Below are 144,179 nucleotides of genomic sequence, written 5' to 3'. Positions count from 1 at the left end.
TACACATTTATGCATGCAGAGATGATAAAGCTGAGTAAGCACTAATTCTAATTGGTATTTTTCCCTCTTGAAGGTAGGCAGTCAACAGGTAGCATGGCAGAATATTTTGATTTTCTAATAGCTTAACGTTTTGCTGCGCCGAATACTGTGATTCAAGTTGTGATTAAGTGTGCTTAAGTATAATATTTGTTGAACAGCTATAAGTGTGTAATTATGTAAGCCTTGAATTCATCTTCAAGAATAAATAATATACTTTAAACAACAAATAGTCCCGAAACTGCGAATTATAATTATCTCGAGATTGGAACATTCATCAGATGAAGCAGATTTCACCAACAACCAAGAAACCGTTCGCTCAGCATTCCGGACGTTTGATATGGATGGAAATGGCTACATAGACGAGAGGGAATTAAGGTGATTTCTCTTGGAACTATTATTAAAACGAATTCACGGATTTTTTTGTATTTTGTTTCTTTTCTGCATTAAATACCCGATCTTGATAACATCCAAAACATCAAACTTTTAAAACTCCAATAGTTTTGTTAATGTGCTGAAACGCCGAAATAACTAATGAACGCCGATATATCCGTTTAACCAAACAACTAATGACCAAATTATTGCCATTACGTAAGCATGTAGTTAGTTCCTAGCCGTTCACAGCCATTTTTTGAAGTTGGTTTTTATTTAAATTAGATAAATAAATTATTTGCTTGTAACATATTAAAAACAATTGTAATACCGTTTGTAGTACCGGTCTCTACCTATATATGCCGTTTCAAAACTGCAATGAAGAAACTAGGTGAAGCATTGACTGACAAAGAAGTGGATGATATGATGAAACAAGCTGATGTCAATGAGGATGGCAAAATCAACTACGAAGGTATTGGAGCTAAGGTTTAAGTTATGTCATGATGAAATAAGCTGTTGTCGATGAAAGTATTGGTGTATTTTTTAAGTTAAATATATATGATCAAACAAGCTGATGTCGATGGGGACAGGTCACAAGGGTATAATGGTTTTGGCGTAAAGGCTTTTTACTAAAATTATTCCGATGAAACAAGTCGATATCGATTTAGCGCGAATATTTACTGTCAAGGTATCGGATTAAATATAATCAAAATAATTATGTCATTATGATAAAACAAGCTGCTGTAAATGAGGGCGACTAAAACAACTATGAGGGTATCGGACTAAACGTTTTAAGACGTGTCATAATGATTTAACAATCAACTGTAGATGAGGAATACGTAATAAACAATGAAGGTATTGGAGTTAAGGTTTTGGGGATGAAAACAAACGTCAGTAAATTTCATGTTTAACGAAGCGTTTAGAGCACGATCATCAAATTAGCTTACTGATTAGCATGATTAATACATTTGATCAAAGGCGTGTCAGTTTTCTCTTATGCTATTCGCCAAATAAAGTTTTTGCAATTTTAGTATAGTTTTCGTTTGGGTTTAATATATCCCACATTAAAATGACATGTTTACGAAATAGTTTGATAGTACTTTGATGAGAAAATATAATGGTCTCTTTTTTCAGAGTTCGTTAGAAACTGGTGCGCGGTAACTTAAATATCACCTATCCTGCTACATTGTTATCATTGACATTGACTGGACTGACATTATGCACAATCTTATCAATTAGTATGTATGTTTCATTATAATTGAATGTAATTTTGTTTCTATGCTTATTTTAAAATAAAAAATACGACACGTTTGTTTTACTTATTTCAAACTGTTTGGTTTTAATAATGCAAAGTAGAAGATCTAAGTTATGGGGTCGACCATGATTTTCGTTTTAATCAAAGCATAAGTGTGGAAAAATCATATGGCTCTTAATCAGCTATACTGCATAAACACAAGGATTTGACAATTTAACTTAATTTAACAAAGTTCTTCTTCTGAGATATCTGTTATTAAATCACATACATCTAAATGTCCAGCCAAAGAAGTTAATTGTTTAACATCTAAAGAAATCCCACCGAATAATTAAGCACAGAGAAAGACCACAATTGCTTTGTATTTTTGAGAAGGTTGCCATGCTAACGTATGTTTGTGTTATTTTACATGAAACTGCCTATTTTAATCTTCGAAAAAGTGCTATCGAGTTTGTCAGCATTGAAAATCCTTTCCTTGACTCTTATACAAAGCTTTAATTTTAAAAAAAAATTCAAACAATGCATTACTGATAAACGTCTTCAGTAAGCATTTATCTCTAACCACGGCATTATACTTACTGTTAAAACGATATTGTCCTAAATGACTCGTATACTCTCTTTTGTTGTCAGTAGATCGCACATAATGGTGATTGAGAGTATTTGTGTTGAAAGGGAAATTGGTTCTGGCGGATCAATGGGGCACATGCGGCACCATATCCCTCTTAAATTGTCCAAATAAACCCGTCATATTAATATGGTAGCAATTGCTGATCCAGGGGGAGGGGCATCTAGGGCCATTCCACCCTAAACATTTCCATGTTTACCTTCCATTCCAATGTAGAAGTAAAATGTGAAGTTTTAAGTAAAACGAAACAGAGTTAAAACATATCATTCAGCCAACTGATTGACAAACGTATACACGTATCAAAAGACACAAATCGTAACTGAAAATGTGTTGTACCTGCCATCATTCAAAGCAACGACATATCAGTTCTCGAGCGTATATCCAAATTGAAATATTGTTTAACTTCAATTTTAAGACTTAATTGTAAAATTCCTTACAGGAAGAAAAAAGGATGTAAGTGGAATACCTAAAAAAAGATGAAGGATGTATGTGCATTGCTGAAAGGAGGAAAGGTGTTGTTTGTGCATTGCTATAATTTTGTATATGTATTGCTTTAAAAGGGTTTAGATTTACGCACTGCTTAAAGGAAGAGGAAGGTGATGTTTTTGTACTGTTGTAGAGAGAGCTTGTATGTGCATTGATTAAAGAACGAAAGAGGAAGTATATGTACTACGTTAACGAAGGGTTATGATGTATGTGTGCAATATAAATGCAGAAACGGGATGCATTTCAACTACCTCGGGAAAGTGACAGTGTGATCGAGTATTTCTTTAAAAAAAGAATAAGGATTCATCAGCAATGCATAAGGAAGATAGATGATGAATTGTTTAAAATATTTATATGTTTTTTTGCAATCTACTTAATTATATATATACTACTTACTTACTTTATAGATAATGTATCTGTATTGCTATGAACACTGTTTAATGGTGAAAGAGGAACGTGTGTGCACTACGTGAAATAAAATACTGGGTCCAAGTACACAGCTTAAAAGTAGAGAGGAAATATGTGTGCACTATCGAAAGGAAGAGAGATGATACATGTGAACTTATTGTTTGAGGGAAAAGAAGGCATATGCTCAACCTATCGGAAGAGAGAGGAACCATGTGTAGTACCTCGAGAAAGATAGGGGATGTTTGTGCTATAGTTATGGAAAGAGACAGGATGCATATGTATTACCTAAAAAGTGCTGTATAATGTACGTACACTTCGTGAAAAAGAGCTGATGTATGAGTGCTGCTTAAATGGAAATAGAAAATGTATATTTACTGCTTAAGGGTGGCACTGGATGTATGTGCACTTCTTAAGAGAAGACACTGGATGTATGTGCACTTCTTAAGAGAAGACACTGGATGTATGTGCACTTCTTAAGAGAAGACACTGGATGTATGTGCACTTCTTAAGAGAAGACACTGGATTTATGTGCACTGCTTAAACAAAGACAAAGGATGTATTTACACTGCTTAAGGTCAATAGAGGATTAATGGGCATTGCTTTAAAGAAGACTTTTGATATACGTGCACTGTTTAGAAAAAGAATGTACAGGCACTTCTAAAAATGTTAGAGAGGATATATGTTTACTGCTTAAAAGAAAAGTGGGTACGAATGTGAATTGCCTAAAAGGAAAATAACAGGATGTATATGCAATGCTTTAAATAAGAGAGAGTAAATAACTGCACTGCTTAATAATATACAACAACTGTATATGCAGTGCTCAAAAGAAGAAATAGGATGTTAGAGCAATGCTCACAATAAAAAAGGATGTATTTGCACTGCTTAAAAGGAGAGAGAGAGAGTATGTAAGTGCACTGCTTGAAAAAATCAAAAAGCATGCATGTGCACTGCTTAAAAGAAGATTGAGTATGTATGTTTACTTCTGAATAGAAGATAACAGGAAGAACATGTACATCTATAAGCGAGACGATGTATGTACACTGCCTTAAGAAAGAGTATAATTGTATATGAGTAGTGCTTAAATGAAGAGAGAGGATGTATATACACTCCTTAAAGGATTAGAGACGATGTTTGTGTACTGCTTAAAAAATGTAGAGGATATATGTACATATATGTACACTGCTAAATTGAACGGAGAGGATGTATGCGCACTTTTTACCGGATAGGGATAATTCATGTACACTGCCTAACGGAAGAGATAGAGGTAAATGTATGTGCACTGCTCAAAATAATACGAGGGAATTTTGTGCACTGCTAAAGGACAGATGTGATGTAAGTATTATTGTATTGCTTAAAAGGCGATAAAGGATAGCGGAAATAATTGAATGTATGTGTATACATTGTTTTTTTTTTCTTTTTTTATACTGATTCCGTCTAAAAGTTTGTTACGCAATGTGCGTTTATAAAAATCTATTCGCAAAGACCATTGTTGGTTTGCTGAGCAATTTATTATATTTCACGTAAATAAAAGGAGAATTATTTATTTTTATGACCTTTGTTTTCTTTAGTGAATATCGTTGCATTAATTATTTTGTTATTTGTCATATAAACTCATTTTAATTGAAAACAAATGCAAGCAACAATGCAAAGCCAATAACAAAATACAGTTGTTGCATGGGCATTTGTGTAACAGACAAACCTGTTGTCCCGATGTTGAGAGGATTTTTGCGAGAAAATTTATATCACAACAACAATAATAGCAACAAGAATAGAACACATAGAAAACAAATTCATGATGTCAATCGTGTTTGGATCTTGACAGAATCATAGTTCTTTTCCATGGTATGACTTGGGCATATGCTGGCTGTATGGAAATGTATAGTTGTTTTAAGTACATAGTGTGACAGGAATGTATGTGATTTTGGCAATCAAATGAGATATTTTTAAATTATTAAATACATAAATAGTATTCGTATTGAGGTCTTTAAAAATAATACAATACAAATATTGAAGGTGAATAATATGAATTTAAAACTATTAATTCCTCGAAATGACAGTGATAATATATTTAAAAAAATGATTGAATAAAGGATAGCTTAATGGCCTAAACTAAGCCATCCAAGAAAGAAGCCTATACTTTTTATGCTTTGACAATTGGAAGTGATAGAAAATATATCTTAAGCCTATACGGGGGCTGTTATTCGCATTGCTGTCAAAGTTGTTCTGGTACTTTTATCTCTCTTCTTTATATTCTCGAAGGTTCGTTTATTCAGAATGCATTTTTGGTAAAATAGCGACAACGCTTAATACCATTTACTATTTAAAGAAAAAACAATTGACGTCTCTACCATTATCCATTGAAGACACCTTCAAGTGATATTACCATAACGTCAGGCTTTCTAAAATGTCATAAAGATACTGCTATCACATCATTTACGAAGGCACTAGGAAACGTCTTATAAGGAGTTTGTCTGCTGATATAGAAACTGTTGCAAAGCAAATCGGGATGTAGTAGCAAAAGTGTTATATCTTCCACTTTACTTGCTGTAACTAAGGTCCATTTCGCATTCATTGCTCTAGATGTCTCTTGCTGCTAATATTTACACCAGTGACATAGTTATTCAATTTTATACAGCTAATCAGAATTTTGTTTTCATAGCAACAATTGCCGTGCTATTTCTTTAGGGAAATTAAATTTTGGAGAATGATGAATTATTTGCATAGATAGCATTTTGATTTTATGTAATTTCGTTCTGGGAGTTATTACAGAATTCCTTCGAACAACTTTTAGGAATTATTCAAATAACATTATGATGCATTAAATGAGAATGTGTCAAGATATTACAGCCAACAATTATGAATTATTTTCATAGATAGCATTTTGATTCGATGTAATTTCGTTTTGGGAGTTATTAAAGACTTCCTTCGAACAACTTTTAGGAATTTCTAACTGACACAATGATGCATTAAATGAAAATTTTGCTAGATATTACAGCCGACTACGATAAGCATTTTACAGTGCAAAAGTTGGATTAAAGGAACAAACATATGTTTAGAATGGTGTTAAATGGTCAAATTGGGAACCACAGGAACAAGCCCGGTAGACTAACATTTAACAAAGAACGTGTTAAAGAACACAGGGCTATGGCCTAATCCACTCTTAAGGAGAGACCCACAAAGCACAAACAACATAGACCGACAACGTCTGCAACTATGTATTAAAATCTTTAAATGTTGAGGTCAATGCCAACGGAGAGTCAGCGAATCAGGGAGTCAAAGGAGGCTATTTAAAATTCCAAGCCTTACACCTCAATTTAAGGATAAATACATATAGTTTAAAGCCAGGTAAACTTGCAATAATACCGAGGATTGATTGTTGACACTGTAGTTTTTTTTTAATCAATGAAATTAAAAGAATACAAATTTAACTCACCATTAATAATACTGTTGTTTTTTTCATTTGCAATTACTGAATATCTACATCACCAGCGCATCTTGTGTATCAATGTGTCAAATGGGTTCTTATACGTCCACTACACTCACAAAAAGCAGTTTTGTCGACATTTTAAAGATACAAATAAATTGAGTTGCCTATATGGCAAAACATTTACAGTTCAGATTTCGATTGTAAAGGCATCCTTTTTGTGTATGCACTGTCATGTTCCCATTCATTTTGTTCAAACATACTTATTCGTTGATGCAAGTCGACGGGGCACTGTGTCATGGTCAAGAAGAGAAATTATACTTATATAAAATTAATTGGCACTACAATAATATTTGTTTAAGTTTAATATACTGTGCGTTTTAAATCAATTTCAATAAGCATTAAAGGTAAAAGTCAAATATGTATTGGTAGTTTAAAGAAAACAATAGGTTGCTTTTTTTAACGTTAACCACGAAATGTCTCAACTTCAAGTGTTTCTATCTATGTTTGAACCCAGCTTTAGTTTTCGTTTTCGAAACGTTTTTAATGCACTTTCATACTATTTTGGGATGTGTTTAAAATAATGATTTGATATATTTGTCATATTAATTTTATTAAAAATAAAACACAAATCAGAAAGCAAATTTCTGCTACTTGCGGATGTTTTTTTCTAATAATGATTATTATTAAAGAACGAGTCAGAAAGCAAATTTATTAAGCGAATATGAACATGAAACACTGAATCTAAAGTACATTACATTTCTCAGCTTACCTTTTGACTAACCGATGATTTAGAACACCATTTGCACTAAATAAATTATCTCAACATCTTATTTAGGATTGGTAAAAGGTACGACCTATAAGTCGAAAGAGTACACAAAGATTAAAGGATTCAACCTTGAATTATTGATTCAAAGGATACACAGGATTGCGTTCTGTCACAAGGATTATCATCTTTAGTTAAATGAACTATGAAAAGTGGTAGCGTTTGACCTCCATTACACGGGCATTAATGTTTAACATCATTTAGCCCTAGGGAATTAAAACCGTGATGATCAAATGTGCGTTTGTTTTCAAATCCGTATCATGTTCGCGGTATTAGTGGAGACATTTATCAAATTAACGAGATGAAGTTATGGATGTTGAAAATCCCAATTGTATTTGTTGTTTTTAAGAGATTGACGCCATGTTGAATTTCTTTTACGTTGTAGACTTCATACTAGAGAAGTTCGCCTTTCGGAATGAGCTAACAGTAAAATTATTCCAGAAACAAGCACAACATAAAAATGAGATGTGATCGCCTTAAAAAGTCAGACGTTTGAGAGAAATAGCGCAATATGGACATATTTCGGCAAGTTTAATTGTTTAAATAATGCATTGAATATTTTTCAAGAAAATAAACATTTATTTCTTGGAGTATTCTGAAAAATGATCAAAATCAATAAACCAAACATTTTGACGGAAAAGTGTTGCTACTATGAAAGATTCTCGAAAATGCTTGATCATGTTTGCAACCAAGCCATTACAGAATGACATGGAACTATTTGCGCAAATTATTTTTAAACTTAGACTTTTAAAAAAGTAATCAAAATGCTTTTTGCCCTTGTTTATAAGATTCCAGAAATAAGTGTTCAGGAATTAAATAAATAAACAGCATAAATACGCATTTATTTCTGAAATGTAAGACACCATGATTAAGCCCTAGGAGGAAAATAAACATATTAAATAATTATCTTAAAAGCACAAATTCAATCTACTTACGTTGTCCTAATTTAAGAAAATGGTTTAAAGTATTTACATATGCACCATAAGGTTTAACATCTGTTTGGTACAGAATCCGGATTTCTTTTCTTTTCGTATTTACATCAACGATTTCTTTCTTTCACAGTGTTCATGACTTAAAGAGCCAATTTTGTTTAATCGCACTATTGTAATTCAATGCGTCATTATTTCATGTGCTTCTTCATTTTAATCATTCGACGTTAGTGAACTTGAAGGCTCAATTGGTTAGCCAACTGTCTTGGTGATAAAAGTTGGTTTTCAAATGGTTTATTTCAGAGGCTGTTTTATTTCAAAATGTCTTTGCATGACTCAGTACGATACACTCATTCGTGATGAAGGGCCAGACAAAGTGACGCAACTTGCGCGACGTTAAGTACACCAGCCTGTGGAGCATGTCAACAAAAAGTGAAAGTCATGGCTCTGTAATGCAAACACTTTTTTTAAAAAGATGTTAAGGTATTTATAATGTAGTGAACATTCCTCTCAATACTACATAATGAGTATTATGGGTGTCATTTATCGAACACTTTACAAAACAAGAGCCCAAATTGATTGAAATACAAAATCGAGCAAACTTTTGAATACATTTTCAAATTGAATTATGAAATGAATTATGAATTATGAATCGAGTAAACTGATGTAACTTTTTATTAAAACAACCATATTTATTAAGTTACATTGTGTGAACAATCACTTAGTCACTACGTATTTTTTATTAATGTGAAAACAACAAAAAGGTGGAACAATCGTTTGAAGTAACGAATCAGTATATTGAAGCGTAGTATTAACGTGATCATTTAGCAAATGAAGAATATTGGGTTATCAATGCAAAACTATTGGATGGATGAGGGTTTTTTCCTGTGCATGCCTTTTTGTTTAATGGCATCCTGGTCCAAAGCCAAAAGGCAAACATAAACACAAACAAGACACACACAAACACTTAAAATACAGACACAACCTACACACTGAAAACACATACACAATAGATTAAACCCAAGGCCTACACACAGACACATCGCACAAAACCTACACAGATATTAAATTTCGAACAAAAATAACATAAATATTTAACACGGACAGTAGCAAGCCGTTTTATAGGCCTAGAAATCCGCGGTTTATAATTCATTTCCAAAATTCGAAGAAATAAATGCTAAATACAAGCTTAAGTAAATTAGAGGGAAATCGATCATGACTCTTAAATATATTTAGCTGTTGTACTTATACACAAAAATGCATACCCCAACAATCCAGCTGAGAGTAAAAACCACATAAAATCGGCCTTCACATATCATTCAGCCAAACTACACATAAATGACACAAACAATTTGCACAAAGTGAGTACACAGAAAATGCCTATATTTTTTCGCACATATCGTGATACATTTTAGTAAAACCGCTATGAGCAATTGGAATCTTCTTATTTCTATGAAGTTTATATTATTGATATGCATTACACTTTTTGCTATGATATCAGTGTTTCATTATTTATATTACACATTGGTCACTATTGTGATAAATAATACAAGTTTGTGATATCGCGTTGGAAAACCCATATTTATTTCAGCTTATCAACGATCACCGTCCATTTTGTAATTAATATTGCCTATGAATTACTGGAAGTTTTGTTCACAAATTGACTAGATAAAAGAAAAAGAAATTACCGAAATTTAACTCTTAGAACTTTAACTTCAATAAGTTACTCAATAATTACCTATAGCATATAGAATAACATCGATAATCTAAACAATGACAGGCTAAAATATATTTCGATATCAACACCAATTTCAAATTATTCGGAAGCACATTGATATACTGAGATCCTTTGTCGTTTTTTCACTATAAGAAATTCAATCAATCATTTAGATTTTTGTTACCTAAATCCTTATATGAAACTGATACTTTTGATTATATTAATGCGTATACAGAATCAACTCAAAACATTTTGAACTCGTACAACAGAATAGCTTGATATATTCTTCTCATTATTTGTCATAAGCTTCGAGGAAAACGTCTCGTTTAAAAAGCTGGAACCGAGATGAAACTTGACATGAAATGCTTCAACGGTATGGAAATTTCATCTTGCATGCGTGTGGTGTTTGTTTGAAGAGAGAAATATACCTAATTTTATTGTTTTTGCGTGACAACTTTGCATATATTTCCCAAACAAAACGCGAATTGGAAAGACATTTAACATATCTTTAGTGCGACGCCATTAATACATATTAACGGTTCTTATACAAATCTTGTTGTTTTCTCAAAGAATGCAGCAAATCCTATTGATTTTTTTTTCAATAAATACCGGTGCAAATTAAGACGCTACACGTTTAAAATTTCAGATAGCATACATCTGGTATATGCAACAAAATTATCAATGCTATAAATGGGTCCTCGGGGCATCAGCGAAGGGACAGGTGAAGTTTGGACGTCGCCGCAGGTCACACCAGCCGATTTGACACTTTGAAGTGTAATTTGTATTAATTTTGAATTTCAATTATTCGTATTTATATATGAAAATAATAAATAATAAAAAATAAATAATAGCTAATGATAACTCAAACTTTCAGAATCCGTTTCGCTAAAACAAATTTGATCAAAATCAAAATCAATGTTTTTGCATTTGAACCATTTACCCAACAACATAATATAAGTTTATACCTTATCACAAAAATTACTTCGAATGAAATTTGAAGCTATGGTAATAACAAGTTCAGATATTATAATGCAAATAAAGTGTTATGTGCGTTCAAAGTCATACTTTTGGCTCTCGACTTAATTAAAGACTGAAAATTGATAGGTTGCTAATATCATTAGACTGTCCCCGTATTCATCTAGATAAGGGAAAGTGGATTAAACTTGTAAAAGGATCATTTTTATAACTGAACTCTGGTGATTTGACGCTATTTTTTTTAAAACCCGACGCAATAACAATTATTTGCAAAATGTTGATATCAAACCACAGGTTCAATTTCTTTTTTCGTTTGAAGAAAGTATACTTCCTTTTACCTCAGACGGCTATGTACTGATGTATTTAAATTAAAACCTACATTTAATATGCCCCAAAATGGGAGATAATTTATTTGATGGATATGATCTGCAGTCTACTAAATAATTTTGATACGTTTGATTTATCCCGTTGACAGTATAAACTTTCATGTTCTATTTCATTTCCATGAGAGCCCCACATCCGTGAACAAGTTCTAAAGTTCACCAGACTCCTTTGTGACACATTATGATTAAAGTATTCATATATTCCGGAATATGAGTTTTTTAATGTTTGTTTTCATATGAAAAACTGGACCAAATAAATCGCTTTAATGTGCCGGCGTTTGATTAGCATTAGACAAAACTACTCACTGAGATGAATTATGATGCAGGGATGATCAAATGGGCTTTTATTAAAAAAAACAGCATATAAATGATACAATTGAACTATATAGTCACCTCATTCAGCCATTAATTTGCGAATAATATATTTATAAGCGCGAACGTACATATGGTATATGATTGCAAACTTGAACACTTAGATTGACAAATCTTAAAATGAGGGTTTGCTATAACTTAAAATGTTGATATACATCTGTATTCTATTTATTATATTTAAAAGGTTTAGAACCACGTTTTATGTTTGTACTTTTAACGAAGTGAAAAAACTTCGAAACGTTTGCCATTTGAATTTTAACTATGGTTAAAAAATAACTTTGCAGAAATAATTGTTATGTACGTAAACAAATCCATATATCAAATGGGTTAAAACATCATATGCCAATTGTATAAATGAGATATTAGTTTTTCGTAGGTTATCTTTTTATCTTGGCATCCGAAACGTATTCATTAAATATTTGGCTACTAGCTTTCCCCTGGGTGCTCCATTGTTTCTCTTAGTATGGTATCTTGAAGAAAAAGGCACGCTTTATCATCCCTAAGGTAGTTTCATGGTAGAGATTTATAAAGATAAGTCGGCCGTTCTTTGGTTCTATCTTGTTGCAAGGTTTTATTTGCAAGGAAAAGGGAATACTCTATGACCATCAATAGGTTCTAAATACAACGACTTACGTAGTTAAAACAAAGGAAAGTTTCCAAAAAGTAAGTTAATTTTCGTCGTATGATACTATGTAGTCACTATGAATGAAAGCTCAAAGATTACCGCGTTTAATCATACACAATGAGATAGTAATAACGTAACGTTTGCTCAGATAAACTAACTTGTGTAGTATTTTTACCAGTAAATGTTACGAGACAGAAAACCAACGATTAGTGGAAATATCTGAAAGGCCTTATCGTCTTTCTACAAAAATATATAAAATGTTTTTTTCTTTTCTTTATTACATGAAAAACGTTTCATTTCAGATTTCATGTCAAACTTTATTACAATACTAATAGTCGCAGGGTACTTGAGTTAGAAGATTTGTTTAAACGATTTGTTTCACTCTATTCCTCACCGTCTTCAATATTGCAAGTTTTGATGAATGTTGAGTCAAGTGAAAGATTGAGTACAGAAACACTGCTGTAAATTAGCAGGGGACTTATGTTTCGATGACCGTTCCTGAGCAATAAGACCAACATTTTTTATATTGATAAACGTATGTAAGCGCATGTGGAATATGTCTGTGTGGTGTGTTCTTTCTTTGTCTCTTGTTCCGTGTCTTATGATTTTGTCTTTAAGTAGGGTATTTAAAAATGAATATTTACTGGGGCTGCTCCTGCAGTTTCTTTTGTTTTTTAAACAAAAATAATAACCAATAATAACAAATACAAATAACACAATGAAAACGCGAAAAAAGCACAGTATTCCTAATTCAAATGTAAATCCTTTCTATAAGTACAACGTTATTATGAAACTACATTCCGGAAAAGATTCAATTAAACAACTGAGTGCTAGAAAATTCGATAGTAATGTCCTTACTCCCATCGCTTGATTAAAGGTTATTCAGTCCAATTAGTCAAAGGTAAACCCCTACACAGTACTTGTTCTTGTGCACCCAAGCTGGATCAGAGTCAAATTGTGCAGTCCTCATTTAAGTAGTTGTTTTTAGAAATATATTGTCATCGGAGACGAAAAGTAACAATATGAATTCTACTTAAACTGCACAATTTCTACTCAATAGATTCAGTTGATGGAAAATGTGGTATTTTTATACGAATAAAAGTATACTTTTTGTTTGTAAAAATATTTTGACTGCCAATTTATGTTCCATGTATCGGATATGTGACTTAAAGGATTGGGACAGAAGTATATATTTGATATAGAATAACACAGCAATCACGTCACCGCGACATTAAGTCAAATCATTCGTTTATATGAATTAATTGTTATTTAAATCTGATTTTGGTAGCTAAAATATTAGGATCAGGATATGAATGCCAAAAGGTGCGCTTAAAACTCTCGAGAACACTTCCGTACATAACTTGCTAATAAGACTAAACACACAATACATATACAATATAATTTATTCAAAAATAAACCTTCATCGAATCACACATATAATTCGTACTGAAACATATTTCCAAAGTGGTGCACGATCCAAGTCCAATGTTATGGTAACAGCGAAGCAAGAAATGCGTTTCTCAAGTTGCCTCACACCATATTTTAACAAACTCTGAAACAAAAGAAAAAAAATGATATTAATGATGTGTTCCCCAGAATAATATCCATAATACAATGCTGACTACAACGACTAATCTAGTTGTTAAATGTAACGAGCGACACTCAACTTTAAAAACCTACAAAGTTAGTGAAGACTTACGTTGAAAAGGTTTTATCAATGAATGGCGGGGTAATAGCCTTTGAAGGGCAAATGAAACCGGACAAAATTATAGGTTTTAACTATGTTATGGGTTCTCAACCTCGCATTAGTTCAAATCTTCATCAAACCATTTCACGAATATGACATTTTGCTGTATTGTCAGCTCCAGAAAAGACTGCTAGTTTTCTAAATAATTGAATGGAAAAAAGGAATAACTTGCATGCGAAGCCAATTTTATATAACATCTAGCAAAGGCTCCGAATAACGATTGTTTACACGTTATAATTATCGTTCCTACCAGTTTGGTATTATATAAAAATATTGCGACGAATTTATAACTGTAACATGTGCGATATGTAATTTATACATCATTTTTTTACCAATATTATACTTTTGTCAGTATTTTGACAATTAAATGATATTTTGGTGTCGAAGGCCTAGAGTCTCAAATGAAAGACTTTACTATTCGGGCCCGGTGTTGTATAATTGCATACATACAGTAAGTAATGAAAACATAGAATTAAAATACAAAAAGTTTATTGGTTAAAAGTATATTTAAACAGAATAATTCGAAAAAAGTATTGCATCCTTTGCCTTTTTTGTTCAACAATATGAAAAATTCAAGAGGACAAAATGTTTGACAGTAATTCAATTATAATATACGGAGGCTTTGTATTCATTATTTTTATTTTAAAAAATACATGTTTGAAAATCACTCTTTTTACGGGGCTGTTTTATTCATCGGTATCGCAAAAAGCCAAAAAGCCACAATACATTGTTGATTGAATGATCTGGAACATGCAGACACAACAGCATAGTAATACGGTATATTGAAATTGCAGAATGATATTCCAAGGACTTATGAGTATGACTTTTTCCACTTACTTTTTTTTTATGGAGAACTCTTACATTGACAGGGTTTCAAACAACTGTGAGCAACGAAAGTAACTAACATTTCGTCCTCATAACCCCCTAGACAAATACCTTCATAATTGATTTTCCCATCCCCATCGACATCAGCTTGTTTCATCATATCGTCCATTTCCTTGTCGGTCAATGCTTCACCTAGCTTTTTCATTGCAATTCTAAAAAGGTTGTTCTCATTTGGTTGTATGCTTGCATATTTGATATGAATATAAAATCAAGGACAATTTTAATATTATTTAATTATAGGTGCTAAAGGTATTGCCCCAATGCAAAAGTTGGTCTGAAGTCCCTTAAACAATCCAATTTTTTATGTTTTATTGGTAATTTTTCGCAAGCGTAAAACATACATTCCTTCATGTTCAGGTGTTTCAAAGAAGTTTGCAAACACGAACGACGTCGCCAAAGCAATTACATTTTACCGCAAAAGTATCAAAGATTTTAGGTACCTGAATGATTGACATTATTCAGACAAAAACTGTTTGTGCCTTCAGGTTAATTGCTTCATTTGTTACATAAATAGTTGCATGTTTGTAACCCGAAAACGAATTAAAGTCAATATTTGTCACTATCATTTGAATATCTTTATTAATAGAAAATATTTTATTAAGAGCGTTGTTGACCGTATGGTCTGGGTCATTTTGACACAAAACACATACACACGAAATTTCAACATATAAAAAAATATCTGAAATATTAATATGGCTGGGACCAATATAGCTAACTATAGAAATCACCTTAATTCCTTCTCGTCTATGTATCCATTTCCATCCTTATCAAACGTCCGGAATGCTGAGCGTACTGTTTCTTCGTTATTGGTGAAATCGGCTTCATCTGATAAAAAAGTTTTCAGCTCTTTGCATATCAATATTATTTCAATGGAAAAATCTGTTTAAGAAAAAATGTGCTGTAGAACGTAACGCGATCTTCGCATAATTAAGCTTGCGAAAGTCATACTTTAGGCTACGATCTACAATAGGGAATGCAATGATTGGGATTAGAATGAGTTAGGTATTGAGAAGCATACTCAAGTAAAATTAAGTTGTACATGAGTAACTGTTTATTGCTTGTAACGTAGGTAGAAACCCAAAACACAATACTCGGAAGTTCTTACCCATTTTTGTCATTTCTGCTTGCATAAATTTGTAAAATTCTTGAAACTCAATCCTTCCATCTGCTGAAAGAAAAATGGAAATACTAAACAACAACTCGGTCGGCATTATATTTTATACAACAAAACAGTTTACTTAAAAACAACGACATATAATTACATTCAATTTAACTAGACCTGCACATGTACTTCCGTACAGTCCTTCAATACATTGGAACTAAACCTGCACGCATACACGCAGGTATATGGTCCTAGCCATGCACTCTAATCTAGTTTTGTACAGTGAATATAGATCTGCACTCCAATCCAGTCCCGTATATTGGAGCTAGACCTGCAGTTTAATCTAGTTCCATACATGGACCTAGACCTGCGCTCCAATATAGTTCCGTACAGTGGATCTAGACCTGCGCTCCAATCTAGTTCCGTACAGTGAATATAGATCTGCACTCCAATCCAGTCCCGTATATTGGAGCTAGACATGCAGTTTAATCTAGTTCCATACATGGACCTAGACCTGCGCTCCAATATAGTTCCGTACAGTGGATCTAGACCTGCGCTCCAATCTAGTTCCGTACAGTGAATCTAGACCTGCACTCCAATTTACATTTAGTTCCGTACAGTGGATCTAGACCTGGGCTCCAATCTAGTTCCGTTCATTTGAGCTTTACCTGGACTCTAGCTCCGTAAATTGACCTAACCATGCACTCTAATCTAGTTCTGTATAGTGGATAATTACGTGCACAACAATCTTGGTCCGTACATAGGACCTAGACCTTCACTCAAATCTAGTTCGGTACATGGACCTAGACCTGGACTCAAATCCAGTTCCGTACAGTGGGTCTAGACCTTCACGTCAATCTAGTTCCTTACATTAAAGCTAGACTGCGCTCTAATCTTGTTTCGTACAATAAAACCAAACCTGTACTATAATAAGTATATTTCCATGCAATAAAGCTAAACATTCACCTCAATCTAGTTCAATACCATGGAGCTTAACCTACACTCCAATCTGGTTTCCTGATATATTGATTATACTTTGAATTAATCTTTGTCGATCGGGGAAAATGGATGCAGATGTCGGTTCGCAATGAAAGTGATGTAAACAGCAAAATTGCCATATCTTCGTTTTTATTTAGTCTTACTTAGATGCATTACCTTCTACGCCTCGAATAATCATCAAATCTAATTGTGAAAAAAACGAGCCATTGTTGTCGAGACTTGGGTTATTAAATTGTATTTAACCGACGGATCACAGTGCAGATAAATGCAATTCATTTGATATTAATATATCTTTAAGTGTTTAAGGGATTGCAAAATAATGTCAAAAGATCGAGTATGGGCACAGGTACATTAATTTGATCATGTAAATGTTGGATTTCATACATAACTTAGACAAAAAGATATACATATAAATGCTACAACTTTACTTCATTGATACACTGCCTCTATTTTAAACAATATTTTAACCCACTGTGTTTGGTTCTATTTGACTTCTATGACAATTTTAGGTTACAGGCTTTTAGTTAAAGTTTGTGAACAAACCCTTAAAGTGTCGCCAGTAATTTCAATTTACTAAATATGACTATCTTACTAACGTATGTACGCAATAATACAAGTTGAACAAAGTTTGATTATAAAGCGAGTGACAAAAGTCGTAGTAAAATATAAAGTCATTTGAGTTTATCATTACCAGCCAAATGTTGTGTATATCTCCTTACTCGCTTAGTATTCAAATGATTTCCTTGATCTTACAGTGTTTAAAGCGAGTGTCATAAATTTAATAAAAACGTCATTTGAGTGCAACATTTCCAGCAAACTAATTTGTGTCAAAGGAAATCTCATTACAACCAAACATAAAATATTCGAAAAACACCACACCAACTTTTGCATGTTTGAGTGCAGACATATTCTGGAATCACCATTGGTAAATGTGCTCGAAGAGTCATTGTTAAATCATATAAGAAATAAAAATAAGCTCGATTTAAACTTCATACCGTTTGTGTCCAGTCCCCTCATGGCGTCCGTTATCTGTTGTTGTGTTGGTGACATCCCCAGGAACCTCATTGCCTTGTCTAATTCCTGCACTGATATGGATCGGTCGTTATTCGTATCAAAAAGTCGGAACAATTCCCTTATTTCTGCAAACGGCAGGAGTTTAATTTAACTTTCTGTGAGAAATCTTATTATACAGAGAGAAATACTTGGATGGTTGTTTACTTTTTCTAGATGCCATTGTATTATTATAAATATACGAAGTTACAGGCGTTTACGTATAATTAAATTAAGTATGCTTTCGAAGTAGTTTCGAAGGCAATTTTTATCATACACAGTTGGGCATGTTCTGATATCTGATTAAAAATTGTGATTAATAGTAAATTAAATCTCTTTCTCAATTACTGTTTTGCGTACATCTTGTTATAATACGACATAGGATATCATAACTCTTGGATTGATAAAAGTCTGGTCTATTAATGAATTATAAAAGTTGTTTGTTGTATTGAAAGTCAAATATTTGTTGGTTATAAAGTAACACTTCTAATTGAAAATAAATAATAACAACATTTGCCCGTAAAAAACAGCATTCACTGCACTAAACGATAATAAAACCTATTTACTACAGCTTTGTTTGTATTAACAGCAACAACAACAAAAACAGCAACAACAACAAAAACAATAACAACAACAACAACAAACACGTCTTATCAAGATGAATAGTTTTAGATCTTCAGTTGGGAGTTTCAGATAGAAAATTGACCATCACACTTTCTGACAAGCGGGAACATAAAATTGATAAATTACACTCCCTTTGGACGGATATGTTCCCATGTACCCGTTCATCGATTAATTCCATTAACAATTGATTAGTTTTGCATGTGTGTGTTCTTCTGTAGTTCATTATTTTGTTCCCGTTGTAATGTTTTGACTGCTTAAGAAAGAATTAAGACATAATAAATTGAGGATTTTTTTTTCACGATTCTTTTTTTAGCATTGCGGTATTTTATATACATGTACATTCACAGTTTTATATTCCATTTTATTGACCATTCATATAGCGATATTGATTTTCTCAAAAAAACTGCGCAAAATAAAATTATTTCTCCGAATAGACTTACAGGTCGGTTGATTGACCATTTGTGAACCAAAGTTATATCGGTATGATTTTACATGATTGTGTCTATCAGTATTTAAAAAATCTCTTAGTTAACAACATTTTTTGGATACCAACTCTCTGCCACATAACAACAAAATTACATTCATATTATTTCGCAGACGAGTTGAGCGTAAGAAAACCTTAAGTGGTTTTCTGATTTTCCTACTCTGAATGCAAAGATGAATGTTAATAGTTAGTTTCATTTATTTTTTTGCCGAAAGTATTTCTCTTTCAGCACCGTTTTCAACTGAGGTGAGTGTATATGTCCGCGGATGGCTTTCTTGAGGATATAGCGTAATATTGCAAACAGTTTTAAGCCAGAAACTCATTTGTGATTTCTTCTTCATTTTCCTCCTCGTGTCTTCAATGATTAATTCATAATTAGACAATATAAAGGCATGCAGTTTTGGACATGGAATAAGCTTAAGTGCGCTTTGTCAGATGTCTTTTTGTAAATGTCTTACTTCATTCGGTGGTGTCTGTATCAGGCCTTGAGTACATGTAATTAAGTATTCAGTTTATATGATAGTTTTAATTAGCTCTGCATTTTTTTTCAAATTAATGCTGGCTCCGATAAAGCTTAAATGTTTATTTTTTGGTAATTTTTGATGAAAGTTGGTATATTTGTCACGTAAATGCCATATAAAATATGTTACGCCCCAATTGTATTATGTTATGACTGACATCCCATCATTTATCGGTAAAGCTATTTTGATGCGTGTTGTTTGTTTGTGATGTGTGTACGTTTGTGTCTATTGTGCATAACCGTTTGGGTTCTTACCGTGCGCATATAATCAGGGTAAATCGTTTTATATTTAACTACTTGTCCCTGTGTCATATAGCAGGGTTTATGTTTAAACTTTCGAAAACTGGACTTGTTTCTGTAGTTTTTCATATAAATAGTGTTACCGCAATGAAATTACTTAACAAACTGTTAATGTTCAAATTAAAATACAGAACTTCATGGAAAGGGGAAACGGCAGGCTGTGTAGCAATACAGGCATATTAAGGAAGAAACCACAGAAGCAAATCGACGACACAACAACAAGAAAACAACAGGATAACACATTGCAAATTAATACACGGTGTTAACAATCTTTGATAAACTTGCCAGAATCAAAGCTCTTTTCCACGTCGTGACTTGAGCATACGCTGGCTGCATGAAATTGTGTAGGTGTTAAATACATAGTGATACATATTATTCCAGGGTTTTAGAAATATAAGGGGAAAATATTGCAAACGTTATTATTTTAAGCGTCTTTATAAATATTACAGTAAAGGAAAATGATTTTGAATATAATTAACATGCATTTCAAACTTGTCTATTAAAGATATCGACAATGCTAAAGTAATGGTATTTTAAAGCCTAGTTCTCACAGTCCCGGTTCTTGCCCCATGTATATCCAAGTGAAAACTAGCCGGTATACCTGGTTGATCCGAGATGATCCAGGACATTTTTGCCTAACAGAAAATAACATTCTTAAATTCCCGTTGCTGTCCCGGAATGCTTCCGGTTCAAAGCCGGATGCCTCTGTTTGATCCCAAGTTACCCCGGTCTAGCACGGTGGATTTACGGTGTCGCTTGGGAGTTTCCCGGTACATACGCTGTTACCCAGGTCATGCCCCGATGCCAACCGGCAACTTCCGGATCGTGTCCAGGCCCTGCCGGTCCAACCCAGTAGAATCCCTGTCATGCGCCGGTGCAACCACGATGTACATCGCTGTCCCTCGGTTATAACCGGAGAATAAGTATATATATACCGAAACAAGAATAAATCAGTATCAGCTTTATTTCGTCAGTCGAAAATGAAGAATCTATCGTATAAGGTCTTGATCATATCATTTATCTTACTGATGTTCGTTGCTCTCAATTTATACACACCGATAATTTATCCAGGCCTGACTGTAACTACACCTTGTCTGATCGTAACGTCGCCGTCTGTAATACCGTCATGGAAACTGGATGATCCGGCATACATCATGACACCCCTTGACAGTTCGTAATGCAACGGGGTCCACCGGCCTCAGCCGGCAAAGTGCCGGCACACCGGGGCGCCAACCCGTGACAGTGAGATATAGGCTTAAAATACTGAATATAGCTTTCTGATCTGAACCAAACTATCTCAGAAAAAAGGCATTAATATTAAATGACCGTACCAGCGTCATATAATACCTCTTATAATTTGAATTACGATTAAAAGTATACAAAACCACGACTATACCCTTATCCATCGTTGTTTCGCCATGACCCTGGTTTGTCTTCTTATTGCTTGCCTGAATTATAAAAACAGATGTCATGACAATCGTTATGTCATATATGTAGAACATTAGCACTATCAGTAAGTGTATTTGAGTAAGCCTTATAGTGCCTGTTGTTAGGCATATACAAACACATGTAATAGAGTATAAGCCTTCCGCATACCACTAAAAATAGTCACTAAATTGGCCTATAAAATTATAACTCATAGTGTGTACCAACAATGGGCATCTCTTTTTCGCTTATTTATGAACTTTATTTCGCATACACACGTACCCTATTTATCTGAACGACAATGATAGGCAACATATTGATTTAAAAGGAAGAATAAAAAAAATAGACAGAGACATGTTTCATTCACTTTCTATAATATCAAGTTTTCTTAAATGTCACAAAAATAAGAACATCTGCAAATGCTCACATAACTTACGAGCTCGCTAGAAAATATCTTATAAAACGTCTACTGACTGGTATTACAACTGTTACAAATTAATCGAGAGATGAAATAAAACAAATTTGTTTCCTGCTTCACTTAGAACAGTTTTGCTTTCACCAAACGAACTGTGTCTAGCTGCTAATATTCAAATCAGTGATATTTTTATGCACGCTCATGAAGCTAATCTGAATTTTGTTTGCCATATTAACTTAATAAACGAGAGGCAACAATTTCCATTATATGTCTATAGGGAAATTAAAATTTGGAGAATGATGAATTATTTGCATAGATAACATTTGATTTGATGTAATTTTCGTTCTGGGAGTTATTTAAGATTTCGATCGTATTACTTTTGGGAATAATTCAAATGACACAAAGATGCATTAAAAAATCATGTGTCGATAAACTTATGATTACTATTGAACGTTAGATTGAATGAATTTACGCATAACATGCATATTATCATAATTATATATATTTATTTAATAGCACAGCTAATTACGACTTTTTTATTTCATGGCTTAATGATATCACTCATTGTCAGCTTCATAGCTCAGTATTATTGGTCCGATTGATGAACACTATTAAGTCGAAAAACAGTACATTTCTCAAATAACCTGCATAAATAATATCATCCTTAAAACAAACTATTCAATTTTAAAATATTTAAAAAGCATGTTGATCATAAATACGAGTTTGTTAATTTTAGGTTATAACTAGAGTCGGAACAACAGATTGATAAATAAAAACGTATTATGACTTTATTAAGGAATGGCCATAAAGCAGTTTTGGATATGAAATACAAAATCGTGTTTATGCCAACTTTCGAGTAATTGTCCGAAAAACAACATTTAAATTTTAAATTTTACAACTGGGAACACATGGACAAGCACAGCTGCCGAAGATTCTTTTTAAAGGTAAAGGGCTAAGGCCGTATCTAAACTGAATCAGAAACAAAGAACGAATAAAAAATGCAGACAGACCACATGTGCTACAACGTTTTCCTATCAATAAATGTTAAAGTTACGGCTGTGGGTCTGTCAACGGGTCAGGGAATCTCCGGGAGTCTACTTCTTTAGAAATATTTAACCTCACGATTTAGTTTAAGGATAAATACATTTTAAATTAAACAATATAAACTATAAGACTTAGTGTTATACAAACAATAATCACATATCCAGGCACAGCAATAAATGTTAAAGTTATAACGACAATGCAACGAAGTACTGCGTTCCTTATTAAATACTTATACTGGTATTATTCCGGGGGGTCCTCGGATTAAATGTCGATTGATCTGTGTACGTCGTAATTTATAAAAATGGTAATAATGTCATCAAACTTTGCCTATACCTTTCACTGCAACAATGAATACGTAACACCATGCATGTACAGAATATAACATTTGTATCAGTCTGCTTTAAGATTAACCGATGAAACATAACAATGTATATTTATTTCATACCAATTACGTATCAAAGATTAGTATACAAGATGTTTTATAGATTTTACTTGAGCATTTCACAAACAATAGTGTATTCAAACTAAAGTTATTGATCTATAGGATTTATAGGAATACTTACTGGTATCAGTACTGTCATTCTTAATGTCTTAATGAACTGTGTAAAACGCTAGCGTTATATCTCTATTACAAGGACATTACTGTTTTATATAATATACCCCTTGGGCATAAATGGGGCATACAATTGCGATGATCAACTATGCGTTTCCTTTTCCAACTACCACAAAGAAATATATCATTACTAACTTAAACACTCAGATTGGCAAACCCTTATCGAACGTTCGGTATAAGTGGAGACATAAACAAATCATTGATATGAAGTTATGGATGTTGAAATCTAAAATTGTATGTCTTAGCTCCAGGGATGTTGTGCCATGTTTTATATATGACATATAACGCTACAACAATATTTAAAGTCCGTCAGATAGTCTACGTTTTTCATGCATGACATGATATTTAAAGAGAATTTCGAATGAAATCAATGCGGATTCAACTAAAAATATTGCATTGATTACACAAAATTAAGTCACCATACTGTAGTCAAACAGAAACCAAACATAAATATAAATATAAAAAAGTATTTAAAAAATGTGATTTTAATTATCCAGTCCAAACACCAAGTTAACATTTTCACAGGCGAATCAGAAGACAAGTGAAAAGCAACTGCCTAGTGCGCAATCAGAAAACGTAAATTGTAAACCATTAGATTTAGAACATTATTTCGAATTAAAATTTGATTTATTACTTTCACTTAGTCCAATACTTTAATAGTCAATTTTTAAAAACCGCACTATTTTCTTTTCAGTAAGTGTTTATGTTTACTCTTAATCCTTATTCACTGACGTGTTTATTGTACTTAACAGCTACATTTGCAAAGCCAACTGTGATGATGATGATGATGATGATGATGATGATGATGATTTATTTTTCGAGTAAACATTGCGACCAATGACGTACAACTCACTGGTGTGAGGTAACTATATAATTTTATTTTATTGGAATATATTGTGCATCTTTTTTAATTCATGGTCAATCATAAATCGAGCAATTAGTTGTAACTTATTTGACCAAATACAGTTTGTTCTTAGGGCATTATGTAAACAATCACATAATTTCTACGTATTTATCAAATGTTTAACAATACATCATCGTATTTTTGTGGCCATTTATCAAATAAAGAATATTGAATTAAACATGCAAATATATTGTCTATGCCAACTATGCTCTCTAGTGATATGACGTCAGGTTACATTAACATTACTATCCACAACTGTATTTGAAGCACAATTGATTATTCTGCAATACAGAATTTCCATATAACTAAAATATAAATAGCATTCTGTATTTCATATTTTTATACTGACGAAAACATGCTTCATTTATTCGGATTGGTCACTTACTTAAATATTTTTTTTCTGTTTACCATAAGCGGCCAGGTACTAATAACATCCATACACAATTGACTTTTGATATAACTTCGTTTCAGCACAAACACTTTGAAGACCATCTAATTCCTTGATGACATTTTGTATCCAGTAATGTATAATAAGATATAATGATTCTACCTATTTTTGTCTACAATTTGCAACAAGGCATATATAGTACACTAGCATACATATGTTATTTAGAACTATTTTGATATTACTCTGAAATTCAAGAACTTGATATTTCACTGTCCGCTAAATAATGTATTCATAAAGATATTTATTTTTTTTATTTTTTTTTGGTTTTCAAGGCAAGTTAAATCAAAGCGGAAGTATGTTCTTTAAACGCACCATAATTCATATTTGAGCGGTTGGCATATTGGTAAAATCCTTAAAAAACAGCCCAGATGTAAAACAGCTAGGTTTGCTTTGAAATGAAATCATTTAAAAAAGAGAGAACTGGTTTTACTGATTGTTATTCAACGGTAACTTGAAAGATCGTTTTGTTAGAGTGAAACACCTGTCAATCTATCCCAAGCAGGAGGTGTTTGGTGTTGTGTGGTCAGCATTCAGAAAAACTGGGCACGCAAGTAGTGTAATTATTCCTTGAGTCGTCAGCGTTACAGACATAAATAAAGAACTTGAAACGAAACTAGGCAAATTCTCATCTGGTCACTCATAATACCGCCTTTGACACATTTTCTAACGTTCGCTAATAGTCCTCATTCACCATTTTGATAAAATAGTATTTGCATGACGAACAAACATGCGTGGACCACTGTATAACAGTGTAAGAGGGTTGGACACTGTAAAAACAATGTTCTGGTTACGCGACGCACAGATCAAATGCAACATGACAAACATACGAACAAACAAGAGACACACACATATACACTGTCCTTAGGTCAATCAAAAAGCTTTTCAGTATGTTATAATGCTGCTAAATCGTTGGCTGTTCTGTTAACAAAAAATAGATTAAAGAATAAAAATATACGTAAAATGTTCAAATTACAGTTTAATGCAAAATCAATATTGAAATAAATACCTTAAGCATTGAAGTTTCAGTATTGTGTTACTATAGTCTACATAAACACACTTTAAAAACAAACAGGTCTTTAATGAAAATGCAATTTCAATACGTATTTCAAACAATTAAATCTACACTAAGCTAATGTCTTAAACTGACATATCCATTGAGAATCTTTGTCGAATTAAGGCTATAGACTGCAGGCCTACAAACTTTGGTACCGCAAATCGAAATCAAGTATCGTTAAATCTACTTTTTGTCATATATATATTAACATAATTAATCCGACGGGGTTACCCAGTGGGACTTGTGTTGTTATGGGTTCTTTATTTAAATATGTTCGTAAGGTTGCCACGGTAATGTTAATTCAAAATCATGTCGAATTATCTTTGAGGAATCTTGGCAAGGAATTGAATATAATAGATAATTTCACAAAGAATCATAATTTGCTGACTTAAAGGCCCTGACTTTCCCTACAACAAATAGTCAAAAAGTCTTCAGCCAATTTCGGGTATCCAATGAATGAGTGATATAACTCAATACAATATTTTTCATATATAACTAGTGTAATAACAATTCAAATTAGAAAAACGCTTCACTGAAAAATGCATTGAGATGCGCTATCAAAACACGATGTTACAAAAGAAATCATGTCGGTGTAAATAAACTCAGCTCCATCAAACAAATGGTGAAGAAGGTGGGCTTTATCCAAACATTCGTCTCTCTGATCACAGCGCTTGAAAATACCTCGTACAGAAATTGAATGTAACTATGTTCCTGCGAACCAGATGATGCAAATATTGGGACACAATAACATTGCATCTATAAACAATTACAGCCACATAAATCCAAAGCTACACACGGAAATATCCAACATCTTGTACTCCAGTTAAAATACCCTGTCTATTTCCATGCAAAATGTTGAGACTATACAGTTTGCTCAAGTTCACACAGTCACTGATTCTACATCAATTCTAATTGTTTTCTTGTAGATATATCAACACTTTTGGTGCTCCAATTCACGGGATTAATACCCATGGGCACATATATGAAAGTGACTAAAACCCATGCTTTAATCCACCAGCATGAAAGCGAAATCACACGATTGAAAGCCACTGTGACACTGACTTACGGTATTTTCAAACTTTAATCTACAACTTACATGTACACACTTGCGTGATTACTAATGACATCACACAGTTATGACATTGCTCTTTTTATTGATTTGCTTGATTTATATGGATTGAAATATGTATTTTTGTAGTTTTAAGTGAAACCTTTCAAAGTCAGTTGACAATTGAGACAACTTTTTGCTACTGAGCTTGTAACTGTAGTTTTTCACATAAGTAATGATAAATGACTTCTATTGTAAGTTATATTTTTCATGTCGGACTACTTTCTTTCCTGCGGATGAAGCATCCTAATAACACAGAATGTCAATTATTCTTGCAAGGGCGCGAGAATGTGTAATGAAGAAACTTTGGCATTAGATAATTTAGACCGTAACTTTGCTATGTTGTAATAGAATCTCAAATGAGTGTTTATTTTGTATCGAATTCATTAAACTCGTCATTCAAAAACGATAAAAACTCGAAAGCCTCGTTTTTATCGTTTTAAAACAAACTTTTTTAATAAATTTGAAACAAAAGAAACAGTCATTTGAAATCCTTTATATATTCCACTACATGTGAAACAAATTTATTGTATTGAAAAATTATCAAGTTACATTTACCTTTTCTTATGTAATGACAGGCACTTATTAGTCAAAGTTTTGGCCACAAAAAATGGGGTCCGATTTGAACAGAATTGTAAAAAAAATAAAATCACGCTTGTCGCGCCAACAACCCGTCTAGGCTGTCAGCCCTTTAATTGATTTAAGGTATTTTAATAAGTCACTTAGATGCCTGGTACATGAAGCCCGATTGTATGATATATTTGCAATCATTTGATGTGTAAACATAATAAACTCAAAACGTTTTGAATTCGTACAAAATAATGTTTTTTCTAGGAATGACATTCATAACGTGATCACATACAATAGTTTCCGAATAATGCTGAGTTTTATTCTTAGCTCATATTATTCTCAATATTTGTCGTAGATTTCCTTGAAGCAATACGTCTTGTTTAAAATAGCAGGAACCTAGCCTAACCGTGATGGAACTTGACATGTAACGCTACCACGATATGGAAATTTCGTCTTGCATGCAAATGAAGATTGTTTCAAAAAAACATTAACCTTGAACGATTGTTATTTCACGACAATTCTGGAAATGTTTTCAAGACGAAACAAACATCATTAATCTACAGTTTAAGAATAAAATATAAAATAAAAACATACCATAAGAACAGGTGAAAAAGAAACTAATTTCAAGTTTCTTAGAGTTCCAAAAAGACGTTCCTAATATTTCATATTATTACGTTGATAACCGTTAATTTTAAATCCACCGTATTAGATTAACATTGTTCACATCTGAATTAACATATTCTCTATTCAACCATTTATCGGCACGTTTATCTTATAGCGTAGTTAAAGCATGGAATGGCAATCGCTGTAGGTCCAACATATTTATATTCTCTGCTGTAAAGGACGATTGGTTTTCAAAGTAAAGCACTGAGAGGTTTAAAGTCGCACAAATTTTAAAATGGCATGTAACTGGCTTTGGTCGTTTCCGTATCGGGTTTTGAACAGATATGTCCCGAAAGACCATCATCCAAGGCAGACAAGCATGCTTGTAATTGGCAATAAATAAGACGAAAAGAGACTAGTGACGTTAAGACGTTGCCACATTTAATATAAATTTATTTCGTATGGCGTTAAACAACTTTGAAGCGTTATTTTTAGATTTTGATAGCATGTTAGTATTTCTTCAATCAAGTATAAGTATCTACTTTTGCAACACGATTTCCTTCAAAATCAGCAGTTTCGCTGATTTTATGATTTGGATGACTCTGCTATCTACTTGCTTAAATATATATTTCTCACATAGTTTCAAATCATTTTCGGACAGCCAATGGAATACAGATTGATATCCATACTATAAAAAAATAGCAGGCCTGCATTCCTGTCGTTTAAAATTTGCAAATCTCCGTGTTTAAATTTCAAATCATGTACCATCATTAGGGTTTTTAAGCATTTCAGCCAATTTGTAATTTCTGAGACGATCATTTATCGTTAAAGACCCATTTGCTTTAAAACAACGCTAGTGCACTATCGCGTTGATAACATGTCCTCCGTATACACGCATATTTTGTAACACAATGTACTGCATAGTATTCATAAAACACAAAAATATTAAACATGCAAACGACAGTCCATTGTAGTTGTACGTGTTCCATTAACAATTCCTCTAATAACTCAGTGTGTAGCTTTTAACAAAAGAACGGACAAAAAGTAATCACGAGTACAACTGGTTATATTTCAAAAAGGGGTTATGAGCGCAGCACAATCAGCTATCAAAAATATTAATTGATATATACCACGTTAAAAGTTACTGAGTATTACTAAACTAAAGTAAACTAAAATCGTTGAGCCAATACGCTGTTCCAAATTTTATCTTTAATCTATAATTTCTAATTCGTTTCCAATTTTCTATTTTAAGTAAAAGTGACCTTGACATTGACACTATTATCCGAATTTCAAAATTATGCATAACAAATTAAGCCTCTTTTTCTAATTTAATATCAAATTCCTTGAACTTAAACCCACTGAGCCCTTAGTCCAACCCCGGAATACGTTTTACAGTTTCATACTGCACTATATACCAAGCTTCACCCCGATATGTCATCTTACTAACCAAAACAACAACATCCAAAATCAGTCCTAAACAGTCATCGGTATGCATCAATTATGTCTTTAGTTAATGGCGATATCATTGTATGTGTAGCGAAACCAACATGATATTAACTTTACTAATCTACATGCAGGTGTCTTTACAAATAAGCTTGCTAAATATTGTCTTTCACAATATAACTTATACGTTATTACTCAAGTTATCTAAAAAGAAAATAAAGTTTAGCCAATCTAAATGAAGGTTAAATATATGCTATTCAAAGGAATCCATTCCATATGTCACCAAAATAAAACAATAAATAATATCCTCATTACTTACCATAATCGTAGATCCAAACCTGAATAAAGTCCTGAGTGAGTGAAGGGAACAGAACGATCGAATGAATTCTACAGTACAAACTTGAAGTGCTAACAATGACAATGCTTAAATAACTTATTAAATATCGCTGTATATACAGAAATATTGATAATTCGTTATAGATCTGCACACATAACGCAGCTGTCGTGACTCATGATTTGAAATATTTATTGAAGTCCAGTGTCACAATCGCGGCCTTCTCTTCTTATTGAATGATTTTAATCTAAGGTTTCATTTAAATGTTTGGTGAATAGATGTTTTAGTATTTTGGTTTTGTATAAAATAACTTTACGCTCTGATGTATTTGATGCCCGTAAATGCAGTCTCTGCCTGGCACGCATACTTTTATTTTTATCCTGATGGAATTAATTTGATTATTACGTGTGTGCATAAAGCAAAAAATCCCAGGTACATTATTTCCATTAAGTCTATTGAAGCACATAAAATAAAGCCTTACACACGTAAACAAAAACAGCGTCATAAAATAACAGGGGCAAAATCAGACATTATTTCGGAAGTAGTTATTGTACTTTGTTTGTTTAAAATTATTTTGAATACCATTCTCTCAACATATACGTCAGTTTTGGAACAGTGTTACTCCAAACTTGTTTGATAACTATACAGTCGAATGTTAATGTGAATTTGAAATAAATTGTTTAATCTGCCAATTAAACAAACCTTTTCAGATTGACATCGCCAAATAAAATAAGAACTAATTTTCCGGATATTTGCTTTTAAAATCTTTTTACCGAAGTTAAGTTTTAATGTCAGTGAGTAACCAGTTTTTGCACACCCCCTTCCCGCCCTGCTGGTGACAGCTTTTAAAGCATATAAATGTTAAATATTTCCTGATGAATATTCAAACTTTTTGTGTGTCTAAATGCTATGCTAAACTAGTTGTAATGTCAAACGCATCGAATCGGTTATTTCACTTCTACAAAGAAAGGAAAAGTATAGCCAATTTCATAACAACTTTCTAAAAGCAAATTTCGACAAAATATTCATTTTCCGGAGAACAAAAAGTTGCAGTTGCCCAAAGAAAAGATTTTATATTTTTAAATAAGGTGCGGTCAATCTGCGGATCAAAACATCAATTTGCTGTGACCTTAAATAAGGTTTTAAGTCAAATTCATGGGGAAAAGGTCACAATAAAAGCAATGATAACGACTGTCTATTAAACTTTAATTTGCAAAGCATCGTATTGCGTTGCTAGCTCTTAAATCCATCAATGGAACAACGATTTAATTTCATGAACCAAATTAGAATTTATCCAATTGTATACACAATAACTTAATTGTACTAAAAAGAACCGAAACTCAAGTCATTACATGATGTGAATTTAATCAACAGTCGATATTCGATAAGTCGAACTCTGTTACCTCGAATCTATGGTCATGTCAAACTTTTCGCAATATGTCTGGTTAAGAAGCACATGTTTTGTTTTTTGGCTATATAGAATTTCGTTATCTCGAATTATTTCGACTTTAATTTAGCCAGTATAGACTGTATACAGACAAATGCTGAAAAAATATTTAACTTATATCTTGAGATAGAAATGTTTTAATCCGTTCAAATAAATCTAACAGAAATGAGCTCCTTTTGTAAGCTATACCTCAACTTTGTTTGCGGGACTGAAATTTCCAATGTTTGAATGGCCATTAACTTCTGTATCCTTTTCAAAGCAAGACTATTGGCAATCCATTTAAAATTACCATTTAGCACTTTAATGTCATTGCTTTAATATTTACAACAGTGCTTCGTTTAACCTTATTGAGTACTTTTGATTTTTGCCTAAGTAATGTTTGTATTGCAGTACTTCGATAAATCCGAAAAGTAAACGTTTGAAGATGTTTTAAAATTGAATTTCAATAAAACACTCAGAGGCAGCAATTTATTGGTTCCATTACTATTAATAGTATAATGAACGCTACGGGGATAAAGTATTGGTGAGTATTTGATCGTAGTGAATTGACATATTGCCATGACAGTTTTAACAAACGAAATAATTTTAGTATTTGATTTAAATTGAAATGCTATTTAAGATTTTATAGGTGTGTTCAATGCCAACTTTTGAACAACTGGTTTCATAAACTAACGTTTATGCTCTGTATGAATAATTTGCAGGCTGAAAAGGATATTTAAAATATTTGAAAATAACTATCTATAAGGTGATGCAAATATGGTTCGGCCGATAATTAAATATAATTGCCGTTGTTTATAAATAAATAGATCGAATATAGTTTTTATGAATTTAATAGAAACATTGTATTTATTTTAATGTTTTGAATAAACGTTCGATCTTTGAGATGTGAAACAAGCAATCAAAATTGTTCTGGTTCGATCGCCGGCCTGGGTACATATAAATTCTGTGTTGGTAGGTAAGTCTTCTGTGGGCACCCTAGTTCCCCTACAGGACACCAGCACAGTCTCGCCTAAGATCCTTGAAAACGAGAGTTTTTCATAAAATATATAGAATTTTCGTTATATCGAATTATTTCGACTTCAGTATAACCAGTATTGACAGTATACAGACAAATGTTGAAAAAACTATCGAACTTATATCTTGAGATAGAAATGTTTTAATCCGTTCAAATAATCCTATAATAATTCTAACAGAAATGAGCTCCATTTGTAAGCTATACCTCAACTTTGTTTGCGGTGCTAACAACTTCCAATGTGTGAATTGCCATTAACTTCTGTATCGTTTTCAAATCAAGACTATTGGCAATTCATTTAAAATTACCATTTAGCACTTCAATGTCATTCGCTGCAATATTTACAGAAGTGCTTCTTTAAACCTTATTGAGTATTCTTGATTTGGCCTAGGTTTGTATTGAAATACTTTGATACATCCGAAAAGTAAACGTTTGAAGTTGTTTTTTAAAATTGAATTTATTTTAAACACTCAGAGGTACTAATTTATTGTTGTAATTACCATTAAAAGGACAATGAAAGTTACGGGGCCAAATTTTAAAAACTGCTAAACGGGTACTTGCAATTGCATATATATGTTTTGAATCAGTTTTCTGTTTGGATATATGTATTGTCAAGTTCTTTATTTTGAATGTAAATAATATTGGCCTCAGGCTGCATATTTTTGAAAAGCTTTTGGAAAATGAGTTCAAGAAAATTTGCTGAGTATTTAATACCGTTGTTTATAGATATATTACCATGATATTCTTAACAAACCGAAACAATTTTAGTTTTTGATCTGAATTCAAATCCTATTTTAAGACTTTATAGGGGAGTTCAATGCCGATTCCTGCCAGTTGGTTTCATAAACTAATGTGTATGTACTGTATGATTAACTTGCACGTTGGAAGGGATATTGAAAGCCGTTTTGAAATAACTCAAGTAATAATGAGGTGAGGCAAAAACGTTTCGGCCGGTAAATATATTATTGCTACTTTTTATAATTGAATAGATCAAATATTTTTTTTTATGAATTTTAATCGAAACACTTTATTTATGTTAATGCTTTGAATAAACGCTTGACCTTTGTGATGTTTAACGAGCAATCAAAAGTGTTCTGGTTCGATCCCCGGCCTGGGTACTTATAAATTCTGTGTTGGTAAGTTAGTCTCCTTTGGGTACCCTAGTTCCCCTACAGGACACAAGCACTGGCTCGCCTAAGATTCTTGAAAACGAGGGCTTTTCATAAAATGTTGGAATAACTTGTTTCCCAATCGCTATAAAACAAATTATATTTGAACATTTGTTTGAGCGAAGGAAAGCGACAATATCTTCACTTCTTATTTCCTTGCAGTATAAACATATACAATACACAGAGGGATGCATTTTTGCATCATGAAAATCCCATAATACGGCAATAAATTATGCAAATAAATGAACCAGTATGCACTGATTAGACTAATATTTGCAAAATTGAGTAGATATGGATGGATTCGTCGATGGTTATGTTCTTTTTCACCAGTCACATGCATTAAGATACAGCGTCAACGTCAGCGTTTTCTTTGGTTGTATATTTATGTTAGTGTAGTGGTTAATGACCAATTTAGTGAAAATTGAAAGATATTTCACAATATATTTCGCAAAATAATATGAAATAGGCTGTGGTATAAATATTTTTTTAAAATGAATTATCTTTAACGAAATGTAGAAAGAACAAAATTCATATACATGTATGCTGACCACATTTAAAAACCTTCAAAGACATCAAACGCGTTTTTGTTTTGCTATCTTGTTATTTGAATATGTAATATCAGAACAATACTATCGTTAAATAACTATAGCTTGGTTTTATGGTTTGAACCATGTGTAACTTCTAGTGAGTTTACCCAAAAAGTAATAATGTGGAGCATGTTTTGGTCATCTGTTAGTAAAACTTTTTTTTCAATAAATTTATTTAAAAAGAAAAGTAATAACTCGATCGTTAACGGAAAAACTCAATATAATTCCTGGAAACCGGTTTTCTCAGTAGAGTAATTAAGTTGTTTTTTTAAGAATTAGAAAGAGCGAGCGCATGTTTTAAAAACTCAAATTGTTTCAGAATGGAATTGATTATTAATATGATAAATCGATCGAAATAATATACTACATTCATACGCTTACATTGTCTCGGACAACTTCATGTGAGCCGATAAAGACGCTGTCACTAACATATGTCCCTTAAAAATATATAAGTTAACTCTACGGCAATCTCTCAAAGAAAGAATACCAGGAGACTATTTTGTTATTTGATCAATATGTCTTTCTTCTAAAACATCTCAGAAATAGTGTCATCAGACTCATAGCAAGGTATCACCAGTAGGTAATGTTTACATTTACATCCATTGCACATCAACATCCAGATTAATCAGATTTAATTATTTCGTCATTAGTTATTTTGCATTGGACTGTCACTTGAATTCTCCATTTGTTTGCCTATGTTCAGCCATATTGTATGTATCTATTTGCTCAAAAAATTAAAATCTTAATCTAATACAATGGGATCGAGCTTCTCTTTAAAGGTTCAACGATTTATCTACCGAGAGTAGGACAACGTCATAAGAAAATCTAACAATTACACAAATATTACAATATTGCTGTTGTTAACTGACTTCCTAAATTGTTTAACTCTCTATCCTGCTAACCTACTTCAACAGTTTTAAGATATGTCGGTTATTCATGCCTTAACATTTACTTCCACTAGGTACGCCCATTTACAGTGACATTCGTGTTAAATATAAATCAATATATACATATTTATAATAAACGTACATTTTGAGTGATAAACCTTTCACTACTTACTAAATAATGCATTTATTGAAAATATTAAATACTGATAAGAAGATTGTAACCGCGTATTTAAAAGCTTAAAACGCTCAAATATAAGATAATTGGTGAGTGCTAAATTATTTACAGTGATCAACTATAAATTCATAAGGTGGAAATACCGTGTTTTCTGCACGTTTTTCAAATTAGACACGTTATCCTTTGTAAGAACCATTGTTTTCGATATTTATTAATCATTTTCAGTAAATTAAACCAATTGTATTTATTGTGATACATCTTATATGGGAGTAAGAGTGCATATTTTAATAATGAAGCCCTCTTTGGCAAATAAAGTCCCGTTTAAAATTACAATACTTAAAGGCTTTAAAGTGGCTTTAATGGCATTCCAGCGAAATTAAGCTAGAATCAATTGTTGACATTGGGGAAATAAACAAAAAGTAAAACATGTTTTATTTACAAAAAAAGATAATTGCACGAACAGATTGTTCAGGATGATAGACAATAATGATTTACAGTGGGGAATTTGTGCCCATTATAAAGTTAAAAGCCTGTTACGTACAGACGAACAAGTTTTGTTACTCGAAGAAACCGAATGTGTATATGGACATTAAGAGGTAGAAAAATGATAGTTCCCACTTGTTCTTGGCTTTTAAAATGGCCGTGTTGGTACTACTTGCACGCTGTTAAATGACTATTATAAATGGACGATCGTGATACATTGACCAATCAAAACAAATAATTTTGACAGTAGTTGCTGCCACATTTTGCTAAACAGAATAAACCTAATCAAGATTTTAGAGATAGGATCTTGCATTAAAATGCAAACGTTTTAATTTGGTTCCATTTAATTCAGATTGGAACAACACATAGGGAAAACACTTACTATTATATTCGAATGAATTAATACCATCAAATTTTCACGATAAAACAATCGATGCACAATATCAATATTGAAAGCAGCTTTACACGCCAGTACGCTATTAATATTCATGAGTAATACAGTAAAGATTAGCGGTTATATTTGAATACAATGTGGTATTGTTTTAAATAACAAAATTGCTCATATGTTTGTGTGTTCATGCCTCTTAAATCTTTCTTGTAAAACAACACAGCTTACATCCGTTTGTCATATTGAATTTGGTGTTTCATTTTTTGTTAAATAAAATGCAATTTAAAAAGCAAGCCCCCTACCGTACTCTCCTTTTTAACACAAATGCAATCCATTTTAAAGTTAAATTTAAAGTCAAATCCCAAACTGAGAAACTGATTCTCTTTAATGCAAACTATATAACATTGCAGGAGATGGTACAGTTCCAAACACTAGACACACTAAATAGTTATATTACTAGTGTGTCTAATACAAAAACGTTCAAACCAATCACCACGAATTAATTAATTAGTTTCACTCATGAAATGTAGATTATCTGATATTAAATATCAATGTTCCCTTTGAGAATTGCAGTTGAGAAAATGACCTTTCAAATGCAACCTTATCATATGTGCACCATTACGCTGCTTAATTCCATTAGCAACGAATCATTATTTCCATATTATTTATAAACATGCTTGTATGGTAAACTCAATCATATATTATTTGGTATCAACGCTGTTAAAACCGAAATGTTATGAAAACTAAAGGGATAATTCCTCAACAGCCATAAATATAGCCGTACACCTGATTGAAGGCAAACGCATCAAGGCGATACAGATGCATAACGATAACAAAACTTCGTCACAGGTTGTCATACACAATTTCCATTTACTTTCACTAGTATAGATAAACATGGTGCTTATTATATGTCACGGCAGGTGAAAACTGCAATATTTGGCGTTGAATCAGTTTTAGCGAGCTTAACACGACAGATGCAATTCGCTACATTTGTTTTATTTAGTTAATAACTACATCACATTTCCTGTATTTGACATAAAGGTAAGAGTTTTCTCGATTACACTCAATTCCCAAACTGGTACTGTGGACATTACCACTGTGTAAGCTAGTAATGTAGGCATATGTTTATTTTGGCAATCAGAAGAAGAAGTGCTAAAAGTGAACGGCTTACCACATTTTAACATAAGGTATACAAATTGCACTTGTTATATTATCAAATTCAAGCTTTAAAAACATCGTACCTGCTAGTACCACAAAACAATACATATTAATCGAAAGTAATGAACGCCTTTTCAAAATACAATTGATTCTAATTTCTTCATTTAATGAAGTACACAGACACTAAACAAATGATAAAGTAAAGTGGGTGCTGTACCGCGTAAAACCAAACTGAAATAATTGCGAAAGCAAATATTCAGATCACGTTTCTAGGTAATTGTTTTAACAATGAAAACACCGTTGGTGTCAAGTATTGAAAGAGACCGTCACCATTTAGTTATTGATATATATCATTTGGACTTGTTTTTTCCCGTGCGTTGTTGCTTGAAGTTATTTTTAATGTTAAAGTAATATTATATGGCAAATGACTAGATACTTAATGCAATGATCCCCATTACAGAAAACATTAATAAACACAAATTGCCTAACAAACAATTAGGGGGAATCAGAAACAAAGCTTATACTCGTACAGTCAATCATTTCCGCCATGAAGTGCAAACACATCTTCTTTCCTCACTTTTGTCAGCAGTAAACGTGCCTCCGCTCTCAGTGGAAAAGACATACATCTTCTCTCTTCCTAATACTTGTGCAAAAAACTCCGCGCGCAATCCTTTATCGCTCATTAAGTAATGCAATAATTTTTACATACTATCTCTTCTTAAGCTGTGCACACAACTCCTTGGTCTTCTTTTGAGCGGTGAACATTACATCCTCTTCCATCAACGCTGTTAAAACCGAAATGTTATGAAAACTAAAGGGATAATTCCTCAACAGCCATAAATATAGCCGTACACCTGATTGAAGGCAAACGCATCAAGGCGATACAGATGCATAACGATAACAAAACTTCGTCACAGGTTGTCATACACAATTTCCATTTACTTTCACTAGTATAGATAAACATGGTGCTTATTATATGTCACGGCAGGTGAAAACTGCAATATTTGGCGTTGAATCAGTTTTAGCGAGCTTAACACGACAGATGCAATTCGCTACATTTGTTTTATTTAGTTAATAACTACATCACATTTCCTGTATTTGACATAAAGGTAAGAGTTTTCTCGATTACACTCAATTCCCAAACTGGTACTGTGGACATTACCACTGTGTAAGCTAGTAATGTAGGCATATGTTTATTTTGGCAATCAGAAGAAGAAGTGCTAAAAGTGAACGGCTTACCACATTTTAACATAAGGTATACAAATTGCACTTGTTATATTATCAAATTCAAGCTTTAAAAACATCGTACCTGCTAGTACCACAAAACAATACATAATAATCGAAAGTAATGAACGCCTTTTCAAAATACAATTGATTCTAATTTCTTCATTTAATGAAGTACACAGACACTAAACAAATGATAAAGTAAAGTGGGTGCTGTACCGCGTAAAACCAAACTGAAATAATTGCGAAAGCAAATATTCAGATCACGTTTCTAGGTAATTGTTTTAACAATGAAAACACCGTTGGTGTCAAGTATTGAAAGAGACCGTCACCATTTAGTTATTGATATATATCATTTGGACTTGTTTTTTCCCGTGCGTTGTTGCTTGAAGTTATTTTTAATTTTAAAGTAATATTATATGGCAAATGACTAGATACTTAATGCAATGATCCCCATTACAGAAAACATTAATAAACACAAATTGTCTAACAAACAATAAGGGGGAATCAGAAACAAAGCTTATACTCGTACAGTCAATCATTTCCGCCATGAAGTGCAAACACATCTTCTTTCCTCACTTTTGTCAGCAGTAAACGTGCCTCCGCTCTCAATGGAAAAGACATACATCTTCTCTCTTCCTAATACTTGTGCAAAAAACTCCGCGCGCAATCCTTTATCGCTCATTAAGTAATGCAATAATTTTTACATACTATCTCTTCTTAAGCTGTGCACACAACTCCTTGGTCTTCTTTTGAGCGGTGAACATTACATCCTCCTCCATCAAGCAGTGCACATGCATTATCCCGTATCCGTTTAACAGTGCGCGTACACCCTTTCTGTTCAGTTAAGCAACGCACATATATCCTCTACATTTCTTTAAGCAGTGCACATACATCATCTTGCTTTCTTTAAACAGTACACATATGTATACATCCCCCCTCTTTCTTTAAGCAGTGGACATACATCCTCTCTCTTGTTTTGAGCAGTGCATATGCATCCCATTATCTTCTTTTAAGCAGTGCACATGCATACACACTCTTCTCTTAAGCAGTGCACATACATACGCACTCTTCTTTTAAGCAGTGCACATACATACACACTCTTCTTTTAAGCAGTGCACATACGTACACACTATTCTTTTAAGCACATACATACACACTCTTCTTTTAAGCAGTACAAATGCATTCCTTCCTCGTCTTTTAAGCAGTGCACTTACATACTCTCTCTGCTTTTTAGCAGTGCAAATCCTTTTTGTCTTATTTTGAGCAGTGCGCATACATCTTCTCTTTTACAGTGTACATATATCAAGTGTCTTCTTTTAAGCAATGCACATGTATCCTCTCTTTACCTTAATCAATGCATGTGTTTGTTTACGCATTGAACATATATCCAGTGCCCGCTTTTACGTTTTGCACATACATCCGGTCTATTATTTTAGCAGTTAACATACACTTTTTTTGGTGAAAATTTGTTCTGCCAAAAGCTGTAGTGTAATCGGTTAATATTTCCCTTGTTTTGTATTTAAATGTGATTATATACACTTTCTTGATAAGACTTTAAACTTTATAAGGAAATTTAATTAGCGTTCACTGTTATATATTTACGTTCATAACTGCAAACGGGTATAAGCTAGTTTTCGATGAATATAATATTTGAGATAGTTTCAATGACTTGTAATAACATTAATTTACACTGGTATTAACTGACAATGCCCTAATGGGATGTGCTGCATTCTTCAAGAAAAAGGAGGTCAGTTACAAATGACCATTAATTGAAATTATTTTTTTATAATTGTATGACGTTGTATGACGTTGCTCTTAATGTATGTTCAATGTCTCTAATACTTGATTTTTTTGAAAACGTATCCAGAATCGTCTTGCAAAACCCAGTGTTAATGGCTATTGTTTTCAAACAATAACCATATGCATGCAAGATGGAATTTCTATATCGTTGTTACATTACATGTCAAGTTCCATCACGGTTAGACTAGGTTCCTGCTATTTTAAACAAGACGTATAGCTTCTACCCCCTGGGTAATCATTGGAGCCATGGCATTTTGTTATGTGTTGAAAATGCTCCAACGCGTCTTCCTTTATAGTACCAATGAGTGGAATATGGATGTAAACAGTGAGTATGATTTCTTATTTTTCATATATAGAGGTTTATACGACTAAAATTTAAAAATTGGAGAATGTAGTTCCACATAGGCCATGAGTTGTTCTAAATGTAAAGGTTCTGAATAAAATTTAATATCTGATCGTCTAGAACTTGAATAACTTGCTAGACGTTAGTGTTGACAACGTAAAAACCTGTATTTTCGTGAGAATTGTTCTCGTACCTTAGGTTTAAGCATATTCTTTATATGTGTGTTGCTTTTTTATTGACAAAAGGTTACCGCGTTACACATTTTAAAACTTTATTTGTTATACTTGCTGCACTATGCTCGATTTTCTGAACGTTGTGGTGCCAATGAAAAGGTTGTGGTGCTCAAGAATAGTAATTTAGTAGGAAACGAATTGTGAAAAAACTGTAGCAAGTTCATAACATGAAAATTAACAATTAACTGAATTAATATCATTTTCGATCAATTTAAAGTATGACCAACTACCACACTGCTTCGCGAACTTTAAGGTTCATTTTGTGTCTAATAAATTAATACTTTAAAGCAAATGATCGTCGTAATTCCAATTCTGTATTTTATAGAATAATTATATTCAAAACATCAATAGTTCTTGTATACGAATGTATAAGTGCGATGCAGATGTTTTATGATTTACCAAATGCATTTTGTTTTTGTCTGTTTGTTTTTCTTCATACAAGGCCACATTGTAAATATGATGTTGTTATGGTTGAACCTGTCATTATGTTATAATGTGTCTATACCTTCTCTAAATAAAGATATTATTATTATTATTAATATTATTATTATTATTATTATTATTATTATTATTATTATTATTATTATTATTATTATTATTATTATTATTTCGCTTTGTATCTGTGTGCCACTTTACCAGAACATGGCATTTACAGTGACTAACCCTCATCCACTGTTATACAGTATTTCACGCATGTTTGTTCGTCATGCTAATAATGTTTTATCAAAATGGTGAATAAGGGCTTTTAGCGAACTTTAGAAAATGTATCATTTTGAATAGCGGTATTATAACTGACCCGGTGAGACTTTGCCTATTTATGTTTATTCATTAATGTCTTGAACGTCTCTGACCTTAGGGATATTTAACAATATTTGCGTGCCCACTTTTTCTAAATGCTAATCACCCAATACCCCGACATCCCCTGCTTGGATAAGATTGACAGGTGTTTCACTCTAGCAGAACGATTTGTAATTGCGGTTAAATAACGACCATTTATAACGATTTCACTCTTTGTTCAAATGTTTCCATTCCATGGCAAATAGAATCTGTTTTCTTTAACGATTTTATTAATAGGCAAACCGCTCAATTCTGAATTATGGTGCGTTTGAAATACATATCTCCGCTACGGTTTAAGTTGCCAAGAATACCAAAAGACATTATAAATATCTTTATATGAATACGTTAATGAGCGAACATTGAAGTAAAACGTTCTTGCATTTCAGAGTATTATCATATTATTTCAAAATAACATATATATGCTATAATACTATATATGCCTTTTTGCAAACTTTAGACGAAACTAGGTAGTCACAGTAAAGTTTATAACGCGTTAATGGATACAAAATGTAATCCAGGATTCCGATGATCTATAAATGTGTGTGCTGAAACGGATTTTATTTGAAAGTATAAAATCAAATGACATTCACTTTGTAATGGATGAACTTAACCTGATTTTTTGGACGGAATGGTTTTTAATTTCCTTACTGGTCAAATGAACAGTACCTTCTTAATCATTGTATATCTTTACACCTCAACTTCCATATCAAAATGAACTGCCTTTCGGCATTCGCGGTTATCATCCGATAAACGCAACATCTTCGGATATGTTCGGATCCCAATTCATCGCATAACAATATACATGAGAATTGTTGATCTTGTTATTGTTTGTATTGTGTTTAAAAGTGATTTCAAGTGGTTGATGTTTTCCCGCGTTATTGTGACTTTATTTGATATGTCGTTTCCGGTTATAGCCGGGTCGTTCTGTTTTCAGAATGGGTAAGAAACGACTGCTAAAAGGTTTACTTCAATTAAATGAAGTATTGATTTTACAATTCTTGAATGAAATAATGCACTATTGTTGTAAACATAAGTAATGAAATGCGGGATTGAGGTCATTATCGGGGATATGAACGCAATTAGGCTGGTTAAGTACGTGTGGAGTCGGACTCACCACCCTTTGACCAGCCTTATTGCGTTCATACCCCTAAAATGAAAACAATCCTCTAATTCATTCCTTACGTATATTTTATATATGAACGTAATTAGTATTTGGCCGCTTGTGGTGACAAAATATAGTTAAATGGTGACCATTCCTAGTATATGAAACATGTTTTCCTCTGTTTCCTTATGTAGTAAAATTTGAATTGCATTATGCCATTTATTTTTGTAATAAGGAAATTCCCTATTGCCGAACGATCAATTCTGCTTCAATTGAAGTTGTGGATAGTAATGTTGATTTAGGTCGACGTCATATCTCTAGAGAGCAATTGTTAGAATAGACAATATTTTTTGCATTCATTACCAAATATACTTAATTTGATAAATGACCTCATCAATGCAACGATGTATTGTTTAACATATGATGGAATATACGTATGATTGACCATGTATTTAAAAGTCTGCTCGATATATATTCCAATCAAATTAATAGTTACTGATAAATATTAGACAGTTATATGTTTGTCATAGGTCTTATTGCTTACTCAAAAACAATATATATTCAGTAAAAAAGAGACGATACCTGGAAATGTTTACACTTTATTTCTTCTCTCTATGACACTTTTCTGAAATATTTTTTAAATTTAATGTTTAACAACTATTTAAATAAAATTTCATAACATTAGTAGAAAACTATCAATACTGGCAGGTTATTTGCTGCTGTAATAACGATAATGCGAAAACTCAATTCACAAGTAATCAGTATCTGGTATGTCCACCATAAGCGTCTCTAACTGCAATACAGCGACGTCGCATTGAGCGAGTCAGGGTCTTAATAGTCTCCTGTGATATCGCTGCCCACTCTTCGTGCACAAAACGTGCAAGCTCATTAGCGTTTTGAGGATTACGCTGTCGAACACGGCGTTTCAAGACATCCCATAAATGCTCGATTGGAGACAGGTCAGGTGAGAATGCAGGCCATGGAAGAACTTGGATATTTCTCTCCTGAGGGTAGGTGGTTGAAACTCGAGCGGTGTGACACCTAGCGTTGTCCTGTTGAAACATAGTGACGTTCGGATTGGCGTTGATGAATGGTGCAACAACTGGCTCCAAAATCTCATTTCCATATCGTTGTCCTGTTAGCCTACCTTGCACTTTCACTAAATGGGTTCGAGAATGAAAGGATATTCCACCCCATACCATAACGCTAGGTCCCCCAAATCGATCTCTCTGACGTACACATGCGTCCGAAAAACGTTTGTTGCGTCGTCTATAGCAACGTATGTGTCCATCAGCGTGATCCAAGCAAAACCGTGACTCGTCGCTAAATAACAGGGTGTTCCACTGTTGTTGAGTCCAACGGTGATGTCGGTGTACCCAATCCAGACGTTTATGTCGACGTTCAGCTGTAAGGCACGGCCCGTTATGTGGACGTCTAGTCCATGTTCGGCAAGCCTATTTCTCACCGTTTGAGCACATATCCTGGCATTGGTACGTCCAGGTGTTATAGCTGCGGTGGTCGTTGCCGGCTAAAATCTGTTACGTAGATGTGACGTCCTCTTATAGCGGTCTTGCGCAGGGGTCGTTACTCGCGGCCTGCCAGATCTTTGGCGATCATTAACTGTGCTAAGTGTTCGATAACGACCTGCAAGACGAGATATTGTCACACGCGACACATCAAAACGTGCACCGACGTCACTATGACTTTCACCTGCCTGTAACATACCAATTGCCCGATTACGTTCATTAGTTGACAAACGTGGCATACTTGTTACGAAAGAAACCGGATAATGAATATGTTTTTCTTCAATTGTACTTCAACCCTTACACAAATCAATATCCACGTTAACTCAACATGTACCATGTACCTCGTACCCCGGGCAGCATGTGAAAATCTAAAGAAATGTCGTTTACTTAAATGCTTCAATGAATTTAGCTAATCCCTATGATTTTCATGTACGAACTATAACCACTTAATTTTAGGTAACTTTTAAGGATATTTACTTATTTTTAAAGAAATAATTGAAGTATTTATACGGTATCGTTTCTTTTTTGGGTGAGTACATATGCACCATCTTATTTGGCTTAGCAAGTGTATATGTTCAGTACATTTGAAACGTCGGTGAATGAGGCTTAATAGTAACATCAAAACGCATTTAAATGAAATAGTGCGGTTTAACGAAGTTAACTACTAAAAAGTGGACTATGTGGAAAGAAGAAATCATTCAAAATTAAAATCGAAATTGGCTTCTAAATCGAATAGTTTACATATTTATTTTTCTGTTTTGGTACAGGCAGTTGTTTTCACTTTGACTCTGATTCGTCTATAAATACTTGAAACCATTTTCTTAATGTTAGGACTGAGTAATTAGAATCATATGTTTTTAAATACTTTCTTTTTTGATATTTATGTTTTGTATTCTTTTTTAATACAGTATGGTATGTTACTTTTGTGTAATGAATACAATATCTTAAGTCGAAATCGCATTTATTCAATTTGAAATTCTCTTCTATCAATATGAAACACGTCGACTATCTGACGCACTTTATCTCTAGATGTAGCCTTATATGTCTAATTTCATCACATTCGGATAACAAATCGACTACTACGGATTCTTCCTACCGTTTATTTACATAACAAGTCAAATCTCGTCACATGCTGAATACTTGAAGAAGTCTCATTATCGCTGTAGCGTTACATGTCACATTTCATCATGCTTAAAATGTATTTCTGTTATTGATACGAAATGTATTCCTTTCGGGAATCGTATGAAAAATTGTGGAACGTACATGCTTTCCCTTGTGTTACACATAGTTCAGCGCAAGTGCAGTCGATGAAAAATGTTTCTCATGATTTGGCACGTCAATTTGTTTAATACAATTCGTTTTGTCTGGGAAATATATTATTTTCTTTTTAATAAATATTCAACATTCGAGGAAAAAAATGTTTATTACATATCTGTTCATTCGTAAACAACCTTGTACACGTAAAACAATGACAATATGCGTGCAAGTAAGAAGCCATTTCACACTGCCTAAAGTAATTGTCCATAGTGTGCTCTTGTTCTCAAACGTCTAACGTTTCAAGGCGAACATGGCTGCTTTGTTTGCCGGGTTTGTTTCGGAAATAATGTTTGTGTTTGTAAATTCCAAAGACAAACTGATCCAGTAAAAGTTCTAAAAGGTTATAAACATATATAAAGCATGGCGATACATCCCTGGAGAACAATACATACTATTAGAGATTTTAACAGCCATAATTTTATATCGATAATTTGATAAATGTCTCCACTTATAGCGACTATTCGATAAGGGTTTGCCAATCTGAGTGTTTTAAGATCGTAATAATATATTCGTATGTGGTAGTTAGAAAAGAAACGACATGGTATGCTACAAGGGATGTATACTACTAAACAGTAACGTCCTTGTAATAGATATCTAACCCTAGCATTTTGCACAGTTCAATTAAAATGACTCACTCCTGATATCAGCAAGTATTCCTTTGTATCTTATAAATAAATAATTCTAGGTTGAATGCATTGCTGTTTGTATATTTCTCAAAGTTAAACTTATAAACCGTCTTGTTTCCTAATCAGTGTTGCTTAATTGATATGAAATAATTTACATGGTGTTATGTTTCATCGGTTAATCTCAAAGTAAACTGAGAAAAATGCTTTGTTCGGTATATCCATGGTATTCATTGTTGCAGTGAAAAGTATGGGCCAAGTTTGGTAATCTGGTTGTTTAAAACTAAGTCTTATAGTTTATATTGTGTTTTATCATACGAATTTGGCCTTGACATGAATCGTGAGGTTGAATATTCCAATATAATTTCAAACTATCGGGGATTCCTTGAACCGGAAAATATTGTAGCAGCCTTTTACCTTTAAAATTTAGGTATTTGGCAACTCGGCATGTCCTTTTATTTTCCAGTTGTATAATTAAAAAGCTTAAAGTTATCGTTCGGACAATTACTCGACAATTCGTATATATTCCCTTTGAATTACTCCATTTTGTCTTTCAAAACCAATATTGCATTGTGGTAATTTCTTAATAAGATCATGATATGTATACGACTAGTGTTATAACATAAAATTATCAGAACTGTATTTATGATGGACATGCCTTCATCTGACTTATTGTAGACCGAAAAAGCCGTACCAAGTACGCATGTTGCCATTACAATTATGACTTTCCCTACGAAAACAGAGACAATCATATTTGCGTTAATTTGCACCTGATTTGCAAGTGTTTTAAGCAGTGTACTAGACAATCATATCATAACGTTTACAAAACGGCTGGTTTCCATAATGTTGCGGTGACGTGATTGCTGTGTTATTGTATATTAAGTGTATACTTTTTCCCCCTTTTAATGTCACATAGCCGAAATACATGGAATACAAATTGGCAGTCAAATTAAATTAACAACTGTTCTTTCACTCGTGTACAAATACCACAGTTTGTCCATCAACTGAATCTAAGTTAAAGTAGAATTTATATTGTTACTTTTTGCCTCCGGTGACAAAATTGTTTCTAAAAACATCCACCGAGATGAAGACGACACAGCTGGGACACAGCTGACTCTTACCCAGCTAGGATACTGTGGAGGGGTTTACCTCTGACAAATTGGACTTGATAACCATTAATAAAGCAATAGGAGTACGGGCATTACTATCGAGTTTTCTAGCACTTTGTTGTATAATTAAATCTTTTCTGGAAAGTAGCTTTCCGACAAATCCAAGTAAGTAAGCACGCTGTAAATTAGTTTCTTTAATTTTGAAACAAAGCAAAGTAATTTGTTACTCAGCGAGAAATGAATAGCTTTCCTTGTGTAAAACGGACCAAGTAAAATAAAACAAACAGAAACTTTCATACAACGTTACCATTATGTGTCATGAAACAAATTCATGATAACCATCGGGTTTACATCTGAATTTCGCATACTGTGCTTGTACTTCTAGCTTTTCTTGTATTTCTTGTATGTGCTCATTTGTATTTCAAGAAATTTCGGGAAACTATAAAGAAAACAGCAGTAGATAAAATATTATCAATACACTGTTCAAAGGCACAATATTAAGGCACTGAACTAGAAATACAAAACGTACAAACCACACATATGGATAACCTATGCACTAACGTAAGTTTATTAATAAAAAAATAATATATGTTTGCCCAGGAACGGTCATCGAAACAAGAGTCCACTGCGGATTTTAAGCACACAACCTTTCACTTGTCCCTACGTTAAATGAAATTGTAAAATTAAAAATCCTGATCAGAGTCAGCATCAACATAATGAGGGAGAAGAATAAAGGAAAACAAATCATTTAAACAGATCAACTAACTTAATTACCCAGCTACTATTAGTCGTGTGATAAAGTTTGACATCAACTTTAATGAAACGTTGCATGTAGCCAAGACACAAACAAATTCTATATTGTTTTATCAGATGTTGGTTTTCAGTCGTGTAACATTCACTGGTAAACGAGATGTTAATAACGATACATCAGTGAGTTAATCTGCGCTAATAGTATGTCATAATTTTCATACAATTAGTTAATAATTAAACGTAATAAAATCGTTTAGAAAAAGTGACAGATTGACAACATGTTATCAAACGACGAAGATTATCTGTGCATTACCACGTGCATTACCACGTGTCGAACAAAGCACACTAACTTACCTATCGGGAACTTCCGTTTGTTTCATCTATGAAAATCTTTGTAAATCTTTGTATTAAAAACTAATTGATGGTCATAAAACATTCCCTTTTAATTACAAATAAAACCTTGCAACAAGACATAAAAAGGGCTAAATTATCCTTTTAAATTTTTAACATGATTCTACCATAGGGATGATATAGAGTGCCTTTTTTAAGATACTATATATGTGAAGTGAAACAATGGAGCACCCAGGGGAAAGCAAGTGAGTCAAATATTTAACGGCCTTGGTTCGGATGCTAAGATAAAAAGTTTGCCAAAGTAAAACTAATGTCTCATTTATACAATTGGCAAATTTGGTTATGCTTAAACATTTTGTTAAAGTTTGTTTTTTAATGGAAATAAGGAAAATGACTTGTTTCTGCCAGGTTATTGTAACCAAAAGCAAACGTCAAAAGGCAAGCTTTTAAAATCTTACATTCACTTCGTTTAAAATACATAAATAAAACTTGATTTCAACCCCTTTAAGAATAATTCAACAGAAAACAAATGAAAATCAACATTTCTTGTGATAGCAAACCTTCATTTCTGACTTTCCAGTCTCAGTGTTAAAGTTTGCAATCATGTACCACATGTATCTTTTGTGCTTAAAAATAGGGAATTCGTAAATTAATGGCTAATAGAGGTGGCTATACAATTTTATTGTATCATTTATTTGTGATATATTGAATAAAAGCCCATTTGATCATCCCTATGATACTTCATGTCAGTGAGTAGTGTTGTCTTATGCTGGTCAAACGCAGGCTCATTTCAATGTTCTGTTTATATTATGGTCATTAAGTGATTACTTATTTAGTACAGTATTTCATATGAAAACATACATTAAATACTCATATTCAGGAGTAGATAAATTCTGTAAACATAATGTGTAACAAAGCAGTCTGGTGAACTTTAAAGTGTGTTCATGGATGCGGGGCCCTAAACTGGAAGCCGTCACTCTTCCCTTTTTTCGTGTGATTAATGCATATTTTCTTCAGACGAAAAAACATGAACTGTCCTATGATATTAACGTTTTGCAATAAGGGGATTCCCTATAGGCGAAAGATCAAATCGTTTCTACGTTTAAGATAATAACCTCAACAAAACAAATCTCTAGAGAACTTGAATCAAAATAGAAGATAATTTCGACAATTTTAACCCAGTAACCCTTAACTGGATGAATACTTCAACGGACAGATGGTATTGAGAAACCTATTAATTTCCAGTCACTATTTGCAATAGTCGACGGTCAAAAGTATAACATTTAACGCTCATTACGCCTTTCATGGCAATATAACAGTATGGAGTTGTGATCACCATAGATTCAATTGTAATTCGAATCTGCGTTTTAGTGGTACGGTACACACCTGTTGCAAGAAACGAGTTGGATAAATGGTTCATGTAAAATTGCAAATAACTTGTTTAAAACCAAATTTGTTTCAGCGAAATGACTCTGTACTTTTGAGTGATTATTCACTATCAAGTGTTTCTGTATATGTTATTATAAGAATACTAAATTTGAAAAAAATATACAAAAAAGTTGATAAATGCCGTCTGAATTCGACTGATATGACTTGCGCCGTATCCCAAACGTCACCTATCTCTTCATTTCTTATGCATTTCTCTGAAATTCCCCGAGTACCCATTACATGCATCACAAATTTTGTTGCATAAACCAGATGATTGAAATTGCCATTTTCGTTCATTATGTCATCTGTGATGTCTTTAATTATTTGTTAAATTCTTAATTTGCACCGGTATTAACTGACACTGTCCTTTGTTAAGAAAATCGATTGTCAGTTATTAAGATTTGTATAAGTACCGTTCATAGACTATTTATGATGTCGCACTATATATATGTGAAATGTATGTTTCGTTTGGAAAAACATATGCAGATTATCATACAAATACAATCTTTCAAGGTTAAATTCTCTCTAGAAATAATGACCAAACGCATGCAAGACGGAATTTCTATATCGTTGTAGCGTTACATGTCAAGTTTAATCACGTTTCCTGCTACTTAAACAAGGCTTATTCCTTGAAGTATATGACAAATACTGAGAGGAATATGATAATATAATACATTTCACAATATTTTCATTCGTACTTGAATATCTGAATGATAAAGCTTGTGTTCATTTTACATGAATCGGTCGACCTTTCGTGACCTTTGTAGATGGAGTTTTGCAAGAAACCAACGCTCTGATACAGCGCTGGTGAATCAACGTGCGTAGAGATCTTACAACGATCTACCTTTATGCTACATATAGCATGGCACATGTACACACACAACTGATAGAATGATTGTAAATTTGTCAAGTTTAAAAAAAAAATTAACACGTAAAATGTCGAAAAGCATTTTACATCATAAGAATGATAAAATGGTATTCCTCATATTAAAGAAGAATATTTCTAAATATCATAACTTATTAATATTAACACTTAAATACATGAAATGATTGGAACCTGTCAAATAGTCATGTATTTTGTGTAATAGTCGAGTTAGTGTCAATTCGAGAAGACCTGCACATTATTAAACTACATTTTGATAGAATACATTAAAAGACAACAAAAGAAAAGTATTTTGACGCTATTTTAGATGTTAAACTGAACGTAATCCATAAAATCATCGTGACAACATTTATTATGCCCACTCACATTGGTCATGCATATGTAAAATAGAAGTTAAACTATATCGATAGTTTTCGTGATAAAACAAGAATAATACAAAGGAAATCATTATTGCCATGTATTAAAATAACTATCAAATGACTAAAAAGAATCTTGGATTATTTATTTTTCTGCAAATTAGTTTTGGACTTTTAATTATGCGGATGATAAAAAGAACGCTTAACAAACAAGGGCTACAAATGCTCTTATCATTTACATTTGCTCTCGCATATTTCTCCCTTGTTGTAAGTAAAAAACATGTTCTCGAACCCCTTTAGGTCGAAAAAAAAGAACAAAAAGGGAAAATGTAAATATAAGTATTGATTCTTATGTTTTGTGCGTTCATGCACTATGAACGTTCAGCCGCGATTTTGCATATTTTTCAAGAACCGCTCACGCGGTTCATGGATATGCAAAATCGCGGCCGAGCATTTATAATGCATGAACGCACAAAAGATAAGAATTAATCCTTAAATAAACAACTCGGAGCAAAGTCCGGCCTAATTTCACAGGGTCTGTTTAAAACACGGCAATCAAAATGATCAATTTTCTAAGGTCGTCCTACCGGTGGGACAACACATTAATTAATGCATGATGATCTATGCATGCGTTAAGTTTTGCAAATGACTGGATGTGGGTATGTACCTGTATTTACTATAATTTTGTTTTAAAAACACACTGGTCCAAAGCACATCGGCAAACAAATAAACAAAACAAGAAAACACAAAGTTAACATTAATATAACACATAAAACTACTTATATTTCTTAAACATACGGCCTGAACTCAGGAATTACGCACACAATGACCGAATATGACGACCGAATAGAAAATGTATTAACAATATTGCAACATTTAAATGTAAAACATGTCGAATAAATGAAGCATGTCTTTTTTATGTAGACAAATATAAAAAGCAGGATGTTATTGATATTGAAGTAAAAGGAAATTCCCTTTTGCCGTACGATCAAATCTGCTTCAAATGTCGTTATGCATAGTTATGTTAATTGCGGTTGGCGTCATATCACTAGAGAGCAAACGTTAGAATATACAAGTGCTGTTTGCATTTATAACCCGAAATTCCTAATTTGATAAATGACCACATTAATGTGACGATGCACAATACTATATCGTTACGTATCCTGGCGTTTTAACCTGTATGCAGAATTCATTTGGTGGAAAATACGTAGAATCGTGTGATTTTTCACAAAAACAGTTTTTTTTTTAATGCTACATACAACAGTCTACCCGATATATGATTGTATTCCAATCAAATTTGGCTCTCGGTTTTAGAAAACAGAATATTTGTACTGAAGTGTGTGATGTATAAATCCTGTATTACTCAATATTTGATTATAATGAGGAATGTTCGATACTGTTTTCTAAAACCGAGAGCCAAATTTGATTGGACTTCATAATCGACGAGACTTTCGAATAAAAAGCTGTGTATTCAATATAGAGCTTTCTAGAGGGTTCAGCTTTGTAATGACATACGTCATAGATGTTGTGCCCAACGCCAGTCGCGTCACATCCTTGTTTGTTTCTCTCATCTCCAATGTTTGTATCCTATTGCGACGTGTAGTGGAATTCTAAAATGTTGCATTTATAGTCTCACAAAATAGATAAAGTTAAGAAATAAACGTCCTGCGAAAAGACGTGTATTTGATACGTTTGTACGTAAGAACGGTCAGTAGAATTTGTAATTAGTTTCAGCATCGACAATTACCAATTAAACAACGAAAACTTCATGTAAAAGCCTAGTTGTCAAACGTTTAAATACCAAACGTAACAGATAAAACATACAATTATTGGTCGCATTCCTAACTCTAGAAAGCCAACATTAACATCAACATCAAGAAAATTGACTAACCAAATGTAAGTTTCAAATTCACGAAAACGTCGAAAAATGAGAATGAAGAGTAAAAATGTGAAAAAATACGCATTGGAACAAGTTAGTGCGGTTTTACGAAAATGTCTATTAAAGCAATAAAGTATATGAAAGTAAGGAATCATTAATGGTAATACGAAACTGACTTCTTAATGCTTTGCAAACAGTTTTGTCTGATGTAGATCTTAACAATTGTTATACCTTGAGACGCGTATGCAAATACTTTTAATCATTTCCTTAGGAATCGATAAGTAGAATGCATTTATGCTCTTAAAATAATTATTTGATATATTTTGTATCATTGAAATGGGTTCTGTAATACACATGACACATTCTACTGGATTCCTATAAACATGGGCAATAGAGCACTTCGATTGCTTGTTTTATTATTTCAGAATGTAAGATTATGTTAGTAAATAGTTTAATAAAATTCTGTAATAGCATGGTTGCTAACATGATGAAGCTTGTTTTCGAGTATCCTTCCAAATTTCTAGCTTAGTTTTTTCCCGTCATAATATTTGCTTTCTTGAGTGTTAGTACTTTGCAGTTTCTTTTCGACCTATTCAAGTATTTTGTTACAATGTGAATCAAAAAGAACGTGATAGTTTTCCAGAAATCTCCCAGATATTTTTCGTTGGTTTTCCAACCAATGCTTTTTGACATATTTCCAATGCAATAATACAACAATTTATTAGGCTTTATCAGGACGTTCTTAATCCTACAAGAACACCATTCTTTCGTTCTGTACTGTAAGGATGAGATATGCAAATGTGTCGTGCATTTTCCTACCATCAATGGATAATTGCTATTTGTCTTCTAACAATCGTGTAATGCATACAAATTGACGACTACTTGACGAAAACATCACATCCTTATACTGTAACATGTAACAATTCATCACATGCGGACAATATGTCGAATACTTGACGGAATCTCGACGTCGAAGCGGTACATGTCACATTTCATCGTAATGCTTCCGGGAATCGTATGATAAATTGTTAGAAGACGGCTCTTCTATTGTGTTACGGATAAATCCGTGCAAAGCGCAATCAATAAAGAACTGTTTCATTTTGAAAGCTAATAGTATTAGGAACGTCAATTTGTTCAACACGAACCGTTTTGTCTGGAAAATATATGAGTCCAAACATTCAAGTACATTGAAATACATATTAACTTGACTGTTTATGCCGATCTTTGTTATATTTGGATTAAAATTTGAAACTTCGTAATTTGAAACATCGTACGAGCGTCGTGCAAATATTTAGTATATATCTGTTGAATCGCAAACCAGTTAGTTCAAATGTTTACAATGAAATATGCATGCAATAAGGGAGCCATTTTACACTGGCCGAAAGATATTTGTCCATAGTGGGCTAATTTTCTCAAACGTCTGACGTTTTAAGGCGAATACATCTCATTTAATGTCTTGCCAACTTCTCCAGTTTGAAGTCTACAACGTAAAAGAAATACATAAATTGTATGTAATCATATCTTCATTCGTGGAAGTTGAAAAACAAGGCCTAGGTTTTTATGTCTCTAGGGATACATAATATTGAACAGTAATGATCGTGTAATGGAGATTTAAGATGACAATCCTTGGACAGCACGCAATCTTGTGTATCCTTTAAATCAAATACTTCCACGTTGAATCCTTTAATCTTGGTGTACTTTTCGATGTTCGACACATAAATTGTATTTTATACTAATCATGGATACGGTATTAATATTGCATGTTAAAATCAAATGGTGTTCTAAATCATTTGTAAGGCAAAAGGTAGGCTGAGCAAATGAAATGTTCTTTAGATCCAAAGTGTTTCATGTTAATAGTTGCTTAAACTATTTGCTTTCTGATTTTTTTTTATTATAAAACAATAATAAAATTATGACAATTATATTACATCATTAAAAAATATAATTTTAAAAACATCCTGAAATAGTCAGTGTTTAATTACCAAATAATCGAAAACAAATTCTAATACTGGGTTCAAACAAAAATAGAAAATTATGCAGTGGAGACAGTTCGTATATTAAGTAAATAAAAGCAATCTATTGCGTTCTTAAAATTACCAATACATATTTGACTTTAGCCTTCAAAGCTAATTGAAATTGCTTTTAAACGTACAGTATATTTAATTTAATTTAATACACATGCAGTGCCACTTAATTGTACAGAAGTATAATTTCTCTGTTTGACCATGGCACAGTGCCCCGTCTATTTGCATTAACAAATAAGTATGTTTAAACAAAATGAACGAGAACATGATAGTGCATATTCAAATATGAGGAATTTGCTGTCAATTTCTGAACTGTCAAGTATACAATAATACATATTTAATGATTAACCATGTAGGAAATTATATATATATATTTCAGAAATGTCTACAAAAACGGCTTTTGTGATTGTAGTGGACGTATATGAACCCATATTACATATTGAAACAAAGGATGCGCTGGTGGAGTAGCTATTCTGTAATTGCAAATGAAAAACAGTATAATAAATGGGAAAGTTGAATTTGTTCCCTTTCTTTAATTTCAATGATTTAATAAAGATACAGTGTCAACAATAATCCTCGGTATTATTACTAGACGAATTATTTATAAATGAATGTAGTCAATATTAACGTCAGTATCTACCAAAGACATTTTGCATCATTAGAAAAATTGAACGAAGGTTGCACACAGAGGTATAAGTTATAGGCCAAGTGGTATAATTTTATAACCTTTATCATGAAACATGACTTAAACAAGCTAATCGTTTTTTTACAGAAGAAAACAAACCCCCGAAACCTTTGTATACTTTACATATCACGGTGCTGTGGTTGGATCTGCAATTGTACCAATTCGTGGAATATGAACATGGTTTATATTGCTTCAAATCATATGTATTTGTCCTTCAATTGAAGTGTTGGGAATTAAAAAAGAATCAGTTTACATTAATAGATTGTAATATGTCAATGTTGTCAGTCTATGTTGTTTGTACTACATATATTTGTGTCTCTCCTTGAGAGTGGAATAGGCCTTAGCCTTGTGCTCTTCAACACAGTCTTTGTTAAATGTTACCGGGCTACCGGGCTTGTTCCTGTAGTCTCCAATTTTACTATTTAACATCGTTCTTAAAATGTGTTTGTTCCTTAAACCAATCTTTACACTGTGTCAAAAAAGGGTCTAAAACGTACTTCGTTTAGGTTGCATAAATTGGCTCTGTGGTTAAAACTGATGCGTTGGAAACTCCTAAAATCGTCTTTTTCGCTTTCTTTAAATTCCAAAATTAAAAAGGGTTCTTATAGTTGAGAAATTGTTCATGCGCATTCTTGGAATAATGTTCGCATACATTTCCACTAAATTTCCCGCATGAATGAAAATGGGACCAGTTTAACGGGATCAGTTCCATTAACAACCGTCTAATAAAAATGATCTAATAATGTAGCCCAAAAGGCTTGGCTTAGCCGTTTTGTGACTTTAGATTACGTATACAGTTGTTAGCTAAACTAGACTTATTTACCGACATGCAGTAACACTATTTGATTGATTGAATCAATACCAATTCATACCACGTAGTATGCTTATCGTAGTTAGCTGTAGTATTTAGACACTTTATTATTTGATGCATCATTGTGTCATTCAAATTATTCCCAACAGTTATTCGAAGGAAACATTAATAACTCCCAGAACGGAATTACATCGAATCAAAATGATATCTATGCAAATAATTCATCATTCTCCAAATTTTAATTTCCCTATAGAAATAGCATGGCAATTATTGCTAAGTAAATATGCCGAACAAAATTCTGATGAGTTATACGAATTTGAATAACAATGTCACGGATGTAATTATTAGCAGCAAGAGACATTTAGAGCAGTGAAAGCGAAATGGTAACAGCAAAGAAAGTAGAAGATATAACCCTTTTGCAACCATATCCCGATTTGCTCTGCAACAGTTTCTGTATCAACTTCTGGGATGATATAGTTCAGGCCATGAAACTGATCCGGTATTAAATCTTGTTTTAGATATCATCACTGTGATTTCGATGAAAATATTTTAAATTCATGTTATTCACATTCAATTTTAAAACCGTAATATATGTGTAAAGACGCTAAAATACGACTCATAAGTATGTATTCAAGGAATATATCATTTGATTGACTATTTATGTATGTTATTTCTAAAATCATATACTTTCTTGTCACACTATGTTCTAATAAAAAACCTATAAATTTCCATACAGCCAGTGTATGCTCAATTCATAACCTGGAACAGAACCATGATTCTGGCAGCTTCAGTAAAAGTTACGTCCTGTAAACAAATAATAGTTCAAATTGCAAGATTGTTCAGACCGATCAGTGCAATGGATTCATTTCTTGTATAATTTGAACTATTATATGGTTATATTTGAGTAGTACATGTTATAATGATAATACAATGAACGCTACAGGAACAAGTTCAGTAGTTATTAACCCTAACGACAAGACGGACAAACATCACACGACCACAAACTCATTTACAAAGCTGTACCAATAATAGATGAGAGTTCCGTCATCGAACGGTCACCGAAAATCAAGTTCACTGTAACACGAGTCTACTGGGGGCGTAAACTACGTTTTATTGCAATAAACTTACACAAAAAAAACATGTATCCATTATAACAAATTAACAAAAATAATAAATATGCCTCATCAGAGCCAGCATCAAGTCAAAAACAAGAAAGACTAAAGTAACACTAACAACTGGTAAGGTAATGGCAAAAACTCAAAGATCGGATTACGACATCACATGAAAACGAATAAATCAAGCTTGAGCTGGATGAAGTTATTTAGAGACAGCTTTCTGACAAAGCTTGCCTTAGCAACTTCAATTATAAATATTATGACTTCATATAGTCTAATAATGATATATCATTGTACAAACAAGGATGAAAATTATTATATACAGTCGAAACTCGTTGGCTCGATATTCTCGGGACTGGCCAAAATACTTCGAGCCTGGAGAATATCGAGCCGAGCGGGATTGCTTACAGAATGTGATTTTTTCTTTGATATGTTACAAAAAGTATTGGTTACCTCGTTTGTTATTTGCTACGCTATCTTCGCAAGAGAAGAGTATTTACTGCAAATAATTAACGCACACACGTCGTACAGTTCGCAACATTACTTATACGATACTAAGAAAATATCATTTGATTTTTTTTCTTATTTACGCAATAATATTTAAAATAAAAATACAATTATGCGAAAACAACAAATAAGCAATTTTATACAGTTAGTAACATATAAACATAGCTCATACGATATGAAAACATCATTAAAAATATAGATATCACATGAATAAAACATTTAGCACATCTGACTGTTGAAACATGTTAGCACTTAAACAAAATGCAAGTTACATGTTAAACAGTTTCGTAGTGTGTTTTTATGTGAATGTCGCCTTTTCTTTTTTTATGTAATTGATTATGAAAATATGTTATTTCGATAAATATGCAATATTCTTAAACACATTAATATGTAAAATATATAAAAAATACTTTTGGAAGTAAAAAAAAATACTTTTGGAAGATATGTTTTGGCCTTTTGAATAACTAACAGGTCTTTCAAATGTCTGTACTGGATAAGGCAACTCTGGGTTGATTTACTTAGGTCCTTCGTCTGAGTTATAGATGTAAGAACGCAAAAAATGGCTTTCCAATGTAGAATGACAGCTTAAAGTATAATATTGGTAACATAGCTATACATATTATAAAATCATAATGTGTAGTTTTTTATATCTTTTTAACAGAATCGTAAGAATCATGCTTCAGAACATTCATAATTCGGTTTCTGAGTTGAACATTTAGACTCAAGATGATGGGTACAGTGGCCGGGCCCAGTCAATTAGATCCCTAGTCGAATGAAGTACTAAGGAAACTTTCTTTGGATCATGAAGTTCATTGAAATGTCATAATCGTGGTTTAAGAAACGTTTGCACAAGTGTGAGGATTCAAAACCCATAGCATAGTCCAAATCCTTAAACTTCTGTTTCGGTAACCGTTCCAAGCCGGTAAACCAAATCAGATTTAATAAAGCTATTCTGATGTAAGTACAGTCTGTATTTGCTTCATTGTAAAATTAAAGTGTCTCTTGTGACATGGCCGTTAGGACTGTAGATAGTTTTATCTCTTTATACGGTTGTATGCTTTATGTAGCTACGAGTTTGTCGTTATAGTCAGGAAAATATTATGTTTATTAGTTTGTGGAGAACTTTTGTTTGATATTCAGTGTGCCATTTGTTTCATATAAAAATGAAAATATGGTGTGACCCTCACATCCCTTTATTTATATGTGTCATTATAACTTATATGTGTTTCTAGACTTTTTCCATATGTTGTTTTTATTGCCTGCTTAGTGTATATTGTTTCGTCGGATCGACTATGATTCTTAGCTATGTCGGTTTTTAAGTTGAATCTAACGTGTTGAGCGCTGTGAGAAATTATATATAGCAGTACCTTTTTATCACATATAATTTCTATAAAAAAAGTATGCACATCTTCATCATTTGCATTTTCTTTAAGTGACGAACAACGACAGACATATTTTAGTTAATTTGCACGTGTAAATATGATTTGCACTCAAGCATTCGCGACAATAACTTTTGAAATATAAATAAAAGAGTACCTTTTTGCATTAATTCTCTAGTTCTGATGTTTTATCTGCCAAAATAACAATTAAGGATAGTTTGTATGATTCGGCGGCTTGTTTCCTAACTGTTGCAGTGACGTACTGATTGTGTTCTACTATAGCGCGTTCATACGTGTCCCCTCCAAAAGACATCTGGCAATACCTTTGGCAATACCTTTGATTCAATTTGGCAGTCCAATTATTTTAACAAGTTGAAATAGTACTATCACTCGTGGCCAAAATACCACAGTTTCTCCACTAACTGAATCTAATGTGTAGACATTGCGCAGTGTAGGTATAGTTTATATTGCTTCTTTTTGTCTGCGGTGAAATTATTGTTTCTAAAAACAAGGATTACGATGTAGGCTACACAATTAAATTCGGGCACAACTTGGGTGCACAAACACAAATACTGTGGAGGTTTTTACCTCTCCCGAATTTGACTGAATAACCAATAATGAAGCGAGTAATGGCATTGCAACAATTGCACATTGTTGAATATTTTGTTTTCTAAAAAGTAGCTTTCTGCTTATTCAAGCAAATAAGACGGCTGCAAATCGTTTCTTTAACTTAAAAGCACCCGAAAAAGAGAGAGAAATAATTGCTTCTTTCTTCGTATAAAACGTATGAACTAAAATGAAAAGTTCACCTTATATTCAATATTGCCATTATACCTCTTTCAAACCGATCTAGTGCTTATCATGGCAGAATTTCACAATCCACAGGGTTAATATTAAATTTAAGGTTTGTCTTTATACATTTTTTTTCACAATAAGATGTGCCATTATTTATTTTTACATTAAACGTCTTTTAATGATTCAAGTCCAGAAGTCAGCACTTTAATAAAGACACTGTTTAAAGGAACATAGCTAAGGCTTAACAGACAGTAAACGAGGAACGCAACTTCGTACAAGCAACACAGATAAATCACACATGCATAAACATATATCTATAAATAAATGTTAACCGCCTGAATACGGTCATCGAACCAGTATGTTAAACTAGTGTGTACACAACCGAACACTTTATACAACAGTCATAAAAACAAAATCAAAATAAAGCCTGATGATGTTGATTTTCTGACATTAATACTATATGGCGCTTCAAACGATGACAATAGCCGTCGGTTAACGGTCGTCTAGAATTTACACACTCCTATATAGTGTAAACTTATCATCAGACGACACGAACATTTGCTGTCCATTACTGAGTGTCGAACAAAGCGCAGCTACCAACTTCTGGGGAATTTCGGTTTGATTCTAAATGGAAATGATCGTTGCATTTAGTAACTTATTGGTCGCCATAGAAGTTTTCCCTTTAATTGCAAATAGAACCTAGCAAAAAGATAAAACTAAAGTAGGAATAATATGTCTGAATATCGTGAAAATATGTTTTGTTAAGACACTCGTGAAATAAAATACGATCTTACAATGAAATAAACAAATATCCTCTGTTTATTTGTTTATTTTCGGTTTGTATGTAGGGGGGGGGGGCGGTAGCTTTAGTATTTTGAGCTAGGAATAAAACATAGAGAGATTTTCTGTTTTTAAGTTACCTTATGTGGAAGGCGTATGTTAGGTGCAAAGAAAGGGTTGGAAGGTCCGTTGTACATGACTGATAGATAACACGAGTCTTATCTATATAACCACTTATTATGTTATTTACTTAGTGGAATTCACAAATCATATCTTACTAGATAACCAGTTACTGCCATTGACCAGAAATGCATTTATAGATTAGTTGTGACAGGCATCTTATCTAGTTAACAAAATATTATGTTACTTATTAAGTGTAATTTGAAAACAAAGACCAGATAAACTGGAGTGATATACAACACGACAAATAACATAAATCTCCCTTCGACGACCCTTACTTGCATAGTGCGTCATTGCAGGTCGGTTATATAAAGTAAAACAAATAGATATCATGGGTGTCTTTAAATTTTGCCCGCAAGCTTGGCTGGTTTTGCTCTGTATACATAATGAAAAAATACATTTTATTGCCCTAAACCAATAGCTGAATTTTAGAATAACACAAATTTGCTATTAATACCATTCAACGGTTGCTGTTCCAAGTTAACTTGATTCGATAAAATCATGACCACAAACTCATTGCTTTGGTGTGAACATAAATAGATAAAGAAGTTGCCAAGAACTCTTTATAAGGTTCTATTTTTATTTTTTACTTACCAGAATAAGGAAAATCTTTACTTTTAGTATCAAACAACAAAGACAAGCGTTTAAAACACATTATCAGGAACAAAACAATAACGACGCCTATGCAATGAAACGCATATTTAAAAAAGAAACAGGTAAAAAATGAATACATACAATTGAACAATTAGTAGCAATGATAAAAACTCACATGGATGTGAAACGGTATAATGAATTAAGTATAAATTGATTCTTTGAAACTAATTATAAAACAAATATGAACAACTTTGCAAGTGAAGAACAAGGTAGGGAATGGTAATGGAAATGTAAGAAGTTAGTATAGAACTGTAAAGATATATATATTGACCAACGGAATTATAAATAAAATATGTGAAACGTTTTTACCAAAACTTTGTTCATGTTACAGATCAAATAGACTGAAACAAATGACAATATAAAAAAGCAAAGAACAAGTTTGTCAAATCTGTGTTTTCTATACAATCGCCGATTATGAATCCTTGTAAAGAAAAAAAAGGGTCCGTTAAACCTTTCAAACGGATACTTCCGACAGAAATGTGTTTTTCTTCAAATGGAAACAACCTCATTTAGTTTCGTAATCAGGTATTTGCATTCTGAAAACACTACTTCTTTCGTACAATGCAACGGCATATACTGTATAACAACTGTTCAAGCAATTCGAATATTGTGATGGCACTTGCTCCTGTAAACAATCCCACAAATCCACCAATCGAAGCTGTAAATGAAAGATATATATTTATAGTTATGTTTATATTATTTTATCATTTAACAAGGGAACTTTGAAACATTATAAAACAACTGAAATTACATTATTAAATCTGTCAGTTGACTTCTGTTCTTAGATAATAATTATGGCTTTATCTACATAAATCTGAAAATATAGTAAAACATAATGCAATATTATCTACAAATCAAAAGTAGTTCCTCTCGTATTTACCAGCCATAATTTGAACTGCGTAATTAAAGCATTTCTAAATCAAACAAAAAGTGAATTTTCAATCTAATCGAACAGTGTATTTGAATAGTTGACTAATATAAACGGAGATTGTATCATCACATTCATGAACATTTGTAGAAGGGTTAAGTAATTAAAAGCTGATCTAAAAAGAATTATTAAAACGGTTGCCTTAATGGATGACAAAGAAACCCTTGAGTGGAAGCTTTTTGCTGCAACGTGAAGGTGACAATAGAAGCCGGTAAGTGATAAATGGTTTGTAATTTGCTTATGGAATAAGGATTTCAGAAGGGAATATGATTTATTTCATTATTTATGAAATTGGACATGGAGGTTTTCTTTATCTCATAACCATACGCTAGCCTAGGCTGATGGTATCATTTATAGATGGAAGCATGACAATGTGATTAAACATAATTTCTGTCAACTATATCAAGGCCTTTGTTACTTCTTCTGAGTTCAAAGTCTCGAAAAAAAATGTTTTTGAGGCTGAAAGATAACACTTGAACTGCCCTTGAAGCAAAATGTGTCAGAGACATAAATATAAACCATGACCACTTTGACGTTTTAAGACAATGACTTCTAGGATTACAAAACAACGCCTTTGCTTGCTCTTGTATTTTATCCTAGGTACAGCATAGAGATTTTTTGTATTATTGTGCAAACTTAAAACCAACTAACAAAACATTTTAAAGTACCGCCGTATAATTCATTTTTTTGTTTCTTCAGTGTTTAAAGATCGAATAGAAGTGAAGCAAATAATGTAGAAAAAAGTGCCGGCAAGGGGCCAAGGGGTGTTTGCCTATTATATTGACTTATCATTTAAGGTTTTCAAAGATTTCTTACCATGTATGTATGATGGTATGTGTATATGTGACAGAGGCAAGCGAACAATAAATATTTCAATCTTATTGTCTGGTACTGAACTATTGTTTTATTGTTTGCATGCATTCGGACCATATTTGATCAAAAAAGTTCCTTCAAGTGTTTCAAAAAGTGTGAGCAGAAGACCATGTTTGTCGAAGATTGAGTGGAATACTGAAATTTTGAATAACTCAAGAAGTTATATAGAAGTTATATATAGAACCCCGACAAATTGTTGCCGCTCGACAGTCCAATTGTTGAATAGCTCACAGGACAGCCGACAACAGCCAACGGAGGGTTTAGTGTGTAACAATGCATAGCTGTCACGTATTGAAACAGTTACTGACATATATTATTCAGGCTTGTTATTGAATATGCATTGTCGCTTGTGGTGTTGCAACAATGAAATGGAAATGAAAAGAAAGTCAATTATTTACTAAATGCTACAATCTCAATGGAAGAAAGCGACCGCCAACACAAATAAATCGCACATGTAACCCCTCACTTCGTTAAAGCCATACATACATACATACATACCTGTTTTCTTTCTTTAAGCACTGCTCATACATCCTCTCTCTTTTTAAGTTATGAGGTTCATGTCACTCCTCTTCCTTTAAAGAGTATACACACATCCTATCATCCTTAAAGCAGTGAACATGCATAATCTCTCTTCCTTTAAGCAGTCTCTCTTCTTTTAAGTAGTGCACGTACAACATCTTTCTCCCGTTAAGCAATAAATAGACATCATATCTCTTTCTGAAGCAGTTCTCGGATATCTTCCTACAGCAGTGCACATATATCCCCTCCCTTCCTTTAAACGATGCACTTACGAGGGTTGTACGGAATTTTCTTTTTCAAATTGTATTTATAGAATCAAAAGTTATTAAATGATCTTCACATTACTTTAGCTCTATGAAGATGATTATATTGTAGATCTTAATGTTAAATTCAGATAATATGACAATGCAACTATATGTCAAAAACATTTTTCTATATTTAAAAAACAGACAGTAAAGTTTGGTGCATTTCAAACGCTAGCAAATTGGTCATTATGCACAGAGCGCTTACGTAACGTGACACTTACGTCTTTCTTTTTACTGTTATTTAAAAAACACACATGCTCTTCAATTGCAATGTTCAAACTTTTTAAAAAATGAACACATATTAATCTTGAACAGAGTTTTTGCTGGCGCCTTTTTACCATCAGGGTTATTGACGCAATAATTTGTTAACTAGTATTTGAGCATTACAATATTTTAGACTACTGTTCAAGCTAAAAAAGAGTTGATTTCCGTGAGACACTAGATGGATTGATATAGTTACAGTCTTCTCCAAGACTACAGAATAACTTACTATTCAGCGTTAAAATGTCATGAATAGTATTAATACGATATACTTAAATTTCTGCAAAGAAGAGTTTGTAAAAAGATATACCAAAAGTCTCCAACGATTCCGGACAGCCCTCGGACATCCTCAATTTTTCTTATAGCAGTACACATACAACCTCTATATCTCTCTTCCTTTAGAAATTTAAGGGAGTCGCATGTCGCGCAGATCCGCTATTAAATTGACATGAAAAGTTTACTTTGAAATATTTTTAGGTTGGTGAACGGCATAACATGCGCCCCCAGATCTGCTAGAACCTCTTTCATTTTCAAGTTATCACAAATTTGTGTCATCTTCTGACTAACGTAGACAGTATAAGTATCGTTTAGGAGGTTGCTATTTTGTTTGTGTGTTCCATTGATTGATGTGGAACGAAACTATCTATCCATTTAAATTACGAAAACGCTTAAGGTGTTAATTAGTAAATGTGTGCATTGTTTGAAATATTTGCAGAGAGTAAACAAAGGTTAGTATGATAAAAACGTTTTGTTTTGTGAGCTTCTAATCCAATATAGCTGAAGCTTTAATTATCAACTTGTTTGCAATCTCAAAAAATGCCAGGGATCAGCATCGATTGATATTCAACACCATTTGGTCATTTGAGTGTTGTACTTGAACTGCTGAAAATATTGTAACCTCCTTTGAATTATACTAAATGAAATATACGCAGTTCCCATTGTAGGTGCGATACTTTTATTCGATTTATTGTATAAACAACATGCCTATGGAATTAATGTTCTGTTAGCAAAGGAATGGACATTAATTTGTGACACACATCATAATGATTGTCTGAAGATATAAGCATGTAACAATATATATATATATATATATATATATATATATATATATATATATATATAAAATTGTTGCTAATTAAGTTTCTTACAGCTGAAAAATATGTAAGGTGGCTTTTGAAGTTAAACAACTGACTATCGAAGCAGTCCAAGGAACTTAAAGACTAAGCAGACAATGCTTTAACAAGTACCAACAAACAGAATAATAAGAATTAACCTAAATTTGATCTTTATATGTTTTCCTTGCGTTTAACAATTAACATTGTTCCGACTTCTGTTTAACTTGTCTTGTTGGTATTTTATTTTCAAACGGTCAGCAAACTAATTCTACTATTACTAAATTCCACATGTTCGGAATAACACAACAAACATGCCCGATACGTAAGATTCGGCGCATTACTCAACATTTTTTTTATGATTAAAGACATCTTAACAACTGGACAGAAAACAAAAATGTTGTTCGTCGTAGAATATCATGTTTACACTTTGTAGGAGCATGGGACCGTGAACCTTTTCGCAACAAGAATTGTAATACGTTTGATCTAAGCTGTTGTAAAATACAAAAGTCGTTTTGATTGAAAACCATGCAAAGTAGCGTCATCCGGCTGGTTTTGGGTATTTGAAACTAAAAAAAAAGAATAATGAAATAAGCAGTACGTAACAATAACATTAGGGCAAACAAACAACACTTCAATAAACATAAAGTATTTTATTCTAGTACTCATTTCAACATACAGCGATTATATTTGAATTGGTGAATCCTGGGGTTATCCTTGTTGTATTCCTTATATTATTTTAGTTTCGCAAGCTTTGATGTTGACAAGTGTGAGGTTGTAAACACATCCATTTGTTTGAACCCTTGGTAAACTCCTGTTACGCTGACGATTAAAAAGCGGTAAGACCAAACTCGATTTGTAAATGTGCATTCATGTGTGGTCAGTATTCATTGTATTACTGATTTTTTAAAGTATAAATCCAAATGAGCGCATAATAAAATACAACGAACAATACAGGGACAACTACTAAAATCAAATATACAACCTTTTTTTGTTGTACAACTTTGTTTTCTAAAGAAATGTCATGAATATCACGACTTTGGTTTAATGAAGAACAAAGGCAATAGTTGTCTTAAAGTTGTACTTTTTAAATCACTTTATACGTTTCAAACGAAGAAAAAAGCCATTAACTTCTCTCTGAGCACGTGCGGTACAAAAGTACTTTTTTGTAATCCCAAATTGCAGAAACTAACTTGCAGCGGCTATATGTACTTTGATTAGGCGAAGAGCAACTTTCTAGAAATTGTTTAATTATTAAACAAAGTGCTAGAACATGCGTCATTAATTTCATTACCCCCTTTGCGTGATTAATGGTTCGCAAGTCAAATTTGTCAGAATTAAACCCTCTACAGTAGTTGTCCTTGAGCACTGCAGCTGGGCCAGAGTCAAACTGTGTCTTCAACACTTTGGTTGTTACAAGAAACAATATTTTCATCGGATACGCAAAGTAACAATCTGAATTCTATTCGTTCAGCTTGCTTAAATAATTGATTGTCTAATTGTATCCCAGGTATTAGCCAAATGCCGCTTGGAGGTGACAGAAGTAAATAAGCCCGATATAAAAACACAACTATGACTCCAGCGCAAAACCACTGTATCATGTAAACGTTAAAATATGATTTAGGCAGCTAAAATATAGAACCAGTGAGTACATGCAGAATGATACTCTACTAAGTCAAATTTCGTTATCGATAACACGTCGGGACTAAAATGGTTTTGTCTTTGTTCCATAGGAGACAACAATGGGAGATTTATAGTCGTTATGATAATATACATTTTTTGTTGGCTTGTCGGTCTACGGAACTTAAGATACGAATAAAATAAATAAATAAAGTTGCACCGCATCTTTGTTCATACACAGTCGTGAATCACGCAAGAACTAACTCCAAAAAATAAATAACGTAACTGCCATAGTCTAACTGATCGAACAGTGGGAACAAAGTAATTTAAAAGTGAACCATATGATTTATTCAAATATAAACATATTCAATTAAAAGTCAACGTATATACAGAGGGATGCGTGGGTGCATACTGCTAGTCCATTTTATAACACTGGTGTATAAAAGGTGATGCTCATGTTGCCTCACACCATATCTTAACGAACTCTGAAATAAAAGGGAACATAAGTATTAAACATTTGTTATTGACGAAATGATGATCAAAACATTTCATAAATATTATATTTTATACTGTATTTGACTAAAGTAAATTTGACTAGAGTAAATTTGACTTGTACCCCTGAATGCAGAAAAATGTTCGAAAGACCAACACACAGCTTTTTCAAAGCATCAAGTATTTTGTGCGTTCAAGGTTCCAACTTCCGCAAGCAAGATTATTTCATCATTTCATATATGGTTAGGTGTTAAATGCAGCTTTGCATTAGAAATAAGATTTGAACATATGTTATTTACCCCAAAAGTTCTACAACAATGAAAAAAGTTTGAGGTCCCAATATATTTGACACTATCCAAACATCAATAAAAGTGGCTTTGGGGTGATTGTTCTTTTTAAAAAAATATGTTTGCATATTTAAAAAGAAGGAAGTGAATTAAGATCATAGTTTTATCAATATAATTCTTATTTGTTAAAATATAATCAAGAAGCCAATCATCATTATTAAATTGATAGTCACGTATTCATAGCCGCGAATAAATTTCCACTTTAATCAACTTCGCTTTACGGAAGGCAGATTACAATGGGCAAGAAAAATCACTGACGTGTGATCCTCTTTCCAAAACCTTTATTAAAATACCTACATAGTCATCCCATTCCCATCGACGTCATGGTTCATTATACTGACTTAACCTATAACATCTACTTCAATGCCTTTATGGTTTTACCATCCCGATCGACGTCTGCTAGGTTCATTATACTGACTTAACCTATCACCTGTACTTCAATACCTTCAATCCCCGTCTACTTGGTTCATTACAATGATCTAACGTACAACTTCAATACCTTCGTAGTTGATTTGTCCGTCTCCATCGACATCAGCTTGTTTCATCATATCTTCCAGCTCCTTGTCCGTCAATGCTTCACCAAGCTTCTTCATTGCCACTCTGAAAATGTGGAATACATTTGATTGTAGGCGTGCATATTTGGTAAACATATGAAACGAATGCCAAATGTACAATCATTTGTTACACTTGCTTATTTCTTAAACTTACACGTTGACCAGGTAGGGAGTTTTCCAGAAGTGTGGAGCATCTTGATTCAAGACTAAATTTGTAAACACAACAAAGTATTGTCATTTGAATTTCTGATCAAATAGTTCAATCTTCAAATGTAATGATAACTATGAGTGTTAGCACATTGTTTACTTGTTTATTATATATAACTGTGAATGGCAATTTCTTACCACGCAGGGAGGACACATATTGGATTAGTTTCTATTTTACATATGTTCTTGCTAAATAAAATCACCTTAATTCTTTCTGGTCTATGTATCCATTCCCATCTTTGTCAAATAATCGGAATGCTGAGCGTACTGTTTCTTGGTTATTGGTGATATCTGATTCATCTGAAAAAAGTGCCATTCCCAAGATAATTATTTTTCGCTGGTTTAGTAATCTTTGTATTCAATACCAAATTATCATCGAAGATTAATTGGTGGTTTCCGGAAAAAAATGCCGTCTATCATACATTTTTGACGGTCGTCGATATACGAATGTGTGTATACCTTATGATATAAGCTGTAAGCAAAATTTATGCCATAGCACGTAACCATTTAATCACCGTGTTTTTCACATCATATTTTTGCAATGGGAGAATATAATCTGGATAAGAATAAGTAAAAGATTGGAACTTCATAATGAATTAAATGTTATGTTTTAAAATATAAATTATCTAGAAAGATGACCAAATACTCGACAAATCAGGAACTTACTCAGCTTGGCCATTTCTGCTTGCATTAATGCGTGGAACTCCTTAAACTCGATCCTGCCATTTCCTGAAACAGAATTTGTAATGCAATTATTCTTAACAACCCTGTAAGATGTTTCTTTTAGAATATTCTACACCACAACCACTACATCAGTGATGCATTCACCATTTAAAATACTTCACATAGAACAGTTTAAATTTTGCCGAGATAGCTATTGTAAAGTAACTTTGTGTGACTTAATAACTGCTGCATTTACCATTTAAAAAAGTTGACAATGAACAGTTTATATTACACCGAGACAGTTATTGTACAGTTACTTTGAGTGTATTGCTTGCGTTCGAGCATAAATATGTATTATTTTCATAAACCGGTAGCGTACTTTTCGTTTTTTTCCAGACAAATTAAAATAGTAAAGTGACATGACAGAAACCTTTCGACTTTGCAAGAGACGTTTACAACAACAACTGTGATACATGTAGTTCTATAATATCAACCCGAAATTCTTAATATAACGGTATATTGTCGAGCATTCATTGATATGATTGCCCATTCTCATTAAAAATTCATTTTAACCGAACTAGAACTGAAAACTGAAGTAAATCTTCTTACTGAGCTGTTTTAACAAAGATGATAACGTGTCACATATCAGACTTGTCCTATACCATAAAGTGACTGTCCTTGAAGTAAAAAACTATTAGTTTTACATTCACTTATTTCGTTTCGTTGCTTTTTTGTGTTCCATAAATATCAGCAATGGACAGCATAATGGAAGGCAATAGTGGACGTAATTGGTTTTAGCGAACGCAGCGTAACGTCTGACGTATGTTGCTAATATTTTAATAGCTGCTTTCGCTATTCGAGCCTTATTAGGATAAGATGGATACAGTAGAAAGACAACGTATGCATAATTAACTTAAATTATCAGAAAGAAGTTGTAAAGCAAGTGACTGTTCTGATAAATTGATTTCACTTTGAATTTATCTTAATCTCTCTAGAAAATTGAGCGCAGATGTCTATGTTCTATATTAGGGCTGTAAAAAGCGAAAACGGCTTACCAGAGTCCTTTTTAACTATCACATATAACAGTTCAGCTTTATGCCTCGAATAGGAATTGTTATTGTCAAAGACGGGCGCTTCTTTGGTTTCTTAATCAAATAATGAGGATTCTTTAAGACAACTTTCTTCCACTTTTGGGATATTAAACCGCCCGTCTATACAGTTTTTTCTATACTATAATTGCATTGCTACTTGAAACACATTATTAATCTTGCAGACTGATGACATAAACTCTTATTGTAGGGGCTGCTTGGATATATCTTTTTAATAATGTTCAAGTCATGGAAACAAATATTTGTATATATGCATGTAAATTTCGAACTTAAATTTCATTATTAAAGGAAACAAATGAAAAACAAAGGAAAATGAAAGGTTGCTCTCATTTTTTCTTATCTATTAAGAACTAGAAATTATAAGCAGTGAGACTTGCAGACAAACTTTAAAGCGTCAATTAATTATAATAACACTTAAAGTCTTACCAAAGGTTTAAGTTTAATTAATAGGACAAGCTTATTAATTAGTTCGCATTGATTTTCGTACTATTTGTGTCCAGTGCCCTCATGGCGTCAGCTATCTCTTGTTGTGTGGGCGACATTCCAAGAAACCTCATCGCCTTGCCCAACTCCTGCACTGATATGGATCGGTCATTATTAGTGTCAAACAGTCGGAACAACTCCCGTATTTCTGCAAAAGCAGGCGTATATGTTAGCTTACAGTAAAATTCCATATTATTTAGAGAAAAAAATATTGGACGGTTGGCCATCTTTCTGAATACTACTCAATAATAATGATGCGATAGTTAATGTCATGTTATAAGCGGTTAAAAAAGCATTATAATACTATATAGAGAATATTTAGCAATCTGTTCATTAAGTTCTTAAGGGGACAACTACATTATATTTAATTGCACGTTCTGATAATTAAAGCTACTAACGTAATGAAACTTTTAAATATTTTAATGACTTTGAAAACTTCATCTCGTTGTATCCATCAATTTTCAATTGGCAAACACTTCTATGTATGATATTTCTATCAAATACAATTTGATTCATACAAACGACGACTAGATTAGTGTACTACTTTATGTGAAAATGTATACAATATCAAATTATTAACACATATAAATATTAAGAAAAGAAATGCACGAACCAGTTTCACAATTTAGGACTTATGTTGACAATGGTATATGGTACTTATTATAAGTACCAAATTCCTAGCATTAAAACACGGCGCAGGATAACAAAGAATGCAAAATTTAAATTCTTTTGAACAATTTCCATAATTGTAAATGGTTTGTTCGAAAGTTAACTCCAGTAGAAAGATATGTCTTCCTGCAAGTCTTTTAATGTTATAACCTTTCTCAATCTCACTGTATAAGCAAATTAAAAAAAAGAACAGAACAGAACAGAACAGAATCGAAAAGGGCAAACAATCAAACAAAAAACAAAACCTTTTTTTTAACAACAACAATAATAACAAAAGCATCAACGGCATATTTGACAATGTTATACTGAAGATGTGTCATTGTAAATAAATTTACAAAAATGCTCAGTTAAATGAACTTTACCAAACAATCTCAGAAACGAACATTTGATAAGATGAAACATAACATTGACAACGCTGTTGTGTAGAGAGTTGGTCAAATTGAAATATTCGTATGTTAAATTTACTATTTTTAAAATACAAACCTTTATCCATCGCTGTTTCATCAAGTTTTTTCTTGTTGCTCGCCTGAAATATAAATACTGATTTATTGACACCCACGATGTCAATCACATTATAAATTAGCGTTTGTTTTAGGATTTGACATGTTAGTATAAGTCTATCATAATTCCTGTTTATTATTTCTTTTACATTTGTTTTCCTATTTACCCTGATAATTTTCACTGATTTATAATGAAAATCAATAAACTAGAATTTTGTTTAAAATTCCAGCATTTTATCCTCATATTTACTACTAGTAATGTAGATATGAAGCATCTGTTATGGAATGGTTGAAAGTGATCCGGTCGTACATGTTAACTCATGCGGTATTAGGGCAGAAGATATGTTTTATTGCCCACAAGAGAATTAAAATCACGTTGGTAATTGGTATTTTACCCAATATAATTTAGATTGGGAATTTACTAGTTGTATTATTTTAAAAGAAACACGCCCAGTAGAAAGGCCTCAATCAGTTACACGGGTTGGAAATATTTGAAAACTACGGCCTTTAATTTAGAACAAACTGCCATATCACACACATATAACACACACAATTAACGCATTAATATTATACAAACATCACACACACATACATGTACACACGCACACGCACGCACGCACGCACGTACGCAGACACACACAAAAACATACAAACACATGACACATAAAATACCTACACATATTTTTCACATATAACATGTGCATGAATTTTGGACATACAAATTACACTCAAACTTTACAAACAAAACCTACACACATGTGTTATACACAAAACCTACATAGATAACACACAAAACCTACATCAATCCCAAGTAAATCCTACATAACGAAAATAATTTTGAAACCATTCCATGTTTCGTTATTTACACACTGCAATGCGTTTATGTACTGTTATTAGCAAATATTTGAACAAATGCTAACTTAACATAAATTAACATTATCACCATAAGTCACACAAATTTAATATCATTCTCATGTTGGCGCGGAATATTCTTTGAGAATCAATTGATGTTCGGTTTACAAAAAAAGATTAATTTAAAAGAATGAAAAAACATACTCAATTTCAATTAACCATTCAGTTACCATCCAAATTGAAATAAAGCCGTCAATTATTGAAGTTTAAGGAATAATATACTTCGGTCTACGAAATAGCTTAAAACTTTAATACTGACAGAATTTAAATTGCAAAATCCGATATCAGTACCAATTTCAAACTATTGCGAAGTAAGCGTATGTCTTGAAATGACATATCTATTAAGGTTCTTTTATGTTATTAAAGTAATGTTTCAAAAAGTAAATTGGATTTCTGGTACTTATTTTTCACATGATATTGCAATTTTGACAACATTTTAATATGCGTATATAGATTCGCAGAAAACGTTTTGCACTTTATATTACACAAATTGGCTTGTCTAGGTATAATACTCATACTTTTTTCATTCAGTAATATTGCTGAATGACTCTGCGATGTATTCTTTACTCATATATCTCTCAATATTTGTAATAGGCTTCCAGAAAGCAATACGTTTTGTTTACTAGGAGGAACTTGCCATGTAATGCTACGTTTACACTATGTTCCCGGTACCCACGGCAGCCCCGTTTGCCCGAAACGTATTGCGCCGTGGGATTTTGGCCATTTTTCTCCCCATAAAAAAGTTTTGTTAGGTTGTGCTAAGTTTCCTCACGTTTTATCAACGTAACCGTGACAAGCCTTTAGGGGAATAGTGGTTTTGTCCAAGGCGCACTAAGGTCCGGGCGCGGTCTACCAGGGATGCATGTATGTTGCGTCCCGGTCCGATACGTTTTGATGGGATCCCTCACGTTGTTCACGTCTTCATCCAGGTCTGATGGGTTTTCCACGTTTTGCCAAGACCTCCTATGCATCGAACGCGAACACCGCAGAGCTTTGGATTACATTTGTGTCCACGGTATAAAGAAAATCCCACAAGCAACAGCAATCACTGTATCAGAATACTTCGACAAGTAAACATGAATTCCCAAGATGAAGAAGATTTTGTGTTTCCACAGCAAATGAAACGTAACGAAACGGCTATCGTCCACCCTAGCTTGCCGTGAAAACCGTGACAAAACGAAGCACAACGTGACAAAACTGGAAAGGAACTTCAGATGCCGGGGATTACATATGATTCCCGCCCCCCCCCCCTACGGACGATTTTTAAGTTGTGTAACGGCCTATTACGTACTGTCACGAACTGTCACGTACTGTCACGTGTCATTGCGTTTACCCCGTTTTACTACGACCTACTACGTTTTTCATCCATACCGTGGTTGCCGTGGAAAATTTTTTAACAGTTTAAAATTCTGGCCCGGCATGCACGGCAATAACGGTCTGTCACGTTTGCATATCACGTTCCCCTGCGCTGTCTCACGTTTATCCCGTTTTCTCCACGGTGGTCTGAAACGGGGCTGCCGTGGCCACCGGGAACATAGTGTAAACGTAGCATAACTCTACAACTATTTGGAAATTCGCCTTTGCTTGCGTGTGGTAATTCTTAACAAAGAGATTGTATACATTTGCGCGACAGTTTTGCATATGCATTTCAAACGAAACAGAAATTTAAAAAAAACCTTAAGATACCTATACAGTGATGTAATAAAACATTAATCATGAATTCATTTTCGGTTATTTTGCATTATACAATTCTTTAAAACTGACCACCTCTTTAATGCTTAATAATGCAGGAAATATTTCTTATTACATCTGTCGATTATTAGTGGTGGAAATTATTATCATGACAATTCTTAAAACTAATCCGAAATGATAGAATGAAAACAGTTTAATGGAATTCTTAACAGATCATAAAGATACTGTTTTTGTTAATATTTTATGATGCTTTGTCGTTAATAAAATTGCATTAAATGTATTATTCAATAAGTTTAAAACCAAAATATATGTAGACAACTTATTACTGTATGTATTTGTTTCTTAACTTATCTACAAACAAAATCATTGTTACCATTTTTAATTTTTTAGCAATGAACTTGACTTTTCAACACTCTTAAAATTTAAAACTTAAGTTTTTTAGCCGAAACGTTTATTTAGTAACAGCGATTTTTTTTTGGATTTTTCCGACCAAAATAGTAATCGCAGAAGATGCCCTTAAATTAGCTTACTACACAAGAGGTTTCACAACTATATAGTCAAATCTAAAATTAATTAAAAGGAAATATACTTAAGCCCATATAAGAATATAAGTATCTATCATGTGTTTCCGGTACGGATAGAAACATCCGACCCGAGGGCACGCGCGTAAGCCGGTAACAAGGCTTGCCGAGTTACCGGTCATGCAGCGTGCCCGAGGGTCAGATTTTTCGTTCCGGACCGGAAAAACATGATTGATATATTTTCTTGCATACTTAAAATTATGAATTTGTGGAGGAATTGACGTAGAAAACTTACTTTTGTACATTTCACCAAAAAGCGCGTGCGACGTTGTGTACTGACGTCATAAAGCGCAGTAATTTTAAATCACTATCGACGTCAAATAGTTTCTTTAAAATCGCGCTTTTACTATTATTTATTTTCAATTTTAATTAAAAGTATTGTATACTTATATTTTTGATTCCGTTTTATTGAAATTGCACTATACTTTTCATAAACCATACAATAAAAGAAATGTGGTGCGTTGTTGCGCGTGACTCATCTTACATGGGGGTGTAAGATGAGTTTTTCTAGCACACCGGATAGGCATTTCCGTTGAATTCAGCCGTGCTGGAAAACTCCATATGGCATCCCCCATGCCTGATGAGTCACGCGCTGTGACGTTATAATTTCAATTTCTTTTATAATACACTTTATGTAATCATAATTATGAGATTTAAATAGATAAGTTCCATTAACATTAACTTTACAAAAATATACTTAAAAAAACAAAACATTATAACCCTTAAAAGACGTGATACTGAAGGAACTTCTTGACGTATGCAGTGAATACAAATTACTGCGCGTCATGACGTCAGTAAACATCATCGCACTCGCTTTTTGGTGATACTTACAAAAATGTGCCTTTTTATGTATTTTCTCCATAAAAAAATGTAATTTATGTATGCTAGAAAAAATACCTATCATGTGTGTCCGTTCCGGATAGAAAAATCCGACCCTCGGGCACGCTGCGTGGCCGGTAACTCGGCAAGCCTCGTTACCTGGCAACGCAGGTGCCCTCGGTTCGGATTTTTCTATCCGGAACGGGAACACATGACAGATACTATCATTCCAGCACTGGTCACATGACCGGAAACACACGTCCGGTACGCAAGAAAACCTAATGTTACAAGCCCCTTTTTTGTACCTTATCTTATTGATTAATCAAAGTTTAAGTTAAGTATGAAAATAATCCAAAACAAAGTAAGTTACCAAAATCGCCACCAATCCAAACACTTAATTTTCTGAATACTTACCATTTTTAAGTTGCAAATCAAAATTAAGTCCTCAATTATTAAAGTTAAAATAAAATAATATATATTCTAGAGTGCATATTTCAAATCCTTACAATGACAAGGTTTGAATAACTTATTCAACAATGCTATCAATACAATAATATTGATAATTAATTATAGATTGTCACAGAAGTCGCTGATGTCATGAAATGAAATATTTATTGAAGTGCTATTCATACAAGTGCATTGTCGTAATTGGGTGTTCTCTTACATCCATGGTATCCTTTATATAAGGTATTATTTCGAGTGTGGGTAATTGAATGTTTTGGCATTGCGGATTTGTATAAATATAGTATAAAGATATGCATTATCTTCTTTATGTTCCAACGTTTTAAAACCACTTGACAGAAAATTGGCGTCTTATTTTTCTCATGGTGGAAGCAGTTCATTATCTAATTATGTGTGATTACACAATGGAGTGCCTTTTTTACTTACGAACTTATTATAAACACTCAAAGCAAAGCCCTACATGTAATTAACAACACACAACGTCACATGAGAGGTAAAGTCAAGGCAGATGGATGTCGCATACATTGATCGTGACATAAAACTAGCCAAATTTGAATGACATTTCAGGTAGGAATACTGACAATTTTATGATGATATCATTTATATTGCGTAAGATGCGTGTTTACAAGTTAGACCATGTATTGCATATTTTTAATACTAAATTTGACGTCAGGCACGTGACGTCATAACGCAAGTACATTATTGAAATGAAATGCAAGATTAACATTTTAACATCAAAAATAGCTTATAAGTTTTCCTCACACGGAATCTTTATGGAATATTAATCGTAATTATTCATCTTTGTTTTCTTTGATCCATTGAGCCGTTTTAAACAGATGCTATAAATGCAGTCAAAATAAGTCGGAACGAAATCCGTAAGTGCTAAGGCCTAAAAAAAAATACATTTGGTTCGGGTTACCCGACCCTACCTACGGAATAGGCGCCGACCCTACCGTTTTTATAGTCAGTTTGAAAAAAAAATGAAAAACTTAAAAAAAAAAAAAAAAAAAAAAAAAAAAAAAACATTTCGTTTTTTTTTAATTGCTTTTTAATATTAAGTTTAAACCTTAAATGCTTGTACAGAAGATAGCTTTAACACCATTCTCCAATGATGAAAATTATATTCTTATATAAAACCTAACAAAAAAAAAAAAAAAAAAAAAAAAATAAAAAGCCTACCTACCCTACCTATTTTTTTTAAGGATGTAACCCTAACCAAACAATTTTTTTTTTAGGCCTAAGGAGATAAGTAAACTGATAAATCCTCAAAAAAATAAGTATACTTTTAGAAGAAAAAAACGAAGAAATTAAAAAAAAAATGCATTCTTTATCAAAGATTATTTTATTTGTAATACTCATATCCGAAAGCCCATGACACGATGCAAAAGTTAAAAACGATATTCCAGCTGACACGGACGAACGCTTAGACGTTAAGAGTTTGTTTTTCTTTCGCATCACGATCTTTGTCAAAGTAATAGCATTGGATAGTTTCAAAGAGCATAACACTTTGAATATAGAATTTTTGGAATACAACAATCCATTTGATTGTGATTTAATTATGTTAAATAACAGGAAGACATATTCGCAAATGAAACACAATAGCACAACTAAGTGTTACCCTCCCACTCCTGTTGATAGTATTCCGAACACTTATGGTAATAATGTGAACATTAATGAAATTATGGACGTAAAAGTGTGAATGCTAAAATTATCTATTCTATTAATTCTTGTCTGGAGAATTGACACCGCAATGAATTTATATATCTTTAACCCAAGTCGATGCATGACTGAGTGTTTAGCAATGTTGAATAATTGAGAACCGAAATATATGCACCTCATTTACCTAGTGGTGCACCTCAAATGAACAATGCACAATGTAAAATCACCCATACAGGGGATCTCACATGAGTGGTCATTTAATACAGAATTTATTGAACGAGTTTTCTAAAGATGATGGAAAAAAGCCTTGGCGAGTTTATTTGCAATTTCTAGTTAAGAGGTTTAATAAATTTCGTATTATAATAAAAGACCACTTATGTGAGATTCTATTTATATCAAAAATACTAATGTGCCAAATTACAGCGCTAAATTAAAAAGAAATACACTTTGCTATAAAGTGCGACCATTTTCAACGCTATTAATTTATGACGTAGCGTCACAATTTGTTAATAGTTATTACACAAGTTGCATATTAAAAACTTATAATGGCGTTATTTCATGATGGCGACGTCAATAAGTGCAAAGTATATCAGAGTTGAAAATATAAAAAATGGCTACACATTTTTACAAGAACTCAAAATTAATTTATACTATCTAAAAACAAATCTTACCATATTTTCTTTCAATCCAATTGGAATTTCCTCAATCTAAACTTTATATCATCAGAATAATTTGTTTATATAAAATGAAGCTAAATCATGTTGATGGAGCTAACAATTAGTCATGCTTGAGTTACCATTAATTTTGTATCGCTAACAATGCTTAATTATTGGCAGTTCGTTTTAAATTACCATTTAGCACATTAATGTCATCCCATGCAATATTTACTGAAGTGCTCCGTTAATTCGTATTAATATCCAAAGTATTGTCCTTGATAATTGTATCTAAAAATAGTTTGATACTACAGACAAGTGAAACGTTTAAAAGTACAATTGAACACTGTCCAGGCTTACAAACTTGATTAATATTAACATTCCATTGTTAGTGTTTAAATGTCATTCATTCACTCATACAGAATCAAATCAAACGCCTGAGATAAATCAAACTGAAATTTATTAAACAAGTATTTTATTTATTTTCAATCAGTTATAATGTTTAATTGTTTGTTGTGTACTCTATCTAGAGGATATCTAAGTAGATAAGGTTTCAAATATATATTTGCCATATTCGTTTAAATTAAATTATTGGCTTATATTTTATACCACATACATAGTTTTGTAAATAGACCATACAATAATATATTTATTTTTAATTAAAATGTAATTCAAAATTTTAATTGGATGTTCAATGCTATCTGGTTTCACAAACAATTATATTGCTGATTTAAAATGATATAAGATACCTAAATGCTATAATTCATTATTATTTGAACTCATTCAAATGTGTTCGAACGACCATCGATTGAATAACAAAACTGGTCTTTAATTTCAGAAACACAATATACCCTTTTGTTGATTGTGTTTTGTAATCCGAAGACACCACCAGTAATAGGGTGGTTTTTACTTACACTTACGATATGTTCAAGTGTAGTAGAACAATAAATATAGCTTATCTCGAGCAATTATGGTTCTTTACATCATAATAGCATCGAAATGTGTTTAATCATGTCGATGCATTGGATATATTATTTTGTTTTACTCCCTTTTTGACAGTATACAGAAACTTTTATCATAAAATAGTCCTTTAAATTTGGCGGTTTGTCTCTGGTTCAACTTCCGGTATTGGAGCATGGGGGACCGTTCTTGGGAAGTGGACTCCCTCATGCTCCCTGATTTTCTCCAAAACACAACAACACACTGTCTCGTACCATTGTGTTTATAACTAATTACACACTCGTTATGCAATGAAAATAAGATTAAAGTTTAACAAAAAGTTGTCGAAGGATAGCACATACAAATTTCGAGGTAGAATGTTGCTTTAATATATCTTTCTATGAAATAGAGCTATACTTATTTTTTCATAAGACCGATTAGTATCTTATCTCATGACCTGGGTGCACTTTCTATTAATGTGCTTGTCTTAAATACTCCAAATTATTATATGTTGTTTCGAAGACGTATTTAATACGTTTCGAAATAATCGACCAATGTCGCCAAAATTCATTTGGACAAACACAGATACGTTGTAAGTAGGAATACTTAAGGTCTTTGGAGATACTGCACAGAACGTTTTTGCCAAAAATAAGAAGTTTGAAGTGGCATTAGGCAGCTAGATTTATAAGTGGCATTATGTGTTCTTATCTAACATCAATATTTATTATAACACCGCCTTGTGTGACGTAACGCACAAATTTTGGATAGTTATTACACTGAACATATAAATGAACTTATTTCGTGATTGCGACGTCACTTATGATAGAAATATATTTGTTTAATGTCTAACTCAAACAAAATATTGCCTTCCGACGAAGAATTTATGACGCAATTTATCACGTGTTATATCAAAACTGAGAGAATTGAAACCACACTGGAAGTTGGTATATTAACGCAATATAATTTAGAGTGGAGCTGTTGGAAACATTTGAAAACTACGGCGGGTCTTTTAGGAGAGGCTGAAAAATCACATACATAATACACATACAATCTTCACATATTTTAAACACACATAACCTAGATTATGACATATACAGATAACACACATAGCATATGCATGATTTTTACACACACAAACTTTACATAGACTTAGCGAACACAACCTATTCAAATGTATTACACAAACAACCTACAAACTGTCATTACATTCATACATTACGCTAAAACACTACACACATGTTTAACACATAACACCTACAAACAGTCACAGCATTCATATATTACACACAAAGCTCGCACACAGATAATACACACAAAATACACGTGAATACCAAAGAAATCCTTCATAGCATATCATTTTTTGATACATTCCATGTTTTGTTGTTTTTTTACTTCAATGCGCATGCCTGGTGTACTTTTATTTGAAGTATGTACTTTTATTAGCAAATGAATTGATATAACAAATACCAACTAAACTTAAGAGCATACCAATGTTGGTTGTTGATATTCTTTAAGAAACAATGGCTGTTCTTTTCACACAAAAAATAAAGAATAAAAAACATGTTCAAATAAAGGATTAATTTCAAATACCGTTTAGTTACAAAAGAAAATGAAGCAAAGTTTTCACTTATTAAAGTTTAAGAAATATTATACTTAAGTCTAAGAAATATATTTAAAACCCTAACAATGACAGAGCTGGAATTACAAAATTCGATTGAAGTACCAGTTTCAGACTATTTCGTACGATAATGTCTTGAAATGGCATTATCTATTTAGGTGTTTTGTTGTTTCTAATGTTAGGTTTTAAAAAATGTATTTAGAATTCTGCCACATGTAGCCAATACGATATTGAAACCATATGAATAGCTTATGCATATATATATATATAATCAACTAAAACCGACTGAATGACTGTGAAATGTATGCTTATATTCATTCGTAACAGCGACAAAAACATAAACCAAAGCCAAAAAGGAAAATATAAACTTCGGCCTCTAATTATCTACTGACATCAAGTTAAAACTGGCATGTACAATCCATTAGGGCCAACGTATGCAAGGACTTTAAGACTACTAATTAAAGAAAGGAAATGTACTTAAACCAATATATTGAAAATATTATATTTAAAAAAGCCCGTTTCTCGTACTAATGTCCCGTCCAGTATGTCTTTTAATAAATGAAACTTGTATATCATATTATGGTATCCAAGTGTATGCTACCAAAATCGCCAGTGAATAAAACAATTTGCTCAATACTTGAAAACTACGGAAACAAGCTCAGTATCCAAAAGTTTAAACATAAACCCCGTTTAATGGCAAAGGGTAAACGCCAATGACATAGAACAAAAAAAATCACAAACAAGAAACATGGAACAACGGCACAAACTCCACAAACAGCACAGTGCATATATATATATACTATATAAAAACTCAGTATGTTTATCAATACTTACCATTTTGGAAGATACAAATCTAATAAAGTCCTAAATAATTAAAGTTAACAAAATTCAAATTAATTCCACAGTATTCATTTCAAAAGCAATGACAGTGATCGAATAACTTATTCAATAATGCTATATACACACAAGTATTGATAATTCGTTATAGATCTTTACTTAAGTCGCTGATGTTTTGAAATAAAATATTTATTGAAGTGCTATATATTGAAGTGCATTGTCGTACTAGGGTGTTCTATTACATTTATGGTTTGCCTTTATCCAAGGTATTATTAAGATTGTTGGTAAGTGAATGTTTTCGTGTTGCGGATTAGTATAAAAAAATATTTCTAAAGCTATGTAGTGTCTACTTTATGCGCCAACGTCGTTTTAAATCCCCTTGACACTAACCTCTACTTGGCCTACTTATTTTTACTCCTGATGGAATAAATAAATTGTCTAATTTGTGTAAGTAACAAAATGGAGTATATGGACGAGCCTATTATCAATATGTTTACTTACCCGCTTATTAAATTCATCCGAAACAAAGCATTACATACATTAAACAACACACAACATCACATGACAACAGACATCTTAATATAGTGTTATATATCAATTCGCGACAGATGTATGTCTCATACATTGACCATGCCATAAAACTTGCAAAATAAGTTCATTATTAGTTAGTATTCTGTATTCGTTTTGTATTTTCGTCGAGTACAATCCTCTAAACATATTGGTTAGGTCTGGTATTTTACTTTTAAATCACGATGCTATCTTTTAAGCATCTAGCATTAATTAACAGAGTAGAACGAACTAAATGCTTTCTAATATACTGATCAGAATATACCACAAAAAATCATCATGAATTAAAGACAGCTTATTTAAAAAGTATGGATAAAAGCTGTGTTTCCTGCATGAAATATATATTGTGAATGTATTTATGAGTATTGCAAAACTGATTTTGTACGTACGTTTTGTTTGTCCGCCGCAATTTGTTAATTATTTATGTTTTCTAAGCATAAGTAGGCATTCAATGGTCTCAGTTTGATTTTTTTGTACGCGTACAAAACCATTACAATTAAAGTTGGTACATATGCTGGTGTTTTTTATTGAACCGCTTAATTTAAACCGGGATGTTCTTTTAGAGATCGATGCCAACGTCGTAACTAGAAAAAAAATTACCACGTTTTCCATCTGCTTATAATTGAGATCGAATAGATGCACTTTCAATTAATGTGTTTGTTTTTATTACCCTAAGTCAATTTGTTGTGGTTTTTGAAGACGTACTTCTATGTATTGAAACAATCAAACAATGTCGACAAAGTTCACCTTGACAAATATAGTTACATTGTTAGTAGAAATAATTTATATCTTTTGAGATACCATGCAGAACGTTTTAGCCTTTTTGAAACATAAGAGGTTTGAAGTGGCATTACCATGCGGAACGTTTTAGCCTTTTTGAAACATAAGAAGTTTGAAGTGGCATTACCATGCAGAACTTTTAAGCCAATTTGAAACATAAGAAGTTTGAAGTGGCATTAGTAGGCTAGACTTATGGGTGTCATAATATGTTCTTATATAACAATAATTATTTCAGTAAATATTTTTTATATGTTTTTCTCGAGATTGAATAATATATGTAATAGGTTTTGTTTCATGTTATGCTTATATTAAATTTGAGAATGTATAATATGAGCCGCATAGCGCGGTTTTTGGCCTTTAACATCAATGTGCTTTTGTTATTTTATTTTGTATTTCAATTAAATGATATTTAAGGTAGTACTACTGATAACTTCATGATGATAACATTTATATTTGATGAGATGCGTGTTTACAAGTGAGACCATGTATTGCACATGTTCAATACTAAATTCGACGTCACGCACATGACGTCATAACGAAATAACTTTATCGAAACGAAGTGCAACATTAACGTTTGAATATTACAACTAGCTGATACTTTAAGTTGGTTTCGTTGCATGGAATCTTTAAAGAACATAAATAGAGCAAATATTAATTATTCATTTTTTAGTATACTTAATCAATTGGGTCGTTTTACACAGAATATAAATGCAGTCAAAATAAGTCGGGACAAAATCCGTAGTTGTTATCGAAACCTGCTATAGTCATAAATCTTCGAGAAAATGATTCGCCAGTATCAATGCTTTAAACGAAAATGGTATGAAAGAAATAATTATACATTTAAAAAAGTAATTATTTTTGACATTCTTTTTTAAAGATTATTTACTTTTGTATTAATACCATCCGAAGGCCTAAACTTGAGCGATGCAGTTCATTTAGAACGTTATACAAAAGTAATACCACTTTCATTTTATTAAACGCTTAAGTCAATATTCCCGCTGACACGGACGTACGCTTAGACGTTCAGAGTTTGATTTTCCTTTGCATCACGTTCTTTGTCAAAGTAATAGCGTTGATGAGTTTCAAATGAACATAATACATTAAACATTGAGTTTTTGGAATACAGCAATAAATTTAATTGTGACTAAATGTTAATAGGAATTACATTAAATAACAGGAAGAAATATTCACAAAGTGAAACACAATACCACAACTAAAATTTACCCACTTCCGCCTGTTGATAACTTTGTGAATAATTATGGTAATAATGTGAACATGCATGAAATTATAGACCTAAAAATGCGAATGCTAAAATTATCTATTCTAATAATTCTTGTCTGAAGATTTGACACCGTAATTAATTTACATATCTTTATCGGCATTTGGTGCATGTAAGAGTGTTCGGCAATGAGGAATTAATTTACCGAAAAAATATGGACCTCATTTACCTAGTGGTGCACCTAAATGGACCAAATTCATGCACAATGTAAACTCACCTATAAATACAGGGACTCTCAGATGTGTGGTCATTTAATACGGAATATATGAAAGGCGTTGTCTAAAGATGATGGAAAAATCGAGCTTTGACGAGTTTATTTGCAGTTTTATTAAATGAGATTGATGAACTTCGTATTTAATGACCACGGATGTTAGATTCTACTTATATCATAAATACCTGAGTGCCAATTTACAGCGCTTAAGACCAAAAACTTTACTAGATAGTGCGACCAACGCTATTTACTAATGACGTAACGTCAAGTGTTCTGATAGTTATTACACTAATTATTTATCAAAACAAGTTAGTGGCGTTATTCCATGATGGTGACGTCTCTTATGATATCGTTCTCTTAAGGCAGGTATGGACGGCCTCTTTAGCAAACATTCTTTGTGTATTTATGACATTTTTATTGCTATAAAATGTTGCATGATTTGCACGACAAGCAAATTCAAATTGTGTGCAAAGTCTTGATTTAAAGTAAAATGAATGGCTACACATGTATACAAAAAATCTATTAAAAACTTATTTTTCAATTTAAAAACAAAACTTACCATTTTTTTTTCTTTCAATCTAATGGATAATCCAATTTAAACTATATCTGTTAAAAGTTATTCGTTTGTGTACGCTATTGCTAAATAATATTTGCGATGGTATCAATTGGCCATGCTTGAGTTACTATTAATTTTGTATCGCTAACAAAGCTTAATTATTGGCAATTCCTTTTAAATTACCATTAAGCACATTGATGCCATCTCATGCAATGTTTACTGAAGTGCTCCGTTTATCCGTATTGATATTCAAATTATTGTCCTTGATAATTGTGATAAACACTAGATCGATACTACCGGAAAGAAAACGTTTTCAGTTGTTCAAAAGTACAATTAAACACTCAAAGAGGATGTTCAGGCAAACAAACTTGATTAATATATACATTTTACTTTCAGGGTTTAAATGTAACTGACAATCATTCATTCGTATTGCATCAATTCAAACGACTAAGATACATCACAAACTGAACTTTATTTGTTTTTAATACGTTCATATGGGATTGTTTCAATGTAATTAATGGATTGCATTTTATTTTCAGGGTATCTTAGGCTATAGTTTTTTTAATATATATTTGCCATATCATTCATTAAATTAATGTGGCTTATAGTTGATACCACATAATTGTAAATCAACCATTTGATATATTTATTTTCAATTAAAATGTAATTTAAGATTTAAATTAGATGTTCAATGTTATCTGGTTTCATTAACCAATTTTAAGGCTAGATAAATATTTATATTGCTGATTTAAAAATATTTAAATTACCTTAATGCAAAAATTTATATTTTTTGAGCTGATTAAAACGTGTACGAACGACCGGCGATTAAAAAAAAAACATACTCTTCTATTTCAGAAATAGTATATACTCGTTTGCCAGTAAACTGTTGATATGCTATAGGCAAAACTGCCTGCATGCATTAAAAATTGATGTTGTTGTTGTTGTTGTTGTTGTGATATACTATTTTGTTTATTTTTTTCTGTAATCCGAAGCCACCACCATGTCATTGGGTTTTTAACTGCTTGTTTTATTAGTATTAATCGTTGAAACGTCCTCAGTACGTTGGCAACTCTGTCAAAAATACAATAATACAGGTAAACAGGTAAGCTACAGGTAACTGACTGGTCATATGATATAATAACTTAATGACATAAAAAATATTTTATTTGCAGGAATGTTATGTATACAACTTTATGTTAAAAACACCTTTATGTTTCTTAAAGTATGACTATGAAATATTTAGGAAATCGACTAAATTAAATAAATGACTTCAGATGTTGTATGAATACCAGCGCAGTAGCCTAAAATGAGACCAATATCAAGTTAAAATACACATTGATCGAGGCCAAAGCTTATGATTAAACTTAACAAATTGCGAAGATTAGACATGGGTATTGCCATGGGTATATACCATTATCGATTGGGTAGATAGTGATGATTTAGATGTCATGAACAATATCAATACTAGAAACTGACAGCGCATGTAAATCGAAACAGAAAAAAAGTAATGATTCGGCAAGTAAGAAAGAATATACACGACAAGACAGAAAGTAAATACTCGGCAAGTAAGAAAGTATATATACGACAAGAAAGAAAGTAAATACTCGGCAAGAACGAAAGTAAGAACTATGCAAGACCGAAAGTAAGTACTCGGCAAGTAAGAAAGTAAATACACGACAAGAAAGAAAGTAAATACTCGGCAAGCAAGAAAGTAAATACTCGACAAGAAAGAAAGTAAGTACTCGCCAAGTAAGAAAGTAAATACACGACAAGAAAGAAAGTAAACACTCGGCAAGTAAGAAAGTATATACACGACAAGAAAGAAAGTAAATACTCCTCCAGTAAGAAAGAATATACACGATAAGACAGAAAGTAAATACTCGGCAAGTAAGAAAGTATATACACGACAAGAAAGAAAGTAAACACTCGGCAAGTACGAAAGTATATACTAGACAAGACAGAAAGTGAATACTCAGCCAGTAAGAAAGAATATACACGACAAGACAGAACGTAAATACTCGGCAAGTAAGAAAGAACATACACGACAAGAAAGAAAGTAAATACTCGGCAAGTAAGAAAGTAAGTACTATGCAAGACCGAAAGTAAGTACTCGGCAAGTAAGAAAGTATATACACGACAAAAAGGAAAGTAAATACTTGGCAAGTAAGAAAATATATACACGACAAAAAGGAAAGTAAATACTCGGCAAGTAAAAAAAGAATATACACGACAAGACAGAAAGTAAATACTCGGCAAGTAAGAAAGAACATACACGACAAGAAGGAAAGTAAATACTCGGCAATAAGAAAGTCTATACTAGACAAGACAGAAAGTGAATACTACGCCAGTAAGAAAGAATATACACGACAAGACAGAAAGTAAATACTCGGCAAGTAAGAAAGTATATACACGACAAGAAGGAAAGTAAATACTCGGCAATTAAGAAAGTAAGTACTATGCAAGACCGAAAGTAAGTACTTGGCAAGTTAGAAAGTATATACACGACAAAAAGAAAGTAAATACTCGTCAAGTAAGAAAGTATATACACGGCAAAAAGGAAAGTAAATACTCGGCAAGTAAGAAAGTATATACACGACAAGAAAGAAAGTAAATACTCGGCAATTAAGAAAGTAAGTACTATGCAAGACCGAAAGTAAGTACTTGGCAAGTTAGAAAGTATATACACGACAAAAAGAAAGTAAATACTCGTCAAGTAAGAAAGAACATACACGACAAGAAGGAAAGTAAATACTCGGCAATTAAGAAAGTAAGTACTATGCAAGACCGAAAGTAAGTACTTGGCAAGTTAGAAAGTATATACACGACAAAAAGAAAGTAAATACTCGTCAAGTAAGATAGTATATACACGACAAAAAGGAAAGTAAATACTCGGCAAGTAAGAAAGTATATACACGACAAGAAAGAAAGTAAACACTCGGCAAGTAAGAAAGTATATACACGACAAGACAGAAAGTGAATACTCCGCCAGTAAGAAAGAACATACACGACAAGAAGGAAAGTAAATACTCGGCAATTAAGAAAGTAAGTACTCGGCAAGTAAGAAAGTATATATACGACAAAAAGAAAGTAAGTACTCGTCAAGCAAGAAAGTATATACACGGCAAAAAGGAAAGTAAATACTCGGCAAGTAAGAAAGTATATACACGACAAGAAAGAAAGTAAACACTCGGCAAGTAAGAAAGTATATACACGACAAGCGGAAAGTAAGTACTCGGCAAGTAAGAAAGTATATATACGACAAGAAAGAAAGTGAATACTCGGCAAGAACGAAAGTAAGAACTATGCAAGACCGAAAGTAGGTATTCGGCAAGTAAGAAAGTAAATACACGACAAGAAAGAAAGTAAAGACTCGGCAAGTAAGAAAGTAAATACCCGACAGGAAAGAAAGTAAGTACTCGCCAAGTAAGAAAGTAAATACACGACAAGAAAGAAAGTAAATACTCGGCAAGAACGAAAGTAAGAACTATGCAAGACCGAAAATAAATACTCGGCAAAAAATAAAGTAATTACTCGGCAAGTAAGAAAGTAAATACACGACAAGAAAGAAAGTAAGTACTCGGCAAGTAAGAAAGTAAATACACGACAAGAAAGAAAGTAAATACTCAGAATAAACGAAAGAAAGTTATCGGAAATAACGTAAGGGAACACTCCTCCAATATCGTCGAGATGGTATGTATATATCTTATGAAGTACTTGAAAAAGAGTTATAATCAATAATCGGATTTTCCTCTTATTAGAGTCACAATGGTAACCGAAATCACATATTAGTTTATCCAAAGCAAGTTCCAGTACTTATTATTAAACTTGAGAACTTGCGTCAATATAAAGTAGAAATTCCCTGCAGGGTATAAAATATTGCAAAGAGGAACAGTTCTTCAGATATGAAGGACAATAACGGTACGAGGAAGCTACAGTTATGTCAACCTAATGGACAAACTGTATCAGCAACTGCGATAGAGAAATGTTTTGGGAACTACCATATGAAGAGGTTTTTTGTTGGCGTATTATTTTCAGCAGAAATTCGTTTTTTTTCAACAAACCTTGTTAACACATATACAATTAATACTTGAAGGCAAACTGTTTTGTTTTAAGAAAAATAATTGATTTGTTTATTTACAAATTATTCCAATTAGAAAGAAAAAAAACATTGTTCACGGAATATTCAAGTGGACAAGTCATTTTTAAGAATAACAAGCTCATTGTTAATTATGCGTAAGATAGATCAGATGCAAGTGTCATTAGGTTCCTTTATTGTGATCAATTACACACCCAAAATGGAATATTTGAGATATACAAAAAAAAAAATGATATTGTTTTTTTTAGATTATGTAAAGCTTATGTAATGTAATTAACCAATTAGAGCAATATACGGGTATATTAACCAAACTAGGAACAATTTGCGAACGTGGTGAGATTACGTATCTAATATTGCTTAAAACAACAAAACTAATTATATTTATATCAGATAATGTCACTAAAACCTTATTTGATATTTCCGCTATAATATTCATATTCATATAGGTATTTGAGTTCAGTACATAAACATGCAAAGATCATGCCTTACTGTCTTTTTTAAATTAAAATGCAATCTATTCAAGTATTAAGACAAACTTCAGATCGTGAATAAATTCTATTGTATACAAAGGCTATCAACTTGCAGTAATTGGAATAGTTACAAACAGTTAACAAGATACATTATTAAATTAGGAATGCTTCCAATACAATACCGGTTAAACCAACAATCATAAATGCATTTATTAGTATTTCTCTTCTAATGAAGAATCACGAATGTATCAGCTAAAATATTAAATACCAATATTTCATTATTGGATTGCAGCTGTACCAATGATCTTTCTAATGCAGCCGTATCGGATAGGCAATTTTAAACCAATTAATGCAATATGAGACGTCTCGTTATATCTATATTATATGCTTATTTTGTAAAGTATCTATTATAAGCTGATTAGGTATCGATGCTGTTTAAAACAATAATACTATTGAAGCTACAGGTGCAAGCTTTTAACAGCCATTAACCTGTCTTTACGTTAACGGATCAAGAAGTAACAGACATTCAACGAGAACACATACAGATTCAGCCGACAGCACACACAAATTCCAAATAGATATAATATATTATACGAAATCATCGATGCTACGTCCATGGCACAGTCAGTAACAAATAAGTAAAATAATCGGGGGTGAAACGAGTTTTTGAGAGTTTAACCCTGCACGTGCTTTGTGACACCTAATCAACCTTGCTGCATTGTCTTTTAGTGCATGAATGCAGTAAGTTGTCGACAGACGACCAACAGAAGAAAGGTATTGTTTGCTCGATGTGACCCAAATTGAAAAAAAGGTACAGTGCAAAATACGCTGTGAATACTTATTCTGAACATGGTCTATGGCTACTGAGTATAATATTTTATGTTTGACATGGTAGCAAAAGTTGTGATCGGACGAATCGGAAAGAAAATGTTGCTGTTATTCAAATAGTTTTATAAGGCAAAGTGTTGACGGCCACAAAAAAAACAAACAAGGTGGCCTCAGTAGCAAATACCTGAGCTGGGAGAAAGAATTCAAAACTGTGCTGAAAATGAATGGCTCAGCACATTTTTTGAATTTTATGTATTCACTTTTTTATATTTTCAAATAAAAGCCTTTTAAAACACCTTACCAATTTTAAGTACACAAGCAAGCTTCATAATCCAAACAAATAGGCCTTAAGAACTCCTAACAAGACATGTGATTTATATTAATTGACCGGTACTAGACAAGTAGTAAAGTAAAGTTCTTTGTACCGCGTAAAATATAAATAACATAGAGATTTAGATCACTATCAAGTTTCAAGGTTAATTTGGTAGCAATGCGAACACCGCGCGGCCTCCATCTATTGTAAGACCCATCCATAATTATTTTTGTGACAGATAACTGCCGTGGAGAATACTAAACTGATGAACAGTGCAGAACAATAATCATTAGCAGACTTCTCACGCAAATAATGACAATGCAATTACATTTTAAATTGAAATATGTTATGAACAAACAACACGTTTTTATTACAAAGCATAGATAAAGAACTCTCGCTGAAACATATATCAAATTTGTTGTGTCCCTTTATAATGGTCGCACGTTGTTTTCATGTCAGTGAATTTTAATGTTTAAATAAACATGGGGATTTGTATGCAGCAGTGGCGAACTCGTATTGGATATTTTATGCAGCCCAATAAAAGTGTAAAACGGTTTAAGGTGCTAGTTATACCAAATGGACTTACAAAGACAAAATTGTCACTCCGGCTAGCCACGTGCTTCCTGGCTATGATGGTCATATGTGGCGACATTGAGAGCAACCCTGGCCCACCTAAGACGGACGGATCCCGGCGGGCTACGGTTAAAGCAAGCAAGGTGTCGAGCAACGGTGGTACTGAGGACCAACAAGACATATCTCAGGTTGGGTCCCCCCGGCCCCCACAAGGTACCGTTGGTGTGGAGACTCGGCAAAGGAGAATCTCATCATATACATGCAACACAGCATCGATCTCACGCGACGGTAATCAGGCTAGTAAGCAATTTCTACATAATTATGATAAAGGTCAGGATAGTGAGTTATTTGGTTTCCTTGAAACCATGAAATAGGAACTTATAACACAGTATGATCGAGTCTCGAATGAAATCAATGGTATAAACAGTAAAATCGATGATGTTTTAGGCATAGTGCATCAGCTGAGAACGGATTACAACGATCTTAAACAGGACAATATAAACCTTAAAAATCAGGTGTCGCAGTTACATAGTAAAATCGATCAAAATGAAAACCAATCAAGGTGGAATAACTTAAGATATGGTGGGATATCTGGTCAAATTAATGAGAAATGGGAGACTACGGAGCAAAAAGGACGTGATTTCTTAAGAACAACGTTGAACTTTGGGGCACAGGCCGACCAATTTGACATCGACTGGGCGCATAGGGTAAAATCACAAGATGCGTGTTCATGTACAATAATTGCACGCTTCACCAGATTTAAAGACTGTCAATCTATTATAAACAGGGCAAACTATGTATTTAAAGTTATGCGTAATCCCCCAAACTTTGTACATCAGGATAATAGTGACCGAGTGAAGAGGCATAGACGAATACTTGGTGAAAAAATGATCTATGAACGTCAACAAGGCAACTATTCATCGATCAGATTTGACAAATTATTTGTGAATGACTCTATTTTCCAATACGATGACAGTAGTGATCGCATTATTCAGATTGGTAAACGCGCTCAATATAGACCGCGCGATCAGCCACCACATGTTCAAACAACACATGGTCACATAAACAATGACGGCGAGAGCAGACGATTGGTCCAAAGTCAGCGCGAGGGTCGTGACATAGGAGCACATGGTATACCAGTTGGTGAGAATGCACGACTTAGCGATGAGACGGAAACCCCCGGAGATGACTTTCTCTCCGATGCGTCAACCGACTAGGGATTCGGCCGTGGCATACCAAACGACTACTCATATAGAACCACGAATATAAACATTGTAACGTGGAACATTGCTGGGCTAAACAAACACTGTGAAAATATTTCATTGAATAATTTTTATGCTCATTTGACATTATTTGCATTTGTGAAACTTGGAGTAAAACTAAGGGATAATTTGATAATTTCATAGAGTCACATTTTCACTTTGATTGTATTAGAACAATGACCGATAATGCTATACGAAACAGTGGGGGAATCAGCGTTTTTATAAGTAGTGCTCTGTATAAGTTAAGTATTATTGAGCGTATATATACGCATTATAACGACTGTGTTGTATAACATATAAACTTGTATTTATTGCATGATTGTAAAGATGTTCTTATGTACTTCACATGTATTTCGCCTGAAGGATCCACATACTATAATCGAATGACTGAGAAAAATGGTATTTTGCAATTGTTTGAAACCATTAAGCTTGATTATCCGGATATTTTATTGGTTTTGTCCGGGGGTTTTAATTCACGTACTAAAGACCTTTTACATTTGATCCCAAACGATAATCTTGACTTTATATTTGGTGACGTAGAATACGAGGGAAGTAATTTTGAAATTCCACGAAACAACAAAGATTTTATTCGAGGGAACAATTTTGGTAAAACATTAGTGAATTTTTGCTGTATTTTTGATGTACATCTATTCAATGGAAGATTCCCAGGTGATTTACGGGGAGAATATACTTGCTTTTCAAACGACGAAGTTAGTACCGTTGATAATATGATAGCCTCTTCTGTTTTTTTTTAATATGTTACGGATCTTTCAGTCTTGAATAAGGACGAATCTGATCATTTTCCTATCTCATGTTAATTGAAATTTAAAGCGAAAAATGTGTTCGTTTAAGGATAGTTTCGCTATCAATGTCCGGCATTTACTACAATTGCACGCACATGAAATATTACAGTCTTTGAATGAGGGTGTTAACCAATATATAAACAAGTTAACAGCACTATATTATGAAGCTAGGGAATGTATGAAATTTAGAACAAAATACGTGTATGATCAACCTCCGTGGTGGAATGACGAGTGTTACACCTTAAAACAACACAAAAATTCTGCTTTACGCTCAATTTGCTGTTCAAATAATATGTATGACTTAAGAATATATAAAGATAAACGCAATGCGTTTAAGACCTGTTGCTGTATGGAACAGTACGACTATTAACGTAGAAACAGATTAAACCTTGTAAACAGTCCTATTCCCAACTCTTTTTGGAAACAACTGAATTTAGGTATAAAGAAACCAAAGACTGTGTGTAGTATCTCTCCAAATGAGTGGTTTGATTATTTCAAAAGTTTACTATATGACGATAACGCTGTGTTAGTTGATCCCAATACTGAAAATATTCACAATTCAATTGATCATAGTGCTAGCCCACTTAACGATCCGTTTACCTTAAATAAGATAGAACTTGCTACTTCTAATCTTGTTAATAATAAAAGCTGTGGAATAGATGGAATCCCTTCCGAGTTTTATAAATACACTTGTTCTGATATAGGACCTTTTTTGTTACACTTATTTAATAGCATTCTGTCGACTGGCATTTTTCCTGAGTCTTGGGGGCAAAGTATTATATGCCCTGTGTACAAATCTGGACCCAATACTGTACCGGGGAACTACCGGGGGATATCTATAACTAATACAATGTACAAAATATTTTCAGGTGCCATTAATAAAAGGCTATATAATTGGGCTGAAGACAACCATAAAATTGATGAATGTCAAGCTGGGTTTCGTCGATAGCCTATTCTGTTTACAAGCCATGGTGCAAAATATCTATCAAAAAAGGGAGGGCGCTTCTACTGTTTACACGTAGACTTTCGTAAGGCTTTTGACAAAATAAACCACGTTAAACTGTTCCAATCACTCCAAAATATAGGTATACATGGTAATTTGTTCTTAAAGCTATGTATCACGATTTATATTCATGTGTTAAAACACCAGATGGTGCAACAAACTTGTTTCAATGTACTGTCGGTACAAGACAAGGAGCCAAGTCAAGTTCGACAATTTGTGTCCTATTCATTAATGAGTTATCAGCCCTTTTACGAGAAATTTGTGGTTCTGGGATTTTCATTAATTATGACATGCCAGATATTATTTGCCTAATGTTTGCAGATGACGTTGCTCATTGTGCGGAAACGTTTTTTAATTGCAACAACAATTAAACATAACAGATAGTTTCTGTTTAAATACCGGTATGGAGTTCAATCTTGATAAGACTGAAATAATTGTTTTTAGAAATGGTGGCCCTTTACGAAATAATGAAAAATGGTTCACTCGTGGCGTAAATATAAAAACAACATCTGTTTATAAATACATGGGTATATTGTTTAGTCCACAGTTGTCATGGACGCCAGCACAAGACAAACTAGCAGCTCAAGCTCAAAAAGCTATTTTTGCTATTAAACGTTACTAGAAACCTTTTCCAACAAAAGAACTGTTTAAAATGTTTGACACTATGATAAAACCTATTCTATGTTATGTGTCCGAGATTTTGGGCTATACATTCTGTCCTAAAATTGAATATGTACAAAACGATTTCTGTAGGAAGCATATTGGTGTTAATAAAAGCACTAATACATGTATGATTCTTGGTGAATGTGGAAGATTGCCTTTATGTATAAATTCTTTTTCTAATTGTATTATTATTATTGCAAATTATTTCAACTTTCTAATAATAGATCCCCTAAACAATGTTACTTAATGCTCAAGGCGTTGGATGAAGTTGCACGCGCTTGCTGGGCAACTTATATTAAGAATATGCTTTTTATGTATGGCTTCGGTTATATCTGGATATCTCAAGATGTTGGCGTTATATCTATATTTATCAGTGTTTTTAAACGGAGAATTATTGATTGATTCAACCAAAACTGGCACGATTCTATTAACAGTTCCAGTCGGTGTTTTCATTATAAGGAATACAAAACTTTGCTTAATGTGGAACGCTATTTATCTTTAGACATACCTTACAAACACTAATTAGCCTTTAACAAATTTAGATGTTCAAATCATAAATTGTTAATTAAAACTGGTAGGCATAATAATATCCCAAGAGAAGAACCCGTTTGTCGGTTTTGTCTAGATAATATTAACATTTTTGTTTTAGACTGTGAATACCATGTCTTCTTTAAATGTTGTAAATATAATGATATACGAACGCAATATTTATTTAATTGGTATTCTAATGGTACTAAATTAGAAGATTTTTATAGGTTATTAAAAACAAATCAATCTGAAGTTTTACGAAGACTAGCTTATTATGTATACCATCTCCTTCTAATCATTTATGGTTAAGGGGAAGTAATCTTGATTTTATTTACACTTTGCTTGTATCGATTAATTGATCCGACACAACTCATGCCTTTCTTGTATGTTTCTTGCATCCTCTATCTTTCTATACGCAGTACAAATACAATCCACATACATCTTTTTCCATTCTTTTACGCAGTGCAAATACATCTTTATACTCCCTTTAAGCAATAAACATACATGCTCCAGCTTTAAGAAGTGCTGATGCGCAATCTCTCTTCCTTAAAGCAGTGCACATCCATCTCCTTGCATCGTTTAAATAGTGTACATTAATACTCGCTCTTCCTTTGAGCAGTGCACATACATCATCTCCCTTTCTTCTAGGTATGAACATACATCCTATCTAAGCTGGCCACATACATCTTCTACCTTCATAACAGCAGTGCACATATATCATCTCTTATCCTTTAAGCAGTGCACATATATTCACTCTGTTGAATAAAGCAGTTCACATACATCCTATCTCTAATTTTAAACAATGCATGTATGTCCTCTCTCCCTGTTGTAGAAACAAACATACATCCTCTTCCTACTTAAAGAACTTTATATAATTTACCCGCTGACTTTAATCAGTACACAATCTCCGTTTTCCTTAAAGCAGAGCACACGCCTATACCTTTAAACATGGGATATACATTCTTTTTCTTATTTTAAGCAGTGTTTATACATCCTCTCTCATCACTTAAACAGTGCATATTTATCATCTCTCTATCTTTAAACAGAGCGCAAGCATTCTCTCTTGTTTTAAAAAGTGTATATACATCTCTTTATATCCGTTAATTATTGCACATATATCCTCTCTCTTCTTTAAGTTATTCACATAAATCCTCTCTCATCCCTTGAACAGTCCACACATATCCTCTCTCTTCCTTTAAACAGTACACATATATGCCATTTCATTCTTTAAACAGAGCACATTTATCATGTACTTTAATATCAAGAATGCACATACATCCCTCTCATCCTTTAAACCATGCATATTTATCCTCTTTCTTCCTTTAAATAGTGCAAATATATTCTCTATCTACATTTAAACAGTGCATATACATCTCCTTCTATCTTTTAAACAGTACACATACATCCTCTCTCATCCTTTGTAAAATGCACATTCATACTCCCTCTCTTCCTTTAAGCAGTACACATACATTGTATCTCTCTTCCTTTAAGAAATGTACATACATCTACTCTCATCCCTTAAACATTGCACATATATTCTCTCTCTCTCTCTCTCTCTCTCTCTCTCTCTCTCTCTCTTTCACTCTCTCTCTCTCTCTCTCCCTCCCTCCACAGTTTTGAAGGTAATTTTAATATCGTTAGTGGGCTCAGCCGGTTTTAAGTATTTAAGAGGGGGTTGCACAATTAAAGGTTGACCTGATATGCATCAACTGAAATAATTGTTGCAGTCAAGCGACATTTATATTTTATTCATTATAATAATTAAAGTAAGCTTAACAGCAAACTAATTGATGATGTCAAATGTATATAAGAACAGAACCAAGTTCCTGTTTAATGAAACATATATACATTGGATGCATAATGCCAGTCCATTTAATGTAAGTGATAACTATGTAGCAGCATAGGTGTTCCTCAAGTTGCCTCACACCATATTTTGACGAACTCTGAAATAAAGGAGACATTAGTATCAAACATATGTCCTTCACCAAATAATATCAAACTAGTTCATCAATTTATAGTTTTATTGGAGTTTCCCAGACGAATTAAAATTAGCCTTTCAAACACTTAATTGGGCAAAATATTTACTTTGAAACAGCCCCGCCATTTATCCGATATAAAAATCACGGTCATGTGTTGTCTATTCGGAAGAGATTGAAATTGTTGACCTCCTGCAGCATGAACGTAACTGACAAATGCTCGTTATTGTAAAACCTGTACTCCAATATCTCTATGGTTGATTTTGTCATCTTTTATACCGTTGTGACATAAATTCAGTCAATGATTATTTTGTCGTAACCATTTAGCTTTCATTCAGCATACAAAATGGACTTAAAATCGCTACTTCGAAACATCTATAGCTTATATGTCCCAATCGAGTTTAGCTTGTTTAATCATAGTGACATAACTTTAAAGATGCACTCTTACTCCCAAATAAGATTTACCACAATTAATAATATTGTTTTAATATTCCAAAAAGGATAAATAAATGTCGAAAACAATTGTATTTATGAAGTTTAATTTGAAAGAAATGAGCATAAAACAGGTATTTCTACCTTATGAGACTATATAGTAGACCACAGTAAATCTTTTAGCATTCACCAATCATTTAATATGTATTGCGCGTTTTGCTATTAAATACACTGTTACAATCTTGTTATTAGTAATAATATTTTCCATTAATACATTATTTAGTAAGTAGTTAAAGGTTTACCAGTCAAAATTTATGTTTGTTATACATGTGTATGTATTGATTTTGAATAAGAGTGTCACTTTAAATCATAACGCCAGAGCTGTCACAGTTGATTGTCCCGCTCCAGTCAACAACGACATGTTTTATTCTTATGCCCTCACCTAAAACCTTTACACCAATACCTTCATAGTCGATTTCCATCACATTGACATTACATAAAACCTTGACTCCAATACCTTCATAGTTTATTTTCATCACCAATCGACATGAGTTGTTTTCATTATACTGGCATAACGTGAAACCTTTACTCCAATACCTTCATAATTGATTTTGCCGTCGCCATCGATATCAGCTTGTTTCATCATATCATCCAGCTCCTTGTCCGTCAATGCTTCACCCAGCTTCTTCATTGCAATTCTGAAACGCCATTATTCCTTTTATGTAGGAATGCGTATTTGGTTTAAATATCACAGTAAAGACAATTTAAGGTCCATATTGAAACAAAAGTATAATAACTGAATATGACACGCCAAATTTCGTACTGCATCTTCAAATTATAGAGCAATTTAGTGCATCTAGACAGACTTAATGAAGACAACACAATTGCCATCTTAGTTTGTATTTTATCAATATAATCTTCAAAAGCAATAGGTTAATAGTGGTTAGATTCAAACTAATATTTTCAATAAGTGCCATTTTAGTTTGTATCTCATTATACTGTTAAACTTTTCAAGAACAATCAAACCTAGGAATTTCAACTGAAGAAATGATTGCAAATGGCAAATTAAGTTTGACTCATTTTGATGCAGACTTATATAACCTTAATTCCTTCTCGTCTATGTATCCATTCCCATCCTTATCAAACGTCCGGAATGCTGAGCGTACAATGTCCTGGTTGTTTATGAAATCTGCTTCATCTAAAAATGTTCAATGTTCAGGATAATTATTCCTGACAGTTAAAGTACTATTTGGTGGTTAACTAAACGTTAAATAACTTTTTCCATGGAGCCTTACAAATGGTAATAGCTGTTCAGCAATAATAATGCGATAGTATGTTAAAATAGTATGCCATAGTCCGGTAAGCGGAGGCGACACGGGTTCGATATCCAGATAACCAGGGTGCATGTGAGTTTGGTTTTATGGTCACCAAGCAAATGTGTTTCCATTAGGTATTTCAGTTTCTCAGATATAATCACAGTCGGCGCATCATAAAATTTTGATTTTGCAACGACGGAAGTCCTAATTGGTGCCTACGATTGGCAATAATGCATGAACAAATTAAAGGAACAAAAAGAAATAAGATGGTACTGTGTACTTAGTTTAGTCATCTCTGCTTGCATAAATGTGTAAAACTCTTGAAACTCGATTCTGCCATTTCCTGAAAAATAAATCATAATGGAGTATTTTAAAGAACAACTCAGTTAGATATAGAAATAGATGTTACACAGTTTCAACCAAATCCCAAAATAGTGTGCTTTGTTTGATTATGTTAAAAGGGGCGTAATGTCGTTCGAAGAATTGGGGCGGCACTCAAAATTGTTTATTTCAGCGAAGTTTATCATAACTCAGACCCGTCCTCTATAATAAAGCAATCTTCTTTAAGTTAAAAAATGACAGTTTTTAAAGAACTCTGTTTGCCTCGTTGGTTTTAAGTTTCCCGTAAATATTAGAAATGCACTCCGCAATGGATAGCAGAAGGGAACCTAATTGAATAAAGCGAAACTAAGTTGTACTTTATAGACTGTAAATGATGGAGCAGAGTAACTTTATTAAAAGTTTACTTCAACTTACAACATAAAGTAACTTCCCTAATTAAATGTTTCCACACCTCGAATGGATGTAGTTAACAGATTATTATTCTCAAATACACGTGCTTCATTGGCTTCGTAATCAAATATCGGGGATTCTTTAAGATTCCCGTGGGATATTTAACCGCCTACGGATGCAATGTTTCTTAGACACAGAACATCTTGTTACTTGAACGTATATTTAACATGCGGACCAATAACATATTTTCAAGGTAGTCAGTACTATAAGCCTGCGTAAACCTATCAGTTATAAGGTAGCTTCAAAATAGAGCTTTGTCTCAATATAATTGATAACTACATGTTCGAGTTCAGCATGATACCGTTTGTGTCCAATGCGCTCATGGCGTCGGTTATCTGTTGTTGTGTGGGTGACATTCCCAGAAACCTCATCGCCTTGCCCAGCTCCTGCACTGATATGGAACGGTCGTTGTTCGTGTCAAACAGTCGGAACAACTCACGTATTTCTACAAATAACAGGTTACTTTAGCATACAATGAAATATCATTCTATCTAGAAAACACAATTGTAAGGTGCTCTTTTCTCTCTGGATGTCACTTAAATGTAATAATATTAAAATACCTGTTAATTACAAGGTGTCAACGAACGCATATTATTAAGAGAAAGTTTGGTATGCTGTATAACTAGATCTGAATTATTCAGAACAGTGTATGATCTGTATTTTAAATAGATATTTTCTAAACATTAAACTTAATCTAAACTTTACAATTTACATTTCATTATAATTATCACATAGTGATTTGGTATCTATAATTATGTCTAATGGCAAATAGGTGTGCTGTCGGAAATCGATTCAATAAAACTAGTTAATTCCTTTGAATGGAAGTTAGCCAAAGTGTTTTGGGATCGGTCAACATTTATTCAATACTTATTTTTAACCAATCGAAGTATGTAAAAATGCAAACTAACCTATAGATTACCTGAGGACAACTTCAAAGTTTTATAATATTTTTTGCTGAAATAACTGATAGGACCATATTTTGAGCTAGAATAACTTCAGAGGGACTAATACTTGAATTTATCTTTATTTTTATTTTTATTTTATCTTGGGGTAGTCTCAAAATGACAAGGAATTACAACCGCTTCTAACTCTTTCCTCTGTTTAACGTTTAGATACACAAGTTCGAGATCGGACACACGGCTTGGTCAAACCATTATTCAACCCATTGGCGCAAGCAGACTTTTATGCTCTCTTTAACAGTATCAAATGATAAAACAATTAGTTGTTCTGTATGATATAGTATAAAACAGAAATATACGAACAAAAAGGCAATTTGTTAAAGACAGTTTCATATTATATACCTTGTTTCCGGTTTAATATAACCATCATGTATTTTTCTGTGTTGTACATGTGGTATATAACAATTTATTCCGCGTGTTTGTAAACAACTCAATATGAAACCATAATTGCTTAATTGGTAATATTCCAGAAATGTTATTTTTCGTTTATTCATTTATATTCAATATGTAAGAGGAAACAAACATCAAACTATATTCTTCGCCAACCATTGCATGCAACAGCAATAACAGTGATATCATATTTTTTTATATTCAACGAAAGAATTTGAAACAGCAATACTGTTCTTGAATGAATTAACAATGCAATACATCATTTATATTGGAAACTAATATTCAAACTATATCAAACAGCACAGAAAAACTAAAGAGGCAAAACGATATTAAAAGAAACGGAAAGTACACACATACTCAATAACAAATAGAACCAATTGTTTTAATGTACTTGTAATCTTTCTTCCGAAAGATAATACAGAAGAAAGTGTTATGGTCTTTCTGACAGACGCTTTAAGTTTTAACTTCGAGTCATCTATTGTATATGCAAATTAAATAACAGAACAGAAAAAACAGGCATATCAAGAAAGAAACTACTACAACAACACAACAAGAGCTATCACAACATAACTCATTGCAAACCAATCTATTGTGCTAGCACTCATTGATAAACTTGCCAGAATCAAAGTTCTTGTCCAAATCGTGACTTGAGCATACGCTGGCTGCATAAAATTGTATGTAAGGTTAGTACAGCTGGGACAGTGTAAGAACAGTGTAAGGTCAGTGTATGATGAAACTGAAGATAAAATTGTCAAATAACATGCATTGAACTTAATACATTATATACGTTTATAAGACATACTAAAATGAGTTTCATAAATGTTGCAGTATAGTGAATTGAATGTGAATTCAAAAATATTAATTTTACTGACAATACTTCGCGATGTAGACTAAATGATAATGCCTTAAAACACCACACCCAGGGTCAGCAAAACCCAGTCAGAAACAGACCCATATTGACTATTTGGCAATGAAAAACTGAAACTCTTATTCAAATCCATACATTAAAAGATATAACAAACATCAATTTTTACTGAAATACATTTAACTACTTACTAAATAATGCATTTTTGAAAAATATAACTTACTGATAACAATATTGTAACCTTGTATTTAAAAGCAGAATGCGCAAAAATATTAAATGATTGTTGAATGCGAAAAGATTAACTGTGGTCTACTTTAGTCTCATATGGTAGAAATACTGTGTTTATGTTCATTAATTTTAAATTAATCTCGGTATCCTGCATAAAAACCAATGTTTTCGACATGTATTCATCCTTTTTGGAATATTAAACAATATTATTAATTTTGGTAAATCTTATTTGGGAGTAATAGTGCATCTTTAAGAAAACCGCTTTAGCCATTATAAAGGGTTGTTGTTCGTATTGCTTTTATCATAACAGTTTCCATTACATTCGTTCTTCTCTTTTGTGAATCCAAAGGATTACTATATTATAATTTATTTGTTGGTATAATAGACACGCAGCTAGATTTACTATTCAAATAATTTAAACAATACAAAATGATGTCCTTACCTTTTTCCATCGTTGTTTCTCCATGTCCCTGTTTTGCTTTCTTGCTGCTCGCCTGAAAGATAAACACAGATCGATTGCCAAACTCAGGGTCAAGTACAATGCTAATTTATGTTTCGTACAAATTCGTATAAGTCTTATAGAATCTGCTGATTCTAATAATCCTTGTACATTGTATATATGTTGTTGTTCTCTTCTTTGCCTTCCTTTTTACACTAAACGCTATCGAAAGCTTATTGACGCATTTCTCAGATAAAAATTAATACAGAATTGGATTGAAAGTATCAGGCCAAATGTAAATACAAACAAGATTACCACAAAGGTGGATCACTTGAAACCGTTTATGAATAATACTTACTTTATGTTGTAAGTTGTAGCATAGCTGCGTAGCCTGGGTTTCCCTAAAAACCTTTTTGTGCAACATAGTGATGAACAAACATATTAAAAATAGTAATTTAAGTGATTGATATTTTCCATAACGACCAGTTTTTCTAAAATGTCACAGTCACTAGAATAACTGCATATTCTTTTTTATGTCATTTGCAAACGATCTAGGAATCTTTAAGTAAAGACTTTCCCAGCTGATGTACTAAAATTACACAGCAAATTGAGATATAATAGCGACGTCGTTCTTCTGCTTTATTACTGTAAATTAGAACCGTTTTGGGTTAACCATTTGAAACCATATCTTGCATGTAATATTTAAATTAGTGACATTTTATTCGAATTATAAAGCTAATCAGTTTTGTTTGCCACATTAACTTCGCAATCGAGAGGCAACATCTACCATGATTTTTAATAGAATAAATATCTGGTAGAATGATTAATTATTAACATAGATATCATCTTCATTTTATGTTATTTTCCTACTGGGACTTTTTTACGAAGTTCCGTTCGTATTACTTTTGAAAAATATCAAATGACACATTGCTGTATTAAATGTTAATGTGTTTATATACTCATAAATACTTTTGAGCTACGATAAACATTCTACGTGGGATACATTGATATTGGAACAATCAATTACATGTTAAAAAAGTATGTGAACGGATCCTGTTCAGCAGACAATTCTAAGTGTGTTTCTCACCGATAAAAGGCAGCATGTGCACATTTATCTGTGATCTTTAATATTGTCCAACATTTTCAGCTTCAAATCTGAAGTCATATAACAGGCTAAGCTAAGCATTTTCAGCAAGTATGCTAAAATAGTTGTGTCCTACTCTCCTTAAGTGTGAATAATTTTTGGCAATGTATGTGTTACATTTCCAAAAAATGAAAAATAAATCAACCACGAAAACCCGCTTTTATTTTAAAATTAAATACAAAAGTAAGAACTCGTCAATATTTTAAAATACACTTGTAGTTACCACAGAGATAAGACATAGCTGGCTTGTTACGTTATAAACTTATAATGCCACATTGGGAAACTACGGCAGTAAAACATTCAAGCAAAGACCGTGTTAAACTTATATACTCCTATTCTTGTATTATTCCATGAAGCCTTCGGATAAAAATTCGTTGGGTTTGTGTAAGCACTTCGTAATATTTGCGTATTTGTTGATTTTGGTTATTTAGTCATAACACCTGGCCAGTACCGTTTACTGCTCTGTCTTCCACCTTGGTTTCATTTCATTCTTAATGTATATTGTATTTGGATTATACTTCTTGAAAACTGGTCTTCTTAGACGGACGTAAATACTGACTTCGTTTATTCATTAATACTTATTTGTCTTGCACTTATATCTAGTATCAAGAATATAGACGCTGTGGATTTAAAATATAAAATGAATTTGTAACCACAATTTTTGTACATGTTCAACTCACCATATATTATCCCGTTATTTATTTTCAATTACAAAAAGCTACATCACAAACGCAACTTTTGTTTTTTTAAATGTTATTATCTTTAAATACATCCTAAATAATACAACCACAAAATGAGTCTTATCGACTTCTCTTAAAAATACAAAAAAGAACGTTCTATATGGTAAAACATTAAACATGTACCGTAACGAGTGTACATTATACATATATAAGTCGACTGAATATTTTTCATTTTTATAATTCTCGTTCATTTTGTTCAAACATACTTATATGTCGATGTAAACAGACGGGGCACTGTGCCTTGGTCAAAACGCGGAATGAGACTTTTATAAAGTAAATTAACACTACATTGATATTGAGCTTGGTCAAATATACTTGGCGTGTATAGTCTATTTGAATAAGAGTTGAAGTTAAAAGTCAAATATTCATTTGTAATTTCGTAGATATTTAGGGAAACAACAGATTGCTGTTATCTTCTTTTTGTTACGAAATATTTAAATCTTCTATTTTTATCTAGTCTTGAACATGAACATGAAACAACCTTTGGTATACAAATCTCTCTTTTTTATTGTTTCTTATAAACAAACCGGTGATATAGTATACAATTTATACGCCTTATCAAAGGTTTATGACGGAGGGTATTAAAGTCAGATGTATAAGTATATCGTTGAAACGTACACATTTATTGAATTATGTTATTAATACAAAGGCTACGTTTTTACATAATATATCCCTTGGGACATAAAACGCGATTATCAAAAGTTTTTTGTTTGTTTTTTTCAATTACCAAAAATTAAGGTATGATAACTTACTTAAACACTGCGATTGGCAACCCCGAATCTCACTTAAAGACGAGACAAATATCAAATTATTAAATGAATTAGCCATGTAACGCTCCCCCAGTATAATGGATCCGTCAAGTCAAGTTTGTTTGCATTGATTGTTAGAAGGGAGTATCACCGACATAAGTTAATAACGCCCTGAGTATGCACATTTTATTTTTGTAAATTGCATAGGAAGATACTTGAAAAAAAAAATAATCAGCACTTTCCTTGAACATGTAGGAAAGCATAGTTATAACTTTTGTTATAAACACTGGCGTAAAGTACTTAAAAGGGTCGCCACTAAAACCGGACAGTGCAAAAGATACGCAAAATAAATAATATAAACGAAAATACCTTTTTGAAGAATTCTTCAACAATTGTGCAACCATTATAGTACAAAAAGGTATGAAACATTCTGGTAACATTATTATTTATTTTTCAAATTAAATTGAAACCATAATGCTTGTTTGCCATTGTTTTAAGAAATATAGTTATGTGTTTACTCGAATTAAATAAAGCAGATTAATGCAGATTCAACATAAGAGCATTGAAATACATTTCGAACAATAAAATACCATAATGTAGTCTATGAGAATAATAATACTAAAATAAGTATTAAAGAGCACAATTTTTTTCAAATTATGCCCTAACACAATGGTTATGGTTACAAGAATTTGCATAAACGTGTGAGTCACAATGGAAAACAACCGCTAAGTATTAATAAGAACATGTATACAAACCATTACATAAAGAAGCCAATTTCAAATATGATCACTGATTTTTGAACACTTTCATAGTGTTCATTGCTTTTATAATCAATTTCGTAAAAAGCACTTTATCAGTTAAATGCGTTTTCATCCTTATTTTCCGGCATCTCAACTATACTTGAAGGCTACACTAGCTGAGCCTCCTGTCCTGAAAAGGACAACTGAATTTCTGAGTAAGCAATGTGACTAACTTCTAGCATCTAACTGGCATTAGTTTGTGTATCGGTTACTCTACAGCGTTTCTTATCGATGAGTTGTAACACAATTTAATAGTATTAAATGGTAAAGCTGAATCCTTACACTTATACTAATACTAAGTTTTAAACTCAAGAAAGACCTTTATCATGTGATTAAATACACTTCAAATCTCAGAGGGATTTGTTTATTTTAGCCATTTGATGAGATGATGCATGCAACACAGGGTTACAACACGTTTAATGTTGTTTATCTTATTCGGTGTTCATGTTTGATGTTCTATTCTTTTAATCATACCAATCGAGAATAAATTGTGTGATATAGTTAGAAATTCAAACCACTTTGATACTGCATACTGCTTTCCAATCAATGGTTGTTCTGCTATTTGAAACATCTTAAGCAGTTTAAACGGGCAATAGAGAAAATTTTCCTTAAGGACAGGTCTGACATTACTAAAAATGTATAAGAATGTACGAAACTCGTATACTGCTGCATTAGCATCGGCAAAGAATGGGTTCTATCAAAACATAATCGGTGAGGCAGAGGGAAATGTGAAGAGACTGTATAATGTCACTTCCGACTTACTGGGACGGTCAAGGGATAATCCACTTCCACCTCACACAAGCGAAGTAAACCTGGCAAATGACTTCTTACGGTATTTTAATGACAAAATTACAAAACTTCGCAACGAACTGGACAATATGGACACTCAAAAGTCATTACAAGCTACGTGGACAAATGCAAGATCGTGTGACCATGTTTTAACAGAATTCCAGCCATTAAGCGAGAATGACATAACTAAAATTGTGAAAGATTCAAAATCAACAACTTGTGAACTGGATATTTTGCCTACACCAAAGCTTAAAGAACACTTGTTAAAATTATCACCAGTAATAACTGTAATTGTCAATCTGTCATTATCATCTGGCGTGTTTCCAGAGGAATGGAAGAGTGCCGTTATCAAGCCTCTTTTGAAAAAGAAAGGCCTACCTCTAGAACTGAAAAACTATCGTCCGGTGTCCAATCTTACTTTTCTGTCAAAGATTCTTGAAAAAGCGGCAATGAAACAGATTTCTTGTCATATTGAATCAAACAACTTGCTACCATCTTACCTAAGTGCATATCGTAAATTTCACAGTGTTGAAACTGCTTTGATGAAAATGTACAGTGACCTTTTAGATACAGCTGATAAACGCCGCGTATCCATTGTAGTTATGATCGACCTCAGTGCCGCGTTTGACACCATCGATGTACCAACACTGCTTAAAATTTTACAAGGCATCCCATTGAAATGGATTGAGTCATATTTAACCAACAGAACAATGAAAGTTGTCATTGAGCAGTCGGCATCTGATACCGAACCATTGAGATTCGGTGTCCCTCAGGGTTCTTGTGCTGGCCCAGTACTATTTACTCTATATATATCTGCCCTTAACAAAGTAGTGCAGAAGTATCCAGCAGATATATATGGATACGCGGATGACCATAAAGTTGCCTTCAAATTTAGAGCTGATGATACTGAAAGTGAGACAATCGTTCTTCAACAACTCAACGATTGCCTTAATGATATTGTGTTATGGATGACTGAGTTCAAACTAAAGATGAATAACAGTAAAACAGAAATAAGTGTCTATGGGACACAGCAACAACTGTCCAAGTTGAACATAACCAGTTTTAACGTTGGTGGGATCGAAGTCAACTGTGTCGATACTGTTCGAGATTTGGGGGTACAGATGACCAGTACTCTGAGTTTTGATAAGCATATTTCCAGAAAGTGTCAAATAGCAAATATGCAATTAAGAAATCTGAAGACAATCAGGAAACATCTTACTCAGAAATCCGCAGAAATACTCGTTCATGGTCTGATACATTCACATCTGGACTTTTGCAATGGACTATTCACTGGTATTCCAAGTTACCAACTGGACAAATTACAACGTGTACAGAATCATGCTGCACGCATTGTTACTGGTGCCACATACGAACAACCTAGTGTGGAGATTCTTAGATCTTTACACTGGCTTCCGATTCGTGCCATAATTATGTTTAAAGTGATTGTGACTGTGTTTCGTGTTGTTAATGGCACAGCACCTTCGTACCTTTGTGACATGTTTATTTCATCTAAAAACCAATACCGACAAAGACTGAGATCAAACTCGTCAAGTCATCTCTTTGACATTCCAACTACAAAAACTAAACTTGCTGATAGATCTCTAGCAGTTGTTGGACCTCAGTGGTAGAACTCATTACCAAATTGTTTGAAGGACATTGCTAATGAAAAGCAGTTTAAGTCAAAACTAAAGACATACTTTATTTGGGCGGTTTAACAATTAGAATGTTGTGTAAATGACTATATCAAAGATACTAAACTCAAAAGTGACTATACGAAGTGCTTTGAAAATCATATCGCATATGATATTTCTTTAATATCATTGCTAATTTTGTTTATGTATGTATGAGATGTTTTGTTCTGATATTGTTCAGCGCAACCGAATATTTTATACATTTTTGCGCTATATAAATGCTTTGTATTTGTATTTGTATAAAACAAATACGATTAAAGAATTCATCAATGCACCTTACAATTAAGTTACAATCCAAACATAAAAATAATTATCAGATATTAAAGTTAAAGGAATGATTACCTATAGTACACGTAATACATTCAAAAGCTAACAATGACAGAGCTTGAATTACTAGTTCAGTATTACCACCAATTTAAAACAATTGACAAGTCTGCTGACGTTTTGAAATGAAATATATATTGAGGTTCTTTGTCGTTAGTACATGTACACATGTTTTTAATCATTCATTATCATATCTGATATATGTAGTCCCCAAGTTATATTGAAACCTTTGAAAGCCTTATATAAGTATATATAATCAATTAAAACGCTTCGTACTTGTACAAATATGGCTAGACTAAGAACGATAATTATAATACATTTATGGCATACAATACATCGCTGGATGCCTGTGAGATGTTCTCTGTAAACATATTCCTTTCACTATTTATCACAATATCCCAGGAAGCAAAACGTCTATTTCAAATAGCGGAAACAAAGTCTAACAGTGATGAAACGTGACATGTAACGCAATAACGATATGTAGATTCCATCTTTTATGCGTCTAAGCGTGTTGGAAGAAAGTAATAAACCTTGAATCATTGTGAATTTTGACGTATTTGCGCGTCAATTCTGCATCTGTTTTCCACAGACATTTAAAAGAATCATAGCACACCAGAGCGACATCATCACAAATGCAAATTTCAAGTTCTGGTGTTTTCTATCGCACTTTTTTTCTTTCTTAAAACATGCAAGAAATCCGATTCAGAGTATTTTTCAGGATCTTCCAAACCAGGGATTTTAATGGAATATGTTTTGCTAACAGATCAAACTGATACCGATTTGATTAAAATTTATGACGCTTTGCCGGTACAGAAAGATCACAAACATTAATTAACACTATTTAACACATGTACATATTCAGATTTGAATTAAATATAGATCTGTATTTTTATAACAATTACTGGTTTTTACAAGCTTAGTTTACATGTCATCGACAAAATATAGATATAAAATATAACGATACACTTATTAAATATTTAACTGTATAAAGTAACACATTTAGACAGGGCTTCCGAGATTATTGTCGAATATCGTTTCGCGACCGGCAAATGAAACGTGTCACGTTGAATTCTATTTTCGTTTCAAAATCAAAATGGCGGCCGGAGAAATCATGGGATGCAGTATTTACTACAAAATCATACTTTTTTTCTATGCAAACAGAACAAATATTAAAAAATGTAAAGGGAGGCAACCGCTAACGCAATTTAAAAAGTATGTTAGTTACCGATAACAAAAGTAGGCAAAACAAACAAAACAAAAGAAGCCGCAAATTTGTCTTTCCATAAATTTGGTACACTGTCAAAGTATTCCGCAAAAAACAAATACGAATACGTTGTTCTATTTGCTGAAAGATTTATAAGATTGAAATGAAATTTCAAGACATGAAAAGTAAGAATGTCAGTGATTCGTACAGAACAAATCGGATATACTTGTTTCATGGAATTATCGAGCTTACAGTAATAGTGTTAAAGTTCACAAATAATGGAACTGATGAATAAGGATAACACAGAATATATTAATTGGAGTTAAATGAATGGTGGAGCCGGTCTGTTGCGTGATTATTGCACAAAACGTCCCGCAGTTACGGGATTTTCAAGCTACGGTTCGACTTCTTCGTACATTAACCTCTAATTTATGTATTCTTGAAAAGTAGTATGAAAACAACAACAACATATGAAAACACTCGTAAAATATTTGTTTCATACATGTTTAAATTTTAACCATTCAGTTATATAACACAACTAACAAATAGCTACGAAAGCGATGCTTGCCAGATGATGCACAACAGTTAGAGTTTTAGAATTAGAAATAGATTTAAAATGAAAACATACCATTGGAACAGGCGAAGAAGAAGCCAACTTTGAGTTCCTTAGAGCTCCCAATAAACGTTCCGTATATTTCCTAATATTACTTGTGTAACCGTTTATTTTATGTCAATATATTGTATTAGCGTGTTGTTGACTTTCTTATTGCATGTACGCACATTTATATCACAGCATACAGCATGGACTATTATGAAACAGTCAGTATGCAAACCGCTTTTGAAGCTTTCTATTTTTCTCATCTGAACAAACATGTTCTAAACATTTTCTCGCGCCGTTTGTGCTCAAGTGTAGCTAGTGCAAGTGATGACAACCTTTGTAGATAAAACAGTTTTATAGTCTCTGAGGATGAAGACGATTGGTTTTCAGAATGAGGCACTAAGGGTTTTAAAGTCGCTCAATTCTTGCGATGACATACATATATGGCTTAGGTGATTTCGTTATTGGTTATTGTACAGATATTCCCGAAAAGCCATCACTTCAGACATGATAGCATTGCTTAATGCAACTACACTACTACGATGCTTGTGATTGGCAATCTGGACATTGAATCGAAAGAAATCAGAAGCAAATAAACAAGTGACCTTTAAAAGCCGCCGCATTCCACATCAGTCGATTTCCACGTTATTTTTATTTCATAATTGACACTGGAATATATGACAGTTCATAAGAACTCAAAAGTGCAGATACAAGAGTTGTTTTGTATTAAAATCTTGTTAGTGCTATTTGAATTTCTACTCCTGATAACAAAGATTTCCACCATCTCATTTTAAAAGGAAATTGAAGCCATGTTGATAACAAATCCAACAGGTTATATTTGAAAAAAATAGTGTCATTAACGCTTCATGTCATACCTTTGACGCACAACTATTTTAAATAAAAATAATTCAAATGGGTTACGCAATATCATCTGGCCGTGTCAGTATATATGTATCAAATTTATGGTAATTGTCACACTGATTATTTGTTTTGATAAAGGGTCATGTGATCAGGTTGAATTTACATAATTATCCTCTATGACGTTTCATAAAGATTTGATCGATCGTTAAAATGTTTATATCTCACAACAGATTAAGTCCTTCTGCTTAAAAATGTCATGCTTCATTTTAAGCCACATACAAACTATAATTATAATATTTTAGTTTTCAATTTTTCCTGTTATCTCAAGGGGCCATGCAATAACTGACTTCAACTTAATGAATGAAAACTAGATTATTTGCACGAAAAGAAAATCATTTTTCACAAATGAGTAGATAAATTTGATTTATCACATTTCCCGTATTTAATAGTACCTTTTTGTCACATATCATATTCAATTAAAACCATGCCGAATTTATGTTTAATGTAAAACATAAACGAAGTCATGTTTGAGCATTTGGAGTTATTATAACAATATCCCGTCATAAAAAAAAATAAATAAATAAATAAATAAAAAAAAAAATAAAAAAAATGCACAAACATTTATTTTCGCCATATACCCATACATTTACGTACAAAAGCAAGAACTTGCTACAGCTCATGGACTTACAAATAAATTAAAGAGAATAACTTGACAATATTAAAGCAAGAATAATGAGACATTCCTACGTTAAGGTGTTTAGCTGTTTGGGAACAAACCCGATAGCAAGAAATTTACCTACATTTGAGTTTAACTTAGTGGGATATGAATATTAAATCAAATCAAACATGAAAAATTCAAGAATAGACTCCAAACTAATAAATATAATTTAATAGATTGTTTATCAATACAAGATGGTGAAAATGTAAGCCTTCAAACCCTACCCCATCCTCAAAGAAAATGAAAAACATCAAATAAAAATTCCTCAAATCTTACCATTTTTCTATATTTAATTCCCAATTAAGTCTTTAATTATTAAAGTAAACAAAATGGTCAAAATCATTCGCACAGTATACACTCAAATGTCTTAACAATGACAATGCTTAAATAACTTATTCAATATAGCTATCACTATATAAATATTGATAATTTGTTGAAGATCACCACACAAAACGCCGATATCATGAAATGAAATATCTATTGAACTGTTATTTATTGAAGCTTATTGTCGTAATTTGATGTTCGCTTATTTTCATGGGTGACTTTTAATGTGAGGTATCAATAAGATGGTTGGTTACTTAATTTACTCTGTTTGAATATTGCGGTTTATCCTGGTATGAAAATTTGATGAAAATAATATTTTTTTGTCTTAATGCTTAAACAACGTTTTTCATAAAGTTAATATTCTCTCATTTCGCTTTTTTCTACTGATGTGAGTAAGTCATTTTATATCACTATGGGTTACAGAGAACAGCCAAGTAGCTTAATGGCACGATATTTTAATCCGTATATACTTTCAAGAAACCATACTTAACATCAAAAGAGAAAGATAACATAAAAAGATAAAAAAATATATGCATTGTTAAATATTCGTGTCGCACTTTCTCAACATGACGCATTACTTTCTCAAAAAGATTTCTGTATTGGTTATTGCATTGTGAGTTATAAAAATACCCAACGGAGCTGGAACGATGAGGTAAAACCTAAACCTAAAGTCTAGCGTGTCCGTGAAAACATACATTACACAGTTGGTCAACCTTTTCTGAAAGGCGTGACTTATCTGCAAGCTCAAAATGATATTGGCACTCTTACTTGAGGCAGACTTTTTGCATCTACAACATTGTAAACATGTCTGACTACTTCGCTTGTCAGTGTCAATTATTGTATAAAGACCTTGTCCTTTAGTTTCATTTGAAATCATATATTCAATTTGTTGCCATAACTCGTCATTTAGGAATAAAACTAACGCCTACAACTATAACATGTTTCGATGTTATTAACAACAAATTTTAAAAGGATTTTAAGTAAATACAAATAAAACAACAGAGGTCAAAACTACTATTTCCGACAAATTACTAACAAGACAATCACCGTTCGTAGCTTGTTCTGAAAATACAATCTTTGTGATGTCCTACTACAAGAAAAACACAATACTGACAAAACAAAGAAGCATATTAAGTGTAATTTTGAAAACGTTGCCTTAATTTAAAGTTCAAGCATTGACAAACAACAAACATGCTAAGGATTGCAGGAATTAAGGTAAGTATACAAATAAGCATATCTGACGGTAAGCTGTAAATTAAAAGTAATAACACTAAAAGACGGAATATTGCATTGTCTATTCCCGTATTCATAGCACAATAGCTTATTTGGAAATTGGGTTACATGAAGGTTGAATTAAGTATATTATACATATGGATGCAAACACTTCCCGAATTATTGCAATTTTACACAAAAGAAGGAAATCAATGTCCATTTGGTAAAAACAGTATGTATTCTTCAAGTTTTAAAGATATCAAACATCAAGTTACAAATGAATCTAAAACATATTGGATAAATCTAGACCTGATTTCTGCACGTTGGCTTGTCCCTTTAGTGTCATTCGAAATGTAATTTGAAACAGCATTACAGCATCACGTAAGGAAACATAAATTGTAAAAACAATTTATTTAAACATGTCAGTAATATATTGGCATTTATTGTCTGCAGGGAGGGTGGGGGCATAAAATTAGTCATTTGGGAAATGTGATAAGTGTGGAGTAAGTGGAGTAAACATATACTATGAGATTTCAGTATGCAATGTTTGTAAATGAACTGGGAATTCGAGAGTTAATGTTAGTTTGGCTGGGTTTTCTTAGTTCCGCTGTAGGTGCCACACCGTGTGAGTGCGCAACAAGAAGCATGTTGATTTGTTTCAAACGGCATGAATACGTTGAAGAACCTAAAGAGGTTTCGAAAAACAACACTCATTTCAATTATGAAACTAGTTTAATTGTGAATCATGCTCATAAATGTATTTGAACCTTGAATGTATTTAAGTTAAAATACAATAAATCAATAGACTACCCTTACCAATGTCATTTTCATGAAATTGTAAAGACAGTGGCGATTTGTTTTTCAAAATAATGACAAATTAGCAAAACATTGCATTTTCCAAACTAATATAATTATCTAAAAAAATGAAGGAATATTTGCAAATTGAAATGCTAAAACACAGCCAATTGTGACCTTCTACCGACAGTAGATAAAATTTTGAAAAGAAATGGTAATGATGTAGATATAAATGAAATTACGGGGAAATGTGAATGCTGAAAATCTTTATGCAAATAATCGTTCCCTTGAGATTTGACGCCATAGTGATTGTATATAACTTTAACTCGATTTGATGCAGATCTAAGCTTTTGGCAATTTGTATTCCCCATTAACTATTCCTCACATTAATACAGGAAAACTACAGGGTACATCCTAGAAGTCGAAAATGCAGTTAGAGGCACAAGGCAAGGACCCAAGTAACAATGAACTAAAGACTCTGACATCTGATGTTTTTACTTATCTGAGAATAACACTTTTTATATAAATCAGAAATCCTTAGACGTTTTATACTAACACAGTTTCAAATAGTGCTTTTGAGGAACTAAAAGATTAAATCACTGCTTAAAGTCAATAAACCTTATAGATAACATTGGCGATCAATGACTTCTTTTAACACATTTAAAAGGTACTTTATTATAGTATATGCTTGCTTCACACTGTCATTAAATTGCCAACTAAAACATAAATGCAAAGCCTTTATAAAACTTTGAATGTTCCAGAATGGCTACACATGTTTGAAAATAATTAATCAAAGTCCTGAAATTTGAAACATGATTTCAAATTAAACAAAAAAAACTTTGGTTTAGTAAAGATAGCTTAATTGGTCTGCAGGGCTACCAATAAGCCATGCTTGAATTGCAATTAATTTGTTTGTAGCTTACAAAGCAATAATATTGGCATTACGTTTGAAATTACCATTTAACACAATGATGTCAGCCACTGCATTTTTACCGAAGTGGTCCGTTTTTTCTTATTTATATTCCTTTTCTGGTTCTAGATAATTTGTATTTAACAATCGTTTGTTTCAATAGAACAGAAAACGATGTCAGTTAAACAATTAACCACTCAGAGATTTAAATGTTCCAGCACAAACAAGAAAAGTATGTACATTACTTTGTCAGAATTAAAGTGTCATGCACTCAAGTACACGCCAATAAATTAAACGCCTGAAGTACATCAATCTGAATTTTATCAAACAGGTATTTTATTTCCTTTTAAATCAGTTGTCATGTTTCAATGTGTATCTCGGTCTATATTCTGACGGTATTTTAGTCGATAAGATTTTTCGTATATACATATTTGCAGTATTCTTAATGATGAAATTAATGCTGATATTTGATACCGCTGTTATGTCAATAAACTACTTTAAAACTATTCCATTTTGATTAAAATGTAATTCTAGACTTGAATTGATTCCTTCGATCAGGTTTCATTAACCAATATTATTGAGCAATGTATAGTTATATTGCAGATTGAAAAGAATATGGTAGACCTTAATTAAATCAATTGTTTTTACTTTGAGCTCATTACAACATGTACTAGATCGGCCGGCAATTAAATGAAAAATACAATATACTATTTTAATTATGTTGTTCTGTAAATTGTAGACGAAACAGCAGTGTAACATTGTAGATGGAGTAGTAGTGAATTAAATGTCATGGCCAATATTAATACTATAACGTATATCTAAAACTGCATAAAAGAGATAAATTGCAATAGCTGTCCTATCTATTTGGTTTCTGCAACAACCGTATACAGACAGTTTAGCAACTGCCTCTTTATGTTTATATAACCCAGCCATCCTAACGTTTGTCATTTACGATTGGCACTTGATCAGAATTATTTAACAAAAGAAGAACAGTACGACTAAAACGAAAGTAATTACTCGGCAAGTAGAAAGTAAAAACACGACAAGAACTCTGTATGTGAAGAGCAAACGTAATAAGTCGAATGTAAAAAGGTTCGAATTGAATACACGACAAGAACGCAAATAAAACTCGGCAAGTGAAGTACGAACGTAAAGAGTCGGCAAAAACGAAGTAAATAATATGCACGGCAAGAACGAATGTAATTACTCGACAAGTTAAATACGAAAGAAAAAGGTCGGCAAGTACGAAGTTAATATACAGCAAGAACGAAAGTAATTACTAGGCAAGTGAAGAACGAAAGTGCATACTCGGCGAGAAACACTGCTCGTGAAACACAACAATGAGGGAATAAGGAATGACAAATCAAAATCTAATAATAAAAGTTAATTTTTGTATTCTCATATTACAATTAATTCAAAGAAGTACGTTAATGACCAGTCACTAAACATTATTGCATACACACATTTTAAACATGCGCGTACATACAATACTTCAAACAACGAAATAAACAGAAACTAACCTATTAAAATATACTTGACCACTCAAGCAAAAAACATATTTTATAATAGTCATAGACTTGAGTATATATAATATTATTAAATTGTTGACCAAAACAATTTGGATACTATGTCATGGGACTGTTAAAACAATTCAAAAGGTAATTCTATGTAAGCCTTGACACCCTCTTCACTCCCCGATAAAAACAAAATACAATAACAACACTAAAATCTTGATACTTACCATTTTTGCACATTCAAATCCAAAAAGTCCTTAATTATAAAATTAACAGAATGATGAAAATCATTCTTTAGTATACACTTGAAATTCTAACAATGGCAAGGCTTGAGTAACCTATTCAATATTGCTATCAATAAAACTATTGATAATTCGTTAATGACGCCGAAATCATGAAATAAAATATTTATTGAAGTTTAATTTATCACAGTGGATTTTCGTAGTTGGGTGCTCTATTATTTCCTTGACATGCTGTTTATCTAAGGTATCAATTAGATGATTTGTTCCCTCATTTAAGGATTGAATAATTAGAATTGTTGTCTGTATTGAATAAAAAAATGCTGAAAATAGTTCGTATCGACTTAATGCTCTAACGTTTTAAATGCTTTCGAGGGCATCCTTTTTTTCATTTTATTGTTTTATACCGATGGGAGAAAATCATTTACATACACAATAGACAAGGAAAACACTAGTACCCCAAACTTAGCGCTTATTTAAGGCACAATAATTAAAGCCTTATATACGTTCAACAAAAGACACGCAATGCCACAAGAGAAATAACAAATTACACACAAAGTCACAAGAGAACTAGCAAAGATAACATACATTGTCAAATATCGTTGTCGCCCTTTTAACAATGAAATATTACTATCACAAAATAATTCAGTTTTGGTTATTGAATTTCGTTAGTTTTAAAACTTCCTTGAGGACCATTCCTTAACCATACTGGAACAGAGAAGTGAATGATAAGTCCTATAGTCTAGCATAGCCGTGAAAACATATACTTATAAGAAAGTTTTACTAAAAATAGGCATGACATCATCGTTAACATGTTTGTCATATGGGCCTATCCCGATCATTTACAGAATTAATGACTGGTCCATTAGTTTCATTTAAAAAAAAATGTTGAATTTATTTATACAACTCGTCGTTGTGAAAAAGTCATAAAGACAACATTAAAATGATTGGAGGTATAATAAAACAATAAACTGTGTATACTGTATATAATGTCATACTAAAAGCATTTAATTATAAGAAAAAAAACTGACAAAAAAACAGAAACATCTTAAGAAACTGTTGATGTTTTTTTGCAAAGCAATGCCTCAATTTTAATTTCAAACATAGAAACAGATGACATGTTAAAGATATCTGGAATTAAGATTAATATACGTAGCAGAATTACAATTTTACGGTAACCGGTGGAACGTTATAACACTGACCTTATAATACAAGACGGAATATTGCATCGCATGTTCCCATATTTATGGCACAATAGCCTATTTGAAAATTGGGTTAATATGAATGTTGATTTAAATGAAAGATACATTTGGATGCAAACACACATAACTAAAACCCATAAGTTAGAACAGTGGCATTGTTGTGTTGTTGGGTTAAGAATTGATTACTCCACAACCCGAATTATTAAAATTATACACACAGAAAGGAAATGAATGTAATTCATAGCACATAACGAATGTTTCCATAATGATTAAATTACATAACCATCGAGTTACAAATAAATCCTAAACGTATTGGATAAACCTACACTTAGTTTCTCAAAGTTTAGTGCCATTGTAAATGTGATTTTCAGTAACTTTACAGTATCACACCAGAGAATATTAACTGTAAAAACAATGTATTTAAACATGTCAATCAGTGAACTTACTGATATTTATTGTCTGCAGGGGGAAAATAACAGAGTGAATTAATGTGATGGCTTTTAGAATTAGTCATTTGGGAAATATATGGTAAGTGTGGAGTAAACATATAAGACCAGTTGTCAGTATGAAATGTTTGTTTAGATTGAGAATTTGAGAGTTTATGTAAGTTTTGTCCGCTGCAGGTGTCATTACGTATATTCCTTAAACTAAACACAAGAAGCATGATGTTATTATATAATAGATGCAATGAGTGGACATAGAAATCAATAACCATTGCCCGATACAGTCGTTAAAAGATAGTTCGTCTAAGTTGAATTTGTGAAATGACACAGTATAATCCAATTCAAATGATACAAGAGACAAAATTTGATAGGACTCAGTTGTCTCTCCAATTCTCAGACCATCCTCTATAATGAATTCTTTGTACAATGTTCTTTCATAAAAGTTAAAGCTGACACTAAATAACGCCTTTTTTATATCAAGCCTGTTTATGTATAGAACAACACTCATTTCAGTTCTGAAACCAAACTAATTGTTCCTAATTCTCAATAATATATGTATAACCAAAAACAATTTTAAGCTCAAATATATGATATATCAATAGTATACCCTTACCAGTGTCGTTACAATGTTATTCTAATGACAGTGGCGATTATTTTTAATATTGTAGTAACAATTTATTTAAAGTTTTGCATTTTCCATATTCGAAATATCGTAAACGTCAAACTGAAGGCACATTTGCAAAGTAAAACGCAAATGCCCGGCCAATATGACCCTTTTACCGCCGGTTTATAATAGTATGAAAGCCTATGGTAATGATGTAGATATTAATGAATTAAATTACGGACGGGGAAATGTGAATGCTGAAAACCTTTTTTCGAATAATTGTCCTTTGGAGAGTTGACACCATATTGATGTTATATAACATTAACTCAGTTTGATGCAGATCTAAGATTTTGGCAATTTTGACTTTCCTAATCTATGTTTCTCATTAATACAATGAAAACTACAGAAACAAGCACAGTAGGCGTACATTAAAAAAATAAACCCAGTTTAGAGTCATAAAAAGACAAGACAATGACCTACAGACACAAACACCTCGTGTTAATAATTTTCTCAGAACAATTCTCAATGTTTTAAATCATAAGTCATAAGATGTGTATATCTTACACAGTTTCAAAATGTGCTCCTAGGGAACTGAAAGGGTAAGCCAATGGATAATGTCAATGCATCCGTTAGAGAAAATTAGAGATCATTGGCTTATTCACCTCAGATTTTAATTGTATTTTATTGTAGTATCTCATTGCTTCACAATGTTACAAAATTGCCAATTCAAACATAACTGCAAAGCCCAAATACAACTTTGAGCGATAAAAAAGGCTACTCATATCAAAAATATTTAAACAATGTCCTGAAATTTAAAAATAAAAAACTACCTTTATTACAATTATTAAAGAACAATTTTATCTTGCTACCTATAGTTTAATTTGGTTTGCGGAGCTTACAATACACCATGCTTGAATTGCCATTAATTTTCGTAAAGCTAACAAAGCAATTATATTTTCAGTTCGTTTAAATTACCATTTAGCACATTGACGATACGCAGCAATATACAATGAAGTGTTCCGTTTATCCTTATTGATAATCCTTTAATTATCTTAGAAAATTTGCACTTAACGATCGATTGGCTCCTTGGAATAATAAACGCTTTTAGTTGTTTAGAAATACAATGGAACACTAAGAGGTTCAAATTTACCCGCATAAACCTGAAACGTATGCAAACTCCATTGTCAGGATTAAAGTTCCATTCACGCGCCTACACTGCAACAAATCAAAAGTCAGAGGTACATCAAAACTGAACCTTATAAAACAGTTATTGTATTTGCTTTTGAATCAATGTTCATGTTTCAATGAATATTTCGTACTTTATTCCGACGCTATCTTAGCTTATAATGTTTACAAATATAACTTGGCCATATCATTAATGATGAAATTTATGCCGATAGTTGATACCGCAGAAGTGTCAATATACCATTTTAAAACTATTTGTTTTTCAATTAAAATGTAAATCAAGACTTGAATGGAATGTTCAGTGCCAATTCCTTCAATCGGGTTTCATTTACCAATATAAATGATCAATGGATAATTATATTGCAGATTGAAAAATGATATGAATGAACTCATTGAAATAATTTGTCATTACATTGAGCTAATTACAACGTGTACTAAATCGGCCAGTGATGAAGAAGAAAATTGCCCTTTATTTAAACACAACTATTTACTTTGTTATTTATTTTGTTAAGTAAACTGTAGACGCAAAAAAATACTGGGGTGGTATTTACTTACTCTCTAAACGATAAATTTAATTCACACAGAAAGTGTATTTCACTAGATCAGTTTTGGTGCTTTATTTTCCATACTTTAATCTGAAAAAACTCAGGTTGATGCTGTGAATAGTCTGTGTTGTGTTAGGTCTCTGTTTGACAATTTGCGAAAACTATTATCTTAAAATAGTGTTTCAAATTTGGTTGTGTGTCTCGGGTTCTACTTCCGGTCTGGGTACATATGAGATCGTTGTTGGCCAGTCGCCTTCCTCCGTGCTTCGCGCTTCCCGCCGAAAGCCAACACGATACTGTATTGTAACATCGTATCAATAACTTCATAAACAATCATCAACAATCAAACTAGAATTTGTCGACGGAAAGCACAATTAAATGTTCAGGTAGAAGGGTGCTTAGTTATATCTTACTATGAATTATTAAATAGAAGCATATGATTATCTTAACTTTTTTGTATTTTTGCAATAATATACACGTGTGAGAAACAGTGGCTCCAACTCTTTTAGGAGCTGTATATAAAAAGCCAATGACGTTTTCGAACAAGAGCAAAAGAATGGACATCATCATGAAACGTAAGTATGACTCGTTATTTTATATAATACCACAATTATGAGGGTTTTTTTGAGAAATCTCGGAATGCAGTGCCACTGTTTCGCACCCGTGATATAGACACACAAAAATGCTACCCAAAACAAAAAAAGAAATTATAAATTATGTAATGTGGAAAAACTATAAAAGACAATAATTAGAGTGCAATTTAGATTTCAAACAGCCCTTTGTTTGTCATGTTTTTTTTTATCTCATTAACCCCCTGTTTTATGAGTTTTAAAGATTGTAACGCATTGATTTTATGATGGCCATACTGCAAATAGTCCAATAATAAAACAATGGAAGCAACAGGGACAAGCCCAGTGGCAAACATTGTTTCCATTTTAAAGACACAGTGATAAAATGTTTCTTTATTTTAAGCTTCCATAATTACTTTCAATAAAACTTTTATAATCGTTGTTTTACAATACCGCTTCAGTGTGATTTCTTACATTGTTTAAAGAATGATAAACCAGCGTTTCGTCTTTGAGGCAACACTTAAGCTTTACCTTGATTGTCACTTGAATTGGCCACTCATCAATTAACATTGCCGTAAGACGTGCAATTGGGTTACCTCGACCTCTAATATGGTTACTGTTCCTTTTACCTGGTGAGAAGTACCCAGGGAAATGACAAACATTCCTTTATTCATTTATGTCAAGTTGATGTGCATATCGCATACAAACCACTTGAAATATCAGTATTATCGAGAGTGGGATTTTCTTGTGAATAGTGTCATAATGGTCACAGCATTCAAATATTATTTCTTGCATAGCAAATTTAAATATATTTTATAAAACTTGACAACTTGCGTCAATATGTCATGTGCCTTCCCTTTGGAGTATAGCAAATTGCAAAGAGGAGTAGTAATTCAGTTATCAAGAACATTAACGGGAAAATGCCAGTGGGTATTTTTTAGCAATAACACTAGATAAATGCTTCCGTAACAACCATGCACTGATGACCTTGGTCTAACATTCAATTTTCAACAGGGATGTATAAAAAAAATACTTCCAACGTGCCATATTACTGTCATATACATGTTATGATGTATGTGGACATTCCATGTCCTCGGTATTTATTCATTTCTTACTTCCGCTTTCAACGGTCTAATTGCCTACTCGCTTTGTTATACATTATCCTGTTTAATACGCTTACGTTCGATGTGTATACATGAACTTACTTGAAATGGCTTCATTTTATCTCAGTGTGAGAATGCTAATGATTAATCATCCGTAACGAATGCGCTTCGGTTAAATGCTCTGGTTCAAAACATTCACTAAACATCCCAAATTAAGATATGATAATAAATAGATCATTGATTCGGTAGATTTAGTGATTTTCTTAAACAACTTAAAAGACAGTTTCAGTAAAAAAACACCTATTTTTCCCTAAATATCCACACTCGAATGAGATAATACAATATTGACAAGCCAAGTAGACATGCAATTAATAAATACCATTTTAACGGCACAATGATGAAGCCAAAGGGTCACTGAATAAGAGTCACACAATGAACATACAACACTGGCAACCCATGGAGCTTTTGTTTATAAAGCCTTTGCATCAATTACAGTAAATATATTTCGCAATGAAAGATGACTAATTTTAATCACATATGTTCCTCTCGTGATATGATCAAATGTGATCTATATAATTAGACTTTTGCCTTGTAAAATCCTCATAGCAAATACACAGCACACCAGAACATAACTCAACTTCATATTATCACAATTTGATCTTTACATTGCACTTTACAATCAAGATTAAGACGTTTTATGTTTCGACGTTTCAATCTAACTCTAACGATCCATCAAATTGATAATGCCAATTTTAGCAACTATCTTCATTGAGCTTAATTCCCATTCAAACAACTACATTTTTACAATAAGGTCTGAAGTAGTTTTAATGGCATTCTAGGGAAATTTAGCAAGATTTACTGAATTGATTAATAATGTATACGACATTCGGGAAATAAATAAGGAGTAAAACTGTCTTCAGCAACAAAACAAATTAATTGCCACAGCGAATTATGATAGATAATCTTGAAACTCTTCGGGAAATTGGCGCCAAATACATAGATATTACCCTGTGAAACACAGCAACTTGTTACGCAAACAGCTTGTGTCACTTAAAAAATGATTGTGTAAATTGGCATATAGGGGTAGAAAAATCTTTTTTGTAAGCTATTCGTTTTAAAAAAGAATATGGCAATGTAGGTCCTATATGACATGGCGACTCCACATAACAACGGACATCGGATGGTAACAATAGCGAATAACTGAGGTACTTTTGCGCAGACCGTATTTAGTGTTTACTTGTTTATGTTATCATATAAAAACACTTAAATTCAACTAACCTTTTTTGAGCCAGCACCACAAAAGTAATCCATATTATCCAAGGTAATGAGTCTTAAAAACTTCTGTTTAAATACAATTGATTCTAATTTGTTCAACGATTGAATTCCATGGAAAATAAACAAGTAATAAAGTAAAGTGCTTTGTTCCGCGAAAAACCAATTTGAAATTATAAACAAGTCAGGTTTTCAGATAACAATCGAGTTTCTAGTTAAATATTGTAGCAATGGCTGTCATTTCTTGTTAGAAACATTCAACAGTTGGCTACTGATAGACATATTTCAGGCTTGTTAATGCATGTGCAATGTCTCTAGTTTTTTGCAGTTAAATGGAAATCATATGTCAAACAACCAGTAAATAAATGCCACAATCTCAATTAGAGATAGAAAGAAGCATTAAAAAGCAGCATCTCTATAATTTTGACTTGCAAGATAATAAATTGTTCAATAAAGCAGAAAACAATCCTCGTGAAAAGATTTTAAAACGCAAATAGTTATGCAAAACAATAAAAGTGAACATGCTATTAACCTTTGAAATAAAAGGCATATGAGCAAACAGAATAAAAACAGAACCCTCTCTGAAACTATCTGTCAACCACGTGTTACCTCTACCTTATCCTTTAAGCAGTGGACATACATCCTCTCTCTTCCTTTAAGCAGTGGACACCAATCCTCAATCTTCCTTTAAGCAGTGGACATACATCCTCCCTTTTCCTTTAAGCATTGCACATACAGCCTTTTTCTTCCTTTAGGCAGTGCACATACATTCACCGCCTTTTAGCAGAGGACATACATATTTCCTCTTCTTTTAAACGGTGCACATGTCATTTAAAAGCCTTTATTGGCTTTAAAGTTCATCATTCCACACTGCTAATAATTAAATCAGTTACATTTTATTCAAAATTATATAGCTTTATCAGAACGTTGTTTGCAATATTATATTTGCAAATGAGTGCCAACAATTACCATGACATTTTGTAAGGAGAATTAAGATCTGGTGAAACATTTTAATTTTATGTTATTTCCTACTGGGAATTATTCAGGATTCCGTTCCTATAACATTTTAAAATAATTAACATTGATGTATCAAATGGTAATGTGTCTGTATACTAATGAATACTATTGAACTACGATATACATTTTACGTGGGGTATATTGATAATGGAACAATCAATAAAATGTTAGAAATCTATGTGGACGGGTCCTGTTCATGAGCCAATTCTACGTATTTTTCTTTGATCTTTTATATTTTCTAGCTTGGTATTCTCCCTAATTTTCTGCTTCATAACTCAGTAGCCGTGAATCTGAAGTATTATTACGAGCTAATTCAAGCCTTATAGGCTATGTTAATGGATTATTATTAGCATCAATTAATTTCAGGATTTTGATTACAACAGAGATAGTACAAAATCATTACCTTATTTAGGAACTGTCGCTAAGCAAAGATGGGTTCAAATGATCAAACCGATGACTTGACTTAATGGTAAGACTGGTGTTCGAGTATTTAATTTATAAATTCATAATGATACAATTGGAAACTACTGGGACAATCTGGAAGAAAACATTTATAAAATGACTTCGTTAAAAGACACCAGTCTAAGGCCTACTCGTCATTGAAAGAGAAACACACAATGTATAAACAACACAGAAGATCCATATCAATGTTGAATTCACTGCTTTTGATTAAATTATATGCAACATATTTTTCTAATGTGACGTCGTATTCATTTGTATCAACAAAATCTACGATTTAGTGGGACGGCCCTCGTAGTCATGTTTATTTACATAAAGTATTCGGATTTAATTTCGATGGGTTTGTGTGAAAATGTCGTGTTAATTGCGTTTTTCATGATTTGGGTTATTAAGCCTAAACACTTGACCTTTCATTGCTCCATGCTCGACCTTAAGTTCATGTTTATATAAATGCAAAAAGTATTAAGATTATAGGATATTAGATCTATTATAAACATGGACGTAACATTTGCTGCATTTATTTATAATTGATTCGTTTTATATTCATATCCAGGATTTAGAATCGGGGGCGCTCTAGGTTTTAAATCAATAAAAAATTTAATGTTGATACTAAATTCCAAATCAACTTACCATATATTATCCCGTTTTCCTTTTGCAATTGTTACCTTTTTTATAATGCGAATTTTAAGAAGGTTTCTTTATATTTATGATTGGAACAAGCATTAGTAATCAATTAAATAAACAAATCAGAAAGAACTAAATAACAATGCGCATGAAACACCTTAGGTCTGCAGTACATAGAACTCTCACTCTAGTTGTAGACTTAACGGTGAACACCATTTGTACTTACGTTCTATCGATAGTGTTTCATGGATTGGTATTAAAGGCATGTGTAAGTGCTTCGAAATGCACACAAAAAAAATAAAAAAGAGCTTTTTAAATCATACCAGTTGCTAGTAAACACATTGACTTGTCCAAAATAATAGCTTATATCAGCTTTCAGATAATCAATTCATTATTGTTTGACCATGCCCTGAACTATTATTAACACAATAGAAAGTATCTTCCTCCACAATTTTTCATACGATTCTCGGAAGGAATACGATGGAATGTGACATGTAACTCCACAACAACTTGGATATTCCGTCAGGTATTCGTCGTACTGTCCGCATGATGATGAACTGCGACATGTAACGCTACAATGATATTAAGATACCGTCAATATGAGTCGACATGTTGCCTGCATGTCAAGAATGCTAGAAGAGAAATATTCATTGATCGTTAAGTTTGAAACATTCGCACGCCAATTTTGCATATCTTATCGTAACAGTAAAGTGGGGATGAAACGTATACTGGCATATATTTAAAACAATTTAAAATTTTCAGGAAAACTGATTTATGATTTATTTCAGTTAACAATCAAATAAAATACGTAAATAGCTCGCCACTAACCCGGAAAGGTTTTAAAAAATAACATTAGCAGGATTGTTTTAGTAATTATGCAAGCACTTTGTAAGGATTTGGTAACATGCTTAATCAGTAATGCAAAACTGCCGTTACAGAATACCATTGAACTATGCGTTGAAATGATTCTTAAAGTTTTTCGTTTTAAAAAAGAAATCCTCATGCTCTTTAGCCCTTGTTTGTAGGAATAGAACATTTATGTATGAATGTTCTGATTTATTTGTTAAACAAACACCCTGCAATACATTATAATCAATTTTAAATCAGGTTGACTGCTTTAACCTTTTATCGAACAATCTTTATTTTTTCATTACGTATTTTCTATCTTGACCAATGAAAAGAGACATACGTGTTGAAACCCCGTGATAGATACAAAGTAATATATTACAGCACCGTGTTAATGTGGTCATTTATCAAATTAAGAGTATTCCGGTTGTAAATGCAAGAATATTCTAATTATTGGTCACTTGTGAGTTGACGCCAAGCTTAATTTACATAATCATTGACAACGTCATTTCAATCAGATATGACGATTTGGCACATGGGAATTTTCTTATTACAAAACTATTTAATATCATACTACAATTCATATTCTCTGTATAAGAACAAATGCTTCATTTACTCGGCATGGCCATCATTTAAATTTTGCAATATTTTCATTCAGGGGGTTGTGGTGGCTGTGGGCGACGGAATTTAAGTCAAACTGCCATTTCCCACATTTTCATAGAAAAAATATAAAACAAAATCCGGCGAAAAACATGTGTGTCAAACCCCGCTTTTAGGACAAAACATTAATTTACGGATGATGATCAATGCATGCTTTAAGTATTGGATAGAACTGGATGTGTGCTTGACCCTGTAAATGCCATGTTTTTATTGAAAGACACACTAGACAAATTACACAATTTCAATCGGACAAACCAACGACACACATACAAAACAGATTTCACACACAACCTACATACTGATGTTACACACACAACCTACACACTGATGTCAAACACACAACCTACACACACATGTTATACACGCAACCTACACACTGATATTACACACACAACCTACACCCTGATATTACACACACAACCTACACACTGATATCAAACACACAACCTACACACACATGTTATACACGCAACCTACACACTGATATTACACACACAACCTAAACACTGATATTACACACACAACCTAAACACTGATATTACACACATAACCTACACCCTGATATTACACACACAACCTTCACACTGATATCACACACACAACCTACACCCTGATATTACACACACAACCTTCACACTGATATTACACACATAACCTACACCCTGATATTACACACACAACCTTCACACTGATATTACACACACAACCTACACACTGGTATTACACACACAACCTACACACTGATATCACACACACGCACGCACGCACGCACGCACGCACGCACGCACGCACGCACGCACGCACGCACGCACGCACGCAAACACGCACACACGCACACACGCACACACACACACACACACACACTGATATTACACACACAACCTACACACTGATATTACACACACAACCTACACACTGATATCACACACACGCACGCACGCACGCACGCACGCACGCACGCACACACGCAAACACGCACACACGCACACACGCACACACACACACACACACTGATATTACACACACAACCTACACACTGATATTACGCACCTAACATACACACTGATATTACAAAACAACCTACAAACTGATATTACGCACCTAACCTACACACTGATGTTACACACACAACCTACACACTGATATTATACACACAACCTACACACTGATGATACACACATATCTTACACACTGATATCACACACACAGCCTCTGCACTGATATCACACACTCAACCTACACACTGATATCACACACCCAACATACACACTGATATTACACACATAACCTACACACTGATATTACACACCTAAGCTACACACTGATATTACACACACAACCTACACACTGATATTATACACACAACCTACACACTGATATTACGCACCTAACCTACACACTGATATTACGCACCTAACCTACACACTGATATTAAATACATAACCTAGACACTAATATTTAACACAAAAACTACACACATATATTACATACACAACCTACACACTGATATTATACACACAGCCTACACACTGATATTACACACACAACCTACACCCTGATATTACACACACAACCTACACACTGATGTTACACATACAAACTAGGCACTGATATTACACACACACAACTAGCACATATGGATAACACAAGCTGCCTAACCTTTGTAATTACACACCCAACCTACACACTGATATTACACACACAACCTACACATTGATATTACACACACAACCTTCACACTGATATCACACACACACAACATACACACTGATATTACACACACACAACCTACACACTGATATTACACACACAACCTACACACTGATATTACACACACAACCTACACACTGATATCACATACACTATCTACACACTGATATTTCACACACAACCTACAAACTGATATAACACACACACACAACCTACACACTGATATTACACACACAACCTACACACTGATATTACACACACAACCTACACACTGATATCACATACACACAACCTACACACTGATATTACACACACAACCTACACACTGATATCACATACACTATCTACACACTGATATTACACACACAACATACACACTGATAACACACACACAACCTACATACTGATGTTACACACACAACTTACACACTGATGTTACACACACAACCTACACACTAATATTATACACACTACCTACACACTGATGTTACACACACAACTTACACACTGATGTTACACACACAACCTACACACTGATATTACACACACAACCTACACACTAATATTATACACACTACCTACACACTGATGTTACACACACAGACTACACACTAATATTATACACACTACCTACACACCGATATTACGCACCTAACCTACACACTGATGTTACACACATAACCTACACACTGATGTTACACACACAAACTACACACTGATATTATACACACAACCTACACACTGATATTACGCAACTAACCTACACACTGATATTACACACATAACCTACACACATAGATAACACAAATGGCATTATAATAGATATTATTCACAAAATAGTGGATGAAAATATTGAACATTTAAATAATGGCCATACGGAGTTAATATATGTATATCACCTCTTGAATTTACTCCAGCCAAAGACTACTGGCGTATTTTGTATTTAAAATTGTTTCAAAATCAAAGGCTGTTCAGGACACTAAAATACTAGATTAAGATAATAGAATAATTTCCCCATCTTTAACTTACCATTTTGTTAAAGCAAACTTGAAATAAAGACGTCAGTTATTTAGAATAAAATCATTATTTACTGTTGTCTAAACAACACTCGTGAAAAGCTCACAATGACAGAGTTTGAATTAAAATTTCATATCAGTACCAGTTTAAAACTATTGAGAAGATTGCTGGTATCGTAAACTGACATATATATTGAGATTGTTGTCCATTTAAGTTGTAGACAACATACATACAGACTTAAGTACTGCATTTGTCTGATCAACTTTTTGACATGACATCTTTAACAAATAATAAGCCGTGGTTACCAAAAGAGATGTATGGTGGTATGCGGATTTAAAAAGTGCAAAATAAAAGACAACTTTATTTTCATAAGATTGAAAAGTTTATGTAACTTTGAGAGGACACCGAAAAATCATGAATAAATCTTGGTGATTAACTTAGGGGATAAGGTAATTATAGATTATCACGCAGAATATGAAAACTTGTTGATTAAAAGACCCTGCCTTATTTTTCTACTCAAAGTTGCTCAACCGATATCGGGTTTTATTTATTTGACTAGCAAAATATTTGCAAGATTAAAGCAAGTTTTATATGAAATAGAAAAACGATAACCCAAAAAGAAAGAAAAAACATCATACGTTTAATATTTCTTTTCTAAATGTCCAAACTACAATCAATACATTTACAATACATTTTGTATGGCATAGCTTTGTATGCCATGCTAGTCTAATTGTGACCAATAGCTAGTGCTTTAAGTTAAAGCTAAACAAAGATATAAAAGAAAAACATACCATTAGAACAGGTGGAAAAGAAGCCAATTTCGAGTATTTTAGAACTCCAAAAAGTCGTTTCTATTAATTATGTTATAATGTAACTGTGATGATAACCATTTACTTTAAATACCCCGTATTGGATTAGCCTGCTGTTGACACGTCTATCACATGCACGCACACACAGTATACAACATTGCTGTATCTGCAAAACACTTTTTAAATCTTTTAATGATCCACAAATGCACACTCTCTTAAATATTTCTAGCCACGTGTAGGATCCAGCGTAGTTGAAGCACGTGATGAAAATCTTTGTAGATCCAACAGAGTTATTTTCTCTGATGATGACGATGACTGGTTTTCAAGTGAAGCAATGAGAGGCTTAAAGTCGCACGATTTTGTCATTATTGCTTAGGTGATTTCTTTATCGGTTATTGTACATAATCATCCTAAAAAGCCATCATTTCAGACAGAATAGCTCTACTAACTGCAACAAAGTATACGATACTTGTAATTGGCAATCTTGACATTGCAGTAAAATGCATACAAAACGAAGAGAGACAAGTGATATTGGGACTTAACCGGTTACGTCAGTCGATTTCATTCTACGTTTATCAACTTTGAAGTGTTATTACTATAATTTTTTGGTAGAATAAAACGATACTGGAATATTTTACAGAAGTAAAAATTATTTGAAAAATCAGAATCCTTTTCGAGAAAACATCTTTATTTTTAGTTTAAAGTACCGTTAGTGCTGTATGCATTTGTACCAGAGCCATTTACCACTCACTCAATAAAATAAGTATGTACCTTATCACTAAATGGGACATTCAGATGAGAATTTAGGCCATGATGATCACAAACCCAACAAATTTTATTGCAAAATAAATGCTGCAATAGCAACTCCATGGACAAGCTCATAAGCCAAATATTTAATAACCACTTACCTTTATAGCGTGAAGCTAGGGATTAATGGTCACTAAATTATTTATGATAATACACTGAGTTTTGCAAATCAGTATTTCTAGTAAATAATGTGAATATACTTTTTCTAAGTCTTGCCTTTCAAGAGTTTTAATCCACGTTTTTTTTAATGTTAACGAAGTAGATGTGAAAATATTTAATCAGCGAAGCTTAAGATTTTAAAGGATTTTGCCATAGTTTATATTTTAGTCGGTACTAACGATCGCAAACTATTGATTTACATGCATTTATTAATTAGTATGTATACATGTACTATGTATTTATTTACCGTGCATATTCAAAATTAAATTAAATGTTCAGATCGCTGTTTGAATTTATGTTCTTGTACAAATACAGAATTTACCCAGAAGGGTACAAATCGCTGATTTAACTTATTAGCATGCATGAAATGTACTCTTGAAACAGTATCGAAAAAAATGAAGACGTACTTTTTATAGGCATTTGTTTCTTAAATGGGCAAATTACTGTTATTTACTTATAAAACACACATGATGAGAAAGTAGTTACGTAATGTATGAAAGGGAAACATACCATTAGAGCTAAAGAAGAAAAAGCCAGTTTCTTAGAACTCTCGCTAGTCTTTCCTAATATTTCCTTATACTACTTTGATACCCATTAACTTTAAACCCACCGAATTTGATAAGCGTGTAGTTAATGTTTCCAACGCATGCAAACACAGTTTTAACACAGCATGCAACATTGTTTTTACATGCAAAACGGCATTTGAACGTTTTGTGATTTGCAATTTGCACATTGTAAATAGTTCTTGTAATGTTTAGGCCTTGTCACTTTCGTCTGATATGGACGATTGGTGTTCAAAGTGAATCAATGGGAAATGTAAAGTTGCACACTATTTCCAATGACATACAACCATCACTTTAGACTAACTCCGCTTAATACAACACAATCCACGATGCTTGTGATTGGCAATCCGGACATTGCAGTAAAATGCACAAGAAGCGAAAAGACAATCGATGTTGCCCCCGATGGTCACTGAAGTCGACATCGATTATGAATCATTCACTCAAAACTGTTTGTAGACTAATTAATTATAACAGAAGAATGCAATTCATACCACAGTTTACACTTGGAAAGTTTACAATGACATGGCTTAAGGAATTCATTAAATATTGCTTTCAATAGAAAAGTATTGATAATTCGTTTTAGATATTCACCTTAAAATCTTATGTCATAAGATGAGGGACATGTTTTCCGTCTGTCCATACGTCACACTTCCTTTCAGCTCAAAAACTATATAACGTTTGTTCAAAGGATTATTATCCGTGCAATGCAGTCTGATTATGACAAACAGAAGACCCTATTGATTTTGAGATCAAAAGAGCAAATGTCAGGGTCAAGGTGATATTCATTTGAAAAACGATATTTTGGCGGTGAACTTAAGTCGAAGAAAAATGGTTTCCACTCAAAAACGCTTCTACCAAGGTACTTCCTACCTCGTATGCGAGTTGGTCGTGGTTAGTTGATGATCCCCATTGATTTTAAGATCAGAAGTTCAAGGTCACATTGATCATTAGGTAAAATGAGATTGAGAATCACTGACCTTATACGGTAGATGTTCACTATTAAATACGGATGAATAGGAAAAACCTCAAGGTAAAAGTTATTGTTTCTCAAGTCCCATAGTACAAATTTTATGTCGATTATTGCTTGTTCCTTTGCTGCTCACAGACAACTGGGGAGAAAGCGCTTTTTAAATAAAGCAATCTCTAGTTATATGCTGTATCATTAAGATGTTTTGTAACCTGATTCAAGGATTACACGTTTTTGCGGTCGATAGTTATATGAAACATTATGCTGACGATGTTTCTAGCACGCGAATGATGCTGTGGTTTTAATGGACTCGACGGCAACCTGATAAGCAATGTTTGTCTTCTTTCTATCGGGAAACTATGAAGTGTGTATATTTAAACGCAGCGGATATCAGGGATAAGCCCAATAGGCTAGTAATCTACGAGTGTAATAAAGGCACAAAAAGTTTCACATATGTTCAAATCGATACAAACAACGCCATAGACGAAGATGACATACATTTTTAAACATCTTTATTAATGAAGTCCAGATAAGTGCACGTCGCACATGAAACACCATGACTTTGGTTAAAAGATATTATTTTCGGTATGGACTGTATATTTTATGTTAAGGACCGTTCTCTGTACATATAAGCAAGTATAAAACAGAGTTAAATGCTGTGTCAAATTTCTTATCATATCATAATCGTTATACATAAAACATAACAAATAGTACACATTATGGACGTTTCTTCGTATAAGGCTTGCTGGTGCCTCATGATTATGGTTGAAGATATACTAAATACAAAATAGTCTTGTTATACAGTTTGATGAGTTCCTTTATTCGGTGCCATTAACCTACTAGAAATTATAGTGAACAACGCAAGGAAAACAGTCAATGAATTAATGTTGGAAGGTATCCTAAACATTAATTTATAACGATATTTCATCTTTAACATATATTATATAATTATATTAACATTCGCGTAGTATTTTGTATAAAAAACCTGAAGTTCACTTGTGTATAACCTGCAAGGGTTGTTGACATACGACGTGACACGGATCGACTTATACTTTCCCTTAACAATTAAAGCTGCAAAAAATGCTAATATTTTAATATTGTTGTGAATAATTACTTACAATAGAATGGAAAGACTTATTGATCAAATGGTTTTGTGGGCTCTTATTGTATGGACTCACGACAGCATGTGATCACTTTTTAGTGTTCGTTGTCTTATAAAATAGTATATTTATCATTTACTATTGATTAGGCGTTGATACGAAAACATCACTGTTAAAATTTCTGCTGTGTTTGTACCTAGTGTCTGCTGTGTTTGTGACTAGTCCCGTTATATATATATATATTTGCACCAAATCGTTCAATCTGTAAATAACAATGGTCATATCGACCAATAATCTCACAATAAAAACAAGAAGGAAAATCAGGGTAAAACAAACCGAAGTTCAAAACGATTTTCATAAAAGATAAATGAATTAATGAAAACCAAAATTACAGCTTTCTAATAATTTTGACAAAGAACATTTCTTATTCTTGAATATATTTAACAATGTAATGGCATATACATAATGCAAGCGTTTTAACATAAGAATCAAACCAAAAAGCGTTTAGGTATGAAACATAGTTTTATCGTCTTGGTGTTTGTTTTAGTGATGATTACTTCACCAACAACCTGTGCTTTCGGAAATAAACACAAAGCAAGGACAGCATTGTCAATTATGAAACAAGCAATATGTTTTTTTAGTGTTTTGAATACATAAAACATCGAGTTATCAAAATATATAATGAGGGTATTATTGACATATACCAAGTTTTCCCACCTTGGCATATCCCTGTTGTGTCATTCGAAATGTGTTTTCAAGAATCATTGCATTATCACACCAGAGGATATGTAAAAACAATCTATCTAAAACATGTCAATCCGTGAACTATCTGTCATTTATTGTCTGCAGTGATACAACATAACAGAATATGATAGCTTTTAGAATAAGTCAGATGGGAAATGTATGATAGGTGTGGTGTAGACATATATAGCTACATATTTAAGCGTTTTTAAGTAAGTAAGAAATTGAGAATATTTGTTAGTTTTTCACGAAAGGTTTCATGACTTGTATTAAGTTAGCAACATACTATGAGCATGTTGATACTCGACATACCTTTCATATATTACCAAACAAACATTAAGAGGATGTCTAACGGACTATATATTTTTCTGTTATGTGCATTTAATGGATCAAAATCATAACCTTTTGCTCCATCAATCCAGTTGGTTGGAAATTTTTCGTCTAAATTGAATAGTGATTCAAATAATATTATAGAGAAAAAAGATAATGACTTTCAATTTTCCCTTTCATCCTAAGACCACTCTCGGTCAGCTGTATTTGCCTTTACCCTTACACCTAATCTCGGACAAATAACTTGGCCAATATGAAATTTCCTAATTAATAACATAATAATATATATGTATTCAAATAGATAATAATCTACATTGATAGCCGATGAAATTATTTAGTACTAGACCTAGTCATCAAGAATGATAACTTTCGCCTGTGTTTAATAAAACGTCCGCCTACTGCCAATCATTCAAAACACACTCCCTGAGTCGTATTTTGCGTTGACATAGAGTCAGCTAATGAGGTTGAATTTTAAGTTAGTAAGATGACCTGAATTACCTTTATAGCCTTGTATAATTAAGAAGGGCTCATTCGCTAAGCTCACACAGCTCATGTCATCGTACTAATAAAAAAGTCACATTCACAGAGTGAAACGCAAACGCGACGCCAAATGTGATAATCTACAGCCAGTGGATAATAGTAAAGACATTAATGGTAATACTGAGGATATAAATGAAATTACAGAAGGGGAAATGTGAATGCTGACACTCTCTATTCCAATAATTGACCTCATGAGATTTGCGACATATTGATTCCATTTAATATTAACGCAATTTGATGCAAATCTGAAATTTTTGCAACTGGGATGTCACTAATTAGAAAATATGAATCTCATTTTTATTACTCTACGACAACAATACTCATTACATCATTTCCTAACGTATGCTTTGAATCTTACACAGTTTCAAAGTGTGCTCCTACGGAATTAAAAGACAAAACATTCCATAATTTTCTATTTTACCGAACATTTTTTGTAAGCTTTACCTAACCATGGTTTGCTGGGCTAACCATCAGCCAATCTAGAATTACAATTATTTTCTATATTGCATACGAGTCAATACAATCGGGAAATAGTTTAAAGTTACCATTTAGCACACGGAAGTCATCCGATGCGAAATTAACTGAAGTAGTCTGTTTATCTTTTTTGATATTCCCTTATTGTCCTGGATAATTTGTGTTTAACATTCGTTCGATTCATTAAAAAAGTGAACGATGGTAGTTGTTTAAAAATAAAATTAAACGGTCAGACTGGTTCAAATGTACTGGCACAAACTTGAATAGTGTAAACATTCCATTATCAGCATCAAAATGACTTTTATGTTATCATACTGTTCCAATTCAAACGTTTGGTAAATCAAATTGATCTTTATAAACAAGGTATTTTTTGTGTGTTTTCTAATTAGCAGGCATGTTGCAATGTTTGTTTTGTACTATATTTTGACTGTAAATGAGTTTGACCCTAAAAAGGTTTCAAATATACAATATTTGATACCATGGTATAGTAAACCATACAATATTTATTTAACAATATTTCTCTGTATCTAAAATGTAGTTCAATGTTTTAATTGGATGTTCTAATTCTGCAATCTGATTTCATAAAAAAAAAATAAGTCTATGAAAGTTAAATTACCAAATGTCCACCACGTTGGACGTATCTCAACACGTCGTTCTAGAGCCGTGCTAAGTTTGCACGGAATCTGTGTAGCATTTGACATTCGCACTCTTTTCGTAGAATTATAGGGGCTCCGTCTTGGCGATTTCTACACACAATGTCACGATTCTTCTGAAACCATATTGACCCCTCATGAAACACACCTTATAGATCGGGAAAAAGCCAAGAATATGTTAAATTATAAGAGTACAGTGATTCCTTTTTAAAGCAAATTGCAGTTCCGACAAGAGCGCAACATGATCTTGAATATTAGTGCTTCTACCATACACACAGGCGTCTTCTTCAGTAGGCTATTGTTGTACTGTGGAGAAACTATGCTCGGACGACATCAATTTGAGTATGCAGTTTATGTATGTGTAACCTCAGTTCAGAACAATTTATTAAGTATTGAGTTTGAATAACTTCAGTAGTTGTACACCTGTTCTCTCTCTCTCTCTCTCTCTCTCTCTCTCTCTCTCTCTCTCTCTGTGTGTAGCTTAACACACATTCAATTGAATGCACTGATATGAAAATGAGCTAGTGCACATGTGCGTAAAGTTATATTATAACTTCATATTTACCACTTTGTTCACACGCTGATTCATGCAATTAAAAATAAGTGAACGTCTAAATATCGTTCACGTTAGGGCTTCTATACAGCAATGCTGTTAATATGAACATAGAAAACAGAGTAGTATAGGACATTTATGTTGACTAGATATCCTCATTTGTTTGGTTATTGTGGTGCTCACACGCATTAGGAGCACTCGTCTAAATAACGTGTACGCTATCATATCAATTTTAATACCGACACATCGTGTGCTCACGAAGTGAAAAACCATTTGATTCCAACCTTTTCTTTTACCTCATAACAGTTAAATAATCAAAGACATAAGCCTCTGTCAACCCTGTTCAAATGTTGATATAGCTTGTGGCCCAACACAAATAACGATATTGTATAATAATATTGTTTGTCGAAATTATTTCTATAACATTTGTTTATTACATACAATAATAAACTATTAAACTTCATTAAGCCCGTGCTACGATCATGGGATTTGCTCGCGTGCCCTTATACGTTCATAAAGCATGCAAGAAAAAAATGCGATAAAACCATAAATCATTACCAACAAAGGAAATGCGAGTATGATACATTTTTTTTTTTTTTTTTTTTATTGTCAATAAATAAAAATTACTAATTCTCCACACAAGACATCGACTCTTGTACCTACTTTAGAATACTTCATGTTTAACAAATCTATACTATTATACAATTTTTCAACAAATACAAAACTATAATCGAATGAAATATTACAGAATCCAACACAAAACATACAAGTCAATCAAATGTTTTTCTTCAAGGGATAAATATTCACTGTAAACATCCTTCATAGGCAGAATTGTCCTTAAACAAGCAAGTGTTAGCTCACACTGGCACCCCGTTTGGCAGAATCAAATCCTATCGAAATACAGCGTGAGGTTGAAAATCCAGTTAAATTACAGCTTGCATTTAATACACTGTTGCATAAATCTCGAATGCATTATAAAACATGTGATGTCAAACGATGACAATTCGATTCAATTTGTAACTAAGTTAAAGCACACTACGTTTTTGTATAAATGAATTTTGTTCCTACGAACACTGAAAGATGAAAATATCCTATTTTGGTATTCATAAGATTACATTATCTGTTTAGCTGTGGTTGATCTAGCATGGCCAGCAATCAGTCTAAGCAGTAGATACACTCGTAACACTACCAGTGAAATTTGAATATTGACTGTAATCAAATGACTTTATGTAGGACAACACGCATTCGTGACAGAATTCAAACTGTGCCTGAAGATGAAGAAAACTATTCTAGTAAACAAGTGTACTTATATTTCAAACAGATAGTAAGCAACGTGATAAATACTTTTATTACAATTGGTGACTTAGTCACAAAAAAGAAATCTTCAATGCTTGAACTCTACAGATAATAAGAAAAATGTTAACATTGTATATGATATAACATTAAACCAATTTGAAAGATATATTTTAATATGTGTGATTACAAGCGTCTGAATATGAAACTTTTTAGTCGATCTCTGAGTCTTCCAACATACCAGGTAAAAGAATGGCAAAGCATGTATTGGATATATTCCTAAGTTGTGTTTATTATCAATGTTTTTTAAAGATTACCATATTTGGGATTGCTGATGTACGCCTGGACCTGACTTTCCTTATGGTATTAACAACGCTGACTTCGTGATCTATTTTCATCTTTTCAACCAAAATTGAAACAACACAGAACAAGGCGCTTTTTCCAGTCCCGTCCCTGTAATGATATCGTAAAGATAAGTAAAAAAACACACAAGAAGTTGTTAATAATATTTATGATAACTGATGAGGTCCATATACACCATGACTGGTAAATTTCAGTTCGGCGGTTTGTGTCTTTATTGTCCAGCTTATCCATACATGTCAATACGCAAATGATTTGATCATTTGTTTTCAAAATGTCAAAACTTTTGTCATGCACAATAAACCTTCGCTGGATAAAGATCAAGAAACCCCTACGACCTGATCATATTCAATGATCCCAAAGGATGCCCTTCACAAAACCTAATCATCAACATATTTTAGAAGTATGGAATATATAACGTAATAAATGAAAACAAACACACGCTTGTTGAAAAGTTATCATGTAAAGGCATTCTTTGTCCATTAATGAATAAAGTACAGCTGTACTTACAAACAGTGAACAAGAAGCGGACCCCGGTTAGAAGTTTCTCTTAAGTTGGCATCAACGCTTTTGATGAGATCAAGGAAATCCTTACTCGACTTCGGGACGTCACTGGTATAATCCCATGCATTGAATTCAAAGTGAGTGACTTCCCTTTCAGAACTTTGCTGTTTAAAATATAAGTTTATAGACTGTGCAAAAGGTGGATAAGGATGAAGACTTTGTACGAAGTTACAAAAAACTAAAATACCTTCCAACTTCGCTGATATCAACATGTGCTAAAAGAAATGACACCCTAACACAAATAGTATGAACACAAGGGTTGTTCTTAAAGGTTTTTAACACAACCGTTAAACAGCAAGTGTATTCTAAATGTAAAGTTACCTCATCGTGTTCATTGTGTTTGATCGTTAGGAGTCTTTTTGTGCAATAGCCGTGGTTTTCTTGTTTTGTACACCTGACTTGAAACATGCCCTGTTTCAAATTGTGGTCTCCAGAAGGAAAATACAATCCGACATTTTGTTTCTGGAAATAGCAAACATTTGTTTAATTATCATACAAATTTGGTCTAATGTGCCAACAGTTGAGAACAACTCAAACATGACTAAATCGTACAGAAAAATTGTAATTTAAGAAGAACAAACCTTTTGTTTGTCTGTGTAAGGTTCAAAGCTTACGACACAAGTACACTTTTCCTGGGACAGCAGTGTCAGAAAGTCGATCACATTTTCTTTCATGGGACTTTGAACAACCAAAAAGCGAGTCCTTGCTTTCAAGCTCTTAAAAAGGATCACATAATTGGCTGAATAGTTGATGCCGATAAATTTCGCAAATTGATTTTGTCAATCACATTAAAATATGCACACTATATGTCGATAATTTAATTATTTTAATTTATTTTCATTGACTCATATGAATTTTATGATAATAAGTAAAGAGCATATGACTTCTGTACAGATACAAATTATTAGCCTTTAGTTCTTTTTATAAATAGCTATATGGCCAAAATGTGCGCAGCTAATACTATCGCTAACATATTTTAATCAGTACACTACAATTTTGTTTTGATCATTGAAGTCCAATGAATTAAATATTAGTTAATTGTAGTCATGTACCAATAGTTCACACAAAAGTGGTATCTTACATGTATAAATTATACTTAAATAAACTTGAAGTAAATGCTACCTCGATATAGACTGCATTTATACATTCAGGAGCTCCAGGTGGGCTATCAAAGAACCTGCAAGGTCTGTTGCGATCTCCTGCAATATAATTATATTAAAAAAGCAGTTGTTGTTTTTTAGGTATCAAATACCATGTAAATTTTGATCGATCTTTACAAATTTCAAACCAAATGGCAGACAAAATCTCAGATCTCAGACGCAATAACCTTTATTCTTCCGAACAATAAACTCGGTAGAAACAATATTGAAAGAGCTAAAGTTGATTTAAACTAAGATTTAAAGATCTGACCTTAACAAAAAGGCATGAAAGAAATATATAAACACAATTTTGTGCAGTAGTTGAAACATATTAGAACTTTAAAACTGTTGAAGAATATTTTCAATATAACAACACGTACATGTATATATCTATGTTTGCAAATGATAATCTAATGCTTTTTAAAGTCTAAAAAGTGATTAGATGTTCCTTACAAGAACACAAATTCCTTAAATATTCAGTTAAACCATGGCTAGCTAACATTGCTGTCTGTATACTATATCACACAGGTGTGCTAAGCTTTTCTCTTGCACAAAATACGAAAATTACTCAAGTGTGTCATACTCCTCTTGGCTGGTACATGTGAGTAAATTGGAACAGTAACACACACTAAAAACTGGAACTTTAGTATATCATCCTAAAAATACGGGTCCCTAACGAAAGCATTCTAAGGTCATGTAGAAATTATTGGTAATTATCTCTAACATAATATAAAGAGCTTCATTCTAAGGAGTCCTATGTTCCAGCAACTGGAATGAAACATGAAACACTTCAGCAACGAAATAATTAACTACCTGCTATGTCTGTCAATGGTCTGTTCCTACCTTTTATTCTGTTATTCCTCTCCATGGCCTGCTTTCCATAACCTGACGGCTTTTCTAAAACTGTTTGCATCTCCTGCATAATCATATAAACTTTTTTTATTATATATTATCATCTATACGGGTTTCTAGTATTAATATTGACTGAATCAGTAAGCAAGGAAGAAGATGGAA

General features: G+C 32.8%; 4 protein-coding genes across 15 annotated transcripts in view; all 4 read right to left on the bottom strand.

Annotated features, from left to right (window-relative positions):
- Nucleotides 1–13,847: 13,847 nt before the first annotated feature.
- LOC128206241 (neo-calmodulin-like) lies at nt 13,848–36,662 on the bottom strand. 4 transcript variants are annotated; one of them, XM_052908580.1, is made up of 8 exons: nt 36,553–36,662; nt 21,538–21,589; nt 20,427–20,471; nt 18,159–18,302; nt 16,168–16,230; nt 15,791–15,887; nt 15,114–15,214; nt 13,848–13,982 (listed from the first exon to the last, which is right to left on the bottom strand). In XM_052908580.1, the coding sequence occupies exons 1-8, from the start codon at nt 36,583–36,585 to the stop codon at nt 13,951–13,953; spliced, it is 567 nt and encodes a 188-aa protein (XP_052764540.1). In that variant the 5' UTR covers nt 36,586–36,662; the 3' UTR covers nt 13,848–13,950. The 4 variants fall into 4 exon arrangements, with proteins under 4 accessions (XP_052764540.1, XP_052764541.1, XP_052764542.1 ...); XM_052908581.1 differs by having other exon boundaries at nt 16,168–16,227; XM_052908582.1 differs by lacking the exon at nt 36,553–36,662 and adding an exon at nt 30,088–30,201.
- Nucleotides 36,663–68,045: 31,383 nt separating this feature from the next.
- Nucleotides 68,046–122,096, bottom strand: LOC128206240 (neo-calmodulin-like). 6 transcript variants are annotated; one of them, XM_052908579.1, is made up of 7 exons: nt 122,082–122,096; nt 72,728–72,770; nt 71,580–71,723; nt 69,987–70,049; nt 69,524–69,620; nt 69,059–69,159; nt 68,046–68,205 (listed from the first exon to the last, which is right to left on the bottom strand). In XM_052908579.1, exons 1-7 carry the CDS (start codon nt 122,082–122,084, stop codon nt 68,174–68,176), a joined length of 483 nt encoding a protein of 160 aa, XP_052764539.1. In that variant the 5' UTR covers nt 122,085–122,096; the 3' UTR covers nt 68,046–68,173. The 6 variants fall into 6 exon arrangements, with proteins under 6 accessions (XP_052764539.1, XP_052764538.1, XP_052764533.1 ...); XM_052908578.1 differs by lacking the exon at nt 122,082–122,096 and adding an exon at nt 114,140–114,151; XM_052908573.1 differs by lacking the exon at nt 122,082–122,096 and adding an exon at nt 86,313–86,473.
- Nucleotides 98,650–118,952, bottom strand: LOC128206239 (neo-calmodulin-like). The gene is made up of 7 exons (XM_052908572.1): nt 118,846–118,952; nt 104,249–104,300; nt 101,666–101,809; nt 100,853–100,915; nt 100,358–100,454; nt 99,854–99,954; nt 98,650–98,791 (listed from the first exon to the last, which is right to left on the bottom strand). Exons 1-7 carry the CDS (start codon nt 118,846–118,848, stop codon nt 98,760–98,762), a joined length of 492 nt encoding a protein of 163 aa, XP_052764532.1. The 5' UTR covers nt 118,849–118,952; the 3' UTR covers nt 98,650–98,759.
- A 17,849-nt stretch (nt 122,097–139,945) lies between the features above and the next one.
- The window catches only part of LOC128206198 (receptor-type tyrosine-protein phosphatase alpha-like), a 19,812-nt gene continuing 15,578 nt past the window's right edge, over nt 139,946–144,179 (bottom strand). For all 4 annotated transcript variants that reach the window (XM_052908504.1, XM_052908500.1, XM_052908503.1 and 1 more), the window contains 7 exons: nt 144,009–144,081; nt 143,149–143,225; nt 142,608–142,742; nt 142,348–142,488; nt 141,973–142,130; nt 141,420–141,555; nt 139,946–141,077 (listed from right to left, as the gene is read on the bottom strand). In XM_052908504.1, coding sequence (XP_052764464.1) covers nt 140,970–141,077; nt 141,420–141,555; nt 141,973–142,130; nt 142,348–142,488; nt 142,608–142,742; nt 143,149–143,225; nt 144,009–144,081 — 828 coding nt within the window. In that variant the 3' untranslated portion in view covers nt 139,946–140,969. The remainder of the gene's footprint in view (nt 141,078–141,419; nt 141,556–141,972; nt 142,131–142,347; nt 142,489–142,607; nt 142,743–143,148; nt 143,226–144,008; nt 144,082–144,179) is intronic.

The sequence above is a fragment of the Mya arenaria genome, chromosome 10, assembly GCF_026914265.1.
Source record: "Mya arenaria isolate MELC-2E11 chromosome 10, ASM2691426v1".
NCBI classification, from domain to species: domain Eukaryota; kingdom Metazoa; phylum Mollusca; class Bivalvia; order Myida; family Myidae; genus Mya; species Mya arenaria.
This window is presented reverse-complemented; position numbering and strand designations above follow the sequence as displayed.

What these genes read in the sequence shown, in the direction of transcription:
- LOC128206241 (XM_052908580.1), bottom strand. Translation starts at nt 36,585, where the DNA reads ATGGATTGCATTTGTGTTAAAAAGGAGAGTACG. An exon ending in GTGTTAAAAAGGAGAGTACG is followed by an intron (nt 21,590 to 36,552) that starts GTAGGGGGCTTG and finishes TTTATAATTCAG; the next exon opens with GCAAGCAATAAGAAGACAAA. An exon ending in ATAGACGAGAAGGAATTAAG is followed by an intron (nt 15,215 to 15,790) that starts GTGATTTCTATA and finishes CAACCTTTTTAG; the next exon opens with AATTGCAATGAAAAAGCTAG.
- LOC128206239 (XM_052908572.1), bottom strand. An exon ending in AGAAACAACGATGGAAAAAG is followed by an intron (nt 101,810 to 104,248) that starts GTAAGGACATCA and finishes TGTTATTTGTAG; the next exon opens with AAATACGTGAGTTGTTCCGA. An exon ending in GAGCGCATTGGACACAAACG is followed by an intron (nt 100,916 to 101,665) that starts GTATCATGCTGA and finishes TTTATTTTTCAG; the next exon opens with GAAATGGCAGAATCGAGTTT.
- LOC128206240 (XM_052908579.1), bottom strand. An exon ending in AGCAGAAATGGCCAAGCTGA is followed by an intron (nt 69,621 to 69,986) that starts GTAAGTTCCTGA and finishes CACTTTTTTCAG; the next exon opens with ATGAATCAGATATCACCAAT. An exon ending in CGGACAAATCAACTACGAAG is followed by an intron (nt 68,206 to 69,058) that starts GTATTGAAGTTG and finishes CTTTTATTTCAG; the next exon opens with AGTTCGTTAAGATATGGTGT.